The sequence below is a fragment of the Ovis canadensis genome, chromosome 25 (genome assembly GCF_042477335.2).
Source record: "Ovis canadensis isolate MfBH-ARS-UI-01 breed Bighorn chromosome 25, ARS-UI_OviCan_v2, whole genome shotgun sequence".
NCBI lineage: Eukaryota > Metazoa > Chordata > Mammalia > Artiodactyla > Bovidae > Ovis > Ovis canadensis.
The window spans coordinates 53,172,094-53,288,787 of NC_091269.1; the positions used below are offsets into that span (position 1 = coordinate 53,172,094).

Sequence of the window (116,694 nt, forward strand, 5' to 3'; positions counted from 1 at the left end):
CTCCAGGATGTCTGGCTCTAAGTGAGTGACCACACCACCATGGTTATCCTGGTCATTAAGACCATTTTTGTATAGTTCTGTGTACTCTTCCCACTTCTTCTTGCTTCTGAATACCAGACCACCTTACCTGCCTCCTGAGAAACCTATATGCAGGTCAAGAAGCAACACTTAGAACTGAACATGGAACAATAGACTGGTTCAAAATTGGGAAAGGAATACATCAAGGCTGTATATTGTCACTCTGTTTATTTAACTTATATGCAGAGTACATTATGCAAAATGCCAGGCTGGATGTATCACAAGCTTGAATCAAGATTTCTGGGAGAAATATCAATAACCTCAGATATGCAGAAGACACCAACTTTATGGCAGAAAGTGAAGAGGAACTAAGAAGCCTCTTGATGAAGGTGAAAGAGGAGAGTGAAAAAGCTGGCTTAAAATTCAACATTCAAAAAACGAAGATCATGACATCCGGTCCCATCACTTCTTGGCAAATAGATGAAAAAACAATGGAAACAGTGACAGACTTTGTTTTTGGGCTCCAAAATCACTGCAGATGGTGACTGCAGCCATGAAATTAAAAGACACTTGCTCCTTGGAAGAAAAGCTATTACCAACCTAGACAGCGTATTAAAAAGCAGAGACATTATTTTGCCAACAAAGATCTGTCTAGTCAAAGTTATGGTTTTTCCAGTAGTCATGTACAGATGTGAGAGCTGGACCATAAAAAGGGTTGAGTGCCGAAGAACTGATGCTTTTGAACTGTGGTGCTGGAGAAAACTTTTGAGAGTCCCTTGGACTACAAGGAGATCCAACCAGTCCATTCTGAAGGAGATCAGCCCTGGGATTTCTTTGGAAGGAATGATACTAAAGCTGAAACTTCAGCACTTTGGCCACTTCATGCAAAGAGTTGACTCATTGGAAAAGACTCTGATGCTGGGAGGGATTGGGGGCAGGAGGAGAAGGGGACGGCAGAGGATGAGATGGCTGGATGGCATCACCGACTCGATGGACGCGAGTCTGAGTGAACTCCGGGAGTTGGTGATGGACAGGGAGGCCTGGCGTGCTGCGATTCATGGGTTCGCAAAGAGTTGGACATGACTGAGCGACTGAACTGAACTGAACTGGACGGCAAGGAAATCAAACCAGTCAATCTTAAAGGAAATCAACCCTGAATATTCATTTGAAGGACTGATGCTGAAGCTGAATCTCTAGTACTTTGGCCATTTGATGCAAAGAGCCGACTCATTAGAAAAGACCCCGATGCTGAGAAAGATAGAAGGCAGGAGGAGAAGGGGATGACAGAGGATGAGATGGTTGGATGGCATCACTGACTCAATTGGACATAAATTTGAGCAAGCTCCAGGAGTTAGTGAAGCACATGGGAGCCTGGCGTGCTGCAGTCCTTGGGGTTGCAAAGAGTCAGACATGACTGAGCGATTGAACAAGAAGAAGATAGGACCTTGAATACATAACAAGAGCTACCCAGGAGGCTGATGAAGAGAAGAGAGCTTAACCGATGAGAATTTAGTGCATTGAGGGGCCTCTCCTCCTGCCCTGACTCTGCTTGGGACCACCACTGGCTTGGGCTCCCCCTTTCCCCAATGAAGGAGGAGGGGAAACTCACCAGAGCTGATGGAGAGGAAGGTTGCTCGAATAAGAAAAACATCCAGCTGTGAGTCAGGTCACCCTGAATGTGGATGATGACCTTAGGCAAATCTTTGGGCCATTTGTAAAATAGAAGGACAAACCCAGTGATCCTGAAGAAACTTTGCTTTGTTTTATTGTTATTGTTGCTTTGTGGTTTAAAAAAATGGGCAACATAAAGCTTACTGCCTTCATCATTTTCAAGTACATGGTTCAGTAAGTGTAAAGTATATTTACATTATTGTGCAACAGATCTCCAGATCGGTTAACTCCACTAAACCACCAAGCCACTTTGTCTTTCTGTGAATTAGACGACCCTAGATACATCATGTAAGTGGAATCATACAAAATTTGTCTTTTGTGGCTGGCTTACTTCATTTAGTATGATGTCCTCTGGGTTCATCCGTGTTGTAGCGTGTGACAAGATTTCCTGCCTTTTAAGGCTGAAGAATATTCCTTATGCCACATTTTGTTTATCCAGTCACCAGCTGATGGATATTTGGTTGCACCCACCTCTTGGTTATTGTAAATAATGCGTTATGAACATAGGTATGCAAATATCTTTTCAAGATGATGCTGAAAGCTCATGTTCTCTGTATACCGGTGCTGAATCAAACCTTGGAGACAGTTTTGAGTGAAGTAGAAAAGGATAGCTTTATTACTTTGCCAGACAAAGGGGGACACAGCGGGATCCTGCCTCAAAAAACTATGTGTCTCAACTTAGAGAGGATAGTAAGAAGTTTTATGATTCAAAGAGGGTGTGATCAATTGGCGGACATTCTTCTGATGGGTTGGTGGTGAAGTATGTAGGAGTCAGCATCATCAACCTTCAGGTTCCAACTGGTCTGGAGTTAGGGTTAGGGTTAAAGTATGCTTGTGGGGCAGCATGCCATCATTGATCTTAACTTCTCCTACCTGGAGGGGGCTTCAGTATTTACGAAACAGTTCAAAGATATTATCGAGGGTATCCTTTCATGGGCTTCTGTGGTGGCTCAGACAGTAAAGAATCCTCCTGCAATGCAGGAGACCTGGGTTTCATCCCTGGGTTGGGAAGATCCCCTGGAGGAGGGCATGGCAACCCACTCCAGTATTCTTGCCTGGAGAATTCCCATGGACAGAGGAGCCTGGTGGGCTACAGTCCATGGGGTTGCAAAGCGTCGGATGAAGGCCATGAGGCTGAATGAAGGCTATTTCTTGTAATCAAAGAAATGGGGAACATAAAAAGTCTTTGTGCCCAGGAACCACACAGGACCCTGCTTAGTATCAAAGATCCAGCTTGACTCTTGGGTTTAAGATACAATCAACTTGGTTGCATGTTTTATTAGTACTTTCTTTAAACGAACAAATAAATAAACATGGAGCCTTTTGAGGAGTGAACTAACTGAAATTAACATTTCAGAGACTGCTGGGTGACATTAATTTGGGAAGTTTGGACACTCAAAGCTAAGATTTTGGTATTCAATAGAGTCCCAAAGCTGCACCCCCCCCCCCCAGAAGGTAAAGAACAGCCTTAAATTGTAAAATAGCTCTACAATTTGAATAGCTTTAAAATGTACCCCTAGAACAGTTCTAAATTGGGGGCTTGCAGAGAAAATCCTGGAATCATTATGAACTTTAGTCACAATGTTATCTAGGAAACCCTTTCAGCAAAGATGAGTATCTATTAATATAAATCGTTTGCTAGATGAAGCTATGCATTTACTTGTTGGAAAATACGGAAGACTACATTCCAGGTGTTCAGAAAACACATTCTTCAAATTCAGTCATGTATACTACACCCCCAGGGAAAAACATTTAGGAGCGGTACAGCATCCTTTGGAAGAAAGGTTTGCTTTTTCTCTCCTGAGTAGCGTGGTTGGAAGGTCTGGCCAACGATCAAGCTGGCAGGCATGTTACTAAATCTTGAAAGTTCTGACTTCAGCACACTGACTCAGTGGGGTGGTGGGTGTTTGTCAGATGCTTAACATTTCAGTAAAGGTGTGCCTGCTGGTTGGTGTGCAGAAGTAACTTAAATCACTAATCACAGAATCCTCTTTGGAGAAAACTGTAGTGAAACCTGGCTGATCCATTGAAACTTTCCTCTCTGGGTTCGTTTCCACAATGAGAATGCCTAGCTCAGGATAGTAGGGGGAGAGCCAAGCCATTCTTCTTAATAACAGTTGCCAAGTCCTTGTCTGGGAGTGTGGCTGTGATGAACACAGTCTCTACCCTCGAGGTCCTACTCCAGTGGGGGAGGCAGAGAGAGGGAACAGAAATAAAAACAACCCTCAGGAGCCCAAAAGAGTGAAATTAACTCAGGTAGAGTGCAAGGAAAGTACTGCACAGATGACAACTGACCAGGGTGTTGAAGAACAAGGGGGAGTTTCACAGGCAGAAAAGCATAAGAAGGGCAGTTTAGACTGGGGAAAAACAGCACATGCAAAGATATCTTGATGTTCAGAAACGCATACAAATGGCAGGATGGCTGAATAGCAGATGGTGGAGGCTGAGGCTGAGACTTGAGAAGCCTTCTTGATGAAGCGTGAGAGCCCCAGAAGAGGGCTGCTGTGTCCCTGTTGGGTGGATCCAGTCCCACGCCTGGTCTTCCTGGCTGCCCACAGTGTCTGACCAGGGAGAAGGCGCAGCCTACACTGTGCAGCTGTGTGCCCAGAACCAAGGATGGAGAAGGCATTGATTCATAGGTGGCACAAGCATTGCTTTAGTGGCCATTTGCAGGGACGAGGCATTTAATCAGCAAAGAGAAGAACTTGCCTGCTTAGAGGGGAGGCTTCCTGTGGTGAGGCTGAGAAGTGTGTGAGGAATATTCACCTCTTGGCTCTTTCCTGCAGCAGCCCTGGCCATCCCAGTCGCCGACCTGATGCTCATTAACATTCCTGGGAGGCAGAAACAGCATGTGCTGGCTCCAGCCAGGCCCCTGGGTGTCTTGGCAGTGTGCCAGTGAGGGGAAGCTGATGATACTTTGAGGTATCAGCAAGATAAGGCAAGGTGACTGCAGGCGGGGAGGAAGCCCTCATCTTCTCCCAGAAGGATTGGCTGGTGGCAGCCTACTATTGTCCAAAACTGGTTATCTGTGGTTTGGGAGACAATGCTTTTTATTATCTCAACCACAGTTCTTTCTGGGACATGGACTATACTGAATGAGACACTAAGAAAAGAGACAAAAATTAGACAGTGTTAAGCCAGTCTAGGCTCTTTATGGTATGCTCTTCCTTCTAAACGTTTTTAGGAAGAAACTGAGGCTCCCCAGAGAACCTCTAATGAATATGGAGCAGCCTGTCTTGCTACACACTATTCTTTTTGCCTAACCTCCAGAAAGTGCAGGTGATTTTTTAAAAATAATAATTAATAATTCAATGAGACATGGGGAGAGCTAGGAAGAACTATAGAAAGCTCCTAGAGAAGAAGGATGCCCAAAATGTGGAATACGAGGAAACTTTTTTTTTTTAAGCAGTGTAGCTATTTTCCTTTTAATTCTATTGCTTTAAAAATACCAACATGAGCCTACATGTTGAAAAGTAAATCTTTCTCCTTCCCAGAATGGAAGCATTGTTATGAGCTTGTGGGGGTTCCTTCTAGAACTTGTGCTATGCACATACAGCCTCAGAGAGTATCAAAACAGACCTACATGTAGCTAGATGAAGAGTCAAAGAGACAGGACCAGAGTGGGTTACAGATAGGTGCAAACACACAGCTGATGTCAGCTGTTCCTTCCGGTTCATCAGGAACAGGGAATAAGAGGAGCCTAACGCTGGACTGGAAGAAGCACAAGCTGGAATCAAGATTGCCAGGAGAAATATGAATACCCTCAGATATGCAGGGTGGCAGATATGGCAGAAAGTGAAGAGGAACTAAAAAGCCTTTGATGAAAGTGAAAGAGGAGAGTGAAAAAATTGGCTCGAAGCCAACATTCAGAAAACGAAGATCATGGTATCCGGTCCCACCACTTCATGGGAAATAGATGGGGAAACAGTGGAAACAGTGTCAGACTTTACTTTTGGGGGCTCCAAAATCACTGCAGATGGTGATTGCAACCATGAAATTAAAAGACACTTACTCCTTGGAAGAAAAGTTATGACCAACCTAGATAGTATATTCAAAAGTAGAGACATTACTTTGCTGACTAAGGTCCGTCTAGTCAAGGCTATGGTTTTTCCAGTGGTCATGTATGGATGTGAGAGTTGGACTGTGAAGAAGGCTGAGTGCCGAAGAATTGATACTTTTGAACTGTGGTATTGGAGAAGACTCTTGAGAGTCCCTTGGACTGCAAGGAGATCCAGCCAGTCCATTCTGAAGGAGATCAGCCCTGGAATTTCTTTGGAAGGAACGATGCTAAAGCTGAAACTCCAGTACTTTGGCTACTGCATGCCAAGAGTTAACTCATTGGAAAAGACTTTGATGCTGGGAGGGGTTGGGGGCAGGAGGAGAAGGGGACGACAGAGGATGAGATGGCTGGATGGCATCACTGACTCGATGGACGTGAGTCTGAGTGAACTCCTGGAGTTGGTGATGGACAGGGAGGCCTGGCGTGCTGTGATTCATGGGGTCGCAAAAAGTTGGACACGACAGAGCGACTGATCTGAACTGAGCTGAACTTTGGGGAACAGAGTGAGGAATAGAAGTTTTCTGTTTCTAGTCAGTTAAGCAGAATTACATCGGGAGAAACAAGCCAATACTTGGGAGGAAGGAGAGGCCAGAGAAGCCAGATCCAGATTTCTAAGACTAAAGGAAGAGATGGAATTGGGGTTACCCAACACGACAGAGGGCCTGAGCCCTCTCTGCCCCTGGACTGCTGCAGGGTCTTTATAGAGACTGGACTGTAAGCCCCAAAGCACTGAAGAGTGGCTTTAAGGGTCTAATGGCAACTACAGGGGATGATTGAAAATACCAAATTTGGTGAGGATGTGGAGCAGTTGGAACTCTTACACACTGCTGGTGGGAGTGAAAATCATACAGGCAGTTTAGAAAACAGTTTGAGACTGTCTTATAAAGTTAAACACACACTGACCATATGACCACTCCTAGACATTGATCCGAGAGAAATGATAACAGATGTCCAGAGGTTGCAGACAAATGTTCCCAGCAGCTTTATTCATAGCTGACAAAAAGCCAGAAACAACCCAAATACATCCATCAACTGGTGAATGGAAAAACAAAGTCTGGCATACATATACAATGGAATACTTCTTAGCAACAGGGAGGAATGAAGTGCTGGTGTGTGTGCGTTAGTTGCTCAGTCGTGTCCAACTCTTTGTGGCCCACGGACTGTAGTCTGGCAGGCTTCTCTGTCCATGTTATTCTCCAGCAAGAATATTGGTGTGGATTGCCATTTTCTTCTCCAGGGGATCTTTCCAACCCAGGGTTCAAACCCGGGTCTCCCGCATCGAGGGCAGATTCTCTACCATCTGAGGCACCAGGGAAGCCACAAAGCACTAGTGTAGACAGCAATAAACACTCAAAAGCATTATTCTAAGAGGAAGGAGCCAAATAAAATGCTATGTATTATATGATTCCATTTATATGAGATTCTACAAAAAACAAAACTACAGTGATAGAAAGCAGATCAGTGACCTCCTGAGGCTAGCAGTCTGGGGAAGGGATTGCCCATGAAAGAACTGTTGATCGTGAGTCACAGAAATGTTCCATACGACGACTGTGCAGGTGGCCGTAGACGACTGTATATGTGGGTTTCAACAGTCAAAATTGGTGAATTTTATCTCAATTGTTTAATAAAAAATTATACTTTACTAAAGCTGATACAACTGTCTTTAAAGAAAATTTTTGTGGTTTTATTGTGTCATGAGGCATTGAAACATTTGAACAAATCAGTATTTGAACAGTGAGGCAGCTGCTTTCTCCTTCATTTCTTTGGGTTACTAGAGCTTGTCAGTAGATTAGAAAAAAAAAAAAAGACAATTTTTGCATTACTTAAGTCTTTCCAAGGCATGTGCTGGTACAACATAAATTTCTCCTGTCAGATGCAACTTATTTTTTTTTTTAATTCAAGCAAAAATAAGGAAGGAAACTGATAACTGGATTGAGAAATGGGATCTAACTAGAGGAAAAGCAGAGTTCTTTTAGAATATCATTAGGTAGTGAAGTGAAGTGAAAGTCACTCAGTCGTGTCCAACTCTTTGTGATCACACAGACTGGGGTCAACTTTAAATACATATATCTTAAAATTTAGTTGAAATGGACAATAATTCAGAAAAATATAACTTAATAAAGTGAATCAATAGAAAGGTTCTTAGCTGGTTTTACTATGCTAGCATAACCCAGATGCCCCTGAAACCATCAAGGACAGTGAGGAGTTTGAGGGAGCAAGACTTCTTTTTGTTAAATATCTATTTTTTATTAAAAAAATTGTTTTTATATTGGAGTATAGCTGATTAACAATGTTGTGGTAGTTTCAGGTGGACAGTACGGGACTCAGCCATACATATATATGTGTCCGAGGGAGTAAGACTTTTGACACCAACTTCAAGTTTAGGGTTCTTGAAACCACACTTAGGTTTGATAATTCACTTGGAGAACCTGTAGAATTCACTGAATGCCATTATGCTCACAGTTATATTTTATTATAGGGAAAAGATATAGATTAAAATTAGCCAAAGGGAGAAGTACATAGGGCCAAGTCTAAGAAAGTGCCAAGCTCAGAGCTTCCAGTCATCCTCTAACTGTGGAGTCATAAAAAGTGTTGCTTTTCCAGCAGTGATGTGGGACAACATTCAGAATGCTGGTGACCAGGGAACCTCCCCTGGACCTTAGTGTCCAGCAAAAAAAAAAAAAAAAAAGGGAAGGAGATTAATAGCAGGATGGAAAACTAGCATATAATTATAGATAAAGCAGAGGTTTTAGAAAACACTGTGTTCACCTGAATGGCTTTATGGTGTATTTTGATACTTAGTAAGATAAATTTGTCTCATTGTTCTTTCATGTAACTTTTGCAACTACTTTCAGGCATTTGGGCTTCCCTCATAATTCAGTTGGTAAAGAATTTGACTACAATGCAGGAGACCTTTGTTTGATCCCTGGGTTGGGAAGATTTCCTGGAGAAGGTAAAGGCTACCCACTCCAGTATTCTGGCCGGGAGAATTCCATGGACTGTATAGTCCATGACGTTGCAAAGAGTCGGACATGACTGAATGACTTTCACTTCACTTCACTTCAGACATTTATGTTTCCTTATAAAACTTGGATGTTATATTAGTTAAGCTGCATTGAGTTACAAATGCACATTGTTTATCCTCCGTGAGTTGAGTTTAATTGCTGTATAAAAATCTTCTAAGAGATTACATAGTGACTTGGCACTAAAGTGAAAAAGTCATTGTGGACACAGAAACTCATGGAAATAGCAAGTGAAAAATAAATTTATATTAGTAAAGGAAATTTTGTTATCAAAGGAATGACTTCATTTTTCTGTTTTCCTGCAAAACAACAATCAAAATATGAGGTTTATAGAGCCAAGAAATAAAGCTATCCCCCAATCACCTCTCACACACATATGAAGTCTATTATATTTCACAAGATCCATGTCAAAGGATTATAAAGCAAAGGAAAATTCCCCAAATATCTTGATATAGATAAAAGAAATTCCAAAGCAATAAGAGATTGTTATCACAATTCATGTGTTTTGAAGGACTGCCATTAAGATGTAAAACATCTATTTATCAAAACTTCCTGTTGATTTTGAGCAGAAGACAATAGAGGAACTGTTTTTAAGAAATGCTGCATCATCAGTGTTTCTAATAGCTCAAGTGTAATCAGCTCAGCTCAGTCGCTCAGTCGTGTCTGACTCTTTGCGACCCCATGAACCACAGCACCCCAGGCCTCCCTGTCCATCACCAACTCCCAGAGTCCACCCAAACCCATGTCCATTGACTCGGTGAGGCCATCCAGCCATCTCATCCTCTGTCGCCCCCTTCTCCTCCTGCCCTCAATCCCTCCCAGAATCAGGGTCTTTTCAAATGAGTCAGCTCTTTGCATCAGGTGGCCAAAGTATTGGAGTTTCAGCTTCAACATCAGTCCTTCCAATGAACACCCAGGACTCACCTCCTTTAGGATGGACTGGTTGGATCTCCTTGCAGTCCAAGGGATTCTCAAGAGTCTTCTCCAACAACACAGTTCAAAAGCATCAATTCTTTGGTGCTGAGCTTTCTTTATAGTCCAACTCTCACATCCATATGTGACCACTGGAAAAACCATAGCCTTCATTAGGCAGACCATTGTTGGCAAAGTGATGTCTCTGCTTTTTAATATGCTGTCTAGATTGGTCATAACTTTCCTTCCAAGGAGTAAGCGTCTTTCAATTTCATGGCTACAATCACCATCTGCAGTGATTTTGGAGCCTGGAAAAATAAAGTCAGCCACTCTTTCCACTGTTTCCCCATTTATTATTTTCCATGAAGTGATAGAACCAAATGCCATGACCTTAGTTTTCTGAATGTTGAGCTTTAGGCCAACTTTTTGACTCTCCTCTTTCACTTTCATCAAGAGGCTCTTTAGTTCTTCTTCACTTTCTGCCATAATGGTGGTGTCATCTGCATATCTGAAGTTATTGATATTTCTCCCAACAATCTTGATTTCAGCTTGTGCTTCCTCCAGCCCAGCGTTTCTCATGACGTACTCTGCATATAAGTTAAATAAGCAGAGGACAATATACAGCCTTGACGTACTCCTTTTCCTATTTGGAACCAATCTGTTGTTCCATGTCCAGTTCTAACTGTTGCTTCCTGACCTACATACAGGTTTCTCAAGAGGTAGGTCAGGTGATCTGGTATGCCCATCTCTTTCAGAAATTTCCACAGTTTATTGTGATCCACACAGTCAAAAGCTTTGGATAGTCAATAAAGCAGAAGTAGATGTTTTTCTGGAACTCTCTTGCTTTTTCCATGATCTAGCAGATGTTGGCAATTTGATCTCTGGTTCCTCTGCCTTTTCTAAAGCCAGCTTGAACATCTGGAAGTTCATGGTTCGCGTATTGCTGAAGCCAGGCTTGGAGAATTTTGAGCATTACTTTACTAGCATGTGAGATGAGTGCAATTGTGCGGTAGTTTGAGCATTGTTTGGCATTGCCTTTCTTTGGGACTGGAATGAAAACTGACCTTTTCCAGTCCTGTGGCCACTGCTGAGTTTTCCAAATTTGCTGGCATATTGAGTGCAGCACGTTCACAGCATCATCTTTCAGGATTTTATATCGCTCAGCTGGAATTCCAACGCCTCCACTAGCTTTGTTTGTAGTGATGCTTCTTAAGGCCCACTTGACTTCACATTCTAGGATGTCTGGTTCTAGGTGAGTGTGAGTGACCACAGCATCGTAATTATCTGGGTTCGAAAAGATCTTTTTTGTACAGTTCTTCTGTGTATTCTTGCCACCTCTTCTTAATATCTTCTGCTTCTGTTAGGTCCACACCATTTCTATCCTTTATTGAGCCCATCTTTGCATGAAATGTTCCCTTGGTATCTCTCATTTTCTTGAAGAGACCTCTAGTCTTTCCCATTCTATCGTTTTTCTCTATTTCTTTGCATTGATTGCTGAGGAAGACTTTCTTATCTCTCCTTGCTGTTCTTTGGAACTCTGCATTCAAGCAGATATATCTTTCCTTTGCTCCTTTGCTTTTTGCTTCTCTTCTTTTCACAGCTATTTGTAAGGCCTCCTCAGACAGCCACTTTGCTTTTTTGCATTTCTTTTTCTTGGGGATGGTCTTGATTCCTGTCCCCTGTACAATGTCATGAACCTCCGTCTGTCTATCAGATTTAGTCCCTTAAATATATTTCTCACTTCCACTGTATAATCATAAAAGATTTGATTTAGGTCATACCTGAATGGTTTATGGTTTTCCCCACTTTGTTCAATTTAAGTCTGAATTTGGCAATAAGGAATTCATGATCTGAGCCACAGTCAGTTCCCAGTCTTGTTTTTGCTGACTGTATAGAGCTTCTCCATCTTTGGCTGCAAAGAATATAATCAATCTGATTTCAGCGTTGACTATCTGGTGATGTCCATGTGTAGAGTCTTCTTTTGTGTTGTTGGAAGAGGGTGTTTGCTATGACCAGTGTATTCTCTTGGCAGAACTCTATTAGCCTTTGCCCTGCTTCATTCTGTACTCCAAGGCCAAATTTTCATGTTACTCCAGTTATTTCTTGACTTCCTACTTTTGCATTCCAGTCCCCTATAATGAAAAGGACAACTCTTTTGGGTGTTAGTTCTAGAAGGTCTTGTAGGTCATCACAAAACCGTTCAACTTCAGCTTCTTCAGCATTACTGGTTGGGCATAGACTTGGATTATTGTGATACTGAATGGCTTGCTTTGGAAGAGCAGAGATCATCCTGTTGTTTTTGAGATTGCATCCAAAATGCAAGTACTGCATTTTAGACTCTTATGTTGACTATGAGGGTTACTCCATTTCTTCTAAGGGATTCCTTCCCACAGTAGTAGATATAATGGTTATCTGAGTTAAATTTACCCATTCCAGTCCATCTTAGTTCGCTGATTCCTAGAATGTCGATGTTCACTCTTGCCATCTCCTGTTTGACTACTTCCAATTTGCCTTGATTCATTGACCTAACATTCCAGATTCCTATGCAATATTGCTCTTTATAGCATTGAACCTTGCTTCTATCACCAGTCCCATCCACAGCTGGGTGTTGTCTTTGCTTTGGTTTCATCCCTTCATTCTTTCTGGAGTTATCTCTCCATTCATCTCCAGTAACATATTGGGCACCTACCGACCTGAGGAGTTCATCTTTCAGTGTCCTATCATTTTGCCTTTTCATACTGTTCATGGGGTTCGCAAGGCAAGAATACTGAAGTGGTTTGCCATTCCCTTCTCTGTGACAAATGCAGACATCAACGATTCTGAGTCTAAAAATGCAGAAGAGTTAAACTTTTGATGTGAAGATGTTTTAGGAATACCTTAACACATTAATTTCACTTCTATTTATCCTTTAAAGTGTGCATGCAGTGATGTACGAGATAGGCACTAACCCAGACTTAGACCAATCAGAGCACAGAAATACCTTGTCTACTCTGACTGGCCAATCAGAGTGAGGCTCTCGACTCTGTTCCCTTCTTAGTCTAACTGGCCCCTCCTCATGCTGGGTCTTGGAAAGCATCCTTTGACCGTAAGAGGAAACAGACTTAACATGAACCAACACATGGCTAACAGAGCAAAGAAGCAAAAAGACCTGGATACTTGATGACTATATTGAACCACAGGAGCACCTCAGGGCAGCGTGTTCGGTTTCTGTTACTTGCTTTAGAAACAAGCTTTAGAACTAAAGCTTTCTAATTGAATAAATGTGGATGGAGCAAATATAATAAGTGAGGACACTCAAGGCAGCCCTGCTTCTTCAACCGAGGGACAGAATGATCGAGCATACCATCCAGCTCTGGGTTAGTCATTGATCCATCTGGTGAACCAGGTATTGTCTACTGAGGGCTGCAGAGAGGTTTTGCATGAGGCACACTGTGGAGGAAGAGCATCTTTACAATGCTTTTTTAAAAATAAGGAAGAGTGGAATTTGGAGATATTGGCAAGTAGAAAGATAGCTGGAGCTGATCCACGCACATCTGTTTCTGTGGTTCATACTTTTTTCCAGATCTTGATTTGACTTTTATGCATCCACAGAATGAGAACCTGGCCTGAGAAGATGAAATCAAGCACCCATTTTTACTTTACTTTCATGTTGATGCTAGCTGCTTCCAGAACTATTCCCAATGAGCCAGACACCCGGCAGGACCAGCAACTTAAAGAATCATGTTATGCTGTTGGCCCGGATTACTGCTGAGTGAACAGATGAAGATAGGTCAGTCTACAGGTGGCTGTGACACTGAAAGAATCACCAATTTTTACTTACAAATCTCTGCCTCCTGTTAGCAATGTTTTCTGCCTGCTCCAGGGGATTTGTGAGGGACAGAACAGCTTCCCCGCCCCTATCGAGAGGGCAACACAGCTAAGTTGTCACAAAGCTCCTGGTCAACCTTCAGTTCCACTCCCCTAAATTCAAAATCTAGGTTATTTCATGGTCTTCAGGACACCAGAACTACTTTTCTCTTTGAAGCTTGGCGGATTGGTATTAGTGTTTTTGTTTTTAATCCTTGAGTTTTGTGAGTTTTCCTGTGCCTCACAATTTATTCTTCTGGTCTGATGACCACTTTTTAATGAGTTCAGCCTGTGCCTTTTTGGACCAGTTGGGAGTGTGAGGAGTGTGTTAATTAGCTATCAGATCTAGCTTGGCTTTTGAAATCCAGAGCTTTGGAATGCTACAAAAGTGTAAATATAATCCTGGCTTTTTGTATTTGGTAATTATCCAGAGCTGCAGCCTCAGGGAGCCTTCCACCTCAGGATTCTGATACCTACAACCCCTGGATGGTTCTGTCATTAATGGTCAGTCTCCAGGGACCCATACTCAAGGGAAATGGTTTCCTGTTTTGTTCTAAGAGGCTCTTCTTCCCCGCAACCTTTCTCCCTGTTGACTAAATATCCTATTTCAGGATGGCTAGAATAAGCCTTTTCCCTCTCCCCTTCATGGGGTAAGAAGGTACTTATTAACAGGAGTGAGAAAGGCCCTCTGGAGGCAAACTGTCTTCTTATGACTACACTTATATTGTACCAAATCATATCAAATATTTTCAGGCTTTCAAATACCTACTCCTGCAAGAAATCGGCAAGATCACTCAAACGGATTGCTCTCACCTCCAACCTAGAAACACCCTCTCTTTTACAACACTTCCCATCTATACCTCCCTGCTGGCCTTGGGCCAGGCTCTGGGTTCCTAAAGATGAAGAAAAGGAATTCACCATCTGCTGAAGGGCAGGTCTCTTAAAGCAAGGATCTCCATCTTCCAGGATCTGATGATCTGAGGTGGGACTGATATAGTAATAATAGAAATAAGTGAAGTTGCTCAGTCCTGTCTGACTCTTTGCAACCCCAGGGACTGTAGCCTGCCAGGCTCCTCTGTCTATGGGATTTTCCAGACAAGAAGACTGGAGTGGGTTGCCATTTCCTTCAACAATAGAAATAAGGTGCACAATAAAAGTAATGTGCTTGAATCATCCTGAAACCACCACCACCCCATCCTCACATCTGCAGAAAATTTGTCTTCCATGAAAGTCTCTGGTGCCAAAAATGTTGGGGACCATAGAATTAAATGGCCAATAAATTTACAAGATACTTAGCGTCTGAACTGGGAAGGTTGGGAAGATGAACCAGACTTCTGGACTTTGCACACCAGTAGGCAGTGCCAGGCGAACTCAGGGGGCAAAAGGCAGTGGGTGTGTCAGCCCTGCTATGCTCTTTCATTGCACGCTACCTTGTGACTGATCAGTTGTCCCAGTGATATTTTAAGTGTTGTCCTATCTCTGAAAAGGTGTTCTCTCAATCGCGGACTTTTATAAAATATTGTGAACGTTTAACACATAACAGGTAAACGAATGTATGGAAGAACCCTTTGGATCAGACTAGACCCTGACTTCAGAATCTGTGAAGTCTGGCAACATCCCAGGAGCCAGTGCTCCAGGCCGCCACCCACCCTCTGCCCAACAGACAGCACTCCGAAGGTGAATGAGGTTGCGGGATGGGGGTCAGAGGCTGGCAATTGTGAATTTGCTCCTAAAGCTTGAAGGGACACTCACCACAATGCGTCCGACCTAAAGCTTCTCGCTCCCTATAAAAAAGAAAAAAACCCCAAAGGCAGAAAAGCCTTGAAAAATTAACTGCTCAAAAACGGTGAGGACTGAAACTCTAATACTTTGGCCACCTGATGCAAAGAACTGATTCATTGGAAAAGACCCTGATGCTGGGAAAGATTGAAGGCAGGAGGAGAAGGGGAAGACAGAGAATGAGATGGTTGGAGAGCACCACAGACTCCATGGACATGAGTTTGAGTAAACTCCCGGAGCTGGGGATGGACAGGGAAGCCTGGCGTGCTGCAGCCCATGGGGTCGCAAAAAGTCGGACACGACCGAGCAACTGAACTGACTGAAAGGGGCTGTCCTCGGGCTTCAGGGCTTCCAGATCCAAATAGGGCAGTCGAGAGCCTCCTTTTGCTCCAGAAGCCGCTCCTGACAAATGAGTCAGGAGTCTAGGGTCACCGCTAGCGAAGGACTGAGCTAAGCTGGAGCTATGAGAACGAAGGGCCGTAGGAGAGCGTGTCTCAAGCACCACACAGGGTTGGACGCGAGTCCGGAGTGCGGGACAGCGCCGCAGCGCGGCAGGCACTGAGTCGCGGTGGGCGGGGCGGGTCACGTGGGCGTGGCGCGCGCGGCGGCGCAGGCGCGAACCTGCGCAGGCGCGGGGTCCGCCCTGGGACCCCTGGGGCCCCGGAGGGTTTATCAGTCAGCCCACCCGGCCTCGTACGCTAGAGGAGGCGCGAGGCCGGGGAGCGAGAGTCGTACGTGCGGCTCGCTGGGGCTCTGCGAGGCTCGTGGCGTCTGCAAAGGCAAGTGAGGAAACTGAGGTAGGACGGGGCTAGCGAGGCCGGTTGGCGGGTGCAGGTTCCCTGGATGCCGGACTCGTTAGGTCCGCCCGGGGATCAGCTTCGGGGCCCGCCGGAAGCTGCTTCCGAGCCGGCCGGCTGCGGCCGCACCTGCTGAGCCCGAGGCGGCCCCCACTCCCGCGGAGGAAGACAGCCCGCCCACCCCAGTGCCCCGCGCTCCGCGAAAAAACCCCAGCGTTTGCGGTCAGAAAACCAGTTTTCGGGACCAGCGCTGATCCGTTCGGCCAAAAATCACCCTTTTCACCGCTCCCAGGCTTTGAGAGAGGCTGATGGCACTGGTCTGCCTAGATTATTGGAACAAAGATAGAGAAACGGACTCTATCCTGGCGCGTCTGTCCTGTGGGCCCGAGCCAGGATGAGCCTGGGGTTGTTTCCCAGAGGGTGGCGGGCGGACCAGCTGGCAGTGTGCAGGTGGAAGGCAAGAACCTGGTCATGTGGGGCTCTGTGTTTTATGGGGTAGCGGTGTCTCGCTCTTCTCATTATCTCAGAGGCACCCGTTTTGCCTCCCTCCCACAAAGGCAACTTTGAAAAGAGCCCAACCGTACGGATTTTAAAACAATGTGCTGAAGTCTGGTAATGAAAAATCAAGGCACTGATGATCAGACAGTCACACCTCGAAGTTGTTGCAGGGATCAGAGCTGAAGCAGTTGGAGAGGGTGGTTAAGGCCCAGCCTGCGCAGGGTCTTGGGGAGGCAGCACCTCCAGAGAGCCCAGAAGCCAGCTTGGGGTTCAGCCCCAGCTGACTCTGGGCTTCTTTTCCTTTGCACACGAGGCTGTTTCCACAACTCAGCTCCCTACCCCTCCGTTTAGTTGTTTTTTTTTTTAATGTATTTTCCTTTGAACTTGGCAGATGATTAAAAACAGAAAATAATTACTTCGGATTTATTTAGCTAAGCCTTGTCCGGGAGCCAGCTTGGGAAGTCTCGGATGCTCCTGTTTTGACTCAGTCAGGCAGATGAGAAACCCTGTCTCCTTGGAAGGTATCCAGCCCTTAGGAACCCTCCATCTCATGTACAAACAACATTTTAGGGGCAATCACTGACTAATCTAGAAATGAGTAAGAATTACACCTCACATTCTGTCACTTTGTAAGGTAGCTTACAAAGCACCATGCATACATTTAATCCTTCTAGAACTGAAGGTAACTGTAGGTTACCTTTTGTAATTTGGGAATCATTCCTGTTTTACTAATACAGAGCCTTGTCCAGGTTCTTACAGCTTGCAGCAATTTGAATTAGGTTTGAGTTATTCTTGGTGTGAACCTTCTTATCTTGCCCTTCTTTATAAAGGCATGCCATTTATTTGAGATCTTAGGCAGTGTTCCGGAGGTGAACGAAGACATTTCTTACTTTATCTGCTCCTGTCACTTAAAGAGTGCTTGGAAAGTCTGGTGAGGACTGGAATTCTGGGTCTTGAAGCCCCAGGATCTGTTAGTATCCCAGAAATAAGGCAGCTCTCCTGCCAGCTGGGTACTTGCCTTTTTGTGAAATGTTGAGCAGAAATACTCTAAATGCCCCTCTGCTGAGGTGTGTGTGGCAAGAACTGTCTGGAGGGAACCAGCCTCACCCCTGAGCTCAGTAGCCTCTGGCCCAGGGAGATTACAGCTGGGCAGGGCCCTTTGCCTTTTCTGTTGCTGGCGGGCTGTAGAAAGGCAGCCTGGAGTGTGCATTGTAGAGTGGGCAGAGGGGCCAGAGAAAAGCCAGGGTTCCCTCCAGACCCAGAGCTTAGGCCCAGGAGGCAGGCCTGCACTGATACAGCGGGAGCAGCTGTTCAGTGTTTGGTGTCTGTTCTGCTTCACATCTCCTGCCTTTGTAGGAGAATGAGTGAAGCTGAGCCCTGCAAAGAAGAGAATAGTGCTGTCTGGCAATTCATTCCTCATCGCTCTTCTCATATTTTCTTCCTGAAAGTGCCCTTGTTTTAAAGAAGCACTGAGGTTCAGAGGGACAAGATGAACTCTCAGAATCAAAGAATAAGAAATAGGATTTTTGTCCTGAAGCCCAGTGTCTTTCATGGATTGCGCTTGCCTTCCCATTCACACTCATATAACTGAGCCCAGACTGGAGGCTATGCAGGCAGAGGGCAGAATGGCCAGGGGTTTTGCAGGGCAGGGGTTGGGAGAAGCCTCAGGATACTGATGAGAGGGAAAGATGTCTCCCAGTCCTCACATTCCTTACACTGGCCAGTTTCCCAGTAATTGAGATGTCCTCTTGTTCTGCATTCAGCATCTGATCAGAACTTTTTGAATCTGGCATCTGGGAGATAGTCATCCCAAGGAGCAGAGCAGGAAGTTGGAGACTGAGGCAAGTAGGTGAGAGCTCCTTGCACCTGGCTAGTTCCCTGGTGGTTGATGACAAGGGTGGGTGGGAGTGCATCCCCTATTGCCCCTGGGGCCTTAGGTGCCATGACACCAGGCTGCTAAACTGTCATTTTCGAGGCTATCTTTTTATCATCCAGAATTGAGAGGACCTTGTGACTGTGGGGAGGAGAGGTGCAGAATGGCTTCTCAGTCAAGAATGGGCAGTGTGACCCTCAAGAAAACATTTGAATTATAAACTGCTTGCAAAGCACTAAACTTGGGAGAGATTAGTGCTCTCTCTAGCCACATGATTTCCCAGGCTCTGTTCAGGAGCAGTTTTGCTTTCAGCCTTCTTCAGACTAGTGAGCCGGCTTGAGGACCTACGGGCCCCTTTCCTGAGCCCCACACTGTCCCAGCCTCTGCATGTGTGTCCAGTGCAAGCTAAATAGCCATGAACTGGGAGTTGGGAGCCCTGAGACCCAGCACAGTCACTAACTAGTCTTCCCCAGAAGTGACCTGGGACTAGCTGGTTCCATCTCTGGGCCTTAATTTCTTCTTTTACTTAGTGAAAGAGAGGCCGAACTAGAACTCTAAAGAATGTGCATTAGCGAGAGCAAAGGAAAGAAGAGGAAGCAAGCTCTCCAGCCTCCTAGTTTCTTCTGTCTTCCTGAGGACCCCTTTCTTCCTCCTGCCTTGTCTCTGCCTCAAGCCAGCTCATTCTGAGTAGGAAGATCCCCTGGGTGGGGCTTGGCTGGGCAGGTGTACCCTTAATGCTTGGAATATGATGCTGTCTCTACTTGTTTCAGGCATGAATTAACCCACCCAGTGCTGATACCTTGTTTTAGTAAGACTTTTATCAGTTCCTGCCCAGAGGCAGCTCCTTGAACAGGCAGAATGAGGCCTGGGGAAGCGGAGGGTGAGGCTGTACACACCCAGCAGGGGAGCAGTAGTGGCACGTGTCCCCATAACTTTCTGGATGTCAGAATCTGGAGGTGCAGTTGTGCAGTACTTCAGAGTCTTTGGATGGCAGACTGAGACAACCTCATAAATTTGTCAGTTCCCTCCTGTGTATGGATGAGGAGACCCAGGCCCAGAGCGTCTTCACAGCTTGCGTCAGATCACCCTACCAATGAGCAGAGGAGCTAGGAACCCACCTAAGGTCACTAAGCCCCAGGCTCAGGTGTTTTCTTTAAGATCAAACAAGCTACAAAGTAGTTTCAACTCTGCCTCACTGTGGAGTTCAAAGGGTAAAACTGAGATCATTGCATCCAGACATTTAATGCCTACTAATTGACAGGATTTATGTTAAATGCTGAATTTGCAGGAATGGAAAAAGATGGCAGCTCCTACCCTCAGACTGATCCCCCGTATTGTGTAGATAGACATGTAAATAACTAAATACACGAAGTCCATCTGCTTGTGCAGTGTGCAAAAGGTACGTGTGTGTTTGCACACGTGCATGGGGTCTGACCAGAGGTGAGGAAGCAGCCAGTTGTCAAGACCTTCAGGAAAGGCTCCGGGGAGAAAGTGTTAACATGTGCTGTGCCTTTACCTAGCTGGCCTGGGTGGGGAGGGCGTTCTGGATAACAACACGAGCTGCAGTGCAGAGGCCTAACAGGACATGTTATAGTCCTTGCACACTGAGTGACCAAGGAGGGTGCTGAAATGCCTGGGAGTGAGGCAAGAATGGTGGCCTGATGCTGAACTGTGAAGGGCCCTGGCGGTGGGCTGCATTTGTTTACAGTGATAATCTGAAAGCAAGGGAAGGATGTGATCCGGGTGGGGAGTGTAACAGTTGATCTGCCTACTACACAGAGAGTAAGCAGAAGAGGGCCTGGAGCCAGCCAACCTCAGATCTGTAGTTACTGAGGCCCGGTGCAGAGTAACAGGGGCTTCACTTTGGACAGCAGCAGTGAAGGTGAGAAGAGGGCAGGTACTGAGCCCATTGCATAGGAGGGACAGAGCTTCCGGACTGATTTTGTGTGGATGATGAGGGAGAATGAAGAAGAAAATGCAGTTCTCAGTTCCTGGCTTGCACAGTCGGCTCCATGCTTGTGTCATCCACTGAGCCGGGGAAAAGAAACTCTGGAAGAGAAACTGACTTTAGTGGATGTCAGCTTTTGGTCACAGAGATAAACTATAGAACTCTCAAGTGGAAACTTCGCGTCCAGAGCAGCACATGGAACATGGAAGTCAGTCCCAAGGTGGTGGGTGAGGCACTGGCCGTAGGTGAGGTCACTGAGGCACGGAGTGTGGGTTTCGAGGTATCTCGAAGTGGCAGGAAAAGAAGAGAAGGCAGAGGGAGGTGAAGAAGAGACAGGGGTAAGTGGCCTCAGTGGTGTGGAGTGGAGGATGAAGCTGTCTGCCTAATTTGCACTGCTCATCGCACAACAGGCCAGTAAATCGAGAGACAGGGTGTCAGGGGAAAGAATAGCGATTTAATTCAGAAAGCCACTAGGCCAAGAAGACAGTGGACTGGTGTCGCAAAGAATCATGTTACCTGAGTTAGAATTCAGGCTTCTTTTATATGGAAAGGGGAGGGGACATGGCTGATTTTTGCACATTTCTTGATGCAGGTATTCTTTGTTCTTGCAGCTGTCAGAGTAGGTCTGGTCACAGTGTTCCTGTAAACCATCAACAAGACAATTGTTATTTTCTGTTCTGCAACTTTTTAAAGATCAAAGCCTTGAGAACACATTTTCATGTGTATTTCAGGCTCTAGGCAATGTTCTTTCACAAAGGTGCAGTAAGTACCAGCTGACTAAGCGCAGAGCACAAGGGTTAGAGCTAAAGGAGTAGATCCAGCATGGAGTCAGGCTTGTTTGTTACACAAGCAGCCATGGAGAAAGGGACATCTTTTATTTCAGTTACTGTGACCCCAGGACTGCGTTAAGGGCTGGGTTAAGGACTTCGCTTCACTAGCCTGCTCCAGAAAGCAGAGAGCGAGTCTGTTGGCGCTTGATAAATGTTATAATCTGCATGACTGCAAATGACTCAACATTTGCTCAGCATTTTGAAGGACTAGGGGGTCTTGGCAGCTGTCCATATTGATGTTTTCTGGAGATTGACTATTGGCAGCTGAAGGTGCCCCAGGGTTTCTGGGTGGCCTGGTCCTGCCTATGGAGTGAGCGAGCTTAGGGCCAAAGGCGGGACTCCAGAGCCCCGCCTCCAGCCTTCCCCTGCCGCCTGCTCCCTGCCTACTCCTAGTGGGTCAGCAGGAGCCGGGGTGTGCACACTGCGGATGGTGAGTGCCTGGTTCCCTGGTTTGAAAGGTTGGGTATACGGGACCACATGTGTTCGAGGGGAGGTGCCTTGTGAAGCTCTGGGCATCAGGGAAGAAATACTCTGAATTTGAGATGGGAGGGGGGTGAAGGTAGGGTTATGATCAGGAACCCAGAATGCACAGGCTCCAAAGTGAGCTGTTCCTGAAAGAATCTTGCGATGTCACTAGGTGTTTTAGAAGCTTTGCCATTCACCTTGTCCAACCCCCTCATTTTAGAGTTGAGGAAAAGGAGGCTGGGGGAGGGATCAAGCCAGCAGGGCCTCAGGAGCCCAGCTGTGTCTCCTGCCCCGAGGCGCATCCCAGCCCGGCGCTGCCACTCTGAGCTGCCCCAGCTGTTGTTTGTGGTCTTATCAGGCTTCACCTTCTTCTGTGGGAGAGCTCGGATCAGGTAAGTCCCACAGTGGGCAACCGAATACTGTGGTGGTGTCAGGTGGGGGCCGGCTCTTCTGTAAACAGCCTCGCTATTATCTTTCAGAGAAGCACTGACCCTTTCCTTAACAGAAGGGGGATAGAGGGGAGGAAAGAGAAGAGACCTCTGTCACATGGTGAATTTCCTTTCAACATGTTGACTGTATGTAATAAATGAAAAAATAAGTTGATCTTTTAAAATTCTAAGACAAAAGACACCAGGCCCCTTGACCTCCAGAAACCCCACCAGTGAACGCTTTGAGGGGCCTGGGTAGTAGAAAGATTTGGGGTCTTAGTGGTCTGGATCCAGGAGACAGTACTGCTGCCTACTAGCTCTGTGACTAGAAGAAGGTACTGAACTTCTCTAAACTTGAGTGTTGTCAGCTGCATAACGGGAGACTATATGCATCGTAAGACTGGAGAGAGTGAAATCGAGGCACTCATTTTGGGTGGCACTAAGTAAGTGCTGCTTACCGGCCACCCCCTCTCTCCTGTTAGTAGCCTTAGAGGTTCATGTGATTAGGCATTGTTCCATGCAGATATTAAGCTTCTCTCTACCTCCAGGCTTTTTTTGTGTAAGTGGAAATAGCTGTGATTCAGGTTATTCATGGCACATGCTCCAAGTCTTGTTGGGTTGGGAATTGTTTTGCAACTTAGGGGGGCTTGGCTGGGAGGTGAATCTATACACTCTCTAGGTAGAAGTCAATTTTCACTACTTCCCTCTGGCAGAAGGGCCAGCTGCTAGAGGCCCACTGGGAGCCTATGTTTGTGGAGAGGCCCGCCTCTCCCCTCTGGTGCTGATAACACTCACATCTTAGTTCTTCCGGGCCTGAGGTTGAGGGCGGAGCTCCCCAAAGGGGTGACTCTGTGCTCACGCTTTCTGGATCACAGCTAGAGGTGCGGATGGGGTGCTGAACAAAGCTCCTGGGAGTTTTGAAGCCCATGTCTTGTGTTCCAGCTCATGAACTTGAGGTAGCGTGTCAGGGGCCTGTAGGATATACACACCCAGCCAGTCTGCTGTTTCCCAGGCTTATTGAGCCCCAGCCTGGCCTAACTCTTCCATCCTGCTTTCTGAGTCTCTCCAAGGCCACTTCCTTCTAGGTGCTTCTGTGGCTACCCCGACCAGACAGAAGCATTTTCCTCCCTGCTCTGCCCTAGCCCGGTGTTGATACCTTGCCTGAGGTGTTGTCTCTCACCTTTTTTTTTCCCCCTCACCTTTCTACTCTGTTACCGGTATACTAGGCCTGTAGCTCCTAGAGGACTGTTTATCATTTAGTTAAAATTCCCAAATTGCCACTTATTAAACAGATCAGTGCTGAATAAATGTTTGGAAATAAATGTTGAGTCTGTTTGAGCCTGATTCCCTTGTACTCAGGAGCAAACAGGCTCAGTGATGACTGATGGGCAGTGGAGAGGTGGAGCCTGTTTGTCTCCAGGAACAGCAGTGGTGTGTTAGAAGCATGCAGAGCTGACTGTGAGGGTCCCCAGGCTTCCCAAAATGCAATGATGTGTCCCAGGAATTGAAGCGAGTCCTTTGGAAGGGTAGGTGTAAGCTGGCCTTTGTGAGCTGACGCAGAAATGGTATCACATCTGTGATCAGAGACCGTACCGTGTGGATCTGAGTCATACACACTTATCAGGAGTCCAGGGAGGCTTTGGAAATACGTCAAGGTACAGAAATTGTACCACGCTCTGGAGAATCTCCTGTTTATAGCAGGTGGGTGAGAGCTGTGGTTTTCCCCCTGATTGTTCTATGAACCATAATCCAGTAATGTATAACTTTGCCACATTAAAAAAAAAATCGGAAGTCAGCCTGTGGAACGTTCTTTCCTGCTTGGCCCAAGTGCTTTGGTTGTCCATAAATCACCATTTCCATCACTCAATCTTGTCAAATTCATTTCAGCACACGTTTATGAAAAACCCACTGTGGACCACAAACAGGCCCTGTGCTGTCCACTGGGAATTCAGAGATAAATTGAGGAACAGAGTCAAAGGAGAGACAACTTGAAAACAGGTCCAAGTGAGTGTATTGAACACATCAGAGGGACCGTGGTGCAATGTGGACGCAGGCTGGGGAGAATAATCCCCTCTAGAGGGAAAGTGGGGATAAGCGGAGCATCCAGGAAAGCCTCTGAAGAGGGGTTTGAGTCTTAAAAGGACAGAATGAATGCGGTAGGACATTCTGGGCAGAGGCGTGGAGACGTGTCCTGGCTTTTGACTCTCATTGCCACTGTGGCTGCCCTCCCACAGTGAACTGAGGGAGCTGAAGCTGGCCCTTGAGGAAGGCCCAGCTCTCCAAGGCCAGCCTGCCTTCATAGCTGCACTTTGTGGCTTATGTCCAGCCAAGCACAAAACCTGAATTCTTTGCTCTAAGACAATGTGTCTCACACTCCAATGTGCCTGTGAATTGTCTGCCAGATCTGATGAAGATGCAGGTTGTGATTCCTTAGTTCTGAGGTAAGACTGGAAATTCTGCAGTTCTCCAATGCTGCCAGCCCATGAGAGCGCATTTTGAGGTTATAGGATATGCTTCTCTCCCAGCTCGCTCGGTCCCTTCCCCAACACACACACAATAACACATACAGCCTCCCCTTCTTTTTCCTCTTCCCTCTGGTACAGATGCCAGATTCCTCTTAAAGGCTATGTTCATTGGTTATTCCAAGTTCACATCCCACACCCACTGCCTGGAAGTCCCCTTTTATGTCTGAACTCAAGTCTGAACTTCACAGGCTGGCCTACGTTTTCTGCCCAAAACCATCACTACCAAGTTATTCCCAACCTCACCTCTTGGCAGTGGATCCCTCCCCGCCCCCTCCTTTGGCTGTGATGCGCAAATTTCTGGGCCTTTGCTTAAACCTTTGGAGAAGTCCTCTCCTGAGTAGAGTCTTACGGGGGGAGTCAAGTCTTTGGTTAGCAGGGATGAGGTCAGGTGGGCCACGGTAACACAGACACATAGATACACCCCCCAGGACGGTGCCCAGTGATCCTAGCAAAGAGAGTCATGCTAATACTTAGGGAGGAAGGCTCCAGTGCAAGTCAGATCCTAGGATGGCCAGTGGGCCAAATGGAAAGACAGATGCTGTAAGTGGTTTTCAGGAAAAGAAGGCTGGATAGGGGGTCTGCCACTCTTATAGAGGTGGGTTGCTTCGAGGAGCTTGCACCCAGAAGCACAAGGCTTCTCAACTAGAGGAAGCCCTAGTGCAGCCCCTGAGCACGAGCTGAGGATGAGGCTAGATTCCACAGGACCTGCCTGTGCCTCCATTTCAGCCGCCGAGCCCCCTGCCTGACACAGACATCTGTTGCCCAGCCCTCTGAAACAGAACGCCCCCCAGCACGGTGCTCTTTTCTTACACGATGCCTACTCTCTCAGACTCTGACCCCGTTCCTTCAGGAGACATCTGTGTAGTTCTGTTCACAGGGGGAAATGTCAGATTAAGAGTAGCCATCTCTATTAAACTATATAGTAAGTGGTAGATATTTAAAGGACATTCGCTTTGTTGTCAACTGTGGTTTTATGTAATGCTTTTTTGTTATTTGCTTGTTTTCACTTTGAGCCTGTTTTATTTGTATAATGATCAGAAAATAAAGGTCTTCTCAGTTGGGAGAAATGTACTCAGATTGCCTGTCTGCTTTGAGTGAGGCCCTGCTGGGCACTGTTGGGGGCTGGATGAAATAGGAGGACTGGTCTCTCTGTGTTGGAGGGGTTCACAGTGAGGAGGAAGGATAGGGTAACAACAAGGGGATTGGCACTCTCAGTAATCTAATTACACAAGAAGCTGCTCCCTCCCCAGGGAGGTGTGAGCTGTGACTCCTGGACAGAAGGCATTGGCAGGCATTGAGGAGGAGGGCGGGAAGTGCTGAGGGTTGCAGCCTGGAGGAACACCGTCAGACCAGGAGGTGACGGCTTTGGGCGTGGGAGAGAGAGCAGCAAGAGAGGCTGTCACTTGTCTGGCTGCTGACCTGGAAGTGAGTTCCCTGGGGCAGGAACCTCCGTGTGTCCATCGTAAGCCCCCAGGCTCCCATGGTGGCAGGTAGGTCCCTTGAGAGCAGCCCTTGTCCAGTCCCGTCTCTGACGCTGCAGCTCCCCCTCCCTTGGCCTCTGGCACCCTGATTAGCTGTCCAGCCGGAGCCCTGTCCCAGAGATCAGGTTACAGTTGTCCTGTGGGAGCAGTAACATCTTCTTCCTTCCTCTCAATCCCCAGAAATGTCTTTCCTCCAGGATCCCAGTTTCTTCAGCATGGGAATGTGGTCTATCGGTGCGGGGGCCGTAGGAGTCGCTGCCTTGGCACTGCTCCTGGCCAACACAGACATGTTTCTGGCCAAGCCCCAGAAAGCAGCATTGGAGTATCTGGAGGACATAGACCTGAAAACAATGGAGAAGGGTAAGTGGTGACCCCACCAGCGTCAGTACTTTTCCAGGGCACTGGGATGCAGGCCTGCTTATTTTTTTTCTCTCTAAGGTCGTTCCTTCTTTTATTTTCACTGAGAAGGCAGTGTAACATTAGAAAAAATTCAATTTAATAACACTTTTAAAATTGCTGATAATTTAAAATTTAAATTACCATTACCCTAACACAATAATCTTTTTAATTTTTGAACATTCTTTTCCAGGTGTACATGCTGTAATATGTAGTTGTGATCTCCGTGTACGTGATTTCTTTTACAGTTTAGCTTTTTCTTATCAAAAGCATTGTTCACTTTCTCATGTTGTCTCTCTAAATGTAATGATGATTGTTCCATAATATTTAGTAACACTGCACCACGGTCAACTCAGCCAAACCTTCCAGAGTATGTCCTGAGGAATTCAAGGCACCTGGGGCCTCCCAGGTGCTGCTAGTGGTAAAGAATCCACCTGCTAATGCAGGAGACATGAGACGTGGGTTTGATCCTTGGGTTGGGAAGATCCCCTGGAGGAGGGCATAACAGCTCACTCCAGCATTCTTGCCTGGAGAATCCCATGGACAGAGGAGCCTGCTGGGCTACAGTCCATAGGGTTGCAAAGAGTCAGACCCGACTGAAGTGACTTAACATGCTCACAGGCATGGATCTTCAAAAACAGGAGCTCCTGAGTCCAATAAATTTGAGAAATATTGTGTGTCCAATTCCAGATTCCTGATGTGAGCACAGGGCTTTGCATACTGAAATGAGGTACCTGAATTGTCACTGGTACATATGTGGGCAGCCTCACCTGTGGTGCAGCCATGGCACCCGGGGAAGCACAGTCACGTTTTTAGAATAGACCCGCCTGTCTCCCTCTTCTTGGGGAGCCCACTGGAGGCCCTACTGGATGGCTGAGAGCCACATGTGATGACTCAGCTGCCTTCCTGTGCTCTTGGCCTTGGACTGAAGCTCAGGGGGTTTCAGTCATGCCCATATTGTGGGTTCAGTGGGCATGAGAGTTAGCTGCAAGTCGGGGCTCACTGACTGGGTGGTCTCCAGGTGGACCCCTCAAAGGGAGACCATCAATTCTGTTCAGTAAGTGAGGAAGCTTGTGAAGGGAAGGCAGGAACTGTGATTGCAGATTTCTGATGTAGGTTCCCTTGGTAAGGGACTAAGAAGCCGTACAGACGGAGAGCTCTGTTTCACTATGTTCAACCCAGAATTTCCCTTATGATTTGATTTCAACCCTCTTCCACCTTTATTTTCGTAGGTAACATTTCACAGGCACATGGATTCCTCACTGAAATAATAAGGGATAGTGCTTACTCAGCCCTCACTGACTCTATTACATCTGCAGTGAGCTCTTTCATATCCATGTTTTAATACTCCCTGCGGCCCAAAGTGGAGCTGCTAGGCATCTGCATTTACAGATAGGGAAAGGAAGAGTCAAGGAGGAGACATAGCCTGCCTGGGCTCACACCTAGATGCGACTCCGTCTGACCAGAGCCGGGCTTGAGCTGCACCGCTCTGCTAGCCAAAGCATCTCCTTGTTGGGCATTTTCTACCCTCTCCTGTGGATAACACTGGAGTTAACATATTGAGGTTAAATTTTTTAAAAAAAATTTCAGTTGATTTAATTTCTTTAAATCCTTCAGAGTTGGCATTTTCTTGGCCAAGTGCAAGATCTTGTTCAAGTTTTGGCCATGTATTAGCCCTAAAGCATTGTTACAAGGTCCACCAAGACCAGCAAAGGAATACACTACTTTTCCAGAACTATTCCAGTTGGGATATTCAAGTTCACAGCTAGATTTTTATGGGGCAGGGGGCTTCTGGCTAGGGTGTAGGACTCTTACACTAGATTCATTTCCTCCGAAAGATGAATATTGCCTGTCTGTGTTTCCTGTTTGATTTTTTCCTCAACGTGTGAAGTACATTTCCAGGTCCTCTGTTAGGCCTGGTGCTGTTTATGAGGTGCTTAGAGGTTGGCGGCAGGCGAGAGGAAATGATACTGAATTCTCTTTTCTTCTCCTCAGATGCAGTAACTTTTAAAGCAAAGGCGCTCTGGGAGAAGAATGGAGCTGTGATTATGGCTGTGCGGAGGCCAGGCTGCTTCCTCTGTCGGGAGGTGAGTGCATTTGAGGACCTTTTCATAGGAAAGGATCCTAGCAAATGAGGACTGGGGCATTTCCAGCCAGGACCAACACTGGCACAGTCTGTTATTTATTCCAGGTTTTTTTTTGGTCTAATTCTCTGCTTCTCTTCATGTAAGAACTCACCTTATCCTAGGATTAGCACCATACTTGACTTTCCTTTGGTAATCCCAAGGCCTGTCAGCCTTGTACTCTGTCCTGTACCAGCTCCAATTCCCATGTTCCTGATGTTCAGCACAGTGCTTTGCTTACTGAAATGAGGTGTCTGGATTGTCACTGGTACAGATGTGGGCAGCCTCACCTATGGTGCAGCCTTGGCCCCTAGGGAAACATGGCCACACTTTGAGACTAGACCCACCTGTCTCCTTCTTGGGGAAGCATGGCCACACTTTTAGACCAGACCCATCTGTCTCCTTCTTGGGGAGCCGCTGGCATTCCTGCTGGATGGCCAAGGACTGGAGGTGGTGACTCCGCTGCCTCCCTCAGCCTTGGATCTGAAACTTGGGGATTTCAGTCTTGCTGATCATGTGAGTATAGTGGGCGTGAGAGTCTGTTCTCCTGTGTTTGGTGCATTTGTCTTTCCTACACTCTGGGCCTGTAGGAGATGGTGTTGGCTGGCCACAGAGTCCCAGGAGTTCGTGCCCCTTACCTTTCCATTTTTCTGCAGGAGGCTGCAGATTTGTCCTCCCTGAAGCCCAGGTTGGACGAGCTGGGCGTCCCCCTCTATGCAGTGGTAAAGGAGCACATCAAGAATGAAGTTAAGGACTTCCAGCCTTATTTCAAAGGAGAAATCTTCCTGGATGAAAAGGTATGTGTGGTGTGAGCCAGTCAGACACAGACTGCTGGGGATGGTGCTCGTGCATGAAGAGTTTGGTGGCTCCAAGCCTGTCTGGCCAGGAGCTGAAGTTGGCTTCCGTTTCAGCTGCCCCCGCCCTCTGGGCAGAGCATGAGTGGAAAAAAAAAAACTTTAAAACTGTCTTTCAGATTTTACTTGAGCCCTTCCTGACTTATGACCTGGGAATGGGAGCCTTGAAAATAGCTAAAAGCTCCACTGGGTCCCCCACCCTGTAGGGGTTGCCCAGCACCAACCCCTGTCCCGTAATTCACTATGCCCTTATTCTTTCCCCTACACTCCCCTCTGCAGAGTGTAGGACTGTTATCACTTGGTCGGGCCGAAGAAGCCTGTACGTCTGTAGCAAGAGATTAGAGTCAGAGTTGCAAACTGCAGGATTCTGTTTGGTCCCGGGCAGTTTAGAGCGCTCTTGGGCAGGAGCTGTGTGTGTGTCCCGTGGTGGAGGGTGTGAACCAGCAGAAGGCAGGAAGGCAGGCATACGGGCTACTCACACGGGATCTGTCTTCCTCAATCCTGCAGAAAAAGTTCTATGGTCCACAAAAACGGAAGATGGTGTTCATGGGATTTGTCCGTCTGGGCGTCTGGCAAAACTTCTTCCGGGCCTGGAAAGGAGGCTTTTCTGGAAACCTGGATGGCGAGGGCTTCATCCTTGGGGGAGTCTTTGTGATGGGACCAGGAAAGCAGGTAAATTCCTAGCATTCACTTGGTGGGAGGGTGATTGGTTCGTGGGATCTGTTGGTGGGAGGGTGATTTTCCCTAATCGGAGTTTCCTAGCCTTCCTTCCAGAAAGCCAGGGAGCATGAGGACGGGGAAGCGGGGTAAGTTCTGTATCGCCCTCCTGCTCTCTCAGCACCTCACATGGGAGCCCCCTCCCGTCACAGTAACATGACAGCATAGTGTGCACCTTGCAGGTGAGTAACCTGTGAGGCGGGTGAGTGAGCACACCAACGAGGACAGCTCCTCAGCGGCACTGTGGAGGCCTGGACCCAGGTTTTCTGATGTTGAGTTTTGTTTTCCACGTTAGAACAAAAGCAAAGTCTTTATTCTGTGAAAAATGTACTCCCTTGCAGTGTTCCCTGTCATTGAGAATGGATAGTAAAGTGATGAGAAGGAATTGAAACAGACCTCGTTGGGGGAGCAGCTGGGAGCTGTGGTGGGAGGGGTGCTTTCCGCATGGGGGTCCTGGTGGCAGGGCACAATTCTCTGTACACTCTGGCTTGGGTCCCAGTTGTGGGGATGCAAAACAGGGGCCTAGGGGAGAAGGTGCAGAGAGATGAGGACTCTGGGGGCCAAGGAGGTGGTGTGTAGATGTTCCATGTCAGACTCAGGGCAGTGCCAGCAGAGGCCAAGTGTGTACAGAGCTAGGACAGGGTTCAGTGAGTGCCAGCTCGAGGGCCTGGCAGGAGGACCCAGAGACTCAGGGTCTGACTTCTAAACCTCTAGGCCTGTCTTGCCAACTTCAGGCATGACATTAATACTTGGGCTCATCTGTAAAAAAGACAGGGTTGGGAATTCCGACAGTCCAGTGGTTAGGAGTCAGTATTTCCACTGCAGGGGAAACAGGTTCAGTCCCTAGTTGGGGAACTTAAGATCCTGCAAGCCTCGTGGCATGGCCAAAAAGATAGGGTTGGTCTTCATGGTGGAGATCCCTACAGACATTGCTAACTGCATACTTTTACCAGGTAGGGAAGAATAAGCTAGTGGGAACAGAAAGCCTTCAGTTTTTTTTAAAAAACTTTTTATTTTGTATCGGGGTGTAGCTGATTAACAGTTGTTGTTCAGTCGCTCAGTCATGTCAGACTCTCTGTGACTACATGGACTCCAGCACACCAGGCCTCTCTGTCCTTCACCATTTCCCAGAGCTTGCTCAAACCCATGTCCATTGAGTCGGAGATGCCATCCAACCATCTCATTCTCTGTCGTCCCCTTCTCCTCCTGCCTTCAATCTTTCCCAGCATCAGGGTCTTTTCCAATGAGTGGGCTCCTCGGATCAGGTGTCCAAAGTATTGGAGCTTCAGCTTCAGCATCAGTCCTTCCAATGAATATTCAGGATTGATTTCCTTTAGGATTGACTGGTTGGATCTCCTTGCAGTCCAGGGACTCTCAAGAGTCTTCTTCAACACCACAGTTTGAAAGCATGAACAAACAGTGTTGTGATATTAATAGTTTCAGGTGAACAGCAAAAGGATTCAGCTATACATACACATATACATTCTCCCCCAGACTCCCCTTCCATCCAGGCTACCGCGTAACACTGAGCAGAGTTCCACATGCTATACAGTAGGTCCTTGTTGGTTATCCATTTTAAATATATCAGTGTGTACATGTTGATCCCAAACTCCCTAATTATCCCTTCCACCCACCCCCGTACCTGCACAACCGTAAGTTCATTCTCTAAATCTATGAGTCTCTTTCTGTTTGGTAAGTTGCTTTGTATCGTTTCTTTTTAGATTCCACATAAGGGATGTCAGATGATATTTGTCCAGAAAGCGTTCAATTTTAAGCTGTATTTCAAGTCTTTTTCTTTTAAACCTTGGGTATCTGCAATTGCTTGTCTGAGAATCTAGCATGATCTGGTGTCTGGTATAACATTAACCTATTTGCTACCTTTCTGGTAAATATATCAGCGTGTCTTCGTGACAGGGACTGCCAGTGAGTACCTGCCTTGTGCCAGATGCTCATCTACATGACCTCATGTCTTCTCTGCAGTCAGTCTGGGGTAGTCAGTATTTTTATTCCCATCTACATGTAAGAGAATGGGCCTATGAAATAACTCAGCCAAAGATACACAGCTAGTCTGTGCTACAGAGGAAATGAATCTCTCCTGCTGCAGAGACGTCACCCTTCCCTTGCCCATAGCTCCTCTTGCAGATGGTTCCCAAAGATCCCTTCCAGGTACCCTTGCACTTGGGCAGGTCACTTCCTTAGGATCCTTCAGCCTCTCCCCACTCTGGACTCCTAAGATTCCTTCTCTTCCTATCTCTGCCTCTCTCAGCCCCAGGGCAGGGCCCGGCTCCCCTGCCAGCCTCCTCTTGCCTGGCAGTGACTCACCTGGTGCTCACAGGCTCCCTAAGCCTGGCTGGCTCACTCTGACGTTGCTGGGTGTGTTGTTTGACTTTGTTGGCGCCCCTGGAGCTCCTGCCTTCTTCCTTCCTGGCGGAAGGTTGACCAGGCTGGCCCAGCTTCAGGACTCACCTCCGTGTTTCTTGAGAGAAGAGTTTTTGCAGTTCCACTGTGCCAAGTGCCACTCAGTAGGGATTTTCTTTGTAATAATCTTTAAAGCATGCTGCTGCTGCTAAGTCACTTCAGTCGTATCTGACTCTGTGCAACCCCATAAACGGCAGCCTACCGGGCTCCTCTGTCCATGGGATTTTCCAGGCAAGAGTACTGGAGTGGGTCGCCATTGCCTTCTCCACTTTAAAGCATACTTTTAAAATAATGCACTTTCAACATAGGAAATATGAAAATGGAGGTGGGGAGAGCTCAGTTAACAGGGTCAACTTGTTAAAACAGAGCTGAACTGAGGGGCCTTTCATTTTTTATAGAAAATGATATCTTACTAAACTAGATATTCTTTTTAAACGTAACAATATATCATGAACATTTCCTCATGTCGTCATATGTTCTTCCTCAGTGTTTCTAATGTCTGCAAACTGCTCTGATGAGCAAGTAAATGTAATTTAATTTCCTGATGTCCTTCCCTGTAGTGGAAGATCACCCTTCCCACAGGGTGCTGGTACTTTTTTTTTTAAGTCTTTACGAATAATGGTATAAAGAACATGTTTACAGTGTTTACTTTTCAAATTCAGTTTGAGTTTAATTTATCATGTGTCGGAGAACTCTCTAACAAGGATTGCTTGATGCTGATCTCAAGCATATTATTTTATCTATTTTACCACTTTAGAGTACTTTGGGGCATACTATGTCTTAGTGCATTATGCTCCACTAAATGCACTAAGAATTGTAGGTAAGCTGAGGAGAGGGTCACCCTTTTCAGGTCGCCATTGAGTGCCCATCAAAGTCTGACCGCGGAGTCCACTTCCATACCGGCGGGCTTTTCTGGGCAAGCTCCTGTGCTCTGCTGCCTGGGGTGTCCTTTTACCTGCACCTCTCCTTTCACCGTCCACGTTGTACTGTCTGTGAAGCCGTCCTTGATCGCCCTGTTACATTAATCACTCCTGACTTCCTGCTCCCAAAGTGCTGCATGTAGAGTCCAGATTATTTCGAGGGAGCCTTCCTGATCCACCTTCCCCAAAAGCCTGCACTTCTCAAGGGCAGAGCCCAGCCTGATGTGGACCTCTGCTCCTTGGTGTCCCAAGCATAGGGCTCATCGGACAGCTGGCACTCAGAGTCTGCACCGTGAGTTTCTCAGAGGAAGGCCTGACGCAGCCTCTTGTTTCCTTTTAGGGCATCCTTCTTGAGCACCGAGAAAAAGAATTTGGAGACAAAGTAAACCTGACTTCTGTTCTGGAAGCTGCTAGGAAGACCAGACCACAGACTTCGGCCTCAGAGAGGCAATGACTGTGTGAAGCTGCCCGGCTCAGCGATGACTGGGGCTCTCGCCTGTGCTTGCAGGATGCGTGGTTCCACTGCTGTCCCTAAGGAGTTACAAACCCATTTATGCCATGTTCTCAGTATAGACCATTAACATGTTTTAATATTGTACTCTGTGTAGGTCTCATAAGGCAAAATAAGGTCTAATAAGCCCCCAAACAAGACTGATAAAAATCTAAGAAGCTAATAAGGCTTATTTCAGCTAAAACCTGGAAAATCTGAGGCTTAAAGTTGACTGTTACACCTCATCACAAATGTACATGGTGTTTGAGTGCTGTTATTTGAAATGATTTTTATCTTCATGTCTTTAAAAATCTTAGAAAAGTTGATGATTGACTTGATTAAAGATGCAAGGTTTTTGGCTCATGTTTTCACAGTAATAGTGAATGATTTATTTGATAATGTTAAAGTAATACATAATTGATGTGCTTTGGATGACTTGATAAAGGTAAATAATAAAGTGAAATCTATTTTCTCATTGTCTTCCACTCTAATCTTGGAAATTTGATTTTCTAGAAGGAACGATCTTCTAGAAAGCATGGTTCTGGTTCTAATAAAATTAAGCATCAAAAATTGTCCATATATACACATTTCTGATAAAACTAACAATAAAAATATTTACCACAGTAATGGCTGAATTTATTAAATCATTGGTGTCAAAGACACTGAATGTGAAAAATCAGTACTCTGCATGTATATGGGGTATGGTTGGTAATGGAGTTCCTCTCGTTCTAATGATCTGAGAGATTTCCAAATGACCAGAAAAGTTCATCCTGTCATTCACGTGAGTGATTGTGCTGTCTTTTCTAGAGAAATGACTTGGCATTTAAAATTGGTAGTTGCTTTCTTATTGATGGTCTTTTAGCCTAATTTGGTAACCGAAGGGGAAAAAAGGACAGGGAAGATGAAATGTAACTTAATTCATTAGTGTGTTATGTTTGAAATTTTGTCGTGTGAGTAAGTATGATGTCCACAGGAGCCTGAAGGGGACTCTGCCCTAGAGAGTCTGCTCAGGGCACCAAACCAGCCCAGGAGTAGGAAGGCAGGGACGGGAGTCCAAAGGAGTACAGTGGTCCCCCTCTACATGTATATGTTCCAAGAACCCCTCTGGATGCCTGAAAACATGGGAAACACTGAACCCTGTGTATACTGTGTTTTTTCCTATACATGCATACCTATTATAAAGTATAAATTAGACAAGAGATTAAAAACAATAATAAAATAGAAAAATTATACTGTGATAAAAGTTACGTGACTGTGGTCTCTCTCAAAGTATCTTAATGTACTATCCTTATCCTCCTTGTGATGCTGTGAGATGGTATGTGCTGAGATGAAGTGAGGTGAATGGCGTAGGCATTGTAGGGTCAGGTGACTGCTGGCCTGACAGTAAGTAAGAAGGAGGATCATCTGTCTGCTTCAGGTGGTCCTGGATCACTGAGCTATGAGTGTTGGTGTTTGGATGCCAGAAGCAGATGATGCTGATGCTTGTGGATCCCACGAAGGACAGCAGGGCAGTGGAAGATTTCATCATGCTACTCAGAATGGTGTGCAATTTAAAACCAGATTTTTTTTTTCTGGAATTTTCCATTTAATATTTTCAGAGGGCAGTTGACTTCAGGCAGCTGAAAGGGTGGAAAGCAAAACCATGGATAAGGGGGAACTACTGAATTTACCCTAAGGGGTCAAACTGGCCAGGAGGAAGGGAGTCTGTGTTTATCCGGGAAAGCAAGAAATGAAGATGGAGGGTGGACGTAAAGCTGGGAAGGTAGGCATGTCTGCACTGAGCATTCAGTGAGAAGGGGTGGCTAGTTCAGGACTAAGGCCAGGACTGGGTCTGACTTATAGTGGTGGCTGTATGGTATGTGCACTAGCCTGTGAGGTGCTGGGTTTCTTGGAGGCAGCGCTCTTCAGTACTTGAAGAGGGTCAACACAGTGACTCATCCCTTACTAGCTGTGATCCCTGGGACTCCAGCTAATGATAGGGTTTTCCAGATGAGAATTCTTTGGTGCCTAGAAGACACTTGATTCTGAAACAGTTCTATAACCAAAGAAGAGCAGAGCCTGCAAGATGTCGCTGAAATGGATGCCAGGAGAAGAACCTTATTGTGATCTTCTCCATCAGCTGTTTCACTGCTGAGTCCCCGAATGTATTGTGTCTTCTCTCCCCAGTCAGCATGGCATTATGGAAAGAGCACTGGACTGAGTTATGAGGTGAGCTCAAGTTCTAGTTTAACCGTGTGACTTAGAGCAAAGCTCTGACCTTCGTCCCTCAATCGTAGAATGGGCATAGTAATGCCTATCTGTTATTGAGGGCTGTTTATTAGAAGTCATCGAGGGAATGATAAATACGAAACGGTGCTGCTCCAACTTTCAGGTACATGCAAATCACCTGAAGATCTTGTTAAATGAATAAGGTTAGAGAAAAGCCACACGCTAGTTAAAGGCAGTGTAGACGGAGTTTGCTTGGTAACCCCTACAGTTCGGGCAGAGGCTTCAGTATGGAACTGAACTCAGCCAGGCCGTGCACAAAGGTGACTGGAATTTTAAAGGGAAGATGGAGGAGTGGGAGGGGAGATGAGCCGGGATTTGAACAAAGTCAAAGTGGTGGAAAATTACAAACAGGAGGTGCGGGGACTGATCACTGTGATCAGGCTGTCTCTGCTAACTGGCTCGTTCAGCAGGTTAGGTTTCCATCCTTCTACAGAGACTGGAAAATGGAGCCCTATCTGTCTTGCTGAGGACATTTCAGAGGGATGCTCTCAGGTCCTTAAGGAAGATACTCCTGGGTTTCAGGAGATAACATACACATCTTAAAGGGACAGAGAGAGCATTTACAGTTGTAAGGGTTTTTGTTTTTTTTTTTTTTTTCATTTTTTTTTTTAAGTAAATGCTCTAAGAAAAGGGAGGTCAAAAAAAGCAAAAGGAAGAAAATGGAGTCCGTTTGCTGTCCACTTGAAAATATCACAATGTTGTTAATCAGTTATACTCCAATATAAAATAAAAAGTTTTAAAAAATAAAATATACACCAACTAAAACAAAAAAAGAAGATGTAGGTCAGAGGCCTCTGGTCAAATGTTTGGCTGGAGCAATGGGTAAATTCTTTTGACAGCCTTGAGCTTCCCCAGGCAAGGACTTAGGGGGCTGGGTCTCCCCAAGAAACAACCTTGAGTGCTAAAAACTATGCTAGGAAGCATAGTTTTGTTCAGGTCTCCTAATATGGGGGCTGGACAAAATCATTTGTACTGAAAGTTCCACAGTTCTCAAGACTGGCGGTGGGGGGGGGGGGTGCGGCTTGAGTTTTTACACCTCTAATAGGCTCCTTGTAATGTTCTACTGACCCATGGACCACATTTTGAGAAGCAAGAATCTAAAGGACCCTACAGATCAAATCTGTGCACTTCGGGCTTGAAGCTTCAGCAGCCTTCGACAAGCAGTAGCATGTTCCCTTTTCTTTATTTTATAAACTAATCAAGAATCCATAATAATTTAAACTACCTGCAGAGATAGAGTCCTCGCAGGAAAGCTGATGGTTCTTAAAATGTTTGCACGATAGAATTACCTGAGGAAGCTGGAAAGATTCTGATGCCCTGGACACACACCCAGGCCCATTAAATCAGAATCTCGGGGGTGGGACACAGATAAAACATTTCTGAAAGCTCCTGGGTGATTCCAATGTGCAACCAAGGTTGGGAATCATCTTCAAAGAATTTGGCATCAAGTCTAGAAGACCCGCGCTCACACCTTAAAAGAGAATTTACCCAGAACCAGACTGCCTCTGGTGGTCTGTGGGGTCAGGGATGGCATGGACATGGATGTAGTGGAAGCCTGGGCTGGACCTTCAGGGTGGAGAAGATCGGGGTAGGTGCACAGGATAGTAAAGAGGTCATTTCAGATAGGATCAAGCCTCTGAACCTCAGAGGGAAAGTACACAGGCATGGAAAAGCGGGAGAGCCTGCTTTATTTACCTGGTTCTTTGTTCTCTTTCTTAATGCACTGATTTCTCAAAAGCATTACTCTTCTCACATCGATGAGGAAACAGCAAATCCAAAGGCCCAAAGGTGGAGATGGGATTGTTACAGTCAAAGAATAAAAAGAACCCAAGTGTGGCTTTAACAACATGAGTCACTGCCTAAGAGAAAAACAAACCTGTCTCATTATTGGATCTACTCCTTTAGCTCGAACTTCTGTGCTCTTTGCCTGTGCTTAGTCATGCTGGCGCTGCGCTTTTGTGAACGAGTGTTGCCTACAGCCTGAAAAACACAGAACAGTCCAGTCTCAAGGCCCTGACTTTAAAAAGCTGAAGAACAGAAAATAGCACCTGTCTTCTTGGAGGTTTACAGGAACACTGTAACCACACCTATGTGGAGAGTGGCAATCATAAAGGGTCCCTGCACCAAGAAGTATGCAACAACCAGCCACCTGCCTCTCCTTTCAGAAGCCCCAAATTCTAGCTCAGGTAATACGGTTTTTGGGACACCAGCCCACCACCTTCTCAGGCTGCTGGCTTTCTAAATAAACTCGCTATTCCTTGCCCCAGCAATCCCTCTCTCGATTTACTGGCCTGGCATGAGGCAAGCAGTATGACCTTGGCCTTGGTAACAAGGTGAGAAGGTGGTGAGATAGATGGTGGAAATGCACACCATGTTCTGGCAGACCACGGTAAAACTTCTGAAGTTTACTGAGAGATAGGAAGCCATTGGAGGGTTTTGAGAAGAGGAATGATCTGACTTACATTATTCTGATTGCTTTGCGATGATTGATTATAGAAGATCAGCTATGCAGACCACTTAGGATGATATTGCAATAGTCCAAGCAAAAGATAATGATTGCTGGAAGCTGGGGGTAGCGGTAGACGTGGTGAGAAATTGTCAGATGTATTTGAAGATTGAAGATGGAGCTAAGGGGATTTCCAAATGAATAAATTTGGGACATAAAAAAAAAAAAAAAAAAAAAGAGGAGTCAAGGATGACTCCAAGATCTTTGACCTGAACAACTAACTACTCATGAATTTTGCAGTAAAAGAGAGCAGAAAATGATGGTGCAGAAGTAAGGTTTTAATAAGCTGTTAATATAATAGTTGGGATGAATGAACCAGGGGCCTAAGTATCAACTGGGATGCGTAACAACAATCTTAGGTAAAAATCAAGCTTCCCAAGGCTATACTCAGTAGTACACAATTTACATAAAATTTTAAGACTGACCAACAGTAATGTTTAAAGCTTCATACATATGAAGTAAAGTGTAAAAACACATATGGAATGATAAACTATGCACCCAGGGTTGTGCACCATCAGGTTGCTTCACACTTTTAAAACTAATGCCCAGGCCAGATCCTAGTCCAGTTAAACCAGAATCTCTGGGTGTGCATCCAGGATGGATCCAGTATTTTTTAAAAAGCTTCCTAGGGAGTTATAGTATGCAGTCAAAGTGGAAAACCACTGCCTTAAATTGAGAAACAACTGTGACATGTTAGAGAAGTATAAGGAATTTTCCTCATCTATATCTTCAGTTCAGTTCAGTTCAGTCACTCCGTCATGTCCGACTCTTTGCGACCCCATGAATCGCAGCATGCCAGGCATCCCTGTCCATCACCAACTCCTGGAGTTCACTCAGACTCACGTCCACCGAGTCAGTGATGCCATCCAGCCATCTCATCCTCTGTCGTCCCCTTCTCCTCCTGCCCCCAACCCCTCCCAGCATCAGGGTCTTTTCCAATGAGTCAACTCTTCGCATGAGGTGCCCAAAGTACTAGAGTTTCAGCTTTAGCATCATTCCTTCCAAAGAAATCCCAGGGCTGATCGCCTTCAGAATGGACTGGTTGGATCTCCTTGCAGTCCAAGGGACCCTCAAGAGTCTTCTCCAACACCACAGTTCAAAAGCATCAATTCTTCGGCGCTCAGCCTTCTTCATAGTCCAACTCTCACATCCATACATGACCACAGGAAAAACCATAGCCTTGACTAGACGGACCTTAGTCGGCAAACTAATGTCTCTGCTTTTGAATATGCTATCTAGGTTGGTCATAACTTTTCTTCCAAGGAGTAAGCATCTTTTAATTTAATGGCTGCAAGCACTATCTGCAGTGATTTTGGAGCCCCCCAAAATAAAGTCTGACACTGTTTCCACTGTTTCCCCATCTATCTCCCATGAAGTTATGGGACCGGATGCCATGATCTTCGTTTTCTATATCTTAAGCCTTGAATAGATTATCTGTTTAAGAGTTAGACAAGAGACATCCATGCTCTAATTAGTATGTTGTTCAGTCCGGAAACATGAAAAAACTCTTCTAAGAGGCAGATAAGTCCACACTGTCATCTTCCTAACATCAAAGAAATGGCTGATTACAAGCTTAGGGCAGAGAATGTGTACAAGCTCACCTGGAATATCTTGTCATATCAGTTATCAAGCAAGTGCCCCAAAACCACTGAAGGCTTGTAGAAAGAAAGGACTCAAGATTTACCGTGAAGTGTTCTTTCTTGCAAAAGATGGGACAACATGAGCATCTTTACTTAAGATGGATTAAAACATATAAGATATGTTTAACTTCATAAGTTCACAACAATCCTTTAAAATTTTTTAAATGCTAAAAAAATAAAAAGTCTTTGGATGATACTAGAAAATTAATTCATTGTAAAACCTGGGAAAGAAAAAAAAGAAATGAGCACTTATCTTTCTTGCTTCAAAGGAACCAGAGTTGACGAGAGAAGTTTCTCATTACACAAGTACATGCTCAGGGCTGGTCCAGCCATACTTAGAATGGGAGAGGTCACAGAGTAGCCTGAGGCAGAGGCCAGGTCCCTGGAAACTCCTCTCCTGGCAGAGCTTCTTTCCAACAAATAATGCCTCAAACTATTCTCTACATCCAGCAAGACACGCGGGTTCCATTTCCTACTCAAAATACTCCTAGCATAGACTCAGTGAGTTAAAATCTTGATCCTACCCCTCACTTTATGTGGTAAAACAGAGTTACAGAAATATGATGTTAGAGGATCCCAAACAGGTCAGTAGCAACATTTTGAAAAGACAAAAGAGCTCTGAATTAAGCCCCCAGAGCTGTGGCTACAAAATCTTTTGCTGATGGCCGCAGGACTGGAAGAGGTGAGTTTTTATTCTGATCCCAAAGAAGGGCAGTGCCAAAGAATGTTCAAACTATTGTACAATTGCACTCATTTTATGCTCAAAATCCTTCAAGCTAGGCTTCAGCAATATGTAAACTGAGGACCTCCAGATGTACAAGCTAGGTTTAGAAAAGGCAGAGGAACCAGAGATCAAATTGCCAACATCCATTGGATCATAGAGAAAGCAAGGGAATTCCAGAAAAACATCTATTTCCTTTTCACTGACTACGCAAAAGCCTTCGTGTGGATCACAACAAACATTCAGTCCAGCAGTTCTGTCGCTCAGTCACGTCTGATTCTTTGGGACCCCATGGACTGCAGCACGCCAGGCTTCCCTGTCGATCCCCAGCTTCTGGAGCATACTCAAACTCATGTCCATTGAGTTGGTGATGCCATCCAATCATCTCATCCTCTGTCGTCCCCTTCTCCTCCCGTCTTCAATCTTTCCCAGCACCAGGGTCTTTTCTAATGAGTCAGTTCTTCACATCAGGTGGCCAAAGTATGGGAGCTTCAGCTTCAACATCAGTCCTTCCAATGAATATTCAGGACTGATTTCTTTTAGGATGGACTAGTTGGATCTCCCTGCAGTCCAACAGACTCTCAAGAGTCTTCTCCAACACCACAGTTCAAAAGCAGCAATTCTTTGGCATTCAACTTTCTTTATAGTTCAACTCTCGCATCCATACATGACTACTGGAAAAACGAAAGCTTTCACTAGACTGACCTTTGTTGGCAAAGTAATATCTCTGATGCTTAATATGCTGTATAGGTTGGGCATAGTTTTTCTTCCAAGAAGCAAGCGTCTTTTAATTTCATGGCTGCAGTCACCATCTGCAGTGATTTTGGAAAATAAAGAAAATAAAGTCTGTCACTGTTTCCATTAGGAAAATCCCCACCTATTTGCCACGACGTGATGGGACCAGATACCATGATCTTAGTTTTCTGAATGTTGAGTTTTAAGCCAACTTTTTCACTCTCCTCTTTCACTTTCATCAAGAGGCTTTTTAGTTCCTCTATGCTTTCTGCCATAAGGGTGGTGTTATCTGCATATCTGAGGTTATTGATATTTCACCCAGCAATCTTGATTCCAGCTTGTGCTTCATCTAGCCTGGCATTTCACATGATGTACTCTGCATATAAGTTAAATAAGCAAGTGACAATATACAGCCTTGACATACTCCTTTCCTGATCTGGAACCAATCTGTTGTTCCAAGTCAAGATCTAACTGTTACTTCTTGACCTGCATATAGATTTCTCAGGAGGTAGGTCAGGTGGTCTGGTATTTCTATCTCTTGAAGAATTTTCCACAGTTTGTTGTGATCCACACAGCCAAAGGCTTTGGCATAGTCAATAGAGCAGATGTTTTTCTGGAACTCTCTCACTTTTTCGATGATCCAATGGATGTTGGCAATTTGGTTCCTCTGCCTTTTCTAAATCCAGCTTGAACATCTGGAAGTTCATACATTGTTGAAGCCTGGCTTGGAGAATTTTGAGCATTACTTTGCAAACATGTGAAATGAGTGCAACTGTGTGGTAGTTTGAGCACTCTTTGGCATTGCCTTTCTTTGGGACTGGAATGAAAACTGACCTTTTCCAGTCCTGCAGCCACTGCTGAGTTTTCCAAATTTGCTGGCATATTGAGTGCAGCCCGTTCACAGCATCATCTTTTAGGATTTGAAATAGCTCAACTGGAATTCCATCACCTCCACTAGCTTTGTTTGTACTGATGCTTCCTAAGGCCCACTTGACTTCACATTCTAGGATGTCTGGCTCTAGGTGAGTGATCACACCATAGTGGTTATCTAGGTCATGAAGATCTTTTTTTGTATAGTTCTTCTGTGTATTCTTGCCATGTCTTCTTAATATCTCTGCTTCTGTTAGGTCCATACTATTTCTGTCCTTAATTGTGCCCATCTTTGCATCGAATGTTCCCTATAGTGCAAAATCAGGAAGTGTGATACCTCTAGATTTGTTCTTTTTTAGGATTTCTTTGGCTATTTAGGGTTTTAGGATAGGTTTCCCTAAAAGGTATCTTAAAAATGCCATTAGAAATTTGACAGGGATTACACTGAGTCTGTAAATTCCTTTGGGTAGAATGGACATTTTCACTATGTTAATTCTTCCAATCCAGGAACATGGAATATCTTCCCATTTATTTGTGTCTTCTTCTTTTCCTTCCCTTTTTATTTCTTGTATCTTCTTTAGGCTCTTTCATCAATGTCTTATACTTCTTATACTTCTCAGTGTACAGGTCTTTTACCTCCTTGGTCCAGTTTAATCCCTAAATATTTTATTTATTTAATTATTTGGATGCTATTGTAAATGAGATTGCTTTCTTTTTTGCTATAATCGTTTTTATTTCTGAAAATAAAATAATGGCCCTTTTTATTAATGATTTTAATAAACTGAGTCTTTTATTTTTTTACTAGTCTAGCTAAAGATTTGTCAATTTTGTTGATCCTTTTAAAGAATCAGCTTTTGGTTTTGTTGATTTCCTCTTTACATTTTTTCTACATTTTTATTTCATTTATTTTGGCACTAATCTCTATTATTTCCTTCCTTCTGTTTGTGTTGGGTTTAGTTTGCTCTTCTTTTTTAGTATCTTGAGGTACAAGGTTAGGTTATTGATTTGAGATCTTCCTTTTTTATAAATATAGATGTTTACAGCTATAATTTTCCATCTAAGCACTGTGTTGGTTGCATAAGCTTTGGTATGCAGTGTTTTTGTTTTCATTCATTTCAAAATATTTCCTAATATCCTTTTTGATTTCATCTTTGACCTTTTAGTTATTTAGGAGTACATTGTTTGTGTGCTAGTCGCTCAGTCATGTCTGACTCTTTGAGACCCCATGGACCCATGAGACCCACCAAGCTCCTCTGTTCATGGGATTTTCCAGGCAAGAATACCAGAGTGGGTTGCCATTCCACTCCAGGGGATCTTCCCAACCCAGGGATTGAACCCAGGTCTCCTGCATTGCAGGCAAATTCTTCATTGTCTGAGCTACCAGGGAAGCATAATATCCACATAATTGTGAATTCCTCAAATTTCCTTCTGTTAATGATTTCTAATTTCATTCCATTGTGATCAGAGAATAAGCTTTTGTATGATTTCAATTATTTTAATTTTTAAAGATTTATGTGATTGCCTAACATATGGTCTACACTTAAGAATGTTTTTTAGGGAGACTTCCTTGGTCCAATGTTTAAGAATCCACTTTGCAATGCAGGGGATGTGAGTTTGATTCCTGGTTGGGGAACTAAAATCCCACATGCCACACAGAAACTAAGCCTGCATGCCATGTGCTGCAACTAAGACATGATGCAGCCAAATACGTGCCCAGAGTGTTTCCTAGGCACTTGAGAAGAATGCGTTCTGTAGTCGTTGTGTGGAATGTGCTTATAGATGTCTGTTGTGCCCTCACTCACTCAGCTGTGTCTGACTCTTTGTGACCCCATGAACTGTAGCCTGCCAAGCACCTCTGTCCATGGGATTTTCCAGGTAAGAATAGTGGATTGGGTTTCTATCGCTGGAGAAGGAAATGGCAACCCAATCCACTATTCTTACCTGGAAAATTAAGCTTAGATTACTTTCTTGCTCTTTCAGATAGCTTGTTGTTAGTGTATAGAAATGCAATTGATTTTTATATATTGGTTTTGTATCTGCGACTTTACTAAATTCATTTATGAGTTCTAGCAGTTTTGGGGTGGTCTTCAGAATTCTCTATATCATATGATCTGTAAACAGATTCCGTTCTGATGAAATTCTGACTGGATGCCTTTTATTTATTTTTTCTTGCCTAGTTGATATGACTAAGACCTCCAGTCCTATGTTGAATAGAAATGATGGCAGTGGGCACCCTTGTCTTATTCCTGATCCTAGCAGGAAAGGCTTTTAACTTTACACCATTGAGTGTGATGTTAGCTGTGGGTTTATCATATATGGCCTTTATTATGTTGAGGAATAATGCTTCCATACTTAATCTGTTGGTATGGAACAGATCCTTCCATACTAAATCATACTTAATCCTATCATGAAAGGATGCTGAATTTTATAAAAGGCTAAACGTACTTCTTTCCCTTAAGGTATGACCTAATAAGGAGCACGTATCACTTTTGCTCACATCCCACTGGTTGCACATGCATTCCTCAGAGATATCATGGGTTCAGTTTCAGATTACTGCAATAAATTAAATATAGCAAAATTTAAAAAAAACAGCCAGTCATATGAATTTTTTTGGTTTCCCGGTGCATATAAAAGTAATGTTTACACTATACTGTAATTTGTTAAGTGTGCAGTAGTATTATGTCTAAGAAGATAATGTACATACCTTAAGTTAAAAAGTTTGTTGCTAAAAATGCTATCATCTGAGCCTTCTGCAAGTCGTAATCTTTATGCAATAGTAGTAGCATCAGGGAGAAGGCAATGGCAACCCACTCCAGCACTCCTGCCTGGCAAACCCATGGATAGAGGAGCCTGGTAGGCTGCAGTCCATGGGGTCGCGAAGAGTCGGACACGACTGAGCATCACTTTCACTTTTCACTTTCATGCATTGGAGAAGGAAATGGCAACCCACTCCAGTGTTCTTGCCTGGAGAATCCCAGGGACGGGTGAGCCTAGTGGGCTGCCATCTATGGGGCTGCACAGAGTCGGACATGACTGAAGTGACTTAGCAGCAGTAGCATCAGAGATAACTGATCACAGATCACCATAGCAAAAATAAGAATGATGAAAAATATGAGAATTACCAAAAATGTGACACAGAGACACAAAGTGAACAAACACTGTTGAAAAAAAAATGGTGCCTATAAACTTGCTTGATGCAGAATTGGTACAAACCTTTAATTTGTAAACACACACACACAGATAAAGCAAAGCTCAATAAAATGAGGTATGCTTGTACTTAACTGTAAGAGTGGCTGGGAGAATGTAGTCTTTCTCATGGATAGGTTTATACCTTGCCAAACTTTGGTGACTCTATCCCTAGAAAAAGAAAACAGAAAGGATTTGAGGATTCAACCAACAGCGTCTTCCATAACATCCTGATAGGAAAATACATGAGCGACCAGTAACAGTATTTGCCTCGAGGAAAAGGGTGCTGGGGACACAGGTGAGAAGAAAATGTCCATCCCAAAGCCCTTTTGAACTTTAATACATGTTAATGTATTAACTAATTAAATATTTTTTAATGAAGTAATAAAAATAGCATTATCCTATCTGCTTAGTAAACCTCCGTATCTGATTTCCTGACCAAAAGTTTTTTGTGCCCTCACCCTCAGCCCCTCAGAGAGGGTTATAGATGTGCCATGAAGCTCAGGGAACATTAAATTGTATAGAATCAGTATGGCTGGGGAAACCCAATGGGCCTGCAAGGGTAGAGGAGGCCTGGCTGCTGCTAAGTCACTTCAGTCGTGTCCGACTCTGGGAGACCCCATAGACGGCAGCCCGCCAGGCTCCCCCATCCCTGGGATTCTCCAGGCAAGAACACTGGAGCGGGGTGCCTGGAGAGGAATGCACATGCAGACAAGCACTTGGGAGAGCTGCTCTACCTGTCAGTGGACTCAGCTGGCACTGGGCCTTCCCTGTGCCCTTTCTGATTGTGCCTGTTTAGGGGGAGAGAAGACTAGCCTGCTGCCAGGCCCTTATCCTGGCACTGCTCATACTCAAGAGGAGGAGGCCAGGGCCCTGAGGGCCAGAGGGGCTGGGGAGCTGGGCCTAGAGACACAGCCAGCTCCTGGGGTGGGCTGTGCGGCTTGCCCTTTCAAGCAGGAAGCCTTTGACATGTCTGCCAGGCAGGGGCCTCAGCTGCAGGAAGCCTTTGACACGTCTGCCAGGCAGGGGCCTCAGCTGCCCTTACCTGGCATTCATTTCTTCCCCAACATTCATGACTCGAAAGAACCTTGAATCAACTTCAGGCCTGTGTGGGGTGAGGGCCGGGCGGCCACCAGCTGTGAATCCTACCCTAGAGCACAGGGTCAGCCCCCTTCACTGGCCCCAGCTGGGCCATGGGGCAGAGCACGGGGCAGACACCTTCTCACCCCCAGGTGCACAGACCGTGACAGTGTCCTGCTCCCTGGACTGACTCTCAGCACCCCTTGGGGTCCCCACAGCTTCCTCTTTAATGCCCAAGGAACTCTGTGTACACAGAGAAACACAGCCAGCTCCACACTTTGTCTCACATGCAACATGGGAAAACAGAAACAGTTAACATTTCTTTAAATATTCACATACTATGTCTGATTCTTTGCACCACAAGGACTGTCCCATGCCAGGCTTCCCTGTCCTTCACTATCTCCGGGATTTTGTTCAAAACTTAGCAAAATCCGGGAGGTAGTGAAGGACTTTTTTGAGCAAAACACAGCAGGCAGTGAAGGACAGGGAAGCCTAGCATTCTGCAGCCCATGGGGTCGGAAAGAATCGGACACGACTTGGCAACTAAACAACAAATTCCCGCAGTTAACAAATTGACCTTTTATAATTTTAACAAAGTAGATTGCCCTGAACATTTGAAGTTAAGTGTAATCAATGACACTCTTCCCAATTCTGATGATTCAGTCTCATAAATGTTTTAAACACCTTTAAAAGTCGACCAATAAGACTATAATCATCACAAAACCGGATCTGCATACTCATACTCAAACTGGTTGCAGATGCTAATGTGTAGATCAAACTTTGTTTATTATCTCAAGTCAGCAGCCCTAGCAGCAGACCAGAGAGACACCGTGCACTCATTTGCCACGCATCACTGCCCTCTCCTGGGGCTCTCATGCAGCAGCTCCACTGGAGTCCCCTCACCAGAGCTCTGTACCCCAAACTGTCCTGGACAGAGTGGCTGGACCAGAGGTGGGTCCTGGCCTCTGAGTTAGGAGCCCATGGACTGCTCAGGTATGCAAGGCAGACCAACCTGCAAAGCTAGCACAAAAGTTTTGTCCAAGAAGTGATGTAGAGGGTGACAGTCAACCAAGGCAATCAGCTTCTCACTCTTGGGGTACACAAATGTGCCTCTCTGAAAGAGGAAGAGGGCAAGGGCTGAAGACTCGCAGAGGGCAGCAGGCAGAGCCCCCTCCCAAGGAAGCTGGGGGTCAGTTGGCCAGAAGTAGCTGGAGCAGGAGAAAGAAAGAGAGACACTGGGGCCGAAGTGTGAGTGGCGCTCTGGAAGCTGGTGGCATGGGAGCCTCCAGGCCCCTTCTTCTGAAGGACCTGGCTGAGCGGGGGGCCGGCTGGCTTCTTCCTTCTGTATTCTCACACAGAGGGAATGGGCAGATGTTCGGAGTTGAGGTGATAACACATGCTGTGGCCAAGTGCTCTGGAAACAGAAGCTGATCCAGAGACCTGTGTGCAGGAAGTAAGGGAAGCAGGACAGGGTGGAGGGAGAAATTGAACTGAAACTGAACTCTGGCTTCATCTGACCCCATGGGGAGGCCAGAGCCAGGATCACTCATCACTTGTCCAGAAGTGAGGTAAGAGGGTTTGGCGAGCTCTGGGTCTAAGCACTCTGGGTGAGGCAGCTTCCTTCAGCCAGAAACCATTCAATAGATTCCAACACTGGGTCCTGAAGGGCAGATTCCAACACTGGGTCCTGAAGGGCAGATTCCAACACTGGGTCCTGAAGGGCAGGCTGTGCAGCCACCCCTGAACCAGAGGTGACAGACTGGATCACCGAGTGTGAAGAAGGCCAGGGGTCAAAGCCGTGGTTACGGAGACCTGCTCAGATGTGGTTATGGGGACCAGGCTTGTGGAGCCTCTGCACAGTGTTCAGGGACATGAACTTCTCAAGGCCTGGGGGAAGGGGAGCATGGAATCAAGTTCTCCTTCTAGACTGGGGCTGGGGCTCATGAGAGAGGGCAAGTCTGGTGATAACATGAAGTGTGGCCAGTGCATGGAAGATATCTAAAGTCACATGAGCACCAGAGAGCCTGTGGAGACGGTGGAAGCAGGGAAGAGAAGAAACATTTACAGGAAGGGAGATCGGATACTCGGAGGAGGAGGTGCATAGTCCTGTCTGAGTGGGTAACTAGGAGAGGGGAGCCAGGAGAACTAGTGCTCCAGGAAGGAAGCAGCCTCAGACCAGACGAAAGCCCTTTCCTCCCGCCCCAACACAGAGCGGTGGTTCCATAAAGCCAGTTCAGCTGGCTGCCCCTAGATGGCAGTGTCTGCACGTGCAGCAGCTAGCACGCACTGCTCCCCAGGGACAGCCAGCTTCTCCCATGGAACCGGGGGAAAGTCCCCAGAGCTGAGGCTGCCAGGCAGAAGCGCTTGTGATGGGTACAGCATCCACCTCTGCTCTGCTCTGCTTCAGGCAGGTGGGGCAGGTGCCTCTTTGTCCCCTTCCCTGGGGTTCCTATCAAGGGTCCCTCCTGGCAGAGCCTGAGCATAAGGGTCCCAGGGGCTCAGTGAATCCCCAAATCCATGTGATCATGACTCTCCAGTTTGGGGTGGAAGATTGAGACACAAAGGTCTGGACATAAAGCTAACAGTTCTGGTTCCACATCTTATGGGTGAGTGACTCACTCTGAGCCTACCTTTCCACATTGTTTTACAAACGCATAGATTTGTGAAAGTCATTTCACATGAGATTATTTCAGAAGGAATAATTCTTCACTGTCAAGTGATTTTCACATTTGCACACAGTCCACAGTTCCCCTAGTGGACAGCTGTCAGGGGCAAAGCTAGGGTTGACCTTGCTCTTAATCTCGCTGATGGGCACCCTCCCTCTGATGTCTTACTGGCAACATCTGGACCTTCCTGCTTTGGCAAAACTGTCAAGGCTGGAGGACCCTGGGAGGTCACCTACTAAACAACTGTCCCCTCTCCCCCACCCTCAGTTTATAGGTTGGACAACTAAGGTGAGATGGGTAGGACTCCTCGTCGCCATCATCTATGACAGTCCTGGCCTCCGCCATTAAAGTATGCCCCACTGTGTCCTGTGCCCACACATGGATTCCTATCACAAATCTACAGTCTGGTAGGGATACTTCTGAGGACAGAAGACCCACAGCCGCGGTGGCTGCTGCATATCGGAGCAAGAAGCCCTTGGAAATTTACAAATTCTTTCAAACAGATATTTGGGTAGGCATTGGGTGACAGGCTAAGAAATTACTTTCTTTTCTGTTTACCTTTCTCCACGGCTCCCTGATCTTTTCAAGAAAGGCAACCTTAATTCAAGCCAGCTGAGTGAAAGATGTTAGCGCCCGGCTCACCTGAGTCCTGCCATACTTGACCCTGACTTCCTCACTCCAAGTGTCACTGATTCCTTCATTCCAGCTCAGTCATTCCCTCCCATGGATAAATCCCTCTGTCTGACCTAGCCTCGTGCAACCACTCCTGTCTTCTGTAGTCAGTGAGGGCCCTCCAGCTCCACTCGCATCTTCTCCTTTCTCTCCATCTACTGGCCCTTCCAGCTATCACTTCTCTACCTCAACACCCACAACTCATGACACAACACTTCAGTGGTTTCTCCTCAATTGTCTCCAACCCTCTGTACCATTGTTTTCTATTATGCCTTTCCAGCAACCCCCTCCACACTTTGATCACTTCTCCTGTCTGTGCTCTCTACACCTGGACATATCCCAGTTGCTGAGGACTGATGAAGGCTGTCTCATTTGAGCTGTGACTCTGACTCTGGTTCACCATCCTCAAACCTTCCTGCCTGCCTTCCTCAGAAGCTTCTCTCATTTTCTACTAAGTTTCTCTAAAAATCCCTGGATCCCACCAAACAGCCACTTTCTTTTAACAGGTGACCTATTTCTCCTATTTTCAGAAGAAAAAAAAAAAAGGCTGCTTTCACTCAGGGACCCCCACTAAACCCACAAACATCTGCATCCAACTCAGCTCTTCCCCCATCCTCTTGTCTCCATGGAGCCCCATCTGTCCTCCAGTTTTTGGTTGCCCACTTGTCCTGAATTCCAGTCCCTCTCACTTTCTCCAGCAAGCATCATCTCTTTTCCTTCAGACTCTTCAATCTCTCCTCTTCTACTGTCTTTCCTGCATCATTTAAACATCTTCAAGTCTCTCTCTTCTTAAAAAATCCAAACAAACCTCTCCCTCAGTCTCTTACCCCCATCCTCTTCCAGCTAACGATCTCACTCTGAACCTCATTTAGTCTCCAGCCCACTTTTGACTCAGTTATTTCACTCACCAAGCTCTCTGGAGCTGCCGACCGTTGGGGTCACTCCTCAGCTTTGTCTTGCAGTCCTCATATCACTGGAAACTGGGGGCCGCTCCTTCCTTCCTGAAACCCTCATTTCCCTTGACTTGTATACATACTACCTTTCTGGCTTTGCACCTGCCTTGCTGACTGCTCTTTCTCAGGTTCATTAATCCCTCTTCTTTTTATCTTTCTGGTTGACCCCACATTAATTGGGATTCGGCCTTGGTTACTCTCCTTTCTCAACTCCCAGTCCTAAGATAATTTCCTCTACTTTCATAGTTATTAATCACCATCTCTGTGCAGCTCTCTCAAGAATCATTCCCCTTTCCTTTCTGTCAAATAGGCTCGGGACTTATTTTTTAAATCACATTTCCCAGCCTCTCATGGAGCTAAGCACTGCCATGTGACCAGACTTGGCCAATGAGGGATAAGCAGCAGGCAGCGGGGATTTCTGGGAAAGGGTTGCTTTCCTTAACACAGGTGCTGCTCCTTCATCCTTTCTCCTCTTTCTCCAGCATATGTGGAATGCAGGTGGGAAGCTGGAGTTGCAGCAGCCACTGTATGACCACAGCTGACTGAGGGTGCAAGCTTCCCAGTAAGGAGAGCCAGAGCAGACCGACAGGGCAGACCTGGGCCCTGAAGGACCAGTCTTGCTCTGCTTACCTTCAAACTTGGCGTTATGTCAGAGTTTTCAATAAATAGAGCAGCAAAGAGCAACAAATACCATTTAGTTAAAGCAGTGTGGTTGGGTAGATGTTACAGGAACCGAACACAAATTCTGCTTAATACAGCTCTCAAATATATAATGTTGCTTAGATGTTTCTCCTGAACTTCAAACAGCAATTTGGACCTCTTTTCTCTATCCAGAGATCTCGCAAATGGAAGAGGTCCAAGTTGTGACCGCCTCACCAAATACACAGAGTCACTTGGATACCTGGTCTCAGTAAACAGCATCACTGTCCATGCAGCTAGATTTCCTATTAGTCACCCCTCAGTTCTACCTCCTATATATATTTTGAATCTGTTCACCTCTTACCATTTCCTCATCAATCTTCTGAACCACTGTACAGGTTCCTTAACTATTTTAAAATTTTGCTCCCTCCAATCCTACTGCAGCCTTGGGGATCTTCTAAAAGCACAAGTGTAATAATGTTACTATTTTGCCTAAAACCTTTCAGTGACTGCTTAGGGCCTAAGAAATACTAGGCATATATATACCGTAAAACTCTGCCAGGAATTAGGTTGGTCTTGCACCCACCACCTCTTCTTTGGCAAAGGTGTTGCTCTACTGACCACAGGGATGGACATGTTGACCTATACCTGGTGGAACTAGGGAAACCTCTCTCCCTTGCCACAGTGATTGGTTCAAGAGTGGGCACATGACCAGAGTCTGGCCAATTAGAGGCCTTCCTTGGGATTCCTAGAGTGTAGAGTTATTTGGAGTCACATCTCCAACATGGGGCAAGCTCTGAGCACTAGGAGAGACAGAGAGAAAAGGGCTCCTGGTCTGTGTAGCCCGCAGGATCAGCCCCTAGTATCCACAATCGATCTAGTTTCAAGTTCTTCTTTTGATTCTGTGAATGACTTGAGTATCCTTCTAATAATTTTTCCTCCTTTGGCCTAAGCTAGCTTGGGTAGGGTTTTGTCACTTCCAACCAAAACATCCTGACTAAAGTGAGGACCCTTGGTCATCTGGCCCAATAAGGCATCTTTCCAAGAAAACAGAGTTTCTTCTAGCTTATAGGATGTTTTACAAATGTTATTTCCTTTGATTCTTACTATAAGCTTGTGAGGTGGGTTCTACTATCTTGACTTCACAAATAAAAAAGCAAGGCTCAGAGACATAAAATATTTTGCTCAAGATCAAGAGGCTGAGAATTAGGAACACTTGGACATCAAGTCCCTCTTATATTCAAGGTGTTCCCCTTTATTCCCCACCTCTTGTCCTGTATACACACACACACACACAGAAGTGCCAGAGTGGAGCCCAGGGTGAGCAAAAGCAGCAATGGGACAAGGACCAGCCTGGGACGGGGCGGGGGGCGGGGCGGGGGTGGTGATGGGAGGGTTAAAGGAGGAAGTCAGAGGACGGTAAAGCCAAGTTCCTCCATTTAAATTTTATAGCCACTCCAGGTCCAGGAGAAGAAAGTCCTCTCAGCTTCTTTCTTTTACCCTTCCTTGTACTATTTTCTGTTTCCATAATCTATACCTCAGGCTTGCAGTAGGTGCAATAATTCAGTTATATTCTTGGCAATTATAGTTCTAGGGGCTAGCCCGGAAACTAAATCACCGTTAAAATACAGCCCTTTTATGAGTTGGGACTGTCCATATCTCCATTCTTCTGCTTTAGGTTACGTGGTACTTTTTTTTCCCTTCTTTCAGTTCTATTGAGATGTAACTGACATATGGCACTGTATAAGTTCAGAGTATATGGTAAAATGATTTGATCTACAAATATTATAAAGTGATTATCACAATAAGTTTAGTGAACAACCATTAACTCATACATTAAGAGATACAAAATAAATTTTTTCCTTGTGATGAGAACTCAGGATTTACTCTCTGAATGACTTTCATATGTAACATACAGAGGTGTTAATTACATTCCTAGTACTTCATTTCACAGCTAGAAGTTTGTTCCTTTTGACAGTCTTCATCCAATTCCCCCTCCTCCCCAGGCCCCACCCCTGGTAACCACAAATTTGATCTCTTTCTCCTGTGAGTTTGCTTCTGAAGTATATAATTGACCTACAACACTGTCAGTTCTTCGTGCACAACACAGTGATTTGATATTTCTGTACATTTCAAAATGATAACCACTGTGATTCCTTTTAGTTTTTAAAAAAGGAAAAGAAAATGGGCCTGCTCTGTTTTGAGTGTCCCTGATGCTCTCTGAAAGCCACAACAAATTATTGTAAAAATGGGTCAGGTAAAGCTTGGTGGGTCTCAAAGGGCAGCTGGGAATGGCAGGTGGGTGTCACAGTGACTGCCAGTGAGGCCTGGTGGGGATGGGGTGGCGGCCTTGCTGGCTTTGTAGGCACTCCCCTCACCCCCTTCATGCCCTGCAGCAGTGTGGCCAACTGTGCCAGGAAGCAGCTGTCTCTTTGAGGCTGCTCAGGCCGGCAGGACCACTAACATCATTGGGTCCATGATTCACAAAGTTGGCTTTACTCTCTCCTCCTTGTTCTAGGCTCATGACCTTCTTCACCATCCAAGGTTAAGCAGAAATCATCAGGTGTGGATGACCACCTTTCCAATCCCAACCTTCACTGGAAATATCTTCTCTGTCCCCACATCCCCCTTGATAATGGTGGGGGCATCCCTCTACCAGAGGGGACACCACCATTCCTGCCCACATCCCATCTCCTTCCACTTCTTCTTCTGAATCATCACGCCTGCCATCTCTCCTGAGTCATTCCTATCACTCTGCAAGCTTGTTCTACTCCCTTCCACATTTGAATAAAACCCAAGTATCCTAAGAAAAATTAAAATTAGATATGGCTATAAGCACTGGAAAACAAAGGATGAAGTAGGTAGCCAGAGTAGCTACAGCAAATCCCTAAACATCAGGAACCCAAAAACCTGTTGCCCTAACATCCTCAACACAGCTTCCACTTCAGCGTTGAATAAGCCTGCTTGAGCTGCAGCTACATCTTTACATATTCCATTTGGCAGGAGAACACAAAGGCTGAGGCCAGCACACAACCTCCCTTTACAGCTACTTACCCCGTGTTGCACAAGCTTCACCTCCGTTTACTTCCTGTTGGCTAGAACTGAGTCATGTGATCATGCCTGTGATCATGCGGAGCCCTGAGCGAGTCCTAGAAACTTGCTTTTATTCAAGGAAGCTATGTGGCCACCTAGAATTGGAAAGTCTATAATAAAAGGAAATAGGGGAGAATGGCTGTTAGGGTCATCCAGCATTCTCTGCCAAAGCCTCCTATGCTTCCACATCCCTTCTAGACCTCTCCCAGTTCTGTGTTCCCTGTTGGATAAGCTGTCCAAACACAACTGCTCTACCATGGTGTGGCAGTCACCCCACTACTCCAGGAACACTGCCCTTAACATGCGCACCAACGACTTCCATGTTGCCAGAATCAAAGGTTCCTTCCCTTTCTTCATCTTACCTGGTCTGTGAGCAGCATCTAACAGAGCTGACCACTCTTTTCTGGAAACACTGCTTTGTCAGTCTCTGGGATATAGCACTCTCTGGTTCTCCTTTGGCTTCCCCAGCCTTTTGAAAAAGAAGCCTTTTTCAGTCTTCTTTCTTGCTCTGGCTCTTCCGACTCCTCTGGGTCTCTCTTGAACCCCCACCTCTTCTACATCTATCTCTTTGGCCCGGGTGACTCCCTCAGATCCCAAGGCGGTTACCGTCTTTAGAATGATGTCTCTCAAAGCCCCACCTCCAGCCCACGCCTCTCTTCTGGGTGTGTAGTGACTGGACAATTGAACTGGATCTCTGATGGGCATCTCGAACTCAACATAAACGCAGAATTCTTGATGTGCCTGTCTGAGCTGTAGTCTCTTTCCTCCAGGCTACCCTATCCAATACATGAGGCACTGTTCACCCACTTACTCCAGCCAGAAATGTGAAAGTTATCTTTGGTTTCTCCATGGCCTCCCCATCCATCTTATTGATGTCCATGTCCAAAACAGCATCTTTCAACTACTGATCTTAGTGTGGCCATCAACTTGGTCCAAACCACCATTAGTTTGGGCCAGGTCTGCCATAAGAGTCTAACTGTCTCCTTGCTTTCATTTTTGCCTGTCACCCACCCAATTTATTCTTCAGTTTAGTTCAGTTCAGTTCAGTCGCTCAGTCATCTCCGACTCTTTGCGAGCCCATGAATTGCAGCACGCCAGGCCTCCTTGTTCATCACCATCTCCCGGAATTCAGTCAGACTCACGTCCATTGAGTCTGTGATGCCATCCAGCCATCTCATCCTCGGTCATCCCCTTCTCCTCCTGCCCCCAATCCCTCCCAGCATCAGAGTTTTTTCCAATGAATGAACTCTTCTCATGAGGTGGCCAAAGTACTGGAGTTTCAGCTTTAGCATCATTCCTTCCAAAGAAATCCCAGGGCTAATCTCCTTCAGAATGGACTGGTTGGATCTCCTTGCAGTCCAAGGGATTCTCAAGAGTCTTCTCCAACACCACAGTTCAAAAGCATCAATTCTTCGACACTCAGCCTTCTTCACAGTCCAACTCTCTCATCCATACATGACCACTGGAAAAACCACAGCCTTGACGAGATGGACCTTAGCCTGCAAAGTAATGTCTCTGCTTTTGAATATGCTATCTAGGTTGGTCATAACTTTCCTTCCAAGGAGTAAGCGTCTTTTAATTTCATGGCTGCAGTCACCATTTGCAGTGATTCTGGAGCCCAAAAAAATAAAGTCTGACACTGTTTCCCCATCTATTTCCCATGAAGTGATGGGACCGGATGCCATGATCTTTGTTTTCTGAATGTTGAGCTTTAGGCCAACTTTTTCACTCTCCTCTTTCACTTTCATCAAGAGGCTTTTTAGTTCCTCTTCACTTTCTGCCATAAGGGTGATGTCATCTGCATATCTGAGGTTCTTGATATTTCTCCCAGCAATCTTGATTCCAGCTTGTGTTTCTTCCAGCCCAGCATTTCTCATGATGTACTCTACATAGAAGTTAAATAAGCAGGGTGACAATATACAGCCTTGACATACTCCTTTTCCTATTTGGAACCAGTCTGTTGTTCCATGTCCAGTTCTAACTGTTGCTTCCTGACCTGCATACAGATTTCTCAAGAGGCAGGTTAGGTGGTCTGGTATTCCCATCTTTCAGAATTTTCCACAGTTTATTGTGATCCACACAGTCAAAGGCTTTGGCATAGTCAATAAAGCAGAAATAGATGTTTTTCTGGAACTCTTGCTTTTTCCATGATCCAGCAGATGTTGGTAATTTGATCTCTGGTTCCTCTGCCTTTTCTAAAGTCAGCTTGAACGTCAGGGAGTTCACAGTTCACATATTGTTGAAGCCTGGCTTGGAGAATTTTGAGCATTACTTTACTAGCATGCGAGATGAGTGCAATTGTGCGGTAGTTTGAGCATTCTTTAGCATTTCCTTTCTTTGGGATTGGAATGAAAACTGACCTTTTCCAGTCCTGTGGCCACTGCTGAGTTTTCCAAATTTGCTGGCATATTGAGTGCAGCACTTTCACAGCACCATCTTTCAGGATTTGAAACAGCTCAACTGGAATTCCATCACCTCCACTAGCTTTGTTCATAGTGATGCTTTCTAAGGCCCACTTGACTTCACATTTCAAGATGTCTGGTTCTGGATTAGTGATCACATCAGCATGACTATCTGGGTCGTGAAGATCTTTTTGTATAGTTCTTCCGTGTATTCTTGCCACCTCTTCTTAATATCTTCTGCTTCTGTTAGGTCCATACCATTTCTGTCCTTTATTGAGCCCATCTTTGCATGAAATATTCCCTTGGTATCTCTAATTTTCTTGAAGAGATCTCTAGTCTTTCCCAATCTGTTGTTTTCCTCTATTTCTTTGCATTGATCGCTGAAGAAGGCTTTCTTATCTCTTCTTGCTATTCTTTGGAACTCTGCATTTAGATGCCTATATCTTTCCTTTTCTCCTTTGTTTTTCACCTCTCTTCTCTTCACAGCTATTTGCAAGGCCTCCCCAGACAGCCACTTTGCTTTTTTGCATTTCTTTTCCACACACAGTAGAAAATCAGAATACATTAGTCTTCTGCATAAAACCCTTCAATGGTTTAATAAAAGGTCTCCAACCTAAATCAAATCCCTTATGCTTATACAGTGGAAGTGAGAAACGGATTTAAGGGATAGAATGCCTGATGAATTATAGACAGAGGTCCATGACACTATACAGGAGACAGGGTTCAAGACCATTCCCATGGAAAAGACATGCACAAAAGCAAAATGGCTGTCTGAGGAGGCCTTACAAATAGCTGTGAAAAGAAGAGAAGCGAAAAGCAAAGGAGAAAAGGAAAGATATACGCATCTGAATGCAGAGTTCCAAAGAATAGCAAGGAGAGATAAGAAAGCCTTCCTCAGCAATCAATGCAAAGAAATAGAGGAAAATGATAGAATGGGAAAGACTAGAGGTCTCTTCAAGAAAATTAGAGATACCAAGGGAATATTTCATGCAAAGATGGGCTCAATAAAGGACAAAAATGGTATGGACCTAACAGAAGCAGAAGATATTAAGAAGAGGTGGCAAGAATACAGAGAAGAACTATATAAAAAAGATCTTCATGACCCAGATAATTATGATGGTGTGATCACTCACCTAGAGCCAGATATCCTGGAATGTGAAGTCAAGTGGGCCTTAGAAAGCATCACTATGAACAAAGCTAGTGGAGGTGATGGAATTCCAGTTGAGCTGTTTCAAATCCTGAAAGATGGTGCTGTGAAAGTGCTGCACTCAATATGCCAGCAAATTTGGAAAACTCAGCAGTGGCCACAGGACTGGAAAAGGTCAGTTTTCATTCCAATCCCAAAGAAAGGCAATGCCAAAGAATGCTCAAACTACCGCACAATTGCACTCATCTCACATACTAGTAAAGTAATGCTCAAAATTCTCCAAGCCAGGCTTCAACAATACGTGAACCATGAACTCCCTGATGTTCAAATTGGTTTTAGAAAAGGCAGAGGAACCAGAGATCAAATTACCAACATCTGCTGGATCATGGAAAAAGCAAGAGTTCCAGAAAAACATCTATTTCTGCTTTATTGACTATGCCAAAGCCTTTGACTGTGTGGATCACAATAAACTGTGGAAAATTCTGAAAGATGGGAATACCAGACCACCTGACCTGTCTCTTGAGAAACCTAGATGCAGGTCAGGAAGCAACAGTTAGAACTGGACATGGGGCAACAGACTGGTTCCAAATAGGAAAAGGAGTATGTCAAGGCTGTATATTGTCACCCTGCTTATTTTACTTATACACAGGGCACATCATGAGAAATGCTGGGCTGGAGGATGCACAAGCTGGAATCAAGATTGCTGGGAGAAATATCAAGAACTTCAGATATGCAGATGACATCACCCTTATGGCAGAAAGTGAAGAGGAACTAAAAAGCCTCTTGATGAAAGTGAAAGAGGAGAGTGAAAAAGTTGGCTTAAAGCTCAGCATTTAGAAAACGAAGATTATGGCATCCAGTCCCATCACTTCGTGGGAAATAGATGGGGAAACAGTGGAAACAGTGTCAGACTTTATTTCGTGGGGCTCCAAAATCATGGCAAATGATGATTGCAGCCATGAAATTAAAAGAAGCTTACTCCTTGGAAGGAAAGTTATGACCAACCTAGATAGCATATTCAAAAGCAGAGATATTACACTGCCAACAAAGGTCTGTCTAGTCAAGGTTATGGTTTTTCCAGTAGTCATATATGGATGTGAGAGTTGGACTGTGAAGAAAGCTGAGTGCCAAAGAATTGATGCTTTTGAACTGTGGTGATAGAAAAGACTCTTGAGAGTCCCTTGGACTGCAAGGAGATCCAACCAGTCCATCCTAAAGGAGGTGAGTCCTGGGTGTTCATTGGAAGGACTGATGCTGAAGCTGAAACTCCAATACTTTGGCCACCTAATGTGAAGAGTTGACTCACTGGAAAAGACCATGATGCCGGGAGGGATTGACAGAGGATGAGATGGCTGGATGGCATCACTGACTCAATGGACATGAGTTTAGGTGGACTCCGGGAGTTGGTGATGGACAGGGAGGCCTGGTGTGCTGTGATTCATGTGGTCGCAAAGAGTTGGAGACAACTGAGTGACTGAACTGAACTGAATTGAACCTAGACAGTCTTACATGTCTTGGTACCCGCCCACCTCCTCATATCATCCTGGTTCTCTTTCCCAGGCTCCATACTCTGGCCATATTATTTTTGTTTTTTTTTTTCCTCCCTAGCTCCTTGACACATTCACAGCTTACCTTTCTCAGGACCTTGGCACAAGCTGTTCTTGATTTGGAATGTCTCTCGCGGACTTTTCCCAGCACTATCTCCTCATTCTCTTGACTTCAATTCCAATATCAACTCCTCAAAGACATTTTTCCTGCTGGCTCCACCTAAAGAATTAATGGCTCCTATTTTCTAATGCAGTCCCTTGTTCTTCTCCTAGCATTTACTTCAACTTGCAATTATGTCTCCATCATCAAAAATCAGCTTTATGGAGTAAGAGGCTTCCACTGTCTTGTTTATGGCTGTATCCTGAGTATCAAATCCGGGCCCAGTACTCAATCAAACACCCACTATCTACTCTAGATGAACAGATGGGCAGTTCTCCAAGGAGGTCTCTGAGCTGTCTGGGTGTCAGAGGCTGGCTGCATCCCTCTTAATAAGAAAAAACTGGGAATGGACCCAACAGTTCCTTTACAAGATCTCCTCCTTACATTGCACTTAACCTGCTGGTTGCTTTTACTATAATGTGGTGCAGCCAGTCTCTGGGCCCAATTCCAACAGATTCGAATTTCCTGTTGCCCAGGAGAACAAATAGCCTAGTCCTTCCCCACTGAATGAGTTCTAGGCTCAGTGGCGGTGCCTGGGTCTCATTTTTCAGTTAGGTGGGTTGAGACCCCAGAGGTCAGCCTTTTTAACACCAGAGCCCGGTCGGCACTGTGAATACCTGTCTACCACAGGCTGTACCTCTAGCCCCCCTTTCCCCTCAAGAACACTCCCAGCCATCTTCTTGGGATGAAGGTGAGGGACAAATCTCGGCAGGTGGTCCAAAGAAAGCCTGGTATTTTTAGCACCAAGGCTACCAGGAGCCAGTCTTTACCTGCCGGTGGGTGTGTAAAGGAAACCTTTGCTGGATTTAAAGTAAATAAAATTTACTATTCTAGGTTGGAATCCTACCCCCACTCCCAGCCTCTGAGGCCCGGCAGGAACGCCTTTCAGTATCTTCAGCCATTTTTCTAACCCTGCGCTCACCGCTCTAGCCGGTCACCCTCGTCGTACCCCGCCGCGAGACGTGGCCCCCACAGCTCGCGCTTCTCAAGGCTGGGTTCCGGTCGGGTCAGTGACAACGCCGACGTGGCGTCCGCATACTGCGAAGGCCCCAAACGTGGGGTGCGGGTCCCGCCTAGGCCTGCGCCACGAACTCACCCGGCGAGCGCGGACCAGGGCCGCCTTCGCCTCCCGCCCCGCCCAGAATGATTCGCGGGGGCCCGGGGCCCCGCGGGCTCAGCCCAGGCGCGGACTGGAAGGCCGGGCGGGGCGGGGCGGGGCGGGGCGGGGGCGGGGCCACCGGAGGGGGCGGGGCGCGGAGGGCGGCGCCGCGCCAGGCGGCCCAGGGAAGCGGCGCCCCTTTCTCAGCAGCCACCCGGCGCCGCGCCCCCGGCCCCGCCCTCCGCGCCCCGCCCCCGCGCTCGGACGGCCTGAGTCGCGCCCTACCGCCCCGCGCCGCCGAACTTGCTCTAACTTCCTTGGCCGAGCCCGGCCGCGTCGCTGCTGTCGCCGCCGCCGCCGCCGCCGCCGCCACCGCGCCCGGGTGAGTAGAGCGCGGGGCCCCCGCTGGAGCGTCGGGCCCTGCCCCGCTCATTGTCTGAAGCCGATCCCCTCTACTCCCCCCAGCGCCCTCTGGGTACAAGGACTGATCCCCTGGCGCAGGGTCGGTCCCTCTAGCGTCCTCGCTCCTGGCCCCGGGCGGCCCGGCGACCAGCGCTGGCTTTGTCTGCTCAGATTGCCTGCGAGGGGCTGAGGCCTTGGCCGGGACCCCGCTGAGCCGAACTCGGGCGCCAAGAGGAGAGAGAGCCGCAGCGGTCGACCCGGCTGGCGCTCGGGGTTCTGTCGCCCTCGCCCTGTCCGCGTTCCGGGACGGGTGCCTGCTGGGGCCGGGCGTGGGTGAGAGCACTCGGGGAGGGAGGGGTCAGATCGCCGTGGTCCTGGGCTCTGCTCCCCTCCCCAGCCGCGAGCCTTGGGATGGGCACTCCTTTCGGTTTGCCACCGACCCTCGGCCGCCCGGAGCTCGGGCTAGAGGGTGGAGGGTGGCGCCGACCGGGGAGGGCAGTCCCCTCCCCTGCCCCACCGCAAGTGTGCTCCCAGTCTCCCACCCTGGCCCTAAGTCCCATTCTGCCTTTCACGGATTTGGGGCGGCCGGAGTTTGAGTAGATGGTGATCCTGCTTCTCCGTGTTGGTCGTTTGGGGTTGTGCTTGGGAGCAAACCCAACTCCTGATGTAACTGGAACTTCGGTCGAGTTGGGTGTGCGGCTGTGGAGTTCGCTCGTCCCGGGCCACTGCTCCTGCCCGGTAGGGGTGATGGTATTGGTAGGTAGGCTGTGTGTATGTGTTTGTGTAGGGACTTGTGCATCGGGGCCGCTGGGACACGAATCCGGGGTAACACGAAGTTGGTCTCTCTCTGGAAGCAGTCCGTGCTGTTGGGAGTCGTGGGGAAGCGGCTGGCCCCGGTGCTGGGCTGGCAGCTGGATCCAGCAGCAGTGTACCAGCTCGCAGGCTGTCCCTGGTGGTTGGGTCTAGGGGCATCAAGTCAACCTGGGCCCTGAGTGCAGGGCATTGCCCTGGAGCCTGTGCAGGTGTGCTGTCTGAACCACAGTCAGCTCCATAGGATTCCTCCCCTCTTCTGAGATGGGGGTTACCCTCTGGTTGATAAAAGTGGGTGGAGCTGCTTGCCAAATCCTTCAGGGTAACCTTTCCCCTTCCCCTTGACCTCAGGGTACAGGAAGTTAGTGCCTGCAGAGTGCTTGGGTCACCCTTCCCTGTTGGTGAAGCGAAAGCTGGCGCCTCAGTCATTAGAGCACCCCAGTACCCCTACATCACCTCTAGCCTTCAGTAAGCCCTGTGGAAGGCTGAGCGCCCTTGTTTCCAGGGATCCTCCAAGCACCCTCAGAATGAAACTCATACTCCTCCATGATGGCCCCACATGTCCTTCCAGCTCCTCTCTCTGCTATCTCCAAGCTTTGTCTTTTTTTTTTTAATCAGGCCAAGTTTAATATAGACAAATTAGTTTTACTGTGATTAGTGAAGTCGCTCAGTCGTGTCCAACTCTTTGCGACCCATGGACTGTAGCCCACCAGGCTCCTCCATCCATGGAATTTTCTAGGCAAGAGTACTGGAGTGGGGGGCCATTTCCTTCTCCATCCAAGCTTTGTCTTATCTTGAGGATCCATGATGTCTGGGGGTCAGGCCTTGGAGGCCCAGCTACTAGATGAATTTCCCCTCCTGCCTTCCTGCATCCGCACGTCTCTGAACTCCACTGCTCGAACCACTAAACATGGTCTTCAGTTCATTCAACAAAGCGTGGTTGAGAATCTGTGGGGTGCCAGGCATTGTTGCAAGCCCTGCTCTAGGCTCACAGCTCCCTGATTGGCTGTCAGTTCTATGCGGTCTTAGAACCTAGGCTGGACATGTAGTACATGCTCTGTAGTGTTTATTAATCTGAACTCAGTCTCAGTTTAGCAGCACTGTTCAGGCACACGAGTTCAAGCCCACTGATGCATCCTGAGGTTTGTAGCTGCCTCTAGCAAGAAAGGGCAGGGAAAGGAAGGAACCGCAGGAGGGTTGACTGCTTAGGAAAGTTCCATCCTTTACCAGCTGGGTAGCTGTGCAAATCTCTGAGGCCGGTGAGGGTGCCTCCCATCCCTCCCATCCTGCATTTGAGAGTGGGAGGACAGAACACATTCTCCGTGGGGGAGGGGAGGGAGCTCTGCCCCATAGGTCCTGGTGGTAGTGAAGTTTCCAGAGAGGCCAGGAAACTGGGAGTTCTGGAAGCTCTGCGTTGTGGAAGCATCTCCTGAGGCCTCACACTAGGGTTACCTTGTGCTCAGGGATTTGACTTCAACTTTTACTGAGACAGAATTCAGCTTGGCAATGCTTACAAAGTGCCATTGTGCCAGTCCTGGGAAACCTTTGCTGGATTTAAAAACTGGAGGAGTTACGGACAAGCTTATAGCAATTACATAGAATGTTTAAATGTGTAGTAATCGTGTTTATTAAGACTTAGTGTTTATTGAGACATATCACATACTATCCAAGAAGCTTTATTTGTAGTCATTCATTTAATCCTTGAAAGAACACAGTACAGTGGGTAATGTTAATGTCCCACTTTACAGATGGTGAAACCATGGCCCAGAGAGGTCACCGAGTGAGGTCTGAATGTGAACTGGGTTTTCTCATATCTAATTAGATAAATTAGATAAAGCCTCCTCTCAGAAGTGATTCAAGTTGATTAAGTACCCTGAAGAGCCTGGCCCACAGAGGAGCTAGTAAATTCTTCAGTGCAGGTCCTCATATCCTCTGCTTCTGAAAGCATTTCATCTGTCTGGGCACAAAGCAGGTGTCTCTGAACCCCTGCTGGTTGACTGTCAGTGTAGCTTTTATCTCCCTAAGGCCAGGGGATGGGAAGACCAGCACTACCATGCACAGAAGATTGGGGAGTGAGCCATTGCCTGTAGTTGTCTAGATAGATCAGGGTTTGTCGTGGTAACAATCCTCAAATCTCAGAGGCCTGAAGCAATGAAGGATTATTTCTTACTCACACCACATCCATCGCATATCTGCTTTATGTTGTTCTCACCATGGGACCCATGCGGATTAATTGGAATGCTCCTGGTCACTTGGACCTGGAGACAGGGAGCACGGTGAATCTCACCCTGGCTCCTAAAGCTTCCACCTAGAAGTGGCATTTCAGTAGCCAAAACAGTCACATGGCCATACTTCCCTGCAGGGTGGGGAGCAAAAGAGGACTGGAAACATTTGGGGAACAACACTGATGTCTGCCACCTGCCCAACACTGTGCTGTCTCTGTAACTTATTTCCAAGGTCTAGATCTGAGTGTCATATGTTTCTGTGTCACCAGGAACATCAATCATGAATTAGTCAAAGAAATGTCATTTAGGTTAGAGATGAATTGAGGTGTCACATTTGAAGAGCAGAGGTATGGTGAACAAAAATGCTTATTAGCATAGCAAGAGGTGGTCTGCAGAAGCAACTTGTTCCTCTGACCCTGGACAAGTTATTCTGAGTTCCTTGGGTTCTCCTTTTCTTATTCATTTAGTCAGTCATCAGTTCGTGGGCCCAAGGACTGGTGCAGAGACCCAAGCCAGGGATTCTCATTAAGCACTTGTTTAGCTCCTTGCCTGGCTCTCAGGGCTGTGAACTGGGTTCCAGGATCCCTGTTTGCTGCTGCTGGGTCCTGTGGCCTTTAAGGAGGGATGGTATTACCCATGGGACGGGAAGCAGGCTCCTGCTCCCTGTCTCTGCCCTGACACATCTATCCTTGGATTTCTTGTCTTCCTTATATTCTGTATGTGACGAGTAGGGGCAGCCAACTTTCTTGGAAGCAGAAGCAGGCAGAAATACCCCCATAGGCTTTGCGCTTCCCCTTCCACCAGTGAGATTCCAAGGCTGAGCTTGCAGGCCTCGGGGTGTGGAGAGGTAAAGTGGTGATGTTACCTAAAGGATGGAGCCACATGGAGATCAGGCTTGGATGTGGGGTTGGGGTGGTTCTCTGGCCTGTGAAGTGGGTGGGACCCCTTTTGTTAATTGCATTTTCCCACCTGGGCCATGCTTGCAGGGTGTCCAAGAGCCGGCTACACTTTGGACCCTGCTTTTTGTGCTTTGTTGCCTGCTTTGTCCCTGGTGACTTCAGCAAGGCCAGGAAACCCTGGTGGAGGTGGTGAGACCTCAGGTTCTTCTGCTTGTGGTTAACTCACTATCTTTAGGCATGTTTCCTCCTTTTTCAGGGCTTCTGTTTTCCTATCAGGAATACAGGGAAAGTTAACGGTGGTCTGCAGCAATGGTCTCGATTTTGCCTGGTCATCAGAGTGCTCAAGGGACTACATACACCAGTTTTTTGAAAAAGTCTTTGGTCTAAGTGAATGCCAACATTCCTGGTTTGTCTTATCTTCATTATAGCAATGGGGGTAATTCATAATATGTCAACATCTGTTTTCTCCTTTAACAGCATGTTTTTTTGGTTCAGACAGAAAAGTGATATGTTGGACTAGCAGAGGGTCTAACCTGGCCAGTGGGAAATAGTGCCTTTGCCGATTAAATGTACAGTGAAGAATGTTGTCCATGACACAGAGTGGACAGTGATGAGGCCAGCTTTCGAGTTGCACCTACTTTGTAGCTGAGTGACCTAGACAAGCCTTTGGATTTTTTTTTCTCTCTTTCTTGGACTTGGTGTTTTCATCTGTAAAGTGAGAAGAATCTGCCCTCCCTGTTGCTGGTGGAGTTACTGTGAAGCGTACACACTTCAGGTTTGAGATGCAGGATGTGAAGCTCTTGAGTTAGGCTGATATACTCTGGTTTGGGACTGCTGCCATGACTCTGATGGCTCCCAGCAAAGTGCTCACCAGCTGCGGGTTCTGGGAACCCAGCTTTCTCCATTCTTGGGCCTGGTGGGGGTCCAGTGGGGCTGGGTGGGGCTGGGCGGGGCTGGGCAGGGCTGTGGTCTTCTCTTAGGAGACAGCAGGCCTGGTAATCTGAGATACGGTGGGCCTGGGCAGGCTTCTGGAGGTCTGTTCTGTCTCCCTCACTCAGCAGCCAGAGAGAAGTTCCTGGAGCCCTGGTGTCCATCACCTGGACAGCTGGAGGGACTGGCCTCTCCCTTCCTGGGCTCTGTCTGCCTGTGTCTAGTGGCTGTGAGCTGTGGTGGTGGGGCCTTTGGGATCCTAGTCAGGTGCATTCCTGGTGCTGCCCCTGTGTCCCCCTGGAATTTGGGAGAGCTGAGGCCAGGCTTTTCTGCATGGGTAAGGTTTGGGGAGAAGTCATGCTGTGGGGCTGAGCAAAGGTTGACTCCGAGAAAAGGGTTGATGAACCTCCCCCGTGTCTGAGTTTTCCCTGTCTACCTGTACTAACCACTGGGGCCTGTGCCAGTCTATTTTGCAGGGCCCAAAAAGTTAAACAAAACAAAACTTTGAGGAAAGTGTTGTCCTGATACTCAGGAGAGGGGCCCTCAAACAGCAGTTGGAATTATAAGAGTGTTTCCTGAATATCTTCAGTCCATACCCTGAGGTCCGAGTGGTGAGCCTGGGAGGGCCGAGGGGAGCAGCATATCCCTGGACACAGTCCTAAGGCAGGGTCTGCAATTATGCATCAGAAGCCCCCCCAGGGCACCGTGGGAAGTGGCAGGTGGGAATAAGGAATATGATCACCCCAGCTTCAGATTTGGTCTCCCACGGAGAGGCAACTGGGCCCCATACACCCTGCTCAAGTTCAGGCCACGGTGTGGCTTTCAGCTTTTGGTGTGTTTTGAGGCTCAGTCTGGAGTGCCCGTTCAAGCTGTGCTCAGGACCTGGCTCTTTCCAGGCCTCCCGGCTGCAGCCACCAGCTGCTCCAAGGAAAGGCTCCGGTTGTCCAGCGAGTGACCATTGCTGCAAAGAGACTCTGTTTCCTCTCCAGGTGACCTCCCTGATGTCTGGCTGCTCTGTAGCTGGTTTCAGCCCTCTACTTCTGGGCCAGGCAGACAGAATCTGTCCCTGGGGATTCCTGGGGGAGGCCAGCGTCCAGCCCCAAATGCCACCCCCGGTTGTTCTCACACTCCGGGTCCAGGAAGACGTAGAGCTCCATACTGTTAAAAGAAAAAAAAAATTATTCTGACACTTGTGAACACAGTAAGGTAGACTTTCTTCAGGACTGTCGTGATAGGTATAAAGACTATAACAATGGGGTTTTGCAGTAAGGGAGAGAGATTGGGCCCAACCCCAAATATTACAGGGAAAAGTGGGAATTTACAGCCAGGGAGCAGAGTAGGGGGAGGGGTGGAAGGATGGAGAATTTATGAGAGGGTAGGGTAGTTCTTTGTTAACAGACCTAACAGAATCCTTGCTGAAGTCAGGCTAGGGTGATCAGATAACATGTGGGGGATGCTGCACTAGGAGGGTGAGGATTTGGTCAGACGTGCCAGGTGACCAGCAGTGGAGGGGTGGGGGAGCCTGCCTAAACTGCCTTCTTGCTAAAACCAGAATCTACCAGGACAGAGACAGAAGGGGCAGCGGGCTTAGAGGAGCCTGACTAGCTCGGTCAAACAGACTGTCAGTGTATGAGGCTAGCTTCAGCCTTTGTTCGGTCTTGCCCACGCTTCTCATATTGGCCTGAGCTCATCACTACTCACGCTTGTCGCTCAAGAGTGGTACTCTCTTTGTGGGCATCACTCTCTTGTTTCCAGAAACCCTGGTCCTTTTCTTGTCAGCATTTACTGGCTCCTTGGCCCCTGGAGCCCCTTGACCACCTTCTGTAATTGGCCCCTTGACCACCTTCTGCACCCAGAAAACAGCCTTGGGTGAACCCTCGGCCTTGGTTCCCTGTGGCCCCCCAGTGCTGGCTGCCCTTGTTGCCAGATGTGTTGGGAGCCAGATAACAGCCTTTTGACTCTGGACAACTCTCGCTACTTGACCCTCTTTCCTTGGCCCCTGTACTTTGTGTTTCCTGTTCTCCGCATTCTGGGCAAACCAGTCCGACAACTTTATGGATCTGTTTCTCTCCCATAGGCCTTGGATACAACTATCTAAAGTACCTGACCTGGGCCAAGGGAGGTGCAGTGAGTGACTCTCCCCTCCCCACCCTGCTCCACTGCTGCAGCTCCAGGGCCTTCTGGCTGGATCCCCCCCTACCCCCAGCTGCTTCCTTCCGCTGTCTGTGGCCTTCCCATCCTCCTGGTTCTCTCTGCCCTTCTTGTCTGTTTGCTCACACCTGCACAGATGACCCTGTTTGGTGTGTCTGCTACTTTTGGAGATGTTCACGTCTCACTATCCAGCTTTTTAGGAATGACGCCACCCGCTGTTGTGAGAAAAAAATGGGAGTGTGGAGAAAACCTGCTGGCTGTGGGGCTCGGAGCCTTCCCCACTTCCTGAAGGCTGGCTTCCACCCCAGCAGGGGAACAGTGGCTCTGTGCACCCATCCTGCCTCTGCTGTCATCGTCTCCTTTGTCCTAGTTGCTTCCTGTGAAATACAAGTAATGATACAAACAAGGGGCCTGTCAACAACAAAAGAGCCTGTAGCTGTGTTGAGGTATTCATTCCCAAGGGAGCAGGGAGGAGCCAGTGGCGTGTACCCTGGTGCAGGGGTGCGGTGTGCAGCTCTTTCTGGGGCTCCTCTAGGCTGGGGAGTCCTGATGCTCTCTCTGTGAGAAGACAGATGTGGGGAGGGGCAAGGGGGGAGGTGCCAGCTGGGATGCTCTAGGATTCAGTGTGTTGAGCATCAGTGCCTGCCTGGGTGTGGGAGCCCTGCTCACTCATGCAGAAAGACCGCTGGAGAGGCTAGCCTTGGTCTGATGGAGGGTTGGTGGTCTGATGGGCCACAGCTCCTGAGGGCCCACTGAAGGGCCAGGAACTTGTTTCCAGTAGCTGAGGTCCAAGGGCTCTGGCTGCCTGTGTGATTCTGCTGGTCATGATGTCTCATTTGTACTCCTTTATTTCCAGCCTCCTTGTGGAACATTGAACACTCATCAGAAAGCCTCTTACAGAGTAGGGGAGCCAAACTTACACCTCCCCCATTTCTAGCCACCTTTCTCTGTGGCCTGGGCACTCTGCAAGTCCTTAGGGGATCTTTGTGGTGGGCTGGGGGTAGGGCAGGGGACCTCTGCTAGGTAGAGAGAGCTCCATCCAGGAAGCACTCACTCTCTGCCTTCCAAGTGGCCTCACTCCAATGGTCTGGCCCATCCTGGTTCTAATAGGCATTGTGTCATACCCCTCAGAAGCCGAAGAGAGACTGAGATAGTTATTCTGTTGTCCCTTAGGGGGAAAATCACTCGGAGGAAATACATCAGTGCTTCTGAGTGCAGAGTATTTATTGATGTGTCAGTTAAAGTAGGCTTTTAAACAACATGTATGTATCCCTTTAGTAAGGAGCAAGCGTGCACACCCATCTCGCAGCTCCATTTTGCAACTTGCATTTCCTGAAAGGTGCAGGGAGTTTAGTGGTTAAGGGATTGGAGTTTAGAGCTGGGATTTTGGAAAAACTGTTTTTAGCTTGTCCTTGGAGTTGGGCCAGGCCTAGAAATCTGTTGAAATAGCTTTCTTCAGCTGCTAAAATTGGGATGGGTTCGTAACCAGTGAGGACCTTGAGCCTCACTGATGATTGGGGAGGGCTCTGAGAAGGGTCCCTGCCTAGGCCTGGGATGCCTGTGACTCAGCACCCCCTGATCCTGGGGGTCTTACAGTCTCATCACAGACAGAGTGGACCTGGCTGCAGATGGTCCTCTGTATGGAATAACTTAGGTTTCCTTTCTGCCTTGGTCAGAATCCGCTCTTGGTCTTCCTAGGAAGACTTTCTATTTTGGGACCTGGAGAGGACTTGTGAGTGGGGAGTTCTATGAGTCGGTATGTCTGTCTTTATTTCAAAGACTGGCACCCCCCCAACCCCCCGCCGCTTCTTGTTCTAGGGAACTGCCTGCAGACAGCTACAAGCCAAATTTTTTGAGCTATAAACGAGGGGTTTTAAATGTCAATTCAGTTTTAACTTTTTTCATTTTTAAAAATACATGTTTTATTTTTTTAAATACATGTTTATTTCAAAGATATGATATGTAGTGAAAATTAATATTTCCACCCCCGACTCCTCCACTTCTGCTCCCCCGAGGCCACATAACCATCACCAGATGTTGGGTGCCTAGTGAAGCGTGTCTGCCCTCCTCTTGTTTGTCCCCATGCCGTACACACCCAACGGTGTTGATTTCTACCCTCAAGTCTATCTTAGGATTTTTCGATTTCAGCACATGTAGCTCAGGCCATTCTTTCTAACAGTGGCATGGTATTCCTCTGTGTGGTCAATCACGGTTCACTTTATCAGCCCCCTATGGATGGATGTTGAGGTTGCTCTCAGTGTTGGGCTGCTACAAGCCAAGTTGCAGGAACGCCTTGCGTGCACACGCTCAGAGGTCTGTTGTAGAGATGGCTAGATAGGGAATCCAGGCGTGGGGTGCTTGACCCTAAAAGAAACATGCTGTTTTGATTCCAAGAGGGAAAATGAACATTTCTGAGTTTTCCTTGTGGGAGGATCTTCTGTTTATGCCGTCAGACCCTAGAGCTGGAGGGGCCATAGTGCTGGCTCGCTCCCACGTGGTCTGAGCATTTCAGTGGTCTGAGCATTTCAGCTCAGGTCAGCTTGCCTCTGGAGCACCTGGTGTTTGTAGCCTTTGGCTGTGCCCCGTGGGCCATGCAGCCTGTGCACCCAAAAGTGTGATTATAAGAGTGTGAAGAGGCAGTCAGAGCCGGGGAGGGTCTGGGGAGGCTGGGCGCAGGGAGCTTGTCATAGGTGGACTTGAGTGAGCCCAGGAGTTTGCAGGAATTGAGCTGGGTATGAAACCTGGAGTCTCGGAGAAACAAACAAGGAGCTGGGAATCAGTTTTTAGAAGAAAAGATCCTCCTTGGGTTTCAGGGGTTGGTGTGAGGCCTCTTGTCCAGGTCTCACTAGACCATCCGCCGCCCTGAGGTCCCCCATCTCCTACCTGCCCAGCAGCCCTGCCTGGCTTTGTGCAACTTCAGGCTGCTCTGGAGAGGACTGCCACGTTGTGGTTTTAAAAGCTGGTCTAGAAGGCACCTGGTGTAAATAATAGATGAGTTTTTCTGTTTTGAACAGGCAGCCTCCTTGAAGATCAGATGCAGGGGGTGAGGGCAGGTTAGGTTTTCTTCCTGGGATGGGTTTGAGGGTTCATGTCTACTGGGAATCCTTCTGGGGGTCCTGGGAGTGCTCTGGCAGTTTCTCCACCCCTGGGGCCACCATGTGCCCCTGAAATGACCATAATATTCCCCTCTCTGGTTCTGGCAACCTCATGCCTAGACTGGGCAGGGCAAGAAGGGAGGCAATTTTAGGACTGGCTGGCAGATAGCTCCCTTAAAAAGCAATGTGCTCGGTATGACCCTGCCCTGGTGAGTCTGAGGCCCACATCTCTGCCCTCTCTCTCCCACCATTGCCCTTACATGCCGCCCCGTGAGAAGTCCACAGCTTCCCATGCCCACAGCTCTATTGTGTGGGGCCTGGAGCTTGGCGGCATACAAGTTTCTATTGTGGCCGGGTGGCAGCTAGGGCTGACCTGTGGGGCTGAGGAGGTGGGGCCTGCGGCCTGACAGTGGAGCTATTCATGGGCTCTGCCCCGTTTCCTGCTGCCTCTCATTGTGGACAATTTTGGGGGGAGGGGAGGGGAGGAGGAGAGGGGGTGGCCAGTGCAGCTATTGTTCCTGGCAGTGGGAGCCCATTATGCTTAATAGAAGTCCTTTGATGAACAGATCTTTGCCACTCCAGGGCCCCTCTCCTGTTTTCTGATGTTGGGTGAGCTGCCTAGCCCGACCCTGCCCTCTCTCAGCACTCCCCATCGCCGGAAGTCTGGAAGGATCCTGCGCTTTGGGTACGTCTGTCAAGACTCCCCTTCTTCCCTCTCAAGTCCCCAGGTTCTGCCTGGAACCTCCCTCGGTAACAGCGCTGAGCAGCTGGGCAAGGAGTGGGGATGCCCAGCCACCTGCCCGCTGCCTCTGGGAGTGGGTTTCTGCCTGAGCTCTCTCGGCCCAGCTGCATCCTTGGGTGGGGGCCAGGCGTGTGCCTGGGCAGCTGTCAGTCTTGAGGCCCCCACTTTCCTTTGTACTTCAGCGCCCCGTGTCCCTGTGCCTCGCTGGAGTACTCAGCTGCAGAAAAGCCTGCTTACTGGCCAGCCGGCCTGCAGCCTCCTCGCTGCCTGAGCCACAGCCATTTTTCTTTGTTCTGCCGTCTCTGGGCTCTTGAATCTCAGGCAGGCGGTGGCAGGCTGGGCAGGCAGCAGGCAGCGGGCACACAGCACCAGCGGAAGCCCTTGTGACATGAATCTTCCCACTGAGCCGATGCCGTGCCGTCTGCTTGCTGTTACCGTCACTTCCCCCAGCTGTACCCCTGGCTCCTCAGTGGTGCTGAGATTTCTCTTTGTTTAAAGAGGGTCTTGCCATCTTATTGGATCACAGTGCTGCTGGCTTGTACAGTGGGGGCAGAGAAAGGGCTCGCCTGTTCGTGCCACTGAAGATGTGTAAGAGAGGGAGAAAGACTGAATTCATGGATGCCTTTGGGAGCACCGTCCTTCTGGACTTTGGCAGAAAAAGCCACTCCCAAGTGCAAAATGTGATCTTCCTTTACCTCCTGGTCCTTCTCTGTGAAAGAGTCATGTCAGGACAAACTCTTAGCATTTAGTGGCAGGGGTGATTGAGAAAACAGTGATTTTTGTTTTTCGGGTTTTTTTTTTCTTTCTTTCTTTTGAAGGGTCTCTATGGTTGTGGTATTCAGTATTCTTGCCTGGAAAATTCCACGGACAGAGGAGCCTGGCGGGGCCCGCAAGAGTTGGACATGACATAGCCTGCACGCGCCACCTACACCCCCCCACACACCCATCGTCCCCTGCCCTTTTGCATTTGAATGTCTCTCATCCTCAGTTTTGGGTGGGCAAATTGAGCTTCCTCCTGGGGGGTCTGATTTTACTCAGTGTGAGGTCACAGCCCAAGCTGAGGGTTACTCTTTCTGAAAGTGTGCCCGCCCCAGCTCACAAATCTCCAGCTTTCTTAACTGCAGTCTCTAATTGTCCCCCTGCCTTTGACACAGAGTTGTTTGGTATGAGAACTCCTGAGCTCTCACTACTTTCTGTGTTTATCATTTTATCTTTCCAAAACCCATCCATCCTGAGATCAGCCTGGCTGTCTTATCTGACTCTTATCAGCCAGCCTCCTAAATTAGGAAGCAGGTCCCAGGCCTGGACAGGGTTGCCACCTTGGAGTGCCCTTATTGCAGCAAATGTTGGACCAGACTCAGTAAAAATAGCTAGGTTCGCTGTCAGAAATGTTGAAACACAGATGCACCTTTTAGGGTTTTTTGCTTATTGTCGTTCTGTCGCCAAGTTATGTCCAACTATTTTGTGACCCTGTGGACTGTGGCCTACAAGGCTCCTCTGACCATGGAATTCTCCAGGCAAGAATACTGGAGTGGGTTGCCTTTTGCTTCTCCAGTGGATCTTCCCAAACCAGGAATCAACCCCTTGTCTCCTGGGTCGGCAGGTGGATACCTTACCACTGAGCCATCAGGGAAGCCTAGTTTTTAGGGTAGTTGGGCCCAAACGAGGGTGGGAAAGGTCATGATTGAGGCAGCAGGCTGCTCCGGAAAAGCACAGGGGGGTAAGGCGAAGCGTTAGGTCCCAGCTGTGCCGCTGGCCTTCCTGGTGACCTTGATCACTCATTTCCATGGGCGTAGGTCTCTGGAAGATGGAAAGGTTGCTCAGATGAACTTCGGTTGTTTTTGAGCCGTGACTTTTTGAGTTCTGTGAAACTAAGTTCAAAATGCTTGTTCACTACACTGAGCCCCTCTCGCCAACTCTGGGTACTCTTTTGGGAGAAATATCATTGGATGGGGTAAACAGAGGGCATCTCTTCCCATGGGTTTTTTTGCCCTCAGGTTCTTGAGGGACTGGCAGTGGTGATGATGACCTCCCCAGATGTCTGTGGTTTTCACAGGGAAACCCTCCCACTGGAAGCCCCAAAGCATACAGCACCCCTCAGGGGCTGAGTGTGGCATTGGGAGCCACTCAGACAGACAGTCCTGCCTTAGACAGGAACACTGGCCCTTTTCTTGGACATACCACACTCCCTCTCTGGCAAACCTGGGAGGAGGGAATGAAGACTGTTTATGTCCTGCCAAAATGAGGCCAGGCTGTTAAAAGTAGAAATAAAACTTATAAGATGGAGATACCCTCTGTATTTAAATATCCTCTTTAGTTCTGGGAGGTGGGGCTGGGAGTGAGTGGAATAGCGGGTAGGAGGCTGAGGTTACATTTTGTCTCTGTTTTGTTCAAAATTCCAGGAGGCAAAATGGGTTTCTGGCCCTTTATCTGCCTTTCCCCCACCCAACCTCTACTCCCTGGGGGGTCTCCTGTGTCCCCAGGCTTTCCTGCCTTTGTCTGCTGGGCTGGGATCGGCCTCCTTGTCACAGCTCTGGCCTTTGTGCTTCTGCCCTGCCCTGCCTCACAGGAGGCCTGTGCTCTTGGAAGACGTCCAAGGGGCAGGGAGCCCAGCTTTGATAAACATTTGGTTAGAGTAGCTTCCACAGCTGTGAAATGGGAATAAAAATAACCTGTGAGGGTGCCCTAAAATACCAAACCAATTCCACAGTTAAAGCATCCCTCCAAGAAAGCTGATGACATCCCTAGTTAAGATGGGTGAGCTTTCCCCTGTCACTTGCCCTAAAGGTCCTTTTGCTCCGTCAGCGCTGTTGCTTTTCACTCAAGGCCTCTTAAACACCCTCACTGTTGAGAGTATTGCCCACAGGCCTGTCAGTGGGCTGGGCTGGCAACACCTGGCAGCCTGTTGCCCTGCAGACTCACCCCACAGCAGCTGAAGCAAAATCTGCATTTAACAAGATTCCCGGGTAATTTGCATGCGCTTTCAAGTTTGAGAGGCTCTGTCTCAGACACCTCCGTCCTGCCCTGCCCCACCTTCAAGACTGTTTTCTCTCTTTTGTGGTTTAGCTGTCTTCACCCTCCTGCCCTGCTTAAAGTTGCCGACTTTAAAAGGGTCTGGCAACTCCGTCTCTGGGACACGAAGATCACAGCAGGTAGCCCTGGGCACTGGGGGGGGTGTCTGGGAGGTGGGTCTGGGAACCGTGGAAGCCGCCTGAGCTGGCAGCTGCGGGTGCCTCCTCCCAGCTTGTCGGCGAGGTCAACTCTGCGGCACCGGGCCGAGGAGGTAATTGGAGCCCTCCTTTGTGAAAGGGGGCTAAGAGCCTCCCTGGGCCATCTGGTGCCACTTGGCCCACCCCATCCGTCCCAGCTGGGCGACAAGGAGATCAGAATCAGGTTGTAAATGTTGTTTGCTTTTTGTAGACACACGAAGCATTCTATAAAAAGATTTTTGGTATATGTTGAAGTTCAAATAAATAGTCCAGAAAACGGACTGTATATTTATTTTTTGTAGTATTTTTCTTAGTGGGAAAAATGTTTGAAATGATTTTCCTGATTTCGCTAAGATAGCCTGCCTTCCCCCTGCCTTCAGGTAGAGGTGGGTGGAGGGCCTGTGGGGGTGAGTGTGGGGCCCCAAGCCTGGGGATGCCCCTGGCTGTCTGGAACTGTTTTAGGTACTAAGCTTCTAATCTCTTTGCAGATTTTTCTCAGCTTTTTTTCATTAGAGTCCCATCGCTGATTTGTGTTTTGTTTTTTTTTTTTTTAAAAAACATCTGCTTCTCCCTTCCCCTCCCTGCTTGCTCCTCTTCTCTTCTACATTTTCAGCGCATTTCATCTTACTTATTTTTCTCCAGCAGGCCTCACCTTTTATAGCTTGCTGGGAAAGTTTGCTTTCTTCCCTCTGTGAGACTGGCCCCAGGCTGTTTGCCTTGCTCAGAGGCCAGGAGCCAGGCTCTGCCCTGGCTTGGTGAGCCCTGTCCACCCTGGGCAGGACTAGGGGGTGGCCCTCCAGTGCTGACTTCGGGAGTCAAGTGGGTTGGTTGGTTGGTTGTCTTAAAAAGTATATTGCAGTGAACTGTGCAATTTTGGATACAAGGATTTTGAACATCTTAGAGCCACAGTCTTTATTTTATGTCTTCCAGGCATGGAGGAATGGAAGAAAAGGTGTTTAATTCTAAGTTTTATATAGTTTGTGTTGGGGGGGAGGAGGGTGGGATATCTCTGCAAAGAGAACATTTCCCACCCACATTAGACACTCAGATCACATCCTCGTACTGAGTTGGAGCAGCTCCCCTAAGGGCTGCCCAGGACTCAGTTATTGGAGCAGAATTTATTTCTGCCCGAGAGCAGGCCCACTCGTCACTCAGTACGTCCGTGGCTGTTAGGAGCGTCCCATTCCCCAGCCCTGTTGGCCCTGCCAGGGCAGCCAACCCGGTGGCGCCTTGGTGCCATCCCCAGGGCCTGACCCAGAGCTCTGTTGAGACTCGTGGCTGCCACCATGCCGGCTTGTAGTGGTTGAAGCTGCTGCTCTAGGGAACATTTCCTGACCAGCTTCCCGCCTCCTCCTTCCTTCCTGGGCCGCATCCTGCCCTCCTGTGCCTGCCTGACAGCATTTAGCAGAGGGAAGCGTGTCCTGAGCCCCTCCGGTCAGGTGCAGGGCTCACTTGAGTTCTTGGTCTCCACAGCCCCGCTCTAGGTGCCTGGCAACAGCAGCAGCAGCCAGGACGTGTAGAAACCGGTCCCAAGGTGTTCATCTCCCACAATAAAGGCCTCTCCCCCCAGGGACTCGCAGAGCGAGTTAGGACACTGATGGGTTGCTGGACTCTTGGCTTCATCCATTCGTGCTGTGGCCTTGCCTCAAGCCGTTTGTGGAGAAGCTCAGGGTGGACAGAAGGCCCAGTCCTCTGGGTCCTGAGGTCCAGAGGTCCCAGCATGCAGGGTTCATGGGTTCTTGTCCATGTTGGAGATGTCGCTGTAAACAGGGCCCAGAAACCGCATCTTGTGCGCATCCGCTTCTGAATGCAAACATTTCATGTGCACATCGGGTTTTCAGAAACAGGCCTGCTGTGATTATCTGGGCTCAGGGCTCCCCATCTGCATGTAAACAGGTGTTTTCGCATTCAGCGGCAGAGGGAAGGCCCCTGGGAGGCCAGGACGGTGCCAGGCCTCCTTCTGCACAGTCCTTTGAGAGGTGGAACGGCAGCTGCTGCGGGCGGCCCGGCCCTCTCACCTGTGTGGGCAGGCAGGTGAGGCATGACTTGCCTGATGCATCATTTTCAAGATCTCCCTTTGGGCCCCAGGATTGTCTGTTGCCCCAGTGTTTTCTTCTTTTCTTTAAAGAAAAATGTCCACAACTTCTTACATTTCACTCGAGACGAGTTATTTTTGTAAACTCTTCCTTCATTTGTTTTTTGACCATTGCTCAAGATAGGACTCAGGTTATGCATTTTCGCCAGGAACACCACAGAAATGACATGTGTCCTCAGTGCATCCCGGCAGGAGGGACAGCCGTTGGCTTGACTCATTGCTGGTGGCGACAGTGGTGGTTACAGGTGATATCTGCAGGGTTTCTCCATTGCTGAGCTACTATCGTGCTCTTTGTAATTAATTAGTGTTCTATGGGGAGATACTTTGAGACCATGTAAACATGCTGTCTCTAATCAAACTTTTGTTGATTAGTTTTAGAGCCTGTTATGGTTTAAATATCTTTGTGAGTTCCCCCACCACCACCCCCCCCATTCACGTATTGAAATTGTCTGGTGCCTGGCTTGATGATGTTAGGGCTTGGAACCTTTGGGAGGAGCTTAGGTCATGGGGGTGGAGTCTGCAAGAATAGGATTAGTACCCTTACTAGAGACGCCTCAGAGCTCCCTTGCTGCTTCACTGAGGACCAGTGAAGAGGTGCCAGCTTTGAACCAGGATGAGGCTTGAACCCCACCTTGTCGGTGCCCTAATCTTAGACTTCCTAGCCTTCAGAACTATGAGGAATAAACTTCTGTACTTTAGAAGCTGCCTGGTCTGCCAGTTTGGTCCAGTCTGGTATTTTGTTATAATAGCCAGAACAGACTTAAGAACCCATTATCAGTTATTTCTGTCATTCTAGAATTCCCCAACCTGGAATTCTATGGTTACTGAATGGTGATGATTTAATTACATAAGTTTTTACATTTATCCTTCTGTAAAGAACTTTCCCTTCTCTTCCATTTATATATTATTTATCCATTTATAGAATTAGAATGTATTATAGTATTAGAATGGAGTCATGGGTTCTTACTTTATTCAGTGAGTTAAAATGCATTAATATTATTTATTTTGATGCACGCATAGTTCCAGATTGGGCCAGTGGGGGGTCCCTTCAAACTGTCTGCTGTGAAGGACAGCTCTTAAAAATGTGCCTTTCCAGGTCTGTCACACTCAGTACTGAACGGGTCTCTGTGTGCAGTTTGGATAAAGCTCCTTGAGCGATTCCCCAGTTACGTGGGATTTGGGATCAGCTGGACCAGACCCGTTGTTTTCAAGCGTGTATGCCATAGAGCCTCCCCTTCCCCCTAGCCACTTGAAGAGAACTGCTCTGCACACCTCATGCTGGGTTTCTGGGTCAGAGCCTCTTTGTACAAAAGCTCCTGTAGCTTAAAAAGTAATAAAAATAGTAAGTTTGAAAATCGCTGGATTAGGTGACCTCCATTTGAGGCCCAGCATGTCTCCCACTGAGCCCTCGGCTCACTGCTTCCTCCTCTGCCCCTCATCCGTCCCTCTCTTGGCTTCTTTCCTGGTGTCAGCACCGCGGGAGACAGATATCTCCCCCCAGATTAGCAGGGGGCCCCTTGGTGCTTCTCAGACTCAGCAGGTCTGGGGGTTGTGGGGTTTTGGTGGTGGAAGCTCATAACGCTGTGATGGTTAAAAACAGAGTTTCAGACAGGAAGCCAAGCTCGTAGAATCCCAGGCCCACTGGGGAGCCCGGTGGGGCTCAGAGCTGGCAGCCCAGGTCTTCCTGGACTTCCACCTGGAGGCCTTCCCAGGTTGGGCAGTCAAGGGCCTGAGAGCCTCTGAACTCTGGGAACCTCCCTTCCCCAACACCTGTGTGGCAGGGCTTGTCACCCCGGGATGAGGGACGGTGGGGGGTTGAGGGGCCCATCCTAACTCCTGGCTGAGTTTGTAGTGTTTTCCCACAGTGAGGAGTCAAATTTCCGGACCCCTGCGGTAGTTGCTGCCACCATGTTCATTTTTGCACTGTTTGTGGCAGAGTTGGCCCTAAGGCGTATGGGTTAGAGTAGGACTTAGACACTTCTGACTCTGAGGGTGAGTCGGAACCGAGTGGGGAGCCTGTGGACTTGAGGCCCTCTTTCCCCTCTAAGAGTGATAGTGCCCCTAGGCTGAGGCATGATATGACACCCTTCCTGTGTGTGAGGTTCCCTTGGGTAGTGAGGCAGCCTACCGGGTTGCCTTTATGACCATCTCAGTTACCCATTTCCCTTGAAGGTCTCCTGTCTCTTCCTAGGCTTCTCCCCTTTCCCTGTTCCTTTGGCCTGTGAATGTTCCCCAGTTCACAGTGGGCTCTGAGGACCTGGAAAGTCGAAGGCCTATGGTGTGCTGTTTGGAGGTGCAGCAGGGCCCCCAACTCTGTTGGGAATATGGCTGCCCTTCCTGGGGATCAGCCTGTGGGCAGATACAAGTACTGGGAGCCTCAAAGGTCAGGTGGAAAGGTTGAATCTTGGTCAATGGCCAAGTCTGGAGAATGAGGTAGGGAGGAGCCAGCAGAATAACTTGGTAGAGTTTTAGCCTGGGATATGGGTGGATAGTGTTGTCAGGTCAGCACAGTTCAACTGGATTCCTTGCTTGGGGCTCTCACATGGCCCAAATCAAGGGGTTGGCAGGGCTATATTCATTTCTGGAGGATTTGGGGCAGAGTTTAGTTCCTTGTTGTTTGTTTTACAACTGAGGCCCTGTTTCCTTGCTAACCGTCAGCCAGGGCTCCCCTGAACTGCTGGAACTTCTCTCTGCTCTTTGCAGGTAGCTCCCCTGCCTTAGATCCAGCAACAATGCATTGCATCCTTCTCATACTTGGAATATGACTACTTCTGCCCTCAGCTGGGAGAAAGCTCTGCTTTTAAGGGCTCATCTAATTACATTGGACCCACTCAGATAGTTTCCCTATTTTAAGTAAATTGATTATTCATCTTGATTACATCCACAAAATCTCATTTGTCCTTTTATATGGTTATAAATTATACTTCCTGTTTTTCCTTTTTTTTTTTTAACTTTGCTCAGTGAAAAGATGGCAACTAAAATATTTTTGAAGTCTTCCCAGAGATCTGTGGATTTAATGAACACACCTAATTTTACTTTATCCTCAGTTCAGTTCAGTTCAGTCGCTCAGTCGTGTCCGACTCTTTGCAACCCCATGAATTGTAGCATGCAGGCCTCCCTGTCCATCATCAGCTCCCAGAGTTCACTCAGACTCACGTCCGTCTAGTCAGTGATGCCATCCAGCCATCTCATCCTCTGTCGTCCTCTTCTCCTGCCCCCAATCCCTCCCAGCATCAGAGTCTTTTCCAATGAGTCAGCTCTTTGCATGAGGTGGCCAAAGTACTGGCGTTTCAGCTTTAGCATCATTCCCTCCAAAGAAATCCCAGGGCTGATCTCCTTCAGAATGGACTGGTTGGATCTCCTTGCAGTCCAAGGGACTCTCAGGAGTCTCCTCCAACACCACAGTTCTAAAACCTCACAAAAGTTAAGATAAAGGGAATTTTAAAAAAGGAATCACTCTATAAGGACGTGGAAAGTGGCAAAGGAAGCAAAAGTAAGAAAAAATGTTCAAATCAGGAGTTAGATGGGTGAGTGACCCACTTGGAAATGTAGGAGTTGGTGTCACCATATTATTTTAGGGGGGCTTGGAGGGGAGGAGCATCAGAGGTGGCTGAATATAGGGACTGTTTGAAGGCAGTTCATGTGGTTAAACCTCTTTCTTGTCTCCATGGTGCCTGGTGACTGCCCTTTCCCTTTAAGTGAGACATTGGAGATTCCTTCTGCTGAAGGGAAAACCAAGGGCCTGGGATATTCCGGTTGTTCTTAGTAATTGATGTGAAGAACATCTCCATCCCCCAGCCTTCTATCCCACTTGGCTTCTAGAACTCTGACAGCCAGCCCCTTACCTTCCAAGCAGGAGATTAAGAGACCTCACTGAGGAACCTGACTGACCTAAGAGGAAAGAACTAAAGATGCCAACAACAGGGACTTTATAGCAGATGGGCCAGCCAGACTGCCCTGCACAGAAACCCACCTGCCCAAGGACTCAGTGCTTCTAGTCAACTCTTAGGCATTTACGTTTAGTCATGAGGATTACTAATGATTGCTAATACCTGAGGAAAGCACCTAACTTGAAAAGAAGCAAAACAAATGGGGCAGGGGGAGCAACTTGAAATAAGTATTCTACTTTGAGAATATTTTGAAAAAAATTAGACATTTTCTCAGAGAGATAAGAGAAGTACCCATGAAATAGGAATAGGATACTATACAAAAGGAACATTTAGGAAACAAAAAAAAAATTAAAATTTTAAAAGAATAAGGGCAGAGCAAAAATATCGAATCATTAGAATAATTATAAGTTTGAAAGAGTTTTCTGGAAAATTAGACAAGAAAGATGAAGAAGAGATGGATAATAGAGCAGAAGAGGTAAGATGTTTAAAGAATCAGCTCAGGTTCCTATGTCCATTAATAGGAGTTGCAGAGAAAAAGGCAAGTGGGAAAATCACCCAGAAAAAAATTTCCTAGAAGGATATAGGTTTCCATATCAGATGGACTCATCAAATATTGAGCTGAGTGGATGAAGATAGGCCAGTATGCTGATCAGTTAGACCAGTACCTTGAAATGTCAGTGTGCTGGGAAGAAAAGGATGATCCTACAAATTTACAGAGAAAAAGAAATAGGTTAAGTACAAAATCAGGAATCTGAGTGGTTTCAGACTTCCCAATACCCTGGAACGTAGAAGATGTTAGGGCACTGCCTTTAGTGTTCTCAGTGGAAATGACTCCCAACCTAGAGTTCTATACGCAGCCAAAATTTATTCACAAATAAAAATAAAGTAAAGATGTTTTCAGACATACATGGTCTGAAAAATTTTCCTCTTGCCCTGAAGATTTCTTCCACAAAGATGAGCAAAGACTGGCTCTTTTATAGGCTGTATCCCAAATGAGGCCAAGGGGGTTCTTCTGGGCACCAGTCCAGATTAAAGTAGCTCAGAAGGTTCCAGGAGAAATTTCTTCTGGAAGAAGAACTAGAACATCTGATGTGAGTGAACTTATTGAGAGGAGATTTGGACAACTGACATTGAATTTGGGGTTGAATATTAATAAATTCATAGAAAATTAAAGAGAAAAAATGAGAATTGTTAAGTCTAGAGAACAAAAAGTTGTCTAGGAAAAGTAATCGTGGCTTACATGGCTTGCCGTGATGACTCACATGGTCCTAATAATGTAGACTCTGAAAATTAGTGTCGCCGTGGGTATAATTAGAGTGGAGATATGGGAAAGGAGTGTGAGGGGAGTGGTTTGGGACAGGTGGCTGGTACAGGAGTAGGGTTACATTTTCCTCTTCAGGGCAGGAAGTGGTGAGGTAACACCTAACAATGAAAAACCAGGGAATAGCATGTACTGAATTTTCTAAGACATTTGGAATGTTAACATCAAGAGCACCTAGAAGTTAAGGGAGCCCCTGGAAAGGGACTGGGGCCTTGGGGCCTAGGGTCTGGGTTTTTTTTTTTTTTTTTTTTTTTCCTGAACACAGCATTTACAATCATTGATTCTTGCAGGGATATGTTCAGAAATAATTTTGAAAAAAATGAAAATAGCACATCTGGAACACGAGGCCTGTGATAAGGGCAAGTACTGTTACACAGACCTCAGATGTACATGGGAGTATGTGGGCACTGGATTGATTGTTCAGGGTGCTTCTTGTGTGTGCCAAGTTGCTTCAGCTGTGTTTGACTCTTTGCGACCCTGTGGACTGTAGCCCGACAGGCTCGTCTGTCCATGGGACTCTCCAGGCAAGAATACTGAGGAGCTTCTTACTGTGGGCCATCGCAGAAATCCGACAGCCATTCTCAGTGGCTGCTCATTGCCAGCTCTCTTCGTGCACTTCTGAATTGTCTAAGTATTTTACAGTTCAGCATGTGCTACCTTTTTAATTAAATAAAGCTGAGAGATGGAGGAGGAAACAATCTTACAAGTTAATGTAATCCCGGAGTAGATGAGCCCTCTTTACGGTGACTGCAGAGGTCATCACACTTGTGGGGCCAGCATCCTCCACCAGCAGTGGCCTCAGTTTACATTTTAGTACATAGGTGGTCGTGGTATGCGCCACAGTAGAAGCCTTTTTAGAAAATCACTTGTGAGCCTACCAACCCACGAAGCCATTTTCATGCTTTTAGCTTCCATTTTGACCTTTAACCACATGCTTACAAATTGTTTCATAATTGCAAGCTAGGATATTTAGATTTTGAATGCTTAACTCATATTCTCGTTCTTCTTTTGGTTTCTTTCCTTGAGGCAAACTCTTGAGTCATGAGTTTATTGCATTAAGGGTAGGACTTCTTTTCTTTTTTTTTTTTTTTTTGAATGTCTATAACTGTATTGCTTACCAAAGGGTAGTAACAGTTTATACCACTCCCAGCAAGGTATGAGTGCAATAGCCTCACCATGGGATTGCCAGCAATAGTGGTGGTAATTTTGTGAAAATAAAAAGTGTAAAACAATATCTGTGAGTTGTCTTTAATTTCTTTTCCAGTGAGTTTGAGTAGTTTTCCATCTAGAAATTGTTTTGTTCTTCAGTTTTAGTATAATGCCCATATCCTTTGTCCACTGGTCTAAAATCAGTCTTCTATTAAGTATGAATTTCTGTGTGTTGGAGATAGTATTTAACCTTGATCATAATCACTACAGCTGCAGATAATTTTTATCATTTGTTTCCTTTTTAATTTTAATGTTACTTTTCATTGTTATATGGGAATTTAAAAGCATATCTGTTTCATATTGATAGTTTTGTACTTCCATTAGCTTAAATGTGAAGGATACCCTGTTCTTGAGTGTGTGTGTGTGTTTACTATTTAGATAGACTTTAGTGGATTATTCAATTCCTCTCAGGTGGCTAACCAGCTATCTTAACATTTAAATAATCCTGACTTTCCCCCTTGTTTTAAGAAGTTGATGTTTGGACAAACACAATGCCTCCTACTTGCCACATGAATGCTTTATTCTGTTATAATAACTTTTGGAGTTGAGACAGTTTGAGGACTTGGAATTAAATAATTGTTTTCTCTACAGAAAACACAACATAGCTTTTGGAGAGTTTTCAGTTGTGGTGGTCATTAGTAGCTGTGAAAATTTATCTTCTGTTAAGAAGCAGAATTTTTAGTCTGTGTATTTAAGGTATTTAGGGTAAATGCTTTTGGTGTTGACTGAATTTGTTAGCTGGTAGAGGGCTGAGTTTTGCCTCCCTCCGATATGACTCTACTCGGGTTAACAACTATGGTGAGAAGTGAGGACCGTAGTCACTCTGGAGTCATTTTGGCTGACTTCTGGGTCGGGTCTGGTTCTAGTTACAGCACCACCATCCTCGTCACCTTTTGGGGTTCTTTGAAATGTGGGTAACACGTCAGGTTGGTGGGGGAGCACTCATCAGTCTTTTCTCCTTCCTTCAAGTTCTGAAGCTGCCAAGCCAGACCTCAGACGCTCATTGCCTTCATTCCACCCCAAACCCAAGGCTCTGTGTTGGAGGATGTGGCTTAGGCTGGGGTCCAAACAAATCTCACTGTTACCTCCGTCCACTTAAATTCAGAACTTGCCCACGTGGGGACCTGGATTTTCTGGTTGAAGCTCAGGACCTGCTTCTCTACCCACCCTGGTCTCAGGACAGAGCTGGCGGGTCAAGAGCAAGAGGCAGCTTTTCCTTGCTGCTCCTTTGATGGCGTGTGGCGTGGTGCGGGACCCCTCTCCTCACCTCCCGGTCAGTTGAGCACCTTCTCTCCCCATGGGGAGGAGTAAACAAGGGGGTGAAGAAAGACTAAACTGCACTGTTTCCCTTCAACAGCTTCCTCTTCTGTGGGTTGGAATGGGGAAATAAGTGTCATTGAAACACCCTACCCCAAGACCTCATACGGTTATTTTGGTCCAACAGAAATGGTACAATGTTGAAGCAAGTGTTCTGGGGGTGAGTGACAGGCATATCTGAGGGTGACGCATCATCTCTTGCATGGTTAGGGTGTTTCTTTCTGATCATTCCCTGGCATGGACCTGGCTAGTATAGTTCTGAGTGTTTAAGTCACCATGGAGTGAAGGCTTGGGGTTTATATCACAGATGTTGAGATTCTCTATGTGTGGGTTTGAACCCTGACATTTATAAAGGCAGAGTTATTTCCTGGTTGAGTCTTTGTGGGGCGAGACGCTGGAAGCCCAGTGGAAGAGCGAGGAACAGGTGGTGAGAAAACCAGCCCCCTGCAGAGAACCCACACTCCAGAGCACTGGCTCCCTGCAGCCCGCCTGACAAGGAGCTCCCTGTGGCCGTTCCGTGTTCTCCCATGTACATGGCCGGAGCAGAAGGAGATCAGGGATCTCCACGCAGCGAGTCCGTGTCACCTCAGGGTCATCATTGTTCAGAGGCCCTGGGCTAGGGGGCAGGGATGAGGTCTGCCCTGCTGTGGAAGGCATACAGGCCAGTGTTAATTAGCTGGTGTCTTTGTGGAGCCAAGATCCAGGAGAAAGAAGGGAGCCTGGCTTTGTTTACTGCTTCAGAGCTTTGAACAGAGTTCTTTACTACGGTTAGGTTAAATGACTCCAAGGAGCATCCCTTAGGATTCCTGAACTTCAGGGTGTTCTGCCTGAGCAGCCCTCCCCAGTCTCTGGGGACCTTAGGGATCGGCCCCATTTTAGTTGAGGCCCTGGAGAGGCAGACGCTTGCTCAGGGTCAGGTCATGTGGCCGAAGGAAGGACTCTGTCCAGGAGTTCCTGTTCATCTCCTTGCAGCCATCCTGTGTGGCCCAGGCTGTGTTCAGGCCTTCGGTGTCCTCGTGTTCGGAATCTTCCCTTGTTACCGGGAGTTGTGTTCATGCGCATTCTGGGAGGGGAGTGTTGTAGAAATGCTGCTCTGCTGGTGGGACGGGAAGGTGGGGATGGGCTGCTGGGTCACTGCCCGCTCCCTGGCTGGTTTCAGGCCAGGCAGGTTGGTACTCCCAGCTGGGCCTTGACCATACTCCTGTCCCTCTGGGAGGGAGTGGGCCAGCGGGCAGTGGTGTCTGGTCTCTGCCTGTTGGTTGGTTCTGCTCTGGGAAGAAAGGTGGAGCAGTCAGAGTACCCACTTCCAGAGGGATGTGGTTTCATGTGCCTGCCTGGCAGCACTTTCTCAGAACATGACAGACCAGGGGCCAGGCCGCCAAGGCTGCATCGGCAGGAAGGGATTCTGTGGTGGCTGCTCCGCGGCAAGGCGCAGAAGCTGCTCTCTTACTGGCAGCTGTGGGTGGGTTGTCTCCCCACTGCCAGAGTAGCCTTGTTTGTTTTTGCCCTAGGCCTTGGGTTGCCTCTTGTTCCTCTCCTCACCCTGGGAAGTAGGGTGAGTTCTGGGGCTAGGGGTGGGCATTTCCAGTGAGCCTCAGATCCCACCCTGAGGGTCAGCTTGAGGGCACCTCCCCCACCCTTCAGCCACTGTCGGGCAGCAGCAGACAGAGGAGGAGTTAAGGATCCACCTGGGTTGCCATCGTGTTTCAAAAATGAACATAGTGAAGGTGGACCAGGCCCTCGGACTGCACTCCTTTTGAGGGCACCCTCCTTTGTAGGCTTTGGACACAGATAAAGGAGAGTGGCCCACACTTCACCCTGTGCAGTTTAGTGTTCTATAATCTAAGCTTTAGATTATTGGCCCAAGGAGGCCAAAGCAGTGGTCCTAGAGGGTGGGAGGTTAGGCAGGGGAAGGGGGGGTGGGGTGAAGACTGGCTGCTGTGAGTTCATGGCATCTCTCCACCCAGGCCAGGGCGCTCTGCCTTCCTTACCTCTTGAGGGCTGTGCTTGAGAGGTTGTCTCAGAAAATACTAGATGAACAAATGTGACTTCTGCTGACTGGCCACTGTTAGGTCATGCCCAAACCTGCTCTTTCATCTCTTCTTCCCAAACTCGACTCTCACCAGTCGAGCCCTCATTTCTTCGTTTGGTTCCCTCAACTCTTGGTTGCTTGGCCGCAAGCAGTGGGTGGGAAGAATGTGGATTGCGGGGACCGCTGTCTCCACCCCCAGGTTGCCTTGGTTTGGGTCCTGAACGCTATGGTTTTTGTCTTGCTGTTGGGCAAGTCACATGAGCATTCTGAACTCTTGTTTCCCTGTTGTGAAGTGGGGGTATAAATACCCAATGAAGAGGTGATGACCTAAATGTTTGAGAAGGTTCCCAGCAGAAGTCTACAAGATGCTTTTTAGAAATTGCTATTCTCCATTCTTACAAAAATTTTCCTCCTATTTTGGCTGTTTATGGAAAGTTGACTTTGCTGATTTTTGTCTAACCTATAGCTGGCATTAATATTAAATCTCTCTCTGGACTACTTAAAGAACACAGGGAACAATTTGGGAATGTCAGGAGTCTGATTCTGTATCTTGCCTTTGCTCCTTCCTTGGGGAGCAGATTTTGGGGAAATGGTTTGAAAAATTAAGCCTGCCATCTCATCACTCGTCCTCTCTCCGTAGATCCTGCTTCTCAGAAGATGCACTATTATAGATATTCTAACGCCGAGGTCAGCTGCTGGTACAAGTACCTCCTCTTCAGCTACAACATCGTCTTCTGGGTGAGTGGCTGAGAGCGGCCGTGTTCTCTGTCCTTAGTAAACCATGCTTCTTCACGTACTTTGGGTTTACCTGGCCCCCATGAGGTGGCAGTCATGGCCCTACCCTCATGAAGCCAGTAACAAGTAAATTATAAAATAGACCATCAAGTGCTGTGATGGGGAAGGCCAAGGTGATTAAAAACCAGTTTAAGGTGCCCTTCTTCAGCCTTGGGGGTTCAGGAAGGCTTGGGGCTCTGACCCAGTTTCCCTCCACTCACACTCCAGGAATGCCCCAATGAGACATCAGCTGTGAGGTCCTTTGTGCACACTGGACTGTGGGCCAGGCCCTGTCCTGGTTTCTAGGAGATAAGGGTGAACAAGGGTAGTAAAGCCTTGCCCTTGTAATGCTGGTGTTCAGCTGGAAGAGGTATTAGCTTAAGAGCCTCAGAGCAGGGAAGGAGAAACCACTTGGGTGGGGTGCTTGGGAAGGACGTTCAAAAGAAAGGCTTGTGGGCAGAGACCTGAATACTAATCAATACACAGCCATGTGGGGTCTTGGGAAGAAAGCGCTGGTTAGGGAGAGCAGCATGTGCAAACGTCCTGAGGCAGGAATGAGCTTGGTATGTGCAAGAAACAAAAGGAATTCCATGTGGCTGGATCTGAGTGAGTACAGGGCATAGGGGACACAGGTTAGGACACAGGCACAAAGAAGCCAGGTCATGTGGGACTCAGTGGTTCCCAGTAAGTAGCTGGAATTACTTTCTGCTCCTTTTAATAACACTTGGTATGTTATAAGTTGGATGGTGTCATCTGATTTTGGAAAGATTCTGAAGAGTGAAGGGATGAGTGGTGGTCCCAAGTTCTGAGGTGAAATTTGGGGCAGAAGAGTTAGAATGATCTCTTAGCCAGACACATGGAGTTGTCTGTTTCCTGGAAATGCAAGTCTTGGTCACCATCGGAGGAAAGGGTGACCAGATTATTGAAGGAGAGTGTATTGACTGAGGAGAGGAGGAGTCTGGATGTGGAGGTGGGGATGCTAGAGGTGGGATTGAGGAGGAGAGTCCACTCCAAAGTGGGCTGTGAGTGAGTGGCCTGAGGTCAAAGGAAGACCAGGAGATTTTTGTGTCATGGAAGTCTCAAGAAGAAGCCCTTCACGTAGAGAGGAGTAGGGTGGGAACAGAATACTGACATTGGCTTTGATAAGGTGGAGGTTGTGACCTTGACCAGAACTGCTTGGGGGTGGAAACCCACCTAGAGCTGGTCCAGGGGCTAATGGGATGTGAGAGAGTGGAGACCAGTGACTCATGACAGTTCTTTCAAGGCGAGGATTCTTGCCTTAATGACAAGCAGAGAAATTGGGTACTAGCTGGAGATGGTCAAGGGGTTAAGAGAGATATCAGAGCATGTTGGTGGGATTGGTTCAGAGAGAGGCAGACATGGATTCTGTGCAGGGGAACAAGACCACTTGACCACACATAGAGAGTTTTTAAAACCGCCCTGTAATATAAGCAGCGTTTCTGGTGTCTGGGTCTGCAGCTAGTGTCTGGGGGGACCAGATAGAGGAGGAGGCACAGGGTGAGTGGTCATGATGCCACAGTTTCCTCTGCTGAGGATGTTGACATTTCCTATTTGGACTAGAATACTTGACAATAAGGCAGACTTACCACACTTCTCAGCCTTTCACCCTTGTTTTTCCAGCATCATCTCCTGATGATTTATCCCAAATTTCTGGGGGTGGAGTGGGGGGGTGGGTTTCTGTCCTGGAGAAATAGGGTGGGATTCAGTGGCTTGGCTGTTTACCCCAGGACTTTTCTGGTTCCAGACAACCTTTCATTAGCAACCACCTCATTGCCCCTGTAGTAGAGCAGTGCTGAACATTTGAGGTGGTTCCTGTGGACCCCTCCTAATGGGAGGACTGTGGCTTCCCTTCCCTGAGATGTGCGACGTCCAGACCTGCATTGCTACCTGTCTGGAGGGGAGCCTACTGGCCCCACCTGGAGTCCCCACCTGCCAGCCAGATGCACAGTTCAGGGCCACCTGGTTTAGACTGGCGGTTTGACCTTTTTGGCCTTGTCCACCCAGCTGTTGTACCCTTCAGCCAGCTGGCCGGCTGTGCTTATTGGCCTTGCATCTCAACCTCTGACTCTCATCCTGATTTTTGCATCTGGAGTGAAACTCTTCTACGGCCGCTGTGGCTGAGGGCCTGGGAATCTCCATTTCTTCAGAGCTTCTTCAGAACAGATTCTGTGCTCTTGGGAAGTTTTACTAACCTACCCCGTATAATACATTGGCAGCAGCAAATTCAAATTGTAGAGTTCATGAATCCAGAATTGTAGCAGGTCTGTTTGGTTATTGAAGGAGGCTGCAGCGTTATCAGAGTTTTGCAGAATTGGCAATGTGTGTGGTTGAGAGCTAATCATTTTTTAGTTGGTGTCCACTGGGGCAGAATGGGATGGAACAAAAAGGAACAGTCAGGAAAACAAGGACTGAGAGCGTGGTTGGGAAAATGAGAGGGGGAGGCCACCTGGCCCCTCCCTGCTGAGTTTTAGGCAAAGATTTGCTGTCTTCTGTTCAGGGGCTGGAAATGTGGAGTGAGGTCTGAGAACTGGGGTGTAGAGCCCTTCGATAAGTACATGGCGCAGCCGGGGCTCCTGGGTGCCAGTCTGGACTCCCACATGAGCTAATTTCTTTATGAATTGCTCTCACCTGCCTGCTGCCTGCTTCACAAGGTTGCTGAAAATGTGTAATATGGTATGCCTTCTCAGAGGAGTTTTCTTTCTTAAATGGAGAAAATACAGAAATGAAACAATATAATGAAACATCCCCCAACCCCATCCCACCACCACCACCATGCTCCCATCAACTGGCTTCAAAAGTTACCAACTCAGCCAGTCTTGTTTAATTTATATCTTCTTCCACCTTGGATTATTTTGCCGGATCATTTTGCAGAGAGTTTTTGTTTGATTTTGATGAATTGACAGTGAGCAGTGGAGCAGGATGACAGCCTTAATGGTGGACCTGGGCTCAGCAGGCAGGTTTGAATATGAAGAAGCAACTTGTTGATTCTTTGACCAGTTCTAGGTGCTGGAACAAGCAGAGGTTTTATTTAGCAGGTTGCCCCATCCAGAATTATTTTCACAGTAACATTTCTTTATAGCAAATACCTGTAGTACTGTTCTTTAAGCTGTCTCTTTCCAACTTCAGGACCAAGATTTTCCCATGGGACATTTAATACTTACTGGAGGCAAGACACATGGATGCCCCAGTATTTGTGTCTGTTCTGAACTGCATGTTTTACTAGGTGAGCATGGAGCTGGGCTTCATGGGGTTTTCATCACAGGGATGTCAGGGAAATGCTGCCAACACAGCATTTTGAGGACGCTAATGTTTTTTACCCTTCTTTTGTTTTTTTAAAATTATAATCATTCCTTGCTTGTGTTAGACCTATTTCTGGGGTGGACTCTCACTTTGACATAGGGAAATGCAAATCAAAACCACAATGAGATACCACTTCTCACCCCTTAGAATGCGTATTATTAAAAACAAGAACATAATAAATGTTGGCGAGCATGCAGAGAGATTGGAATCCCTATGCACCATTGGTGAGAATGGTGCAGCTGCTGTGGAAAAAAAGTATGATGGTTCCTCCAGAAGTGAAAAAAATTACCGTATGATGCAGCCATTCTCCTTCTGGGCGTATATCAAGAAGAACTGAAAGCAGGATTTTGAAGAGGTATTTGCGCACCCTTGTTTATAGCAGCATTGTTCACAATAGCTGAGAGGTAGAAGCCACCCTGGTGTCTACTGAAGGATGAATGGATAAACAAAAGGTGGTCTATGCGTGCCATGGAATATTCGGTTCAGTTCAGTTCAGTCGCTCAGTCGTGTCTGACTCTTTGCGACCCCATGGACTGCAGCACGCCAGGCCTCCCTGTCCGTTGCCAGCTCCTGGAGTCCATTGAATCGGCGATGCCATCCAGCACCATCTCATCCATGGACTATTACTCAGCCTTAAAAAATAAGGGAGATTCTTACATGTACTCCCACATGGGTGAGCACTGAGGACATTATGCCGAGTGAAATGAGCCAGGCACAAAAGGACAAGTGCTCTATGATTCCACTTACATGAGGTACGTAAGGAAGTAGAATGGTGGGAACTAGGGACTGGGGGAAGGGGAAGTGGGAAGTTGCTGTTGAACAGGGTCAGTTTTACAAGATGGAAAGATACCTGTGGATGGAGGTGATGGTTTGACAATTCTGTGGATGTGCTTAATGCCCCTGAGTAGTCTTACTTAAAAATGGTTAAGATGGTTAGTTTTATGTTATGTGTTGCTGCTGCTGCTGCTAAGTCGCTTCAGTCGTATCCGACTCTGTGCGACCCCATAGACGGCAGCCCACCAGGCTCCCCCGTCCATGGGATTTTCCAGGCAGGGGTACTGGAGTGGGGTGCCATTGCCTATATTATGTGTACTTTACTACAATTAAGTTTCCTTTTTTAAAAAATTATCTATTTATTTTTGTCTGTGCTGGGTCTTCATTGCTGCACCGGCTCTTCTTTAGTTGCAGCAGGCGGGGGCTACTCTCAGTTGCCATGTGCCGACCCCTCACTGCGGTGGCTTCTCCTGTTGTGGAGCACAGTCTCTGGGGCTTCAGGAGTTGCAGCATGTGGGCTCAGTGGTTGCTGTTCGCAGGCTCTAGAGCACGGGCTCAATATCTGTGACACACGGGCTTAGTTGCCCTGCGGCATGTGGAATCCTCCCGGAACAGAGATCGAACCCGTGTTTCCTGCGTTGGCACGCAGGTTCTTTACCACTGAGCCACCAGGGAAGCCTCACTATGATTAAAATTCTTGAAATATCTCACTTTGACTTGCAGAGGAAGGGAAGCTGAGAGAGGCATGCAGCCTTTGTCTTTGTTCATTCTCACCCCCACCTGACTCTGGAGAGAATTTGGGCTTCCCTGGTTTTACTGAGTGTATCCTCAATGAGGGATGATTCCGATGATGCTGGCAACTCCAGGATTGCTTACCACCACAAACACTGAGTTTAATCTGCAGAGGTTCTGATGAAGCCCTTGCCAGGATCTATTTCAGAGATGGATTAAAAGTGTAGAACCGTGGGCCCTTTGTACACACAGACGATCAGCCTGTGTTTCACAGAGAGCCCCTGCCCTGGGCCTTCTCAGGGACATGAGCCACAGCTTCCTTGCTTGTAAAATGCAGGAATTCACTTCTGAGCCTCAAGTGCAGCCTGTTTCTGGGTGAGAAACATGGACATTTGTGTTCTGTGACCAGCATGGCTTGAGGCCCCTTCCTTCAAAGTAACAGATGCCTCCCATGGGTAGGGTAAGCATGTAATTTGTGGTCCAAGTCAGGAAACTTTAAAGAATGAAAGAGAGGTTATTAAGAATTTTGCCGGAACAACAGATGTAGAGTATTTCGCTTTCACTGCTGAGAAGTAGTACCTTTTCCCCTTCCAGTTTTATATACTGAACTTTTGTATTTGCTTGGAAATTCTAGAGAACTACACAAGGCCCCCCAGCTTTACTGTGTTCCCTCCTACAGGCTCCCTTCTCCTGTCTGCGCTCATTCACAGTTTCACTTGGTGAAAGTATCCTCCTCATTTTGCGGTCTTAGGATAGAGCATTCCAGGTTGCCAAGTAGACTTCCTGACCATGTCTTTGAAAATTCCGTATTGGACTTTGAGGTTTTTTTTCTACTATCCTGGATAAGGACGCTGTGATTATCTTTTGTAACACAGATTCTTGCCTTTGGGGAAAGGACGAGAAATTATTTGCTGGGATAGGTTCCCAGGAGTGAGATTAAATGGGTCAGAAGGTGTGTCCATTGTTTTGACTGGCCTGACACATTTATATAATCATATTCACCAGAAAGGCTGCCCCAGTTCATAGGAAATAGATCCCCTTATTGTTTGGCGCACACGGGTATGTGTTTGTGTGTGTATTTTTCCATATTTTGGCTTGCCAAGACAGAGGGCAAGGATTGCTTAATTATAGACTCCACTTGAACTGGGAGTGGCTGATCCTTGCAGGCCCTCAGCTCCTGATCTCACTGGTTCAGGCGCATCTGAGGCTGGGACCCCCAAGGAGGAATTTGCAAGGATGGGCAGTATGTGTACTGTGATTATTGCCTGGGACATGTGATTATTACACACTCACAGGGTGGTGTCAAGGCTGAGTAACTGATGGTGTGTGTAACTCTGCTTCTGGCAAATAGTCAGCATGGCTCAGTCTGACGGGGTGATCTGTCATCTGTGGGGGAGTATCTTACTCCCACCTTGTTTATACCTTTCCCCTCCCAGAAATGTGCTTTTAAAAAATCACATCTATTGAGGTGTAAATTAAATAGAATACATATACCCATTTTGGATGTTCAGTTCACTAAGTTGGCAGCTATACACTCTGTATAATCACCATCACCACAATAAAGATATCAAAGATTTCCATCTGTCCTGAAACTTGTGCTTTTCTGTCGTCTTTCTCTCCCCACCCCCTCCTCCAGCAACCATTGATCTGCCTTCTGTCATTATAAATTAAATTTCACTCTCAGATCTGGCTTCCTTTAATTTAGAGGATGTTTCTCTGGGTTTTTTTTTTTCTTTTCTGTTTTTAATTTCATGAATTTCTTTAAAAAGTTTTTAAATGTTTTTATATTTAAAAATGATGGTAAAACCTATGTAACAAAACTTAGAATTGTAACCATTTTTAAGTGCCCAGTTCAGTGGCATTAAGTGTATTCATGTTGCTCTTCATCCATCACCACCATCCATCTCCAGCCTGTTGTGTGGATTTCTGCTTTTTATTATTTTCTCTCTTCTATGTGTTTTGGGATCATGCTGTTCTTTTTCTGTCTTCTTGAGGTGGAAGATTATGTCATTGATTTTAGATCTTTCTTTTTTCCTATAGTGTAAGTACCTCATTTTATTGTGTTTCCCAGACACAGCAGTTCTAACAAATTGAAGGTCTTCTGGCAACCCTGAGCCGGGCAAGTCTATCAGCACCATTTCCCCCAGTAGCAACGGCTCAGTTCATGTCTCTCACATTTTGGTAATCTTTGGAATATTTCAGACTTTTTCATTATTGTATTTGTTATGGGGATATGTGATTAATTACTATTGTAAAAAAGATTATGAGTTGCTGACGGCTCAGATGATGGTTAGCATGTTTTAGCAGTAAAGTATTTTTAAATTAAGATATGTACATTTTTTCCTTAGTCATAATGCTGTTGCATACTTATTAGACTGCAGTATAGTATAAAGATAGTCTTTATATGCACTGGGAAACCAGACAGTTTAGTGTGACTTGTCTTGTATTGGTGGTCTGGAGACGAACCCAGATGTGTCCAGGGTATGCCTGTTTTTAATGATGCTCCGTGCTTGTTTGTATCCCACACGTCTGGAGATGTTTTCATTTCATTTGGTTAAATAAATATCTTGTATGTTTATACAAGTATCTTTTCTTTCCCTCCCTGGCTTCCTGTGGAGTTTCTCTTTTTTTTACTGGCTTCCAGCAATTTTATCATGATGTGTGCCGGTGTGTTTTCTTGTGTTCTGTTTGAAGTCCATTGTGTATTTTGGATTTGTGGGTTTATATTTTTCATCAAATTTGGGATGACTTCAGTTATTATTTCTTTAAATATATACCCCATCCCCGCCTTGAATTCCTTGTTGTCCCACAGGTCACTGAGATGCTGCTCAGTTTGGTTTTTTTTTTTTTTCTACCCACTCCATCGTTTAATTTAGATGGTTCCTATTGCTTTCTCTTTGAGTTCACTCATCTTCTGTAGTGTCTAACTGGCAGCTAAGCCCATTTAGTGAATTTTTCATTTCTACTGTTGGTTTTTCTGTTTCTAATAGTTCCATTTGAATCTCTTTTATATTTTCTGTTTCTCTCTTTGCTTATTTTCCTGTAAATCTCTGAGTATATTTACAGTATCTGTTTTGAAGTCTTTGCTGTTCCATCTTCTTTCTCATTCCTGTCTTTTTTCCAGTTACTGATTTTTTTTACCTTTTTATAGGTCATGCTTATCTGGTAACTTTTGTTGGGATGCTAGACACAGCTTTTCTGCCCCAATATTCTTCCTGTCTCGGTCAGCTTGGGCTGCCGTTACCACATGCCATTGCTTTTGTTGCCTAAACAATCGAAATGTATTTTCTCCCATTTCTGGAGGCTGGAAGTTTGAAATCAGGGTGCCAGCATGGCCAGGTTCCGGTGTGGGCTGTCTTCCTGGCTTTCACGTGGCTGCCTTTCTGCTGTGTTCTCACATGGCAGAGAGAGAGAGAGAGAAAAAAAACACAAGCTCTGGTCTCTCTTCCTCTAATCATGGAGGCTCCACCCTCATGACCTCATGTAACCGCACTTAACCTCCTCGTCTCCAAATACCATCACACTGGGGCTGCGGCTTCAAGATGTGAATTTTGGAGCGACATAACTTTCAATCCATATCAAGTCTTTTGAATTGGCATCTTTTGTCTGAGATTCATTCTTGCTGTGGTACATAACTATAGATTGTTGATTCTCATTGTTGTGGGATATTCCATTGTGGAAACATATTATTTGAATTACTTGTAGTTTTATGCTAGTAAGACCTGTTGAAGTAATATGGAAACATACCAGGGTTGGAGACCCAAATTACAGGATGTCCCGGGGTTCACGTGGCTGAACTGAAGGAAACCCTGGCTAGGTTCAGATGGTTTCGGCATGACAGTTGAGTGCAGGACATGGCTGACGATGGCTTGCACACCAAACCTGGCTCTCTGCCCGTTTTAGCACATACAACTCTTTTTGGAACAAGCCCTGCCCATTTTCCTGCTAAAACAACAGAATTGAGTAACTGAAACAGCGACCTTCCACTCGGCAAAGCTGAAAATACTATTTGGCTTATGGAACTGCCGACCCTCAGCTTAGTATCTTGTTAATCATTCAACTGTGCCAGCAATGGCAGGGACTGGGGTGGGGGTGAGGCGGGTTTGGGGGTTCCTTCTCGCTATCACCTGGGGCCGCTGCCTGTAACCATCCTCCGCCTTCCTTTCTTTCAAAGGCTGACCAGAGTCAGATCCCTGGGTCGGGCGTTGTGTGCATGGTCTCCCTGTTATCTGGGAGCACAGAGTGTCTGTGGAAGCTGCCCCAGACCCCTGTGGGGTGTCCTTCCCCATCCTGGCGGGGCCCCTCGCAGGGGTTCACAGGCTCTGTGGGAAGGGCACACATGCTTCTGGTTTTTCAGAACTGCCCTTCCTGCAGGAGGAAAGGCTGGTGTGTGATAACTGTGTGACCCAGGGCAAGGCACTGACCCTCCCCGTCCCGTTTCCCTCTGAGATGAGGAAGCTGGGCTCCAGCATCCCTTCCGGCCCCCAGAACTTCCAAACTCCCACCCAGAAGTGGCTGGCTTTAAGCTTTTTTTTTTTTTGAAAGAAGCAGTCCGTTTATGCTCTTTATGCTCCAGAGTGGATGCAGTCTGGAAGGGCAAGGCCTCCCCATCTTGACCTCAGCGCAGTGGCTGTCAGGAGCAGGTTGGGTCTAGGATCTGTGCCATCTCTGGCATCCTTTCACGTGACCACAGGCATCTCTGGTGTTCCCTGGACTTGCCAGGCCAGGATTTCTGGTTCTGGAGAGTGAGTGCCAGGACCATCGGGTTCACCTGGCATGATTTATGGGGGCGGAGCTTAGGCAGCAGGAGAAACAGAGGTCTTTGGAGATCACTGGCCTCCACTGAAGTCGAAGAGAGCTATGGTTTTCTTAAAGCCACAAAGTGAGCTAGGAACAGAGCTGAACAGTTTTATTATAGCTTTTTCTACTCCCTGCCCTGTTTTCTTTCCATCATCCTTTCCCCATTTCACTTGAAAAGTGCCTCCAGGAGGCCCCTATTTCCTTAAACTCTACTCTTGTCTCCAGAAGCCCAGTGAAGCAGATGCTTCTGACCTTGTGTCAGGACAAACTGTGTCATTGGAGGGTGAGGCACAGTGTCTTCAATCCAGCAAATGCTGATAAGGTCTTGAAGGCCCCCCAGGACTCTACTCTGCCTCCAGACAGGGCTTGCTCAGTGCCCCAGGGTAAGCATATCATTCGGGATGAATCCTCTGACCCTCCTTTGACCCAGGAGGGGTCACCTTCACATTGCAAAGGAAAACGGGCTCAGAGACATTTCTGGACTCACACAAGTCCTCTCGCAAGGAACTTGTGGGGTGGAGCTGAAGTCAGGACCCACTGACCCATGCTGTTTGTTCAGCGCTGCCCAGGACTCCTTTGGGTTTCAGTGCTTCCTCCTGATCCTTTTCGGAGGCGCCCTCAGGTGGCCCAGGGGAGCCTGCCTCAGCTAAAGGAATCTACAAGAGTCCGGGGCTGGCAGGCCAACAGCCTGAAAACAACACGACTGCTGGTGGTTTGTCTTGATCTTGTGGAGGAAAGGCACTGGGGCCTGCAGTAATTGCCTGAGCACTTTCACACTGAAATGAAATCTTGCAAGAGACCAGGGCCACTAAACTGTCGGTGATGAGGGGCTGCTTTTAACCTGCTTGATGTTGGAATCCTCCTCCTGTCCCGCAGAACCTAGCCAGGTGTCTACACGTCCATCGTGTCTGGAACCTGCTGGGTAAAGGCTTGCCCACCTTGCGAGTTGACTCCATGTGGGCTTCCAGGACAAAGCAGGGCTCGACCAGCCCAGAATGCCCTGGAGGAAACCTCTCACCTTCTTACACAGGGGGCCTTTGCCTCAGGTCACTCCTGAATCTTCACAGTGACCCCCACAGGGGTCCTGACTGGACACAGAGTGGTCCTCCATTGGCTTTACTGTGGCACAGCCTCGAAGCCCCATCTGCAGCCTCCATGCCACTGGGCACTTGTGACTGCCCCTTGCGGTGGAGGGCATATGCTGGTGGCCACTATTGGCGGCTGCCCTGTGCAGTGAGATAACGTGATGTCAAGACAGTCAGAGAAGGCAGGTTTGTTTCTTGACTTCTGCACCAGCTCGCTGTGTGAGTTTAGGCAATAACCAAATCATCCTACATCTGAACTTTCCCATTTGAAAAACAGAGGTAACAGTACCAGTGTTACGGGGGGTGGAGGGCCTCTTTAAGTGTATTGTGTTTAACGTAGCACCAGTTACCCAGGAGAGGGTGGTGCTGCTTGCCCTGGTGACCACCACGATGTGTGAACCTGATGGTCCAAGGCTGGCCTCTTTGGGCTTGGCGGGAGCTGGACTCTGTTCTTTGAGAAGGAATTTAATCAGGTCATAGATGAGCAACAAAGCAGGTTACTCCAAGGCTGGAAGGCATTCCCAGATGGTTGGCAGCCAAGAGGGCATCCCAACTACACAGACCATCTGTCCCGGGGCGGACGTGGCGGGGAGGGTGGGGAAGGGGCTCCACAGGGAGCCATGCCAAGCTGGCCAGAGTCCTGGCTCATTCAAGAGTTTGCTGTGTGAGCTCCCAGACAGGTCACTTCCCCTGTCTGGCCCTCCTTCAGTCTTCTTGTCTCTGAAACAACTGTTGGTCCTTGAAGTTCCTGCCTGGGGCCAGTGTCCACTGAACGCATGATCTGGCATGTGACACCCCTCCAACCCCCCACCTCAGTTCCTGTCTTTCTGCTGCAAGTTAACTTTAGTTCTTCCTTTGAAAGAGAATGGAAAAAAACCATGAGCTCTTATTCTTGGAGCCCCATTGTTTCGGGAGAAGGAGAACGGGGCTATGGTGGCATAGAGCTGGTGTCTCAAGCTGACTGTGTTGAGCGAGAGGGCTGCAGGAGCCAGACCTCCCTCACCATCCCGTGTGGTACCTGGTGTTAGGTGGGCTGTCCTGCAAAGTGGTCACGCAACCCTAAACAAAATAGAAAACCTCTCTGCCCTCAGAGGGCGTAAGTAGGGGAGGAGACGCAGTAGACAGGTCACGTGGCCTAGGATGAGTACCATGAAGAAGATCCAGCAGGGAAGGAGGTCAGGACTGACGCGTGGGGAAACAGTCTGTGCAGGATGGCAAAGGGAGGTATGTTTGAGAAGGTAAAATTTGGAGAGACCTGAATGGAGTGAGGGAGGAAGCCAGGAAGGGATGTGGAGGAGGAACATTCTAGGCTAAGGGACCGAGTCAAAGTTCTGAGGCAGGGGTGAGGCATGTGAGTTCAAGAAACAGTCACAGTGGTGGGGAGGGATGTCTGGGTTTCAGCAGAGATGGCCGTGATCTGGGGTGGGTGGATGGGACTGGGGCCAGGGAGCTGGGTTGGAGATAATGTTGGATATGCGGGCTACAGCCTGGCTACCCAGGCCTTGTGAGCCACAGCAAGGAGTTTGAATTTTATTCTAAGTGTAAAAGGAAGTCATTGGAGCATTTTGAGGAGGAGGGTGATCTGATATATATTATTAAAGTGTTGTTCTATTTGCTCAGGACCTGTGGGGAGACAGTTGTGAGGTCCCTGCAGGGGTGATGGCATGGACAGGTGGGAGCAGAGAGGGTTCTTTATGTATTTTGAAGGTGGGACTAATAGCAGGTCCTGGTAGGCTGAATGTGGAGTTGGAGGGCCAGAGCGTTCAAGCCTGAGGTCGAGGTTTTCTGTCTTAAGAGTAGATGGTCAGTGGTGCCATTTAGTGAGAATGGGGGAGTTGGGAGACCACAGCTCCCTCTGTGGGCATGTGAACACTGAAATGTTGCTGGTTGTATTTAGAGGACAAGTCAAGGAGACATTGGTGTGTTTGACTCAGGGTCAGCTATGGCTGGAGATTGGGGTTTGTGCGTCAGCTGTGTGAGTTATGAGATCATCCAGAGGGTTAGGGGAGGGCAGCGGTCAAGACCGAGCAGTGAGGCTCTCCAGCATTTAGAGGGCTCTGAAAGAGGAGGGTAAGCCCTCGAAAGAGACAGAGGCGGAGTGACGGGGGGGAGCGGAAGACAACCATGCGTGCACCCTTCCTTCCCCAGAGCTGAGTGCCTCAGTGGAAGAGGGAAGGACCACTGTAGTGGATGAGGGTGGATAAGCTAAGGCAAAGGGCTCGACCTCCCAGCTTGGAAAGAGGGAAGTGAGTCATCAGAGACTGCGAGGAATGGTGGGGAGGGATGTCTATAGGATTCAGCAGAGAGCACCTAGTCACCTTCCAGCTTGCTTACCACACAGTGTCAGACACTCAGGAATGGAAGGTCATGCACCCCATCAAGGAAAATGACGTCCTTTATCAGCTGACTAATCCAATGGGAGGACTGAAAAGTGGGAGATCGGTGTGATGTGGTAGAAAGAACCTCATGTCGGCTCCTTGGCACCCGAGTTCCAGCAGCAGAGGGACCTTCTGCCGCGTGGTGCAGGCTGTCTCCAGTGCTTGAGGTGGTGCCTAGCATTTGCTCAGTGTCCACTGAATGCATGAGTGAAGAAATGAATGAACTAACCTGAGCCTTGGGATCTGAGTCTTCTCCCTCACTGCTTACTGAATTGTTACTGACCTGAACTTGGGTTCACTCACCCAACTTGCAGCAAAGCCAGTTAATTGACACAGGGTTGTGGTGAAGGGAAGTACAAAGTTCATTGCAGAATGCCCAGCAAGAAGAATGGGCAGCTCGTGCTCAAAAGACCCCAACTCCCCGAAGGCTTTCAGACAAGTGTTTTTAAAAGCAGATGTTGGTAGTGAGGGCCACAGGGTATGTGGTTAGCTTGCGGACTTTCTTCTGACTGGTTAGTGTTGAGGTAACAGGTAATGTTTCAGGAATCTGAATCCTCAGCCTTCCAGTTCCAGCCAGTCTGGGGTCTACACTTCTTGTGGTCAGTGTGTAATCGCCCTCCTCCACAGGGTGGGGGTCTTATTCTGCAGAACAACTAAAAGATAGTGGCAGATTGTTATCTAAATCCCTTCCGGAGGAATCAGGAGTCCTGTGACTCCTGCGTCATTATTCTAATCAGGTAACTGCTTGAGTCTGCTCTTTGGAACAGGTAGGGGGAGGGGAGGCCAACAAGAAGCAGGGGGCGTGGAGGGGCTTGGACCCTGCAAGGTCCCTCAGGGTTCTGCTCAGTTTCAGTCTCCCCTTTTCTTTGATATTCCTTAATCTCAAGGAGAACAGGGGCAGGACAAGAAAGGGAATGAAGTTGTGGGTAGAGCGATTAATCATCAACTTGTCAGGGAACTTGCTTTCAGGGGGACTTGGGTTCAGAGTTCTCATCCTGGCCCTCTCAGCCCCTGTGGTGCTTAGTTGAGTTGGCGGGGGCGGGCAGGGGCGGGCAGATCAGGTCACTTGGCAGGACTTTTTCACTTGAAGTCCACAGACTGCAGTGGGAACAGCAACGAGGAGTCTGTGAACCCTCTGAAATTCCCTCCAAAATGTGGGGCTTCTGAAAGTGGCCTGTGATCCAGAGGAGGTTGGGAACTCCCGGGCTTTCTCTGAAGGCCTTTCCTCCGAGTCCAGCCTCCTAGGGCTTGCAGTGGGCAGGAGGGTCCTAAAGCTGGAGAACACACTTGGGAAACTTGCAGTCACAGAGAACCTTGCCCTGTTGTTTATCACCAGGTCCTGATAAATGGCAGCGAAATGCCAGCAGAATATAAGGCAGTTAAGCAGAACAACAGGAGGCTGCTTAATTTCTGAGGCCACGAGGTGTTTGCTCTGGAAAAACCCTTCCTGGTGTAGGAAGCTGTGGGATGTTTATGGAGGGTCTCTTTTTGTCATGGGGCAGGTGGAGCACCTTGGCATCAGCGGGCTCCTGTGGATGAGAGGTCAGGGTTAGGGGACACGGTTCTGGGGTTAGCACATGGCTCAGTGCAGGCCTCTTAATTCAGTAACATAACCCAGCGTTTCCTGAGCACAGGTGTGTCCCACCACGTGGAGTGTAAGTACGGTACGGGAGGAAGCTCAGCCTGGCAGCTGCTTTTCTGTGCTTGGAGTATGTCTCCAGGGCTGGAGACCCAAGAAGGGTGGCAGTCCTGTGCAGAGCACTGCGAGCCCTTGAAGGCATCACAAGGGATGATGTCCTCTTACGCCCCAGACAGGGCACTGCAGTGAGTAGGGACTTGGGGATTAGGAGAGAAGCAGGCTGTGGCTCAGTGTCTGACCCCAGAGTCTCTCCTGGTCAGAGACTGTTCCGAGATCTTTGTCTCTGCTCTCCCAAGCCTGAGGCCAGCCGGGTCAAAGGACTTTGTCCCAGCAGTCAGGGAAGACAGGTGTGAGTTACCTGAAGAGCCTCACTGTCCCACCGTTCTGCTGGAATCCCTGTCATCTGCAGGGACAAAGGGGCTGCCTTACCCTGCCCAGCGTGGACATGAGCCAGGAACCCCCTCTGACACTAGCAGTCTGATCCCTCCTCTGAGAAGCATGTTTGTGGAGCTGGTTTCTGACTTAACTTTCTCTCTCTCTCTTTCCCCTACCCCTGCTCAGTTGGCTGGAGTTGTCTTCCTCGGAGTTGGACTATGGGCGTGGAGCGAGAAGGTAGGTGTGACTGTCACTGGAACCCCGAGCAGTAGTCCACCAGGTTCATTCAGCTTTAATTGTCCCTTCTCCAAACTCCTCCCCAAAGAGCCCCTCCTGTTCAGGGCAATGATTTGTGGTCATTAACCTTTACAGAGCCAGTTCTTGGAAGTTACTTAACTTGTGATGAAAACTCCTGGGGTCCTGTGGCTAGCCTGGCTTCCCTGTGGCAGGGTCGCTGCTAGAGGCCAAGGCTGGGCCAGTTGGGATTTTGAGCCCCATGAGCATGGAGAGCCCTCTCTTCTGTTTCCAGAAGCCCCGAGTCATCCCGGGGCGTGTCCACAGCTCTGTCCAGGGCAGGCCTGGGGCTACCTTCTGGAATGGACTGTGCCTCTGGAGCCAGCAGGTCCCTGAACACAGCTGTGGTGATTCCTGAAGCTCTCGTTCTTGCCCGTGGACAGGACCCCTGAGTCAGGGAGTTAGGCTCTGGGTTGTGCCCCCTGGGTGCCCTGTGGTGCAGGGGCACATCTTTAGCACCCATGAGCCTCGTTGCCCAGCCTATGGAGGACAGGGGAGGAGAGGAAAGCAGGCTCTTACTGTCCAGAAGGACAAGGGGCATTTGGAGCTCCAAGGAGGGGACTAGACCGAATGTGAGCAGAGTGGACCTTTGGTGCACCGTTTGCACTGTGAGTCGGTGGGTACTGGGGAGGTGCAGAGACCAGGCAGGAAACGGTGAGAGCTAAAGCTTTCTCTTAAGCCTAAGGCCCAGGGCCCTCTGTTCCTGCAGTGGGGCCTCTCTTTACTTTCAGAAGAAGGAGGCAGGAGCGCTTAGGTCTGTGGGCTTTGCTGACATGGCCTTGGGAACTGGGTAAGGTCCACCTTTAGGTTTGGGCCCCTTTAAGTGCTTGCAGTGCAATGTCCCTTTGCCCTAGTGACCGAGAAGCTGGTGCAAACCATGCCTCATAGCGCCACCGTGTGACCAGAACGCAACAGCAGCATCTCAGCCAGTCGGGCCCAGAGCCTAGGCCTGGCTGCCCTGGCTGCTCGGGTCCCGCTGGGTGTCTGGCCTGGCTGTTCTTCACTGCTTCCTCCGTTGATCCTGTAGAGCTAGCTGCTTGCTCTGTGCGTTCCGGTTCCCATTAGCCAGACGTGGCTGATTATATCTAAATTAACTAAAGTGAAATACAAATTAAAATTCACTTCTTCAGTTCCACTAGGCCTCATTTAAAGTGCCCAATAGTCGTACGTGTGGCCGGTGGCTGCCGTTTTGAACAGCGCGGATATATACAGGACATCTGCATCAGCATGAAAAGTCAGTGGGCAGTGCTGTCTTCACCTGTCCTTGGTGCATGTGCTGTTCACAAGCCTGTTTGTTTGTATTGAAGCCGTTTTCATCTCAAGATAATGGCGATCTCCATGAATTGAATGCAGAGTCAGCCGCCAGATGACCAGAGGCCAGGGCCTTTGGGTGCCTTGACCACATGGTCCCCTAGGGCCCCTTTTCACCCCTACAGGGTGAATCAATATCCTACAGGCTACAAAAGAAGCATGGGGTCTGCCTGTGAGGAACTGACAGCCTAGATGGAGTCTGGGAGCAGGAGGGCCACTGGGAACTGAGGGAGGCAAAGATCTGCTGGGCCTCTGAGAGGGCCGCTGGGCAGGGGCCATGCGCTGGCCTGGCAGTTAACGAGAAGACAGCCCTGGAAGGCAGCTCCCTGTCCTCAAGTCGCAGCTCAGTCCCCCCAGGGCACCCTCGACTCTTCAAGGCTGATGTTACCCTGCTTTCTCTGCCTCTTTCAGGGGGTGCTATCCGACCTCACCAAAGTGACCCGGATGCATGGAGTTGACCCAGTGGTGCTGGTGCTGATGGTGGGCGTGGTGATGTTCACCCTGGGCTTCGCGGGCTGCGTGGGGGCCCTGCGGGAGAACATCTGCCTGCTCAACTTTGTGAGTGGCCCGGACAGGGGTATGGGGAAGCGTGGTGGGGAGGCAGGGGTGTGGGCTCTGTAGGACAGGCTTAGCCCTTACCTGCTGGAGTGGGTGGGGCGAGGTAGCCACTCTTAGAAGCCTGCCCCAGGAGCCGGCAGTGAGGGGAGGAGGCAGCCCTCTGTACCCTGCTGCCCACTGAAAAAGGAAAGGTTTCAGGAGACAATCAGATGAAGTAGGCCCTCAGCGGGGGAGAAGTTGAGCCCCTCCGGTTTTCAGCTCCTAGTAGGCAGAGTCCCCTGCCCCTCCCTCACCTTCTTTCTCACCCCTGCAGTTCCAGTTGTTTGTTTGCTAATCACCTTTGCCCTTCCTGGCTAAGATCAGAAGATGTCAATATTGGGAAATCTTTTGCCTCCTCCAGGGGGTATGAATGTGTTGGATGTACAGTGCAGAATCCTTGATTTCCTGGCAGAACTTTGAGTTACTAAGAGTTAGTTTTATATTTAGATACACATTTATTTTGAAATGCATTCAGCTAAAATTAAATAGCACCTGGTGGGGGAAACACCTAATCATGTTTTGCAATATATTATTTGTTGAATTTATTAGATCAAGACTTTTTTCTGGGCTTAATTTAAAAAGCAAAACACATGTGTCCCCCCCCGCCCCCCCCTGGCTTTTCTTTTTTGTTTGGTTATCTTGCTTCTCTGTGAATGGAGATTACATTCTGGGGGGCCTTGCGTGTATGTATGTTTGTATGTGTGTGTGTGTGTGTCTTATTTTGAGGTACTGCTGGCTGTGGCATAGATGCTTAGTGTGCGGTGTGGCCAGTGCTAGTGGCTGTGATAACATGAGCTCTGCAGGCTGGAACCCTGCCTTGACGGAGGGGTGTGGACCTGTCGCTGCAGTGGCCTTGACAGAACTCCGCCCCAGGGGAGCCTGTGCCCTGCAGACGTTTTAACGCAGTTGACTATCATATGCACACAGAGTAGGTACTGATAACATTAGCAACTCCAGAGCTGTCAAGAGCCCTGCCAGGGAACTCAGAGGTCCTGCGTCTCAAGCATGTGACCTGAGTGAACCTCAGTTTCCTTATCCCTAAAGTAGGAGTGACAGGTTTCTAGCAAGTGCGATGGCTGTAGGTGTGAGGAGAGAGGTCAGATAGGGTGTCTGAGGCACTAGTGTCTGTACGCTAAAGAAGCTGACAGCCTGGTGGGCCAGGATAGCCATTCATTCCTGTGGCGGGGGGGGGGGGGGGGTTCCTTGTTGGAGGGGGTGCTCCTTCATAGGAGATGGCTGGCCCATTGTCTTGGAGCTTGCTTGTCCTTTTGCTCGTCTGACTTACCAATAGTGCAGCGATGTGAGCAGGGATGAGGTGCCCAGGGTACCCAGCCCATCACGTGCGATTCCCCAGCTCCAGCGTGGGTCTCTTGGCTGCCAAGCCCGTGCTCTTAGTGGGAGGCAGAGGTTCTGGGTCAGACGGGGGTGTGGTCTGGTTGGGAGGCTGAGGTGCAGTGACACCCACTCCCTGCGTGTCCCCCCTGCAGTTCTGCAGCACCATCGTGCTCATCTTTTTCCTGGAGCTGGCTGTGGCCGTGCTGGCCTTCCTGTTCCAGGACTGGGTGAGGGACCGGTTCCGGGAGTTCTTCGAGAGCAACATCAGATCCTACCGGGATGACATTGACCTGCAGAACCTCATTGACTCCCTTCAGAAAGCCGTAAGTACCGCGCCCACCTTCTCCTTGATAGAGCTTGGCTCTGCTGGCTTCAGCCTGTGTGCACGGCTGGGGGCCCAGGCTGGTGGGGAACATGGGACCCTCCCTCCTCAGCTCTGCCCTCAGCAGGGGGGTTGGGGCTGTGCCATCCCTGCCTCTGGACAGATTAGCTTTGTCCACTCCTGTGTGCAGATGGGCCGGGCTTGCTCTCAGGGTGCTGTCCCCCAAGTGCTTCAGGCAGGCAGTCTAGCTTCACTCGTGGCCACCCCACTCCCTCGGGCTTGGGACCTCTCCAGCCCTGAACATGCAGACAGCCACAGTCCCCTGGGCCCTGTGGGCAATGAGGGGCAGAGCTAGGCACATGACTCCCTGTCTGAGGCTATTCCTGTCCCTTTCCTTCCCGGGACCTTTTCCCCTTCCTGTTGGAGAGGATAGAGCCGCCTGGAGCAAACTTCTTCAGACCGACAGGAATGTAACCTCCCTGGAATATGTCCCTGGAGGTTAGTCTCAGCAGTCCCAGGCTGTGACCTTTTCTCCGTCTGACCTCCATCCCTGTTGTGTGTGGCTGCACCTGGAGGCTGGGACCACAGCTGTCCCCCATACTTTGCCTCCCTTCCCCCGGGAGAAACCCACTTCCCACCACTCCGGCCTGTGCAAGGCTGTTGTTTGATCTCTGCTCTACCAGAAAGCCTGCTGCTGCTGCTGTTAAGTCACTTCAGTCGTGTCTGACTCTGTGCGACCCCAGAGACGGCAGCCTACCAGGCTCCCCTGTCCCTGGGATTATCCAGGCAAGAACTCTGGAGGGGTTGCCATTTCCTCCTCCAGTGGATGAAAGTGAAAAGTGAAAGTGAAGTTGCTCAGTCGTGTCCGACTCTTAGTGACCCCATGGACTGCAGCCCACCAGGCTCCTCCGCCCATGGGATTTTCCAGGCAAGAGTACTGAAGTGGGGTGCCATTGCCTTCTCTGACCAGAAAGCCTAGCTTCCTCAAAAACTTTTTATAGGGAACCTTTTGGTTCTGAGAAGAAAATAGTAGTAGCAGTCTAGTAGTTCGTCGCTCAGTCATGTCTGACTCTTTGCGACCCCATGGACTGTAGCCCACCAGGCTCCTCCCTCCATGGGATTCTCCAGGCAAGAGTACTGGAGTGGGTTGCCAAGAAGAAAATAGAGAGCATTAAAAATAACTGTGATCTGTTCTCCTTATTAACCAGAGCTTGTTTGCCCCGTGTTTCACGTATCCTGGGATCGACCCAGCAAAACCCATTGCTGTGATCAGAGATCCTGTGTTGTTGGTTAGAGACCCGCATGCATCTGTGGGAGTCGGCACCCCACCCTCTCCTGACACCACTGCCTGCTGCACCTTTTCCTTTTCTATTCAAGGCTCCTCAATTCCACATAGCCTGGGGCTTGCTGGTATCAGGGATCCAGATCTCTGCACTGGCCTTAAAGACACTGTAGTTTTCTCCACTGCCTTCCTTTCTTTTAAAAAAAAAAAAAACCTTTCTTCAGAGGTAGTCAGTAAATGATGGAGCTTTCTTATGGTGAAATATTGGGTATTCGTTAGAGCACCTGGAACCCTGGAGGATGGTTGGGGGAGAAAGACGGGCTTTTACCTCAGAAATGAAAGTAAAGCAGAAATCCTGGTGGTGGGCTTGTAATTAGGGCTGTCACTCTGTCAGCTCTGAGGACAAGTGCAAAAACAACATCTGGTTGGGACACTGCTGATGTCACAAAGCTGCTCTCAGTGCATTTGGTTTTATGAGTTTTTAGACAAAGGGAGGTTTTCTTTGCCGCTTCACCAGATAGAGAGTGGTTGTGGGAAGGGAGGACGGAGACCCTGGGTCAGGGGCAAAGCTTCGACTGTGTTACCATTCACCCCAGTTGTAACTCTTTCCTTGGGAGCAGGCATTCAGCAGCTGTTTTCTGTAGAGACACAGAAGGTGACTGGGGTCAGCTTGGCCTTTTCTTGGAGGGGGAAGGCACACCGACCACGGGAGCTGTTCTCTTGCCGGGTAATAGAGGACCATGTAGGGGGGAGAACGAGAAGCCTGCTCTGGGCTGGATGGGGGCAGTTGGGGAAGTTCCAGGGTGAGGAGGGTGTAGAGCTGAGACCAGGGCGCTGCTGAGCCAGCCTGGGGTGTTGGGCCCAGACAGGGCCTGGACGCAGTTCCCAGTTCCCTTCTCTAGGACCACCAGGGTCACCTCGGTCACGTCTCTGTGGTGGCAGGTCCATGGGATGGGCCTTGATTTCTCTGCGTGATACACAGAGGCACACCGAATCCCACGCCCCTCAGACAGACCCCACCCTGTGCTTGGAGCTCTGATGGCCCCCGGCCTTGTGATTGCAGAACCAGTGCTGTGGGGCGTATGGCCCTGAAGACTGGGACCTCAATGTCTACTTCAACTGCAGCGGCGCCAGCTACAGCCGCGAGAAATGTGGGGTGCCCTTCTCCTGCTGCGTGCCCGACCCCGCGGTAAGCCGGCCCACCTGTGGACAGTCTCTCTGGAGTGGAGTGAGCCGCTCCTGCCTCCCTGAGGGCTCTGGTCACTTCTCTCCTGCCGCTGCAATGAGCACCTGGCTCCCCTTCCACTTGCCTGGGGCTCGTGCAGCTCTGAAATCCTATATGTAAAAATTCCAGGAACGTTTTCACTCATCCCACCCTGGCTCTAGTGGGCTGGGTGAAGCAGGAGAAAAGCAGTGTTTCCCCTGCCAGGAGGGGCTCTCATTCAGAGAGCCTGAGCAAGATGCTATGAATGTAATGAACCCAGGTGTCCCTTTCTCTGGAGAAAATGCCCAGTGCTCAGAAGCCTGGGAGGATGGGGTACATTGCCATCTGGGGTGACGCAGAATTTTTACTGTTCTTTCTTCTTCACTGGTTTTCCTCTCTGGTCTGCAGACTAACATCCTTGAGTTCCAGAAACTGAGCTCTTGGGTGACCTTTTTTTTTTTTCTTTTGGTTACACTGCGTGGCTTATGGGATCTTAGTTCCCCAACCAGGAATTGAACCTGGGACCTGGCAGTGAAAGGTACAAATCCTAACCACTGGACTGCCTAGGGAGTTTCCTCGGGTTCCCTTGAGGGAGCACTGAACGTTTGCCTGAAGCGGGTCTGAGCCGAGGGGACAGTCACAGTGTACCGTCAGTGTGGCCACACTGTTTGGTGCTGGGCCACAGGCTCTGGGCAGGTTCCTCAGCCCGGGAAGAGGCTGCAGACCAGCATCTGACAGCTCCACAGTGACTGTGAATTCTTCAGCAAGGGTAGGTTTTCCCCTCTAGCACAGGGATCGGCAGACTGCAACCCCCGTGCCACAGCCGGCCTGCTGTTTTTGCATCACCTGTGAGCCAAGAGTGGTTTCAGCCATTTTTAAGTGAACATAAATCAAAAGAATAATATTTTGTGACACGTGAAAATCATGCAAGATTCAAATTTCATTGTCTATAAATAAAGTTTTATTGAAATACAGCCATGCCCATTCATTTATATATTGTCCAATGGCTGTGTTCACACTGCAACAGCAGAGTTGAAAAAGCAGCTGCATAGACAGGTCAGAAATATTTACCGTCTAGTCCTTCATGCAAAAAGTTTTCTGACCCTGTCCTAGCATGAAAGGTTAGCTGGCGGTATGCTGGAAGGGCATGTGCTGTAAGGGAGTTGGTGCTGGTGTTTGGTTGTGACTTTTCTAGAGCTTTCTACCACCAGTTTCTCGAGAGTACAAAAATGACTAATTTTTTCTGTTTTTCTAACAGCAAAAAGTTGTGAACACACAGTGTGGCTATGACGTCAGGACTCAGGTGAGAGCCCTCATGTTGCATGTGAATTTTAAATTCTTTAGGTCTATTCCCCAGGGTCTGACTCCCTGATTTAGCACAAGTGCAAATTGGATGGGAAAGCCGGGGGAGACTTAAGGAGCCAGAGGTGCCGCCTAAGCTGGGAACCAGGCAAGCTTGGAACCAGTACACACGTGTTCATGCATACATCCTCCCGAGAACAACGATGCCTGTGATTTCAGACTCTGTGAACCACAATCCCCAAGTCTAGCAGTTGCTACATGAGTGGAAAGAGGTCAGATGGAAGTTTGGGAGAACAAAGGCTATATGTTTGAGAAGAGGCTCCTTGGAATCCTAGGAGGTATCTGTTATCTACGGGTCCAGGATGGAGCTGCAGGAGCGTATGGCTTGGTCCAGCTGCCGAGTGGAGACAGTGGCAGCAGGGCAGGAGTGGGGCTCAGTCCTCTAAGGGCTTCAGGCTGCAGGGAGTGTCCGTTCGGATGTGAAGAGGTGAGGCCTCACCCAGCCCTTGCTCTGATGGCCTCTGTTGCTGTGAATGACAGCTGGTCTGAAAGAGAGGGATCTCGGGGAACCTGCAGGCACCCCTCCTATTGGCCGTGGACACTGGGGATGTGACCCTCCTGTTTGGGAAAGCTCAGCTCCCTCTGCAGTGAGCTCGACTTGACAGGGGTGGGCCTGTGTCAGCATCAGCCTCTCCAGTGAATGAATTTTGTCACCATTTGTATTAGTTGCTAGGGCTGCCATAACAAAGCGCTCGGGCTGTGTGGGAACAGAGGTTTACTTTCTCACAGTTCTGGAGGTTAAAAGTCTGGGATCAAGGTGCCAGCAGGGTTGGTCCCTTCTGAAGCCGCTCTCCTTGGCTCGGATGATCTTCTCTTCCCTATGTCCTCCAATGGGCTTCCCTCTCTATGTCCTAACCTCTTCTTAGAGGACCCCAGTCATACTGGACTAGGGCCCACTCCAGTGACCTCATTTTAATGTATTTACTTCTTTTTACAAGTACAGACACACTCTGAGGTCTTGGGGGTTGGGACTTCAACATACAAATTTTAGGGGGACATAATTCAGCCCCTAACACCGCTAACAAATGAATGTTCTGTCAGCGTTTCATGAGTGATGCTGATAGGGGAGGGGGGCCGGAGCTGGTTGCTGTGTGGGGAGGTGGGTGGGGACATAGGGACTGGCTGTGGCCCATCCCTGTGTGCTTCCTGAGCCTCCACTTGGGGTCAGGATTAGAAAGAGCTGGCCAGCGTGTGACCACTTATGCAGGCTCTGCTTCCTGGAACCAGTCTCCCATGGGCTAGGGGACACGATCTGAGAAGCTCCTTCCCTTCCCTCTGCTGACTCAGAAGACCCTGAACCCTCTTCTCCCAGTTTCTCTCTTTGAGGCACATCATCTTTCCCCTGCACCTCCCAGCCTGCTCCCCTTTCTCCAGATACGGGCTGTGGAGTGTGTTGATCTTGAAATCTGTGGAGACCCTCACAGAAAAAGTTAAAGATCACAGTGAGGGAGCCTTTACTTTCAGGCTGCAAGGAGTGTCCGCTCAGATGTGAAGAGGTGAGGCCTCACCCAGCCCTTGCTCTGATGGCCTCTGTTGCTGTGAATGACCGCTGGTCTGAAAGAGAGGCAGGTTGTAAAGTGCAGACTGTCCAGGGAGGGGCAGAGGCCAAGGCCAGTCGATGTACTTCTCCTGGAGAGTTCTGTCTGTCCGTCTGTCCTCGGCGCCTTCCTCCCAGATCCCTCTTTCCCCACCGAGCTTTGCCCTGCCCTTGGTGGGAGCCCTCTAGAAAACCAAGGTGGGGACAGCCTGCGTGTCACAGGCTCAGGGCACTGTTGTGTCTCCCTGCAGCTGAAGAGCAAATGGGACGAGTCCATCTTCACGAAAGGCTGCATCCAGGCGCTGGAGAGCTGGCTCCCGCGGAACATCTACATCGTGGCTGGCGTCTTCATCGCCATCTCACTGCTGCAGGTCTGTCCTCACCGCCTGTGTAGCTTCCTCTCCTGCCGTGTAACCACACCTGTCCCCTTGAGCCGGATTTCACATGGGGAAAGACGCTGGTGGCTGGGGGTGCCCCAGGCGGGGAGTGAGTAGGCTGGCTAGTGTCTGCCGGGAGAAGAACTAGCTAGAGAAAGTCAAGAATTCAGTGAATCAGAGAAACCAGGAGCTTTCCAGTACTACCCAGGGCTTGGAGGAGAAGCCGGCAGCCTTGTGAGCAACTTCTGAAGCAACCGAGGCTGCTGCTCTTTGGAAAAACACACCGTTTAGAAAATGTACAGCTCTGACCTTTCCTGGAAGGAAGGTCACTGACATGGACTCAGGGTCACCAGCTGTCCATGCCCTTTTCCCTCCTTTGCTCAGTGGCTGGTTGATCTCAGAGGAAGGCTGAGAGACAGAAGCATCGGGAAAAGAAAACAAACAAAAAAAAACTTGCTTGCAAAGCAGGCAAGAACTCAGACTTAAGAAGGAGTGGCTCATCAAATACCAATCACAACAAGAACTTAAAACTGGGGAAAAAGCCAATTTCCTCAGGTCACCGAGTTCACATTAGTCTGTTCTTGGTAGAAAAACATCATTCTTCCCACCCGGTAATCCCAGTCACTGAGGTCAGAGTGTAGCTTCAGACATCGGCACAGCCCAGGTCAGAGACAACCTCATATTTATTGTAGAATCCAGGTTTACGGGAAATGTTCAAGATTTGTTATTTTGGGAATCAGAACCAGTCAGTGACCCTGTCATTTCCAGTTTCACCCAGGGCACAAAGCGTGTTGTGGTTTGCGGTCTGGGACATGCAGGGTCATATTGCAAGCAGGCCAGAGTGTCCCTTGTGCTTCTGCGGAGCTGCTGTTTGCCCCTTCCAGGCTCTTGGGACATGGCAAAGCAGACCCCAGGCTCCTTTGTCTTAACTGTGGGTGGGTCTCTGTTGGTGTGTGCCCGGTTGCTGCTCTCTGTCCTCAGCCTCTGCGGGCAGGTGTGGGGGTGATGGGCAGTGTGGGGTACCCTCTCCAGCATGCCCTCTGGGCCCCTATGCTAACGGCCGCTGCCTCTGCTGCCCTTTGTTTCCAGATATTTGGCATCTTCCTGGCGAGGACCCTGATCTCAGACATTGAGGCGGTGAAGGCAGGCCACCACTTCTGAGGAGCCGGAGGCAGGCAAGCAGAGCTGAGCCACACCGTGGAGGCGGCAGCCCTTCACCACCATTAGCGTCATATCCACAGGGAGAGAAGCAGAAGCACCTGGCCGGAGCCGGCACCCCGCCTTCAGCATCCGCGTGACGTGACGTCTGTTTCTGCTTGCCGGTGTTGAAGACCGAGGGGCCCCCTGTCACCCACTCAGACTTGTGACTGACACCCCCACGGGGGTCCGCCCGGAGTCAGAGGCTCCGTCTTTAAGTGGGGGAGGTGACTCTGAGGGACCGACGGCTCTGGTGGCTGCACCCTGGCCTCCATCGCACATGTGGTTGGTGCTGGCCTCGGGGGCAGCCCCATCTTCTGTGGACCTCCGAGTGCCAGCGGGGCCTGCGGTGTCTGCACACGTCGGGGGTGTGGGCAGGATCCTCAGCCACATCCAAGTGAAGTAAGCCTGAGCCAGCACGTGGCTGGGGCCACGGGAGTGCCTCGTCCCCTGTCCCCTCCAGCCCCCCAGGACGGGAACTGCTCCAGCCTAACAGCATTATGCCCTGATGGCACGGGGGGTGGAGAGGGTGGCGGTGGGCATGGCTTTCCTCTTGAGCGTCAGCTCTCCTTTTCCTAAAGTGTGTAAATAGTTTATTTATAGGGGTAAGAATGTCCTCACACCACGTCTTCATTTCCTCTGGCATTCTCCTCTCAGCAGCCTTACGCGGTGTCTGGGACTGACGCCATCCCTTTCAGTCCCCTGAGTGTCTCACGAACCAACTCCATCAGCTTCTCCTCATCATCGCTCCTCACCCAGCTACACTCACATAACTTCCCCTTCGTCTACGTGCCCCCAACACGCATACCGTCACTCCCCTCCCCACTTGGCGTCACTGTCTTCTGGTCTTGGTGCTACTGAAACTGTTACCCAGAACTTGAATCCTGACCCTGCTCTACTGCTAAGCGAGGGAACCCTAGCCACAGACGGCCAGCCGGAGACCTCTGGCCAGGGCTCCTCTCCAGGCCTCATTCTAAGGGCCGGCTGGCCGGCCTGGCATTTTTTTGCCCCTCCTTGGACAGAGAAGCCCTGTAGCCAGCCCCTGAGCTGAGCCATGGACCCCAGCCTGCAGCTGGATAGAGGCTCATATATTTCATTGAAGACTTTCGTGGTGACCCTCCAACCCCTGAAAGGGATATCTGTGGTCATTGTGTCCACCCTTCATGTCAGGGTTTATTGGGGGCTTGCTTTTGGAAATGAAGCCTGATGTCCTGAATAACTTCCCGGGGGAAGCTGGGATGTCTGTGCAGCTTTGGCTGGGCTACACTCTAATGCCTCTCTGGATCTTGTTCTACCAGTTCTGTCCTTGTTCAGGGATGGAGCGCTACCTTCACTTACTTGCCGAAGTGTACATGCCAGCGTGGTGTATACTGGTGGGTGTTTGTTGATGATGTTGGTTTTGTTGTTTTTTTACGATTTTCTCTGTAGACTAGGGGAAGAAGAATGCTTGTGTTTTTAGGAAGTGTGACGCTTTTCTTTGACTGCCAAACTCTTTTATGGAATATATCTTTATATTAATGCTGTTTGATTGTTTTTGTTTGGGGTCATATCAAGGTGGCATTAAGCACCTCGGTGGTAAACTTGGTTGCCAAGGGAACCAGTGGGATTGGGTGTAAGTAAGCACCACAGGAAGGTAGCCGGTTGACACAACCTGAAATAAATTTCATCAGGTGATTTTTTTTCTTTTAGATTCCATGTGCCACTTCCAGTGGTTGCTTGGAGGTTATGATAGAGCAAGCAGGCTTGCTCAGCTGTAAGCACAGGGACTTTGACTCTGTAGGCCCAGAGGAAATGTTATTTTAGGTTATAAGCATACAGCCCCAGGTGGTAAGGTCCAAGCAAAAGAGCCTGGGAACACTGGGCTGGAATCTGAGACTGCGTGAGCTGTGTGTCCTAGACCTGCTGGCCCACCTGTGGAGAGAGTTAGCGGCTGTGCCCACCTTGCCAGCGCGTCTGATCCAGCCCGCCCAGCGGGGGTCAGTGTCCGCAGGCTCTCACTGCTGGTGTGTGTGCACCGCAGCTGTTCCTCGACAGCCCTGCCGTTCCGTCTATTCAGGTGGACCTGGTGACCCCTTGCAAATATCTTCACAGGTCCCAGCCCAGTTCAGGGTGAAGTTTACCTACCTGTGACTTTTTTAGAGTTGGGTTTGTTTCTTTATTTTACAGAACTTGCTGACCACTTTCAGGCATCTCTTCTGATTCTGAGTTGTGTGGA

General features: G+C 48.1%; 2 protein-coding genes and 1 long non-coding RNA gene across 37 annotated transcripts; 2 read left to right on the forward strand and 1 right to left on the reverse strand.

Moving 5' to 3' along the window:
* The first annotated feature begins 15,763 nt into the window (after positions 1-15,763).
* PRXL2A (peroxiredoxin like 2A) lies at positions 15,764-34,699 on the forward strand. 22 transcript variants are annotated; one of them, XM_069572223.1, is made up of 8 exons: positions 15,889-16,106; positions 21,941-22,112; positions 24,036-24,152; positions 26,335-26,514; positions 28,546-28,637; positions 29,330-29,470; positions 30,035-30,199; positions 33,923-34,699. In XM_069572223.1, exons 4-8 carry the CDS (start codon positions 26,337-26,339, stop codon positions 34,034-34,036), a joined length of 690 nt encoding a protein of 229 aa, XP_069428324.1. In that variant the 5' UTR covers positions 15,889-16,106; positions 21,941-22,112; positions 24,036-24,152; positions 26,335-26,336; the 3' UTR covers positions 34,037-34,699. The 22 variants fall into 22 exon arrangements, with proteins under 22 accessions (XP_069428327.1, XP_069428329.1, XP_069428328.1 ...); XM_069572234.1 differs by having other exon boundaries at positions 26,352-26,514; XM_069572237.1 differs by having other exon boundaries at positions 15,904-16,088; positions 26,352-26,514.
* On the reverse strand, positions 31,229-61,564 carry LOC138430206 (uncharacterized). Of its 12 annotated transcripts, none has more exons than XR_011253053.1 (7): positions 61,280-61,564; positions 60,283-60,417; positions 55,063-55,211; positions 46,095-46,169; positions 38,036-38,199; positions 32,567-35,691; positions 31,229-31,626 (listed from the first exon to the last, which is right to left on the reverse strand). It is a non-coding gene; the product is annotated as an uncharacterized lncRNA (long non-coding RNA). The 12 variants fall into 12 exon arrangements; XR_011253064.1 differs by lacking the exon at positions 31,229-31,626 and adding an exon at positions 38,803-38,906 and having other exon boundaries at positions 34,516-35,691; XR_011253061.1 differs by lacking the exon at positions 31,229-31,626 and adding an exon at positions 38,803-38,967 and having other exon boundaries at positions 34,516-35,691.
* Positions 61,565-61,605: 41 nt separating this feature from the next.
* On the forward strand, positions 61,606-116,002 carry TSPAN14 (tetraspanin 14). Of its 3 annotated transcripts, none has more exons than XM_069572243.1 (9): positions 61,606-61,838; positions 88,424-88,521; positions 103,848-103,898; positions 105,678-105,824; positions 107,351-107,521; positions 109,866-109,991; positions 111,265-111,309; positions 113,157-113,276; positions 114,372-116,002. In XM_069572243.1, the coding sequence occupies exons 2-9, from the start codon at positions 88,441-88,443 to the stop codon at positions 114,441-114,443; spliced, it is 813 nt and encodes a 270-aa protein (XP_069428344.1). In that variant the 5' UTR covers positions 61,606-61,838; positions 88,424-88,440; the 3' UTR covers positions 114,444-116,002. The 3 variants fall into 3 exon arrangements, with proteins under 3 accessions (XP_069428344.1, XP_069428345.1, XP_069428346.1); XM_069572244.1 differs by lacking the exon at positions 61,606-61,838 and adding an exon at positions 72,414-72,653; XM_069572245.1 differs by lacking the exon at positions 61,606-61,838 and adding an exon at positions 75,693-75,862.
* Positions 116,003-116,694: the final 692 nt, after the last annotated feature.

What these genes read in the sequence shown, in the direction of transcription:
- PRXL2A (XM_069572226.1), top strand. Translation starts at nt 26,337, where the DNA reads ATGTCTTTCCTCCAGGATCCCAGTTTCTTCAGCATGGGAATGTGGTCT. An exon ending in CCTGAAAACAATGGAGAAGG is followed by an intron (nt 26,515 to 28,545) that starts GTAAGTGGTGAC and finishes TCTTCTCCTCAG; the next exon opens with ATGCAGTAACTTTTAAAGCA. An exon ending in GCTGCTTCCTCTGTCGGGAG is followed by an intron (nt 28,638 to 29,329) that starts GTGAGTGCATTT and finishes ATTTTTCTGCAG; the next exon opens with GAGGCTGCAGATTTGTCCTC.
- TSPAN14 (XM_069572243.1), top strand. Translation starts at nt 88,441, where the DNA reads ATGCACTATTATAGATATTCTAACGCCGAGGTCAGCTGCTGGTACAAG. An exon ending in TTGACTCCCTTCAGAAAGCC is followed by an intron (nt 107,522 to 109,865) that starts GTAAGTACCGCG and finishes TTGTGATTGCAG; the next exon opens with AACCAGTGCTGTGGGGCGTA. An exon ending in GCTATGACGTCAGGACTCAG is followed by an intron (nt 111,310 to 113,156) that starts GTGAGAGCCCTC and finishes GTCTCCCTGCAG; the next exon opens with CTGAAGAGCAAATGGGACGA.